This window comes from Marmota monax, unplaced genomic scaffold, assembly GCF_021218885.2.
Source record: "Marmota monax isolate L192 unplaced genomic scaffold, Marmota_monax_Labrador192_F-V1.1 WCK01_AAM20220418_F8-fsc00006, whole genome shotgun sequence".
NCBI lineage: Eukaryota > Metazoa > Chordata > Mammalia > Rodentia > Sciuridae > Marmota > Marmota monax.
Genome location: NW_026693712.1, coordinates 2,532,760 through 2,676,938, shown reverse-complemented (window position 1 = coordinate 2,676,938; position 144,179 = coordinate 2,532,760). Strand labels below are relative to the sequence as shown.

Here is a 144,179-nt window from a genome sequence, read left to right as displayed (position 1 = left end):
AAAGGCTTAACATTATTTTGAGCCACCGCAGCTTTAAATGTTCATAATATGCATATTTAAATATGTATTTATATTATATATGACAAATTCACACACTTCCTATGTCAACCATCATACACTTTCATTAAAGATTTATTTATTTTCAAAAATAGATTTTATGCTCTCATAAAAAGGCAATATAAAATCATAAAAATACACACAAAGTTGGTGTTTACAGTTTAACTACAACTCACAGAAGAACCTTCAGAATCAGTAGTTGTCTCTCACTTGTTAAGTGTGGAGAGGAGTTCCAGGAAACAGTTTTCTGTTCCCAGAGCATTATAATTAATAAATAATTTTTCTACACATCTACATGTAATAAGTGGGAGGTACAAATATGTCACTTTCTAACAGAGCAGAAGACTAAAATTGTGTTTATCTGTGTTTGGCCTCACCTTCATTAATATTGAAAATTTAAGAATTGGTTGTCATCCAGTAGCAAGAAATTTTTAGAAAATCAGTACTGTGAAGCTCAGATAAGAGATGTACGCATTCCAGCAAGTTTTCTGTATGCTTATACAATAAATAATTCATTCATTCAATGAGTACTTACTGAGTAACTGTGATGTGCCAGACTCCATGAGTAGGTAGATACAGGATAGAGACAGTCTTTATACTTGAGGTCTTTTTGCTTTGGGTAAGGGATAAAGTACATCCTTAGGTTGCTATTATGATTGGCTGTCTTATCTGTGTTCTGCATAACTCCATGGGGAGCCATTCACAGACCCTGAGCAACCCCAATCCAATTGGCTTATGCATCTTCCTGGCCACTGTGAAATCTCAGAAATGGGCATGTCACCCAATCAGAGCCAGTGAGATCTGAAGAAATATTTGCTCACACTTTTGGGGTAGGGGGAATTCCATCTCTTCTAAGGGCTGTCAAAGAAGATCTGGATAATGTAGTGTGAGAATGTGAGGTTAAGAATTGCTTCAGAGGTCTTGTTGCCATCTAAAACTATGCAGCTGGAGTGGAGCCTGAGAAGGAAGGCAAAAAATGTGGCAGGCAGAAAGGAGGATGAAGCGCCTGAGGACATCATGAGACCAAGGAATAGAGCCTCTTCCAAACTCAGAACTATCTCATTTGCATAAACCCAGGAGTTCTCCTTTTGGCTTATTCCAGATTGCATGGGATTTCTTAAAACAGAAGAATCCTGCCACATTCACCAACTATTAATATCTGCCTTATGTATGTGCCTGTTTGGGTATCTACTGGTTCATGTCCCTCTAGATATATATTTCAGCTTGGAGTAAAGTGGAACCTAGTTGAATCAAAGAGAGAATATGTAAGCCTGTCTTCTTTGAGAGCTGACCTAAGCACTGAGGTGGAACCAACGGCTTTCTAATCCATCACTCTCATTCAACCTGATATGGAGATGAGGACAAAGAAAATAGATACTAAAATAAAGTATTTGACATTTCATGCTGACTTGACACTATATTCCTAGATTTGAAGGCTTTTTGTCTTTCATATCCTCAGGAGAATATAGGAAAGAGCTCAGCATTTATGTGATGCTTAATAAAGATATGCTTTAATTTTTTTTATTTTGATTAAGCATACATAATAAATTTTAATATATTAACCATTTTAAGGGTACCATTTAGGGCATTAAATGCAATCACGATGTTGTGCAACCATCTGTCTACCTCGGGAAATTTTTCATCATACCAAACTGAAACTGTATACCCATTAAACAATACACTATAACTTCCCATTCCCCACCCCCATCCCCCTGACCTCTGACATTGCTCTATTTAACAAGAAACCAGCATTGCCACATATCCAGTTCTGAAAATTGTTACTCTAAGTTTGGATCTCTGTTAAATGTATAATCATGAATGTGTCACTCACATATATTTAAACACTATGGATGACTTTCTGGGGATATGTGGGAGATAGTGTATATTCTGGCAAAACCATGAATGCTGCAGTCCGCAGACCCATGTTGCACTCAGCATCAACAATTTCCTTCCTGTGAGATTGCAAGCAACTCTCTAAACCCTCCTCTAGCAACTATTCACTCATGGTTGTGTAACAAAGTAGTCACAAATTCAGTAGATTTAAAATAATGGCCTTTATACACTCATGCATTGCTGGTGGCACTACAAATTGGTGCAACATGCCCTTCCTCCCATCAACAGTATGGAAATTCCTTAGAAAACTTGGAATGGAACCACCTTTTGACCCAGCTATCCCTCTCCATGATCTATACCCAAAGGACTTAAAATCAGCATATTATAGTGACACAGCCACATTAATGTTCGTAGCAGCTCAATTCACAATAGCTAAATTGTGGAACCAACCTAGATGCCCTTCAATAGATGAATGGATAAAAAACTGTGGTGTATACACAAAATGGACTATTACTCAGGATCAAAAGAGAATAAAATTATGGCACTTGCCATGCTGAGTGAAGTAAGCCAATCCTCAAAACTCAAAGGCTGAAGTTTCTCTCTGATAAGTGGATACTGATACATAAAGGGGGAGGGGTAGAATGGAAGAACTTTGGGGAAAGGGGAGGGAGAGATGGGTAAGGGATATGGAGGCAGGAAAGATGGTGGAATGAGATGGACATCATCGCCCTAGGTACATGTATGACTGTACATATGGTGTGACTCTACATTGTGTACAACCGGAGAAATGAAAAGTTGTCCTTTATTTGTGTACAATGAATCAAAATGCATTCTGCTGTCATGTGTAACTAATTAGAACAAATTAAAAAATTTCTAATAAAAAATACAGCCAACTAAAAAAAATAATAATGGCCTTTATATTTACTATGATTTACTTATGATTATATGGTTCAACAATTTGGACTAGACTCCATGACCTCCCAAGATCAGACATGAGAATACAGTCTTTCCATGAGTAGACTGGACCTGCCTGATCTAAGGTGGGCTCTCTCACATTGTCTGGGCACCTCAGTTCTCCTCATATCCAACAAGCTAGCTTAGGCTTATTCACACAATGCTCTCAGGGTTGCAATCAAAAGCAAAAGAGAAATACTTTTTAAATTTGTACTTGTATCACATTTGCTAACGTCTCATTGGGGCAAAGCCAGTCTAAAAGGGTAAAGAAAAACAACTGTACCTGTTGATGGGAGGAAAGGCAAAGTCACATTGTAAAAGAGCAAGTGTAGGATTGCAAGGAATTATTGCTGTCATCTTAAAAACTTCTATCTCTATGAAACGGAGAAAACAATATATGAAATATAACATTATTGTGAGCACTAAACTAATTTCCCCCCTCTTTGTTGGCTAGATCCCTAGGACACAGGAAGGGAAAGAGTATAGGATATAGTAGATTTACACCTCAAGATGGAAGGTCCTGAGTGCTCAATTGAGACATCCATACTTATCTTAAGCAGCAAAGGGGACTTAATGATACTCATGTACATTCATGTTGAATGATATGATCTGAATGTATTTAACAATTTAACAATTATATATAAAAAACAATAACAATTTAACAATTATATATAAAAAAAAGATTGGAGGCTGGAAATCAGGTAGATCATGGGTAACACAGACAATTCTAAGGAAGAAAATGGAAAGAGATAATGGGAAAAAATCACTGGCAGCAGGACTTAGAACAAAAGCAGTGATTACTGAAGCAATCAGTGTTGGGTTAGAGAAAGGGAACAATCAGAGGAACCCTCTGTTGCCTGAGAGGGTAGTGGTCTCATAAGCATAAAAAGAAGCCAGAATAAGAGGTGATTGTTTGGTGGGGAGATTGGGCATGGTATAGGATACCTAGGAGATCCCGAGACCCCAAAGTAGTCCCTCTGTGAAGAAGAATTCAAAATGTGAAGTTTCCATTTGAAAGGATTTTAGACCTGGGTGCAGCAAGTCTCAAGTTTCACATTCAGTATTGAATTAATGTCTTAATAGGGTAATAACATTTTATTGTACAGAATCTTTTTTTCAGATCTGTTCATTTTTAATATGTGTGGGTTGATCATTTTTCCCACCCAGATTTAACATTTTTTGTCATGAAAGAAGGCATATATGCAATCTGCATGCCGTGTGCTTTTTCACCTGAAGTTTTTTCCTTTGCTTTGCTTTTTTCCAATGCCTTTTTCAGTGATTATAGTTATTATTGGATTTTCAGGTTCTGTTGGCAAGAGCTGAAAACTGCCAGCACACATTCTGGAACATTACAGTTTTTATAGGTCCTTATCAATACCATCAAAATCCAGGCCACCATTAACCCTCCCTTGGATCGCGGCTCTGACCTCCTCCCTTATCTCCTATCTCATCTCATTATATCATCTTTTCCTCCACCTCCTGAATTATCCATTCTCTAGATAAAAGCCTGACAGATATTTTTAAAGCACAACTCAGATCCTATCCATTCCTTGTTATGGTTTGGATCTGGAACATCCCGCAAAAGCTCATGTGTTGAAAGCTTGGTCCCCAATACAACAAGGTTTAGAGGTGGGGCTTTGGGGACATGACTGGATCATGAGGGTTTGACCTCATACGTGGATTAATCTACTGATCCATGAATAGACTACTGAGAGGTGAGATCTAGCTGGGGGAAGGAGGTCACTTTGGTGTGACCTAGAAGCACTTGTCTTCTCCCTAGTCCCCTCCTTTCTTTCTCTATGTCTGCTTCCTGGGCTTCCATGAGCCAAGCAGCCCCCTCGGCCATGTTTTCCAGCCACCATGATGTTCTACCTCACTTCAGACCCAAAGCAATGGAGCTGGCCAACCAAGCACTGGAACCTCTGAAACCATGAGCCTAAATAAACCTTTTCTCCTCCAAGTTGTTTGTGTCCAATATCCACAGTGATAAAAAGCTGACTAATACATCTTCTTAGTACTTTCCTATGAGTTTTCTTCTCTCTTAGACTGAACTCTAAACTCAACTTTGATCTTAAAGGAGCCTAAATGACCTCATTCCTGCCCAAATCTCTGATAACTTTGTTCCCCTCTCTACTTTGATTACTTTGGTCCTATTCCTCTTTCCCCAAGGCACTAAGTTCATTCTTACCTCATTGCTTTTGCATATGCTGTACCTTCTACACAGAATGCTTTTACTCCAGATTATAAACAGTTCACTTCTAGCCATTCCATTTTTAACTTCAATGCTCCATCCTTGGAAAGATGTTCTCTGACCTCTCTGTCGAATATCAACTGCCCAACCTTTCTCTGTTCCTCTCCCATTATCTTGTCTTATTTTCTTCATAGAAATTGGATGTTTAGAAGTATCTGTTTCATTTATTTCTTCACTTATTTATTATCTATTTCCAAAACTCAATTTTAAGTACCATGAAACAGAACAAGGATTTTGGTTTTCCACTCTGCCCACATATAAAGCTCCATCTGGCTCAAGAAACATTTGTGTGATTGAATGTGGTGCAGGTCACATTAGAGTCCTCCTATTTTATGGTTTTCAGCTTTCTTATCACTCAACCATTTCTCAATGCACAATATTGCCTAGTCTTCAACATCCTCTCATACTGTAAATAATTCTTCTAGTACGTTCAATAATTAGAGAAATACAGAAGCATCTCTCGATCTGATTAATTCACATTTAACTGATGCAGGCTAAGAAGGGACTTTTGGTTTGTATGGAATTTGTAGGCAACTAAAACTAGAATTTTCTTCTACAGAATGCTCCTAATCCAAATCTCAATTTTATTCACACTCCAAATTGTTACTAAAAATAAATTTTGCATGTATGAGTTTGTCAGGATAAACCCAACTACTAAGGATAACTATAAAGCTCTATATTTTAAAATCACAAAAAAATTATTTTTGAATATCATGAATTATACAGGCTTTGTCTTATTCAGTTTTCTCTTCAGTTTTCGGCCCAGGATTCTAATTTGTCAGGACTTTTCTGAATCCACATTATGTCACAAACCACATTAACTTGCCTTCCCAGTTTTGTGCCAAATTCAAATTTGACAGGCATGTTTCCCCTGTCTTCTGCAAAGTAGATGATAAAATGTCCGAAAAGAGATCTGCCATTGCTATACTGCTAGAAATCTCTATCTGGGTTTAGCCTGTGACACTCCTACTTCACTCCCCTCTTCTCCAGTTTTCTTCATCTCTCTACTCTTTCTGAGCCTGTCCTTGACCATTTGTCTTAAGTCTTCTTGAAATTAAGGTATCAAATATTTATAGCAGACCTTTTTCTCTGCGTTGAAGCAATCCTATCTTTTAAAATGAGGGTTGAAGTGTAGTTCAGTGGCAGAACCCATGCTGAGCATGCACTAGGCCGTGGACCCAATCTTCAGCACTGGGTGAAAAAGGAATGAGCTTGTTGTGGCTTGCTTTCATCTTCCTGTTGACTAATCTGCACCTTTACCTCTTTTTACTAGAAGAAAACTTCCTTAATTCAACCAATGTTACACTCTTTACTAGGACTTCCTCTAGTATCTCCTTGCAGACTCCAGGCATCTCCTGTCTTCTGGAACATCAATCTCTGTTCTTCACTTGGTCGTAGCCCTCACTATTGCAGTATTGGTCTCAAACTTGATTTGGTTTCAGAATTACCCAAAGGCCTCAATAAAATCCAGATTGCTGCATCTCTTTCCTAGAATTTCCAACACAGCTGGGGTAGAAACCAACACTTTGCATTCCTAATAAATGATTAACTGATGCTAATTATGCTGGTCTAGGGACCACACTTCGAAAACCACCAACCTAGCATATCCCAACTTTAAAAAAGTAAAGCAAACAAAAAACACCAAAACTTTCCTCCGATTTTATAAATACCTCCACAAATGTGGCTCAGTTTTCTCTTTCCCCCTTTCATAGACAAATTTCCTTAGAATATTCCCTAACCTTCCACTTTGTCATGTTCACCCTGACACCACTGAAGCATCTTTTAGTAAGTCCATGAATGCTTTTCTTGTTGCCAGATTTAAAGGTCACTTCTCTGACCTACTCTTATCATGCTAAAAATTTCTTTCTTAAAATGCTTTTCTTCTAATAGTTTTCAAGATGTCATGCTTTTATGCTTCACCTCCTCTCTTGCTAGTTCCACCTACCCGACCAATTTCTAAATGCTGGAGGGCAGTAGGGTTTAGTCATGGATTTTTTTTCTCTTGTTACTCTTATTGCAATTTATCTATTACCATTCTTTAAAATACCATGATTCTCAACATTTGTACCTATTAACCTATCTTGTAAACTTTAGACAGATGCAAGTAGATTCAACTGTCCACATGACAGTCCACTTGGATGTTTTTCAAGCATTCATATTTAAATCTTAATTTCTTCTGTCTTTTTATTTTTTTAATCGTTTGGCTCAAATCCAGAGCCTCATGCATGCTAGACAAGAGCTCTACCACTGATCTGTATCCCCATCCCTTAATTTTCTGTCTTAAACTTACTTCTCCCTATCGTCTCCATGGACAAAAGATATCCACATATTGATTCCTGAAACATGTATATATGTCACCTTAGATGTCAAAAGGCACTATATGTGGCAAAAGAAACTTTGCAGGTGTGTTTGAGGTTAAGGATGTTGAGATAGGGAGACTACTCTGGATTATCTGAGCTGACCCACTATAATCACAAAGGTCTTAAAAGTGGAAGAGTGAGGCAGGAAAGTGAAGGTGTGATCATAGAAATGAGATGGCAGTGTGGTTATCCAAGTGGACCCAATCTAATTCTGAAAAACAAAGAAATCTTTCCCATGAAGAAGACATGATAATGGAAAGAATCTCAGAGATATTAGATGCCAAAGCCTCCTTTGATTACATTGAAGATGAGGAAAGGGGGCTGAGTTTAAAAACACTCGTTAGGGGCTGGTGTTGTAGCTCAGTGGTAGAGCGCTTGCCAGGCATGTGTTCCTGGGTTCAATCCTCAGCACCACATATAAATGAATAAATAAATAGACAATCCATTGAAGACTAAAAAATTTTAAAAAATTAAAAAAAAAAAAAAACGCTAGTTGGTCCTTAGAATCTAGAATTAGCAAGGAAATAGGTTCTCCCCTGGAGCCTCCTGAAAGGAACATGGTATTGTCAGCACTTGGATTTTAGCCTACTGGGATTCATGTCAGACTTCTGACACATAGAAGTAAATAGATTTGTGTTGTTTTAAGCAGCTTAACATGTGGTAAGTTTTTACAACAGCAAGAGAAAATTAATGCAAGCCTCATCTCTAGAAGTGACACCAGTATCTGCCCAGTGGGCCTAGCAGAAACTACAGGTGTAGTCCCTGGTGCTTCCCTTTCATCTACCTTCTACCCATTTAATCCATCAACAGATTCTGATGGTCGTGCAGAACAGATCTTGAATCTGTCCATTTCTCCCCATGTTCATGCCAAGGTCCTAATCCCACCATCAACATTTTGCATCTGAACTTCCATAGCAGCCTGATAAATGGTCTCTTTTTTTCTACAATGCCTCCTTCCAATTGATTCTCCATAAGCAACAATGATCTTTTGAAAAGTGCACATCACTTATCTGCTAAAAATTCTGTAGTATCTTCCCACCACAATTATAATAAGATCTAAGTTCCTGAACATGGCGTACAGAGGCCTGTGTGACTTGGCTCCTGCTTACTTTCCTGATTCCTCCATATATATTTATCTCAACTTATTTTATTTACCATATTAGACAACTTTCTTTTTCTATTGTACCATAAACTCATGACTTTGTATTTGGGTTTTGGTTTGTTTTTTTTTTTTTTTTTTTTTGCTCCTCCAGTAATTTTCTATGTATAGCTTCTTATTTTTTCATGTCTGAACTTAAATATCTATCACCTCCTTAGAAAGGCCTTCATTGACCTCTCCAACTAAAGCACCCCAAACCAACCAACTGAGTCATTAAAGGTAATTGTTTGTAATTATCTAGTTTGTTTGTTTTGCTCTTTTGCTTTGTTCACTGGCTGGACTACAAACTCCGTGAGGCTTGTTGAACTGATTCAGCATTACATACCCAGTGCCTACTGCAGTGCTTGATATGTTTCGTGGCAAATAGATGCTCTCTGTAGTCACAAATGCAAGTGAGTGAGTGATGAGATCAAGTTTTATGAAATATGCATAACGTGTACAATTAACAACTTTAAAGTGAAGAATTCCGTGGGCATCTAGCATGTTCACAATGTTGTTCAACTACCCCTTCTAGTTTCAAAACATTCTCATCTCTCCAAAATAAAACCCCATGCCTATTAAGAAATTAGATCCCATTCTTTCCTGCCCCAGTCCCTGAAGACTATCACTCTGCTTTCTATGACCATGGATTTACCTATTCTAAATATTTCACGTTAATGAAATCATATAACATAGGACCTTTTATGCCGGGTTTCTTTCATAATGTTAACACAATGTTTTTGCAGTTCATCTTCACTACAGCATGATCAGTACTTTGTTCCCTGTGCAGCTGAATAATATCTCGCCGTGCATATATCCTGTGATCTGTTTAACCATTCCTCTCTTGATAAACACGTGGGCGGCTTCCACCTTTCAGCCACTGTGAACAGTGCTGCTCTGAATGTGTCCGTTCCCTTTTAACAGGTCACAAACTCCATTTTGGAATTCAGATGCAGACAGTCATTTCTAGAGCACACGCTCATTAAATTCTTGCCTGTTTTTGATTTTCTAGCATGTCTTTCATGCCCCAGGATTTCTCAGAGTCACTGAGAGTAGCTTTATGATCATATCTGCTTAATCATCATAGAATCCTTAATTGAGTTGTTTACTCTGCAGATTCATGCAGCAGGTCCTGAACTTAATATGGCTAGGCAGGAAGAGATTCAGGGGAAGGATAGGAGGAGTGGCTAAAACTAGGACTTTTAAAAAAATATGCACATTGCAAAATAATCAATTTACTCATCCAGTGATGAACTCTGTTTCGCTCAGAAGTGTGAGTAGCTGCCAAATCTTTCTGAATTAAGCACTTGGAGTCCCTTGGTAGTATGTTCAATGCCATCTCCAGCATTAGAAAGTTTTAATCTGCAATTAGATATATATTAAGCCATTAAAATATCATTGCATTTTAATGATTTGAATCTATGAAAATATGTAAATTAGTAATGGCTTATTAAACTTTCCAGTTTCGGGTTATTGTAAAAAAAGATCTGTACATATAAAATGTTAGGGGAGAAAGCTTTTTGTGTATTTTATTACATCATTCTTCAGTGAGGATGACAAGAATGAACATGTTCATGCAATTAATAATTTTTAAAAATAAGTGTATTAGCTATCATGAATAGAAATGATTTTCATGAAAGCTGAGTACAAACAGTTGTTTAGGTCTAAGCACTTTATCTCGATCCCTGGCACTCTATTTTGTGCTTTGGAAAGCTCCACTCAATTCAGAACATAAATTTAGAAAAGGTTTCCTCCCCCGAAAACTCCTGAAAGCCTGTAGTTATGGTGGTTACTTAAATATTATTTCCATAGCTACGCTGGCTTCAAGCTACTGCTGAAATGCATATCAACAAGCTTGGTGTGAAAATGGGAAGGGAGGGGAAAAAATAGGGGAGACAGAGGACACTAATTTTCCTTCTTCGGAGTAGGAGGTATAATGTCTTTATAAAGTAATAATTAAAAGAAAAACAATTACTGGAACCTTATCTGGACCGTGCAGCTGTACTTCCTCCTTTTGCATTAGCAGTGTTTCTAAGGTTATGACAAACCATGAAAATTGCATCTTTAGAGGAGTTTTATTCCTTTTCCTATGATTTGATTGAAACAGACAGCTACATTTTGTGTATATATAATTAGGCAGTAAAATGGGCTTTGAAGGCAGGTTCCCATTTAGTATGTGAGTCACACGCACAACAGCTTTTCATTCACCAGCCAAAGACTGATCTTTTTAATGCCTCGACTGGCTCAACATGTTTTCTGAATGCTACAGCTTGCACTGGGGGAAAAGAGGGAAAGAAAAAAAAAATTAGCTTTTAGCCCATATTTCTTTCTTTCTGTCTTTCTTTTTTTTTTTTTTTTTTTTCATCTTCTTTCCAAAGGAAAAACAATCTGAAAAGCCAATCTAGGAAGTCTTTGGTGATTTAACCTTACAACAAACTGATTTTTATCATCTTTTTTCCAGATTGTGGTCCGGGGCACGGCAAATGCTGCACCAGTTCTTGGCGTATCTAATCCCTCTCATAAAAGGCCATTGTGGCAGTAAAACTGAGACCAATGGCTTTCATTCTCCACCTCTCAGCTCTCCAAAGTAATGGCACTGGGTCTCCTCATCGTGTTTTTCCTTTCAGATGCATAGTTTCTCCCTTTAACAAGGTTTTTAAAAAGGGAAGGATGAGGAGGGAGGAACAAGGAGGGGAGAAGAAACACAATCCCATTTTCTCAATGCTGTCCCCATATGTGGCACTAAGTGATTTTTTTTTCCTGAACCTAAATTAGGAAGGGCTTTAACATGGTGGTTATTTGAGATGCAGCCTGTTTTTATGAAAGAGATTTTCCTCTGAGATTTTGTGAGCACAATGAGAACAACCCTGGGTGTATTTTTTTTTTCTTGTAATAGAAATCAGGCCTATCAACTGTGCATCGTCATGCCTTATCTGATTAAAAAGCAGTCGCCTATTAATCTCTATGCTTTCATCTCACTGTATACCATTTGCTATCTCCTATCTGTTCTGGCAAACTCGAAGATGCAGAAAAAAAAAATATCAAGCTACTTGGTTGATTTATGCAAGCGATAGTTTGTGTTTGTAGAATGTCTTTCATCTAAAGACCTCAAAGGGCCTTAGGAACATTACCACATTGACAGGGCCCAGCTCCAACATAAAGGGCACAGAAGGGCCATAGTCATGTAAATCTAAATTTCTGGAGTGATTAGTACCCTGGTAACCAAGAGAGATGAACTAGGTCCTCATTTTTGATGTGAAATTTGATGTCCATGCAAGAATTTCAATTTCCAATTCAGGCCTATCACTGGGTAAACCACTCAGTATTCAATTTACTTCCTGGGATGTCCCCCTGGGGAGTCTACTCCCCAAGATGAAGGGCTTTACATGACAGGCAGGTGTATATATTTCTTCAATTGGCCTAATCTAATAAAGCTGGACATGATTTATATGTGCAAAATGTTGCCGTGTTAAATAATTCAGAATGAAACTGCCTTTTCTAGTTGCGGTACAAATAGATGTCAATCTACATTTGATGGTGCCTGTATCCCACAGGGACTTTGGATCAACTGAAAGAAAATACATTCCTTGTGCTAATTCTAAGGGAGAACACAGGGGACAGCTCTCCTAACTGAAGCCTATGGCTTCAGGCCCAAACCAAGTGAGATTTTCAAAGTAGACTATCCTTGCTGGTTCTGTTTTTGTAAAAGCTGCTTCCGTAGAACAATGTGGTATCTATCCAGATTTCTATGTAAATCTGACAAGAAGGCTTTCTCATTATAAGAGAGATACATGTGTATAACCATTAAGGCCCAAGGTCAGAATAATCAACGTCGCCTGTCCAAAATTTCTTCTTTTTCATTCCCGAGTTTCTTATTTCTTTTCACATTTCCCCTTCCCAAACCTACCTCACACTATCTCTTCCTACTCCTTATTGTTTTTCCCTAAACTGTAGATTTTAAAAGATTTTTTTTCACAAAAGCAATATTTTGAGCCAAACTTTTATCATAGTTTATCTCAAATAAATTCATATGGTGTGCACTCATCACTTCCACATTAACCATACAGACACAATGGGAGCGTCAGTTTGCAAAAATAAGGTCTCCACACTTCCACACAGTTATGTGTCTGAACTTCAGCAACGGTTTGCATTTACATGATAAAGCATAACAGGCATTATTTCCCAAATGGAGCCTCTTTGCTTATAAAAATGAAATGGAAACATTATGAAAACAATCCAACCAGTTCTGGGAGTTTCTTGATAATAACTTCAGGATGCCACTTTGTATTATCTACTTGTTAGCCTAATTTTAATGGATGGATATGATAAAACAAGGAAAACTTATTTCCAGTGCATTTTATCGGTGGACTAACCAGACCACAATAGTCAGTTATTTAATTGATCTTCAACAACTGATTGGGATCCCAGTGATTTGAGGTATCCTGAAAGACCATGAAGAAAAGGCCAATGATACAGTAGAAAATGCCTGATGAATTCTACTTCTATACTCCCTCAGTTACCCTGAACCAAAATGTGGGTTTTCTGAGGCTGGTTCTGTTTCAAATAGACAATTCTTAGCAAGTATTCCTTTATTTTTTTGTTTGTTTTAATTAGTTATACATGACAGTAGAATGCATTTATGCATTTTGATATATCATACATAAATGGGATATAAATTCTCATTTTTCTAAGTGTAGATGTTGTAGAACGAAATAAAAAAATTCTTAGAGGTAAATGAGAACACTGATACAACATATCAAAATCTCTGGGACGCTATGAAGGCACTGAGGAAAGTTTTTGCATTGAGTGCATTCATTAAAAGAATAAAAAGTCAGCACATAAATGACCTATGCTGCATCTCAAAGCCCTAGAAAAAGAATAACAAATCAACATCAAAAGTAGTAGAAGACAGGAAATAATTAAAAGATCATAATGGAATGAAATTCGAAATCAATGATAAAATAAAAAATAGAAGCTACTATAACAAATGGAAACCAAATAATACACAATTGAATAATGAATGGATAGTAGAAGAAAGCAAGTATTCCTTTTAATGAAAGCATGTTTTTTATATTTATTTTTTAGTTTTAGGTAGACACAATATCTCTATTTTTTATTTTTATGTGGTGCTGAGGATCAAACCCAGTGCCTCATGCATGCTAGGAGAGCTCTCTACCACTGAGCCACAACCCCAGCCCTGAAAACATGTTTTTAATGTCTGTTTTAAACCCAACCAAGAGAAATTTTCTACAGTTGTAAAAGGAGGACACTCATTGTTTTGTTTATTTGTTTGTTTAACAAAGGGGCAGGGAGCATTGACAGAGTTAAAATTTCTCCAGATTCCAGAATGTTCCTTCTTATTCTTTCCCAATTTCTACATAGCATTTGTTATTACCAGAAATTATTGTATTTTATTATCTGTTATTCATGTTTTATTACTGCTTTACTTATTATAGCTCAAGTTCACTAGAATATACATCCCAAGAGAGAAGTAACTTTGGTGTCTTTGGTGCCTAGAATAGAACCTGGAACACAATAAATATTGAACCTGATACTCAATAAATAATTTGTTGAAGGAATTGATTTATTAATTAATATTAGTATTCTATATAGATGTGTCAACATTTGATAGATTTCTGATACTGTAAATAAATGTAACTACTGCAGAAATGATCTGGTAATTTTGATTACTGATTGGGAGAAACATCAATCCACTAGAATTTATTACAAGCCCAAGTGTCCAATAACTCACCATTGCCACTCTATTCATATCTATACTACAATGAAAGATCAGATGCATATAAATGATGCAGAATCAAAGCAAGAGGTTAACTATAATCTAAATTGCAATTCTGAAACACAGTTTAGTACAAATCTACTGATAGTTTGTGTCAAGCCCTACATTGTAAGTCTATCAAGTCTATGGCTCTCAGACTGTGTTGCTAAATTTCACACATGCCTTCTTACTCGCTCTCCCTACAAGCAGGTCTTAGACCACACTGGTGGAATCTTGGATTTCTTCAGGTCAAACTCCAACTCTCTCATAAGGTCTCCATTTCCTTCTCCACCCAAATGGGATAATCATTCCTATTTCATTTATTTTTCTTTTTGAGCTTGTAAAATGAGATATGTAAAGCACTTAGCACCATGCCTATCACATAGCACTCACTAAAAAAAAAATAGCTATTGTTAGAAACAGTATCATTGTTCTCTTGTTTCTGTTGTTCTAAGTCTTTTTTTTTTTTTTTTTTTTGTACTGGAATTGAACAGAGGGTCACTTAACCACTGAGCCACATACCCAGCCCTTTATATTTTTTTTTAATTTTGAGACAAGGTCTCATTAAGTTGCTTAGGACCTTGCTAAACTGCAGAGACTGGCCTTACACTTGCAATCCTCCTACCTCAGTATCCCTAGTCTCTAGTATTACAGCTACCCGTCACCACACCCAGCTTCCAAGCCTTTTTTTTTGGGGGGGGGGGGAGGATGTACTGGGGATTGAACTCAGAGGCACTTGACCACTGAATCATATCTGCAGCCCTATTTTGGATTTTATTTAGAGACAGGGTCTCACTGAGTTGCTTAGTGCCTGGCTTTTGCTGAGGCTAGCTCTGAACTTGTGATTCTCCTGCCTTAGCCTCCCTAACTGCTGGGATTATAGGTATATGGCACCATGTCGGGCTCCAAGCCTATTTTGGCTAGCTGGTCTTCTGGAATTCACTCCTTGTGTCTACATTGTTTCCAGTTTAAGAACTCATGTCAGACAGCCTGGATGGTTATCTTTTAGAATTCTTTTGACCCATTCATGCTTTTTTATTGGAATGAATCATCCAACAAATGTGTTTGTGCTTATGGCTGCCAATAAATTTCATTTCATCTCATAATCCAGCCATGGTAGCCCTGGCTGGAAGCCTGGAAGCCTGGAAGCCAAGATTCTAGGTCTGGCTACCACCTTGACTCTCAGTCTTGCACTTTGAACTTGAAAAATGGTTCCAAACGTAAACCTGATAGTCAACATATTAGAATGATCTTGCTACTATCTTAGATGTGTGGCCTTGGACAAAATACATGCAAACTGAGTTTTACATTTTCATTTACTAAATTTAAGGAGATGGGTTACAGTGTTCTCTAAAGTAAGGGCTTAGGGTATAACTCAGTAATTAAGTCCTTGCCTAACATACCTGAGGCCCTAGGTATGATTCATGATACAGAAAAAAGAAAAAAAATAATAAAAATAAAACAAGGGAACGATAAATAATAATCTCTAATTTGTGTCCAGTTGAAAATGTTTGATTCTGATGATATATACATTTTCTTCTAATAACTCTTCAGGTTTGATTCTGATGATATATACATTTTCTTCTAATAACTCTTCAGGTTAAATTTTCAAACAATTTCTACTATGGCAAAGTGTTCTACCTCATTACTACTTTATCAAATGTTAGACTAAATGATCTAGATTGCACGTGTGCTATCTATTGTGTCTTTCTTGACATCTTTTACTGCTGTCAGTTTCTAATATACAGTTTCTAACATACTCTTTAGCTCATATCAATCCATACCAGAAATATAATTTCAGTTTATCATATTAGCAAATTTATTATGCCTGTTTGTATAATCCACAGCAGTCAACGAGGAATATCATGTTTTTTAAAGTGGCAGAGCTAACTCCATTTTCACTTTTTTAAAAAAATTTTTAGTTGTAGATGGAAAGCATGCCTTTATTTGGTTTATTTATGTGTTGCTGAAGATTGAAACCAGTGCCTCACATGTGTTTAGGTAAGTGCTCTACCACTGAGCCACAACCACAACCCCAGGAATATAATTTTAACTACATGTCTCTTTTGTATTTCACTGGACAACATATAAAATAAGGATGTGTTGCAGTGGTGGATGGCTCTGTTGGAGCTCAGGAAAAAAATATTCCAAAATGAAGGTTTCAGAAGCAAATTTTCCCTCTGTTCTCCTGCCTCAGGTCTCTTACCCTTCATTTTCTCCAGAAGCATATGATAGAAACTAGAACCCATTTTCCCCAAAGCCAACCATAAAAGTGAGAAATAAAACGCTAATTTTCTCCTACCTTTGGGTATGAGGCTAGCCATAAAAAAAATTCTCTGACTTTCCTTGTTTGATAAACAGTGATAAGACCTCATTCCAGAAAAGAACCATGCCCGGTACCCAGAGGAAGAAATCCTACAACGAAGAGACTAAGAATCTGACCTTATGGGCCTTGCTGGGTTTCTCCACTCAGTCTCTTACTATCAGACCACGTCTGTTTTGTCCAATTTCATTTCTACACCACTGTTGCTGCTTCATCAAATCTAAACTGAATATATACATTTTCCCCTGAGTCCTCATCCTGAAGGTTTCCAAGTCACTTAAAACTATGATTAAATAAATTTGTTGTGCTTCTTTCCTGTTAACCTGTATTTTATTATAAAGGTATAATCTGTGACCCTCATGATGGGGAACAAAGGTATCAGTCCTTTCTGCCTTGACAGTTTTATGCCTTAAAAGTACATGCACACAAGTTAACTCCTCTGACCCTCACAACAAACTAATGAGGTAAGTAGGGCAAGTCTTATTGTCCCAATTTATACAAGGAAATCTAGGGCATAGCAGAAAACTGAAGTGGCTTGCCCTAGGCACCACAATTGATTAGTGACAACTAGGACAGGCACTCAAGATTCTAACTCTGAATCCAGGGTTATTTCCATGGTGCCTGCTTTCATTCTCAGAGTGTGCTCACCCCTCCAAGTGCCCATCACCAAATGCTACTCACTAACCACACTGCTTTCTTCAGGCAGAACATCAAATAATTCATTATGTAAAAATAGAAAATTGTGTGTGTGTGTGTGTGTGTGTACTTATATATATATGAGAAGTTGATATAGGTAGGTATTTGCAGTTTACAGTTATAGATGTGATTTACTGCTAGAGATAAAATTCTTGGCTACACTTGGCTTTAGCATCCTATTACTCTCTCCATATATCCTCTGGTGTGGAAACAAAGCATCTAATAATCAGCTGAAAATAATAACAAATTCCAGGATTCCAGCAAAGAGTGGATAGCATTGCTGTTTATGGCAATGAATGGTCGCCATTGGAACTGCAAAGTTCTTCCTATTTACAGTCCTGAATGAACCATTAGGTCAGTTGTTTACTCTTGCTGACTTGCACAAACCTTCCCAGTTTTATCACAGTTACATCATGGACTTTGGTGTTAATCTCTTTCAACATCAAAAGCCTAGAAGTCTTAGCCAGGTGTGGTAGCACATGTTTGTAATCCCAGTGACTGGGGACAATGAGGCAGGAAGATGGCAAGCTTGAGTTCAGCTTCAGCAGTTTACTTGTATAAATAAGTAAACAAACAAACCAATAAATGGGCTAGAGGTGTAGCTCTGTGGTAAAGTGCCCTTGGGTTCAATCCCCAATACAGAAAAAAAAAAAAAAAATATATATATATATATATATATATATATTTGAAGTTTTAAGCATTTGTCCTTTCTTCAATCCTACACCACAGACCTCTTTCATTCTAGTGAAACTATTATCATAGTTGTCTTTCCATTTCTTTTGATTTGCACATGTTGTAATGCAAGCTTTCATTTGGCTATTGCTCAGATAATCTACTACATGTCTAGCCACAACCTGAATTCTGTGAAAAAAATTATAGATGAAGTAGAAAGTACCATCCATCCACAGGAGGGCTCGAAAGATAAGTACATATGAGAAGGTACTCATGCACTGAATGTTTGTCCCCTGGCCTCACAATTCATATGTTAAAGTCCTCAGTGTAGCTATATTTAATGATGAGGCCTCTAAGGAAGTAGACAGTGTTGAAGGATGTTTTAAGGGTGGGGTCCTACCGAGCTGTGTGTTGCATAAGCCACCTAGTCTACCTCATGCTGTTATGGTAGCCCAAGCTAGTGAATACAGTTTGAGAAAAAAAAAGAAAAGAATGACAACCTATGTAAACTTGATCATATTGTATGCAGTGCAGATAAATAATTTAAAATAAGAGAAGTTAAACATTTTTTTTGGGGGGCTAGTATTTCTTAGTGGATTTAGGTTTACTTTTTTTAACTTAAAAGATTGTATGATTGGGATTTTGGAAACTAGTAAAGGGAATAGAAAATTAGAGGCATGGTCACATGACCTTGGTTTTCATAAGATAGTACAGAGTTACTATGAATGAACAAAAGGGAGGTTTTTGTTCAAATTTGAGTTTGGTGTCAGGAGTAATTAGCATTTGATGTCTATTCTGTGTCAGGTACTATGTTAAATGCATGACGTCATTTGATCCTCTAAACACCTTGTTACTCAGTGCCCCGATACATTGTAGAAATTCAATAAATGCTAATTAAATGATTGAACACTAGAGTAGGTTTCTGAGGAAACTGAAGCTCATAGAAATTATATTATTGCACATGACCACGTGGCTATCAAAAAACAACTAGAATTTGAACAAAATCTATGTAATTTTAAAATGGAGGTGCACACCTGTAATCCCAGCAACTTGGGAGGCTGAGGCAGGAAGATCACAAATTTGAGGCCAACCTCAATAACTTAATAAGACCCTGTCTTAAAGTTTAAAAAAAAAGGGGGCTGGCTGATCAGCTCAGTGCACTAGACTCCCGATTCAATCCCCAGCACCACAATAACAAAAATGAAAAACACTCTAGCTAAAGATTTAGTACACACAGTGTACTAAATTTATTTAGCACAGTGCTAAATAAATATTAAAACAAAATATTTCATTGGTAAAATAATAAGGGATGAATGGGAAAACAACACAGAAAGAAGAGCACAACTATTTTTGGATTTTCAACAGTTTAAGGCAATGAGTTTAGAGTTGATAGAACTTCAAATGACCCATGTAAAACAAATATTTGATGTGATGTTTGCTTTCATGCTCAGCCATAGCAACTGCTCCTTAGTTTTTAAATTTATTTAGTCTAATAATTTTAATACTAAGCCTAAGAGAGACAACTAAATGAATTTTCCTGGAACATTCTCCATTTTCTATATTTAAAAATGGCCTAGTAATATTTTCTATTATGATCCAAGATATTATTTGATACTCCTGATTCATATAATACTTTAATAACTCTTTGGTGTATTAAATCAAATAATAAGTTTTTTTGTTTTTTTTTTTTAACAACCTAGGGTAAAACCTTGAATAAGCCTCTCTGATGTGGGAGCTTTTATAAGGTGATCCCTGGAGGCAACACCCAGGTATTTACGAATGCTCAGAGGAGCTCCCATAGTCAGAGAAGAAAACAGCAGTGTGCCTGTCCTTCCTAAGGTGAGATGTCACTTACAACAGAAAAAAGAGTGACACCTTGAAAGACAGACCCAAAATTCAGGAGGTAGAACGAAACCATGAGAGAAGAATCATGTATATAAAGGGATAAAAAGTAATATCATAAAAGATTTGAGAAGATCTTACATACACGAAAGAATAGGCTTTGAAAAATAAGCAATAGAAGTTTTTAGAAATAAAAATTGTGATTATTGAAATAAAAATCTTGAATAGGTAAGAGAAACGGCATAATGGATATGCTTGATCCAATGGATGAACAGGGAAATGGAGCCCAGTATCCCTAGAATGCCAGGTAAAAGGATAATGTAATGGGTTGCACTGTGTTTCCCCTAACTCATGCTGAAGCCCTGACACCTATTACCTCAGAAAGTGACTGCATATGGAGATGGAGTCATTAAAGAGATTAAGGTTAAATGAGGGTTCATATAATGAACCCTAATCCAGTCTGACTGTTGTCCTCACAACAAGAGGAAATTTGAAGATACAAGAAGAGCTCCTAAATGTGGATGCTCATGAGCCACGTGAAGACACAGCAAGAAGGAAACCATTCACAAACCCAGGAGAGGCCTCATAAGAATCCAATTCCACCGACACCCTAATTGGGACTTTTGATCTACAGAAATAAAATAAATTTCCATTGTTTAAGCCCCCTAAGCGGTGGTGATTTGTTATTTCAGCTCTAGCAAAATAAGACAGGTTAAAACAAAACAAAACAAAAGAAAAAAGATGGACAGTCTGGGAACATGGAAAATACCTAAGAAACAAAAGATTTATAACCCCAATTTTTTTAAAAAAATATATATTTTTAGTTGTAATTGAACACAATGCTTTTATTTAATTAATTAATTTTTAATGTGGTGCTGAGGATGGAACCCAGTGCCTCCAATAAGCTAAGCGAGTGCTCTACCACAGAGACACAACCCCGGCCCCAAACCACAATTTTTAAAAATATTTTTTAGTTGCAGATGGACACAAACCTTTGTTTTATTTATTTATTTTTATGTGGTGCTGAGGATCAAACCCAGTACCTCCCACTTGCTAATTTCCCTGATGCATGTGGAACTGTTGGTCACTCTCCTAAGAGGGAATTCCTTTCCTTGTTTTTTCTTTTTTCCTGTCTTCCGCCCCCACTTTGGGTTTGGTTTGGTTTGGTTTTATCTCCCCATTCACTCACTCAAGCCCTTATATTTTCTGGCCCATACTTAGATGTTGGTGTTCCCCATGGATCTCATTTTTGACCCTGTGTTCTATGTGTTGACATTAACATTTGCTTCATTCAACATGTTTTCATTCATGAAGACCTATCTCTCAACAGGTTTTCATTCATAAATCCCTTTTCTTGCTCTGGTTAGTTTATTTAATTTGGTTGTAGAATATTCTCGTAGAATTTGCACCTTCTAAGTTGAGAGTTTCTGAATTCAAAGTTACCTCAGTACACATACTTGTTGGCTTGAATATATTGCAATACACCCAGAGCTGTTCACTATTCCTTACTATTATCTGTGCATTTGAGGAATCTATTCTCTGAACTATCCATGCATATGGACATTCAATATAAGTCCCTTAATTTAACAAACTTTTATTTATTTATTTATTTATTTATTTATTTATTTATCTTGGTACTAGAGATTGAGCCCAGGGGTGCTTAACCACTGAGCCATATTCTTAGCCCTTAAAAAACAAAAAATTAAATTTTGATACAGGGTCTTGCTAAATTGCTGACTGGCCTCAAACGTGCACTCCTCTTGCCTCAGCCTCCCCAGTTACTGGGATTATACGTATATGCTGCCATGCCTGATTTAACAAACATTTTTTTAAAGTATTATAATTTCTAAGAATTTGGCCAGGCATGAAAAATATGTTTCATTTTCGACCTCCTGGGTCTTTCAGATTGCCTTTTCTTTATATATGTCGATAAAATGCTGTAAAATATAATAGATTCAAGAGCTTTTCATAGTTTCTACTCAGTGTAGGCCATTGCCCTATGGTATATTCAAGCTTCTCTCTGAAGGGATAAAGGCAGGTAGGTATGTGTTTCTGCTGGGCTGAGAGCACACTCTGCTTTGGCTGACACAGCAAACCCAGGGCACGCAACACAGGTGAGTTGGGCCTGATGTCAGCTTCCATTGTTCTCTCAACAGAACACCTCTGCACTGGTTCACCATGGCCATATATACAATATGACTTCAACCTAGAAACTGATCATCATCCTTTCCCTTCAAGACGCCTAAGATTGGTCAAGTTAGGCTAACACTGCTGCCCCCAAAACCAATTTTGCCTCTACATCTATGTTCATGGTGTCTCCTCTGTTGGGCAATACCTTTCCTCCAACTCCATTGTAATGTGGCGCTCGTTTTATCTACTGCTCTAGAGCCTATACCAACTCCTTACATAAAATTGGCTTCTCCTTTCTCTGGAAATAATGTTTTTTTGGACTTATTGTCATATATCAGTTTCTTTTCAGAGATTGACAAGTGTCTTGTCTTACCTGAGAAACTCAAATCATCTCAAGGGTGGAGACAATGTCTTACTCCTTTTCCAATCCTCTGTGAAGCTTATATAGCACAACGGAGTTTTGTTGAATTACTAAATGAATGAATATCTCAAATTTAGTCACGGGAAACGAGTTAATATTTGTAAAACACCTAGCATAGTGCCTTGCACAGAGTTAGTGATAGACAGGTGTTTGTTAAATAAAATGAAAGGTTGATAGGATATAAGTTTGGATTTAGGAGGAGTATTGTTACTGTAATTAATGAAAATTGTGTCTAATTTATTAACAGACTCATACTTTCCTCTTTATCACTGGAGTTTTACTAATGTGGAACCATGGAACCTTACTTTCTTTTTATATTCTATTCATTTTTCTAATTGCATATCATTTCTCTCACAGTGATAGTTAAATCTCATTATATTTAATGATTTATCCATTTTCCGTTATAACAGTTTTATCAGTGACTCCTTGTGTTATAATCTCATTATTTTACAAAATTATGTCCTATTTGTTAATAGTAATAGTTACCATGATTTTATCTTCTTCAATGCTCTTTTCAATGCCAATGTCTTAGTCCTTTTGTGAAAAGATTAAATGTATTTTCTCTTCCTTTAGTATAATTATGTTCAATGGTGCTTATATTACTTAAGTGTCTTTCACTATATTGCTATTTTATTTGAAGAATTTAATTCTGTGTAAGAACTATGTCTGTTTCATCTCTCCAATTCTATTTCTTGGAATAAGACAGAAAACATGCACCAAAGAAATCCAAATTACCAGATCTTTTGATTTCTTTATTCCAAAGCATATTATACTTAAAATGAATGTTGAATCTTTATTCTTTAATTTTTATTGAATCTATTTTCTTATGGGATTGATTTTTTTTTACTTCTTGATTGAAATATAGTTTATGCAAGGATGTTATAAAGTGTTCAAGTGAGTCTCCTAGGTGCATGTTGGAAGTGCAAATAGGGCGTTACAGATTTTCACCATATGTGGCCTTGCCAATACATTTGGCTTAGACAAATAAAACCTATGTAAACAAAGGGTAGGATGCAGGTGTAATCTGCTGCTTCTTTGTACGTATAACAACATCATTTGAGATAATTTTATTCTATTGGGTTAGTGCCAAAAAATGTTCCAAAACCAAAGGTTAAATTGTGTTTCTGAGTAGTTTTTTCCTTCTCCCAAACCAGGGAGTTTTCTTTTCCTTTTAGTTTTTAATGTAGAAGTTTTCCAATGTGTGTGTGTGCACAAATGTGGTGTGCACATATGTGTGTGTGAGTTACATAAATAATAATATGATCTCTGGGGAGAGAGGAGAGAAAGAGTAGTACTGGGGATTGAAATGGAGCAAGTTATGTTATATGTCTTCATGAACATGTCAAAATGAACCTACAATTACATAAAACTACAATGTACTAATAAAAACATAACAAAGAATAGTATTATCCCAGTGCACACCCACTAGTCCCAATAATTGAGAGTCTTATGTCATATTTAATCTCACTCTGCCACCCACTGTGGTGACATTTTTATTTATTTATTTATTTATTTATTTGTTTGTTTATTATTATTTTTTTTTTAGTTATCAGCAGACACAACGTCTTTGTTGGTATGTGGTGCTGAGGATCGAACCCGGGCCGCACGCATGCCAGACAAGCGCGCTACCGCTTGAGCCACATCCCCAGCCCTATGGTGACATTTTTAAACTGTTTAAAAATTAGGCTAGGTATAGCTCAATGGTAGAGTGTTTGCCTAACATGTGTGATGCCCTGGGGTCAATCCCCAGCACTGCAAAAAAAGAAGGGAGGGATTTCAATTAACAAGAAGTTGTTAATTTTATATATATATATATATATATATATATATATATATATATATATAGAGAGAGAGAGAGAGAGAGAGAGAGAGAGATTTGAGATATATATATTTGCATCTCAAATATATATATACATCGATGATATACATATGTTCAATTAAGTGATGACAATAAACTGAAATATATTTGAGATATATATACATATATTTATATGTATATATCTGTATAACCCCAATTCTTAAGACCAGAGGTAATATACTGTGTCACATAATTTGTTTATCTGATCAAAAGTCCCATGCTTTCTTCTTGGCATAGCATTTATCTTTAGTGGAAAAATTACCACATTCTTTTCTTTGCTAGAAAAGCAGTTATATTCATATTTTTAGGAAAATAATTCATCAATTACCTGCAGATGTTCCTATGCTCAAGAAAAAGGGTAGCATTGTTTGGAGTCACATTTTTGGTAGCACTCTAGTGTAGTGGCTAAGTATATAAACTCACAGGGCTTCTGTGATGAATAAATAAGTTAATATATATGAATAATTAAGAAGAGTTTCTGGAACATGGTAAGTCACACATATATTTCCTATTCTTATTCACTGGAATTACAAATTAATTAGTTAATTTATATATACCTGGAGTTTGAACCTAGGGGTACTTTACCACTGAGCTACATCCCCAGATCATTTAATTATTTTTTTTTAATTTTTCTTTGAGATATATTCTTGGTACATTGCTAAGGCTGGCCTCAAATTTGCAATCCTCCTGCCTTAGTCTCCAGAGTAGCTGGGATTAGAGACATGGGCCACCATATCTGGCAAATTATAAACCTATTTTAAACTTGAAAAAAAAAGTGTACTCTTAAGACACTTGTGGGTCTTTTGGAATAGCTAAATTTTTAAAACATTTTAAAAATTATTGGTAAAATTCATTGTTTTAATTATAAAAAAAGTGCATCATCTTTTTTGCCCTTAAAAATGGTTTGACAAATCTACTATTCAGTATTAAGCTCAAAAGTTTTTAATTTAATGCTATAATTAAAAAAGATAACAAAGCAGAAAATTCTTGTTAGGGCAGATAATGTTTAGAATTATAAAAAATAAAGCATATGACCAGCACAGTGGTCCACACCTCTGATTGCAGTGACTATGGAGGTTGAAGTACTAGGATCACAAATCCAAGCAAGGCCAGCCTGGGAAGCTTAGCATGACCCTACCTCAAAATAAATAAAAGGGTTAGGGATGTAGTTCAGTGGTGGAGTGTCCCTGTATTCAATATCCACTACTCGGGGGTGGGGATAGAACACATATTCAAACAATGTGTTATTTAACTTCGTGAGATTCCTCTAAAAATCCACAAACCATGAAATCCCAGATATATAGAAAACATTAAAATATGGTTAGACGAAATGTCCCTGAACCTTCAACTCTCTTAGCAGATCTCCAATATGATCATTATGTGTTAAAAATATATACAAAGTGCTTCCCTGGCTGATTTTAAGAACCCGAAGACTATGATGAAGAAGAGAAAGAGAAGGAGGAAGAAAACAGAAGGAAATAACAGAAGAGAAATAAGAAAGTGAAAAGAGAAATCAAAATATTTTTGGAAGAAGGGGGTCCCTAGAGCAGGCCAACATGCACAGTGTATGCTGAGCTGAAGGAACTTTAACATCCTGGCCCAGGAGTCAACCAATCAGGAAGCTGAGAACCACATTTCCATAATGATGATTGGCTGGTGCCCTGGAGACTCTGTGGAATTGGGAGAGGATGGGGAGAAAACGCTCTGCTGAGAAAAAAGCCAACAACTTTCTGGCTTTCTGTTGTTTATTGCATATTCTCCAAATGATTGTAGTGATTCATCCTTTAGGGAAGCTTGTTTTGAAAACAAAAGAGGCACAGTTGTTCACAACAAAAGTGATATTCAACAGCCAAAGGAGCTGAGTATAATGGGACTCTTTTATTCTTCTTTAAAATAAACTTTAGTCTTCTTGTTTCTTCTAACCACGAATGTTAAGACTTCCTAGGAGATGCATAAGGGCTATAAATTAGGCAGGATTTACTGTTTCTGATAAGCATCAATGCTTTATTAATCTTCAGTCAGCTTCATGAAATGTGCACAGAGTATACTTCATAAAGTGTAAAAATCCTTAAATTCTAGAACCAAAAATATATTAAATACTTTCACAATTCAGAGAATTCCACAAAGAAGCTATTTTAGGTATTTTCCCTCTGAAATCATATGTGTATGAAAGTTAAAGATACATTTATCAATGCATTTGCTATTGCTCTCATAAATTTACATATGTATAAAAATCTGTTATAAATCATAGCAGGATTTTTTTTTTAAATGACAGAAGTGGAAGCAGACAGAGAAAGGGAGGCAAGGAAGAAAGATGAAGTGCAACATAATGGCTGTGTCTTGCTGCTTTTTGACCTTCCCTGTTTGGTAGGATGGCTTTTTTTTTTTTTTTTTTTTTTTTTGTAGTTGTTTTAAATTCAAATAGAGAAGTGACAACATTTCACCTACAAGTTTTTAAATTTAGTTTTACAAACATTGTTTCCACAGGCCATCTTTCTGGAAATGAGAATAACTCTATAATGCAGATTAAGCAGAAGTATTTTGCAGTCTCTCCCAGTGACCATTCCTTGGCTAGCTAACAGACCAGCCATTCAGAAGCAATTTTCTTCAGGCTGAAATTATGTGCTGACCGTAGCAGATCACTTCCCATAATAACCCTTCCCCCACCCAATGCTAAATACAATCTGTCTCCTACTCACTGTAATAACGTGCAAATGACTGTAATTTTGCAGACAAGAAACAGCCCAAAGTGAAACGTGTCTAAACAGAGGTCGATTTGAAAAATCAGGGCTATTACCTAAATCTGTAAAATACATATTGTAATAAAACCAGCAACAGCAATCTCCAATAAGTAGTTTTTTTTTTTTTAATGTAGTTTGTGTTTTGATCTTCTTTATGTACCCAGTCTCTACCAACATAAAGGAAAAATCCTTTTCCAGAAATGGTTTCATTACATGCAATGTAAATTGCCTTACTTTGCTAACGGATCCACAGACCTTGCTAGGGCACCAGTTCAGATAGAGTAGCACACACTACACCGCAAGAGTCTGGGCCAAGCAGGGGTACGATTTCAGTCACTTAACACTGACCTACATTACAATTCTCTCAATGCAAGCAGTATACAAATGTTTTCCTTTAAAAGAATGTGCTGTTTTGCAGTGGTTTTCTAGGTTCTTTGGAACTGAAAGGCATGAAAGGGATACAATCTGCTTTTCCTTTTTGATTATTTTAAGGTGTAGGATTGGGAGAAGGAATGAGGAATTATATGAATCTATAGGGAAAAGAACCACCTACTTCAACTTTCTTTCTTTCTTTCTCCTTCCTTTCTTATACTGAGGATGAAATGTGGACCTTGTTCATACTAGGCAAATGCTCAGCCACTGAGCTATATCCCCAGTCCTGTATTTATGTACTCTTAAATCAATCTGTGCAATATTTGCTTGATGTCATCCTAACTCTTTTGAACTAAACTGTATTATTAAGATTTTTCAATGTAGTTATTATTCTCTCTTTTAGATACAAAGTCCCTTTACCATACTGAAAGGAATTTAAATTGAAGATGAGTTAGTAGAGCACAAAAATGACCTGAAAAGTTTAATATAGCCATGTTATGCAATGTTTGTAAGTATCAATAGTCACAACATGTTTTTTCAGAAATATCCAAGACTTTCACAGCAGAATACACCACTGGTGTCATTCTTTCCCATTCACCCCACCCCCCATCTCTAAACCATACAAAGGACCGGAAATGTTTCAGTATACACGGTCCTCTCTCTCACCTGTACACCAACTTTTGGGTGTTGTATCTTGGTCCAGTGATATTTCTGAATAGTGTAAAATATCAAATATTTGACCAAGAACACTGCTCATCTCTTTGATGAGAGTTAGCCAGAGAAGGATATTGTTAAAAGTTCTCCACAGAAACTTGAATTGGTTTTAGTATGCAGGTGTAAAAGGGCAGAGAAAGTTTTTCTAGTAGCTCTTTAGCAAGTAGAAAGTTAAGATATTACCTAGGAGCTGGGCATGGTGGCACACGCCTGTAATTTCAGCTACTCCAGGAGTCTGAGGCAAGAAGATCACAAGTTTGAGGCAAGCCTCAACAACTTAGTGAGACCCTATCTCAAAATAAAAATTAAATAAAAAGGGCTGAGGATGTGGCTCCATGGTTAAGTGCCCCTGAGTTCAATCCTCCCCTTCCCCCCATATATATAATCTATATGGAAGTGTGGATGTAGCTCAGAGATAGAGTGCTTGCCTGATATATATATATGAAATACATGAAAAAAAAAACTATTTATACCTTTATCTGTATCTATTATATATTACCTATTAATTATAGGGAAAAAGGGTGAAGACCTGGTAATGTTTGTGTGGATGTTTAATAAATCACCAACTCTACCTTCCCTAGAAAACAGAGTAGGTCACCTGCCCACTGCCTTCAGGCAGACCATTGCATAACAGTCTCAAATAGATAAGGATCTTTCTCTATATTTTTCCTGAGTTAGCCTGTAGCCAGTACATTTATATATGTTTAAATTAAGTTCCTTTTTCTATAAATTAAGTCCATTTATGCATAGAATTTATTTTTATTTTTATATTTTTTCCCTTGGTCTTGAGTAGATTTCAAGTGTTGATGTTGGCACAGATTTAAAAAACTAGGTCAAGGAATAGACTTGCTTCCAAATAAGCAAAAACTCACTGGTCACAGTGATGCATGCCTGAAATCCCAGTGACTGGGAAAGCTGAGGCAGGAGGATCGCATGTTTGAAGTCAGCCTCAGCAACTTAGCCAGGTCCTGACTTAAAAAATAAAAAGGGCCCCGGGGGGTGTAGCTCAGTGGAACAAGCTGGGTTCAATATCAAGTACAACAACAAAACAAACAAAAATTTAAGAAATTGTTTCTGATCCTTATTAACATACCCCAAATCAGAGGAAACAGAGACAAAGACCATCGTGTTTTTCCATCTTATTGCCTGAAGCCTTTGACTTCCTTAGCTTTTGCCAAAACCTTTTGATTACCTTGTAAAGAACGCAGTATATCCTAGGCAAAGTCCCAGGGAGAAGTAATGGCGGTCTCTGGAGGTGGGATGACACCCTTCAACTGCCCCTTTGACATTATTGTTATGCTTTCTCCAGTCCTTTCCTCTTTTTCAAACATCTCCTTCCCCCTTCCAAATCTCTGAGTTGACACACACTATAATGTAAAATTATGCTAGGTGCAGTGGTGCAGGCTGAGGCAGGAGGAATCTCTTGATTGGCCCCTTTGTCAAACAAACACCACATGTAAAGCCAGTATCACAACACTGTTTTGTTTTGTTTAATATATTTTTAGTTGTTGATAGACCTTTATTTATTTATTTATTTATATGTGATGCTGAGACTCAAACCCAGTGCCTCACCCATGCAAGGCAAGCATTCTACCACTGAGCCACAACTCCAGCCCTGACAACATTGTTTTATTCAAAAGTTGCCTGGAAGAACTTGGAAACCAGGAGATGGGGATAGGGTGTAAGGGGAGTATGGAGATGCTAGCATAGAAGAAAATGCTTTAATTTATCAAATAATTGAGTTTAACATGTGGTGTATTTGGACATAAACCTTCATCTTTGGCCAGTGATGTTTAATAAAAAGGGTTAAGGGGTAGGGTGAAGTGTGAAGTTAGAGCTAGTTTAGAAAGTGTGTGTATTCTTAGACTTTGGTTTTGATTACAATAAATCTATGCTGTAGACTTGTGCTTTGCTTTTACTTAAGGAGATATATTGGAGGAGCCCTATACTTCTCCATTGTCACTAGGTCTCATTTTTTTAAAATGCGCTTTGAAGTCCTGTTGTTATTAAGAGCTAACCATTAATTTTTTTTCCAAACTGATGTAACACATGGGTGTAACCATAGGCTTCCAAAGGCTGAAATGGAGAGGACACCCCAGAGACCTAGGAAGTACCCAAGAGTGATCTGATGCTTTGAGGAACCACTCCTCTGAAAGCTGAAAAATTAAGGTGCTGTGTTATCATCAACAGGCCCATATGCAAATGTAAAATCTGTACATTCAAAACTATAAAACAAATATCAAAACTAAAATGGAAGGTAAATGGATATGAGATATTTTATTTGTCCCATTTTGTTTGTTTATGTACAGCTTCGATTTGAATGCAAATGCATTTAGGGAGATCTAAGGACTATTAGAGATTGCATTCCTCTGGTTTATACACCCCAATAAAGGGTGGAAACTGCTGTCTATTACTGTTTGCAGCATCAAATCTAGTTCATCTAGTGTAGTGAAACAACAAATTGGCATTTTTTTCCTAATGGACTAAATATATTAAAAGCTCAAACATGAGTCAATAGCCAGTACTTAAAACATGTGACATAAATATTTGTATTGATCCACAAAGTCATCACTGAATATTTACATCATATGCTATCTTCTGCTAGCACTAATTCACTTTATGTGTCCATTTGACTTTGTTAAGACACATTCTTAAATTGCAATTGTCAGTGGAAATTACAATCCCACTATTACTGGATCCTTAAAATTTGGGATCATGATGCTTTCCATTAAATTCAGAGCGACCATTGGCTTCAAAATTTCCATATTATAGCTCCTAAAAATAATGGAAAGCAACCATGAAAAATTATAAATAAAACATACTCTGAAGACTTAATATATAAACACATTCATTTAAAGATATATTAACAACTTGTTATTGCATATTAACCTCTTAACTATGTCATGAATCTTATTAACCTGGTTGCATATGTCCTACAATAAAAACTAAATTATGGGGGTTGTGGATTGCAGATGTAGCATTCAGAGAATTAAGATACCCCACTCTCCCAAGTTAGGGTTAAAGATTTGGGGAAAGAGGAATTACAACAATCCCAATGGTTTAAAAATGTGGACTGGGACTATTTAAGGGGTTAATCTTCCTAGTATATTTTATCTCCCACAAATCGATTAAAAAAAAATATGAGACTGGCCCGAGGTGTTAATATGGTTGGCGGTGGCCTTATTGTATTTTTTATTTTTTGGAGCCTCATATGACCAGGTGGAAAGGTTTGTTACTAATTTAAGGGAAGAACCGTTCCTGTAGTGTTGGCTAAATGGTTGCCAGCGTTCACACTTCAGTGGTTGTAAACCCGAAGACTGGAAACAAAAGGGTTACTTGTTTCCCCACCGCCGCCTTTACCCCCAGATCGATTTTTCTTATTTAATCAGCGAGCAAAAAACACAGGGAAAAAAAAAAAAATTGCAAGAAGGGCAAAGTGGTGGGGGAGGGCTGAGAGCCTGAAGCTGCAATACAGAAAATCATTCTTGGGAGTTCGGCTGCCGAGTCCTTGGAACAAGGAAGGGAAGCCAGCAAAACGCTCGAAGTCATTTCCACACAGCCAGCCTCCCTGTTCTCCTCGCTACGCGCTACTGGCTCATTTGGCTTCCCTCTGCCACCGAGCGATCACATACATTATTTTCCCCAAGATAACACAATCAAACTTGTATTTACCGACATCCTCTTTTCGCAGCCTGTTTGAGATTTGTTTTAATAAATAAGTGTTTTATGTGAATGATGTAGTAATTGAAACGGGTGCTCCATTTTTTTCCCCTTCTTACTGCGGGAGGTTTCTCAACCCCAATCTGGTTGGAAAATAAAACGCTTTGTCTCCACAACTACCCCCCACCGCACCCCCACCCGGGCTCAGTGTGTGTTTTATACGTGTGTATATCTCAACCCCCTACAGTAGCCAAGAGAAAGCAGCTAGCCAATGAGAGAGCCCAGTTTCATAAAAGCTGCTCTCTGATTGGCCCGATGCGAAAGGGCATTGGGAACAAAGAAAAGTCCCTTTCAGGTATAGAGGCTGAGAGCTCCTTTTGCTCCACTCCCCCTGTGTGTGTGTTGTGTTTCGGTCCTGATTTCAGTTGTTGCAGAACAAGCTTGTGTGTGTGCACCAGGGGGATTTTTGTTTTAATTTTATTTTTTGTTTTTATAAAAAATACACAGGACGGTCTGTGATATTTGATGGTCCATCTTCTTTAATAAAAAATTTGTTGAAGAGATTATAATTTCCAAAATAAAGCGGCTGCAACCAAACACATTCAATGCAGTTAGAAGGAAAAGGTCAACTCGATCCCATACAGACCGTAAGTACGGTTGCGTGGTGTGTCTCTATATAGCACTTAGCGGGGACTTCATGCAGGGGAATGTGCGAGTTTTATGCATTGAAATGAAGAACTAGTTACAGGATTTGGCTTTTGCATTTAGAACAACCCAAGAAGGGTGAATTTTATTCAGTGGAGGGTAAAGCATTTGTAACTTCTTCACACAAATTAAGCTTGACTGGGCACTCGGGGTAACTTAGAGTAAATTACCTTTTGGGCTCTAACCCAAAGGAGAATAAAAGTGACACAGTTACATATCCTGGTCAGTAGTGTCAATTCTCTAGCGCACCTTACCTTCTTCCTCTCCTTTCCTAGCTGGGCAGATCCCCTCCCAAACAGAGCCATTAAAATGGGGGCAAGGGCAGAACAAGCCGATTTTTGTCTCCTGTCACATTCTAGTGCCCAATAATTTAATATTAAGGGGACATTCATCCATTACATATAATGGTTATAACTACCATTTTCCACCGTCTTAAAAAAAAGCAACCAGCAAAGACACCATTAAGAGAAAAAGAAGGAAAAAAAAAAAGCCCCACCCAACCCAAACAAACCCACAAATAGTAACAATGGTGTGTTTATTTAAGGACCCAGTTTGAAAGCTAGAAAAAATGTTTTTCTTTGTGTAATACATGAAGGGGTCCCTAAAATCCTAATAGTTCAGAGGTGCTGTTCCCCCTCCCCCAGGCGTCCGCGTCTCTGGCCCCTTGGGAAAGCCAACAAATTGGAGATAAGTTGAGGAAAGGTTTATAAGGTGTTTCTTTAAAACATCTGCTTTGCTCTTGTGCTCATTACATTTCACTCCTTCCGAACTTCCGAGATCCTAGATCTGAGAAATGTTTCACATTCATAACTTGTAGCTTCGCCCACTGCGGGTGGGGGCGGGGGCGACGGTGCGGGGAGTGTGTGCGGGGGGAGGCGAGAGACCTTCAGCTTTTTTTTAAAGACCAGATCAGTATTTTCTTGATACGCTTGTCACCATTTTTGTTCTCACGACAACCAATTGAGCCCTTGATCCTCACGTGATGTGAAAGGCTTGCACTGTAACAAAATCGCTCCTTTTAGATGGTTGGTTGTTGCTAACTCGCCCATCCCCCTCTCCCGGCCCCGACATTTCCAGCAAAGCGACTCTCCACTTCCAATCCATCAACAATTCATTACTGCTTTTAGCTTCCAAACGCCAGCTAATTAAAAATACTAAGCCAAGCTCCGAGGCCATCTGACTAAACACACGAGGGGGTGGGCGAGAGGTGGAGGAGGAGAGAAAAAAATAAATAGAAGGGAGACGCACCGTTTGCTGCGTGTGTAAGGAGAAAAACTGTCTTGAAAAAGGTCGTCTTATTTTTTTTTTTAACTCTAATTATCGAATTACCACATGACTGATGGACTTGAGCGACAGAGGATTTTAACTCCCCCCCCGCCCTCCCCCCCCAGGGCTATACTAAGGAACTCGGTTCCTTTTTCTTAAAACAACATAAAACAGGAAAACATCACATCCTTTAGGTTTCGAAGTCTGAGCCCATTTTAAACGCCGTTATTTCCCCCACTCGGCTGCCCCCCGCCCCGAGCGAATGCTGTTATAACTGGTTTATCAGCTCACTGAATCGTCTGCTCCCTCCTCCTCCACACCTTTCTTCTTCTCCTCTGGCTCAGCTTCTCATCCCACCCTTTCTTCCTCCTTCTCCTCCTCCTCCTCCCTCCATTCTTCTTCCCCCTCCTTGTCTCTTAAGTTAGTTCGAGAAATCAAATCTGTCAGGACGGGCGGAAAAATGCCACTTCCCGACTAACAGGCGGAATCCAGCCCAGATTTTCAGTCCTTTCTTCTTATTCTTTCTTCCCTTTCACTAATTTATCCCGATGTTAGCACATTCTGTCTTGTTACTAGCGGACGCCTGTAGGTTTGCTACATGGGATCATTACTTACTGATCACGGTGACTCTGAAGTCTGGAACTGAAGGCGGAATGAGAAGTTGGGAAAACTTTTTTCTCTAAGCTCTTTCTCTCTCTCTCTCTTCTCTCTTTTAAACCCTATTATTCTCGATGCTTGTTAAGAGGGAAAAAAACCTTTGGTGCTTCTGTTGTGAATGTGAAACATTATCTTCCAGCTGTACAGTGACACATTTTTTTAAGGAGAAAAGGACTCCTGATCCGTTTGCCAAAAGAGGGGGGTGGGGAGGTGGAATAATGTTATCGAGTGATTATTCTGGCTGAGATGTGTTATTTGGTTTCTTCCTTCTTGATCATTTGGTGTTTAAGTAAAATGAGGCACAGGCTTGTTTGCCGAGTGGAGTGGGAAATGCATTTTGATTTGCTGGCCCAATTAAAAATGATAAAGGATTAAAGGTAAGCAATCTCTCTCTGTGTCTGTCTCTCTTTCTCTCTCTCTCTCTGTGTGTATGTATATTTATTTATTTTTTTCCTTGACAATCAACTGTTAAAAAGGGGCTGATCCCTTTAAAAACCGTTTTAACTGCTCTTTGTCAAACACACACTCATTTGCGGTCATTGAGGCCACCTTGGCGCAGATCACTTAAAGTGTATGTCTTAATCAGTTTCCCTGTACAGTCAGTAGCACCATATTTAACAGACTGAGCAATTCTGTGACCTAGGGATATAGTAGAATTGTTTAGATGGATTTTTTTTTCTCAAGGCAAATATTTAACCTTTTATATAACACTGTCTTTTATATAGAGAAATGCTCTTGAAGACGTGTGTAATTTAAAAAAATGTATAAGCTGTTGGGGAAGAGAGGATAGGAGAGAGGTATGCTTGTGTGTGGGGAGACTATTGGTTGTTTTTTCTGTTCCTTACTGGGAACAAATACCAGATTGCCCAGACAATTTGTAAAAAGAAGTGCTAAAATTAGAAATAAGGAAAAATTAGCAACATCATTCTGAAAACTAGTCTTCAGAAAACTTCCAGGGTCTGGTCTTTTAAATTGCAAGAGCTAGGACACGTTTAGGGCTGTTTAATGCTGTGTTCCTCTTGTCTGAGTGTTAAAGCTGTATTTCAGGGGCTGAGATATCACATGTGCCAGACAAAATTCTAAACTTAAAAGAAACCCACAAAAACCTTTCTGCACTTGAATCAGATCCTTAAGATATTTTAATGCTTTTTAAAAAAGTGATTATCCTTGTGTTGTTGATAAAGGGATTTTAGTAAGATGCTTACTGTCATGGGTTTGTTTTTTGGGTCTGATTATTTTCCTTTAAACCTGATATTGGACTGTGGAGACAATACATGAGGCACCTTACTCTCTATCCTTCCCTGTACCCCTTACTGACTCCCCAGTATTAATCTTTTCTTATTCTGGTAACACCCAGACAAGAAATATTCGACTTTTCCCCCCTTCACAGGAAAAGGTGGACCTGGACTGAAGGGTGTAAAATCCCTGGACACATTCGTGGGGCAGGATAAAGAAGAGGAAGATTGGAAGATTTTTTTTTTCTTTAAGAGAAAGCCCAGCGGAGCTAAACGAATGTCCCCTCATCTCCAAAGGAAAGTTCATCGGATTTTTATTCTAGAGAGCTCATCTTCAGGATGTCAGTGAACATTTCTACTGCAGGAAAAGGTGTGGATCCAAATACAGTTGATACTTATGACAGTGGCGATGATTGGGAAATCGGGGTTGGAAATTTAATAATTGATTTGGACGCTGATTTGGAGAAGGACAGACAGAAATTTGAGATGAATAATTCCACCAACACCACTAGCAGCAGCAGCTCTAAGGATTGTGGAGGTCCGGCCTCCAGTGGGGCCAGTGCTACAGCAGCCTTAGCTGATGGCCTAAAATTTGCTTCTGTTCAGCCCTCTGCTCCCCAGGGGAATTCACACAAAGAGACCAGCAAATCAAAAGTGAAAAGGAGTAAAACTTCTAAGGATGCTAATAAATCTCTGCCTTCTGCTGCCTTGTATGGGATTCCCGAGATCAGCAGCACTGGCAAGAGGCAGGAAGTCCAAGGGCGCCCTGGAGAGGCAACTGGCATGAATTCAGCGCTGGGTCAAAGTGTGAGCAGCGGCGGCGGCGGCGGCGGCGGCAACCCAAACAGCAATAGTACCAGCACCAGCACCTCCGCTGCCACCGCGGGGGCAGGCTCCTGTGGGAAAAGCAAAGAGGAGAAGCCAGGTAAAAGCCAGAGCAGCCGAGGCGCCAAGCGGGATAAGGATGCGGGGAAATCCAGGAAGGACAAGCACGACCTCCTGCAGGGCCACCAGAATGGCAGTGGCGGCCAGGCCCCTTCCGGGGGGCACCTCTATGGCTTTGGGGCCAAGAGCAATGGAGGTGGCGCGAGCCCCTTCCACTGCGGGGGCACTGGGAGTGGCAGCGTCGCGGCTGCAGGGGAAGTTAGCAAAAGTGCTCCGGATTCAGGGCTCATGGGAAACTCTATGTTGGTAAAGAAGGAAGAGGAGGAGGAGGAGAGCCACAGGCGAATCAAGAAACTGAAAACTGAGAAGGTAGGATAAAGTCGCCTTCCTAGATGTCCCACTCTCTTCTATGTGCATTTGTGTGGGTGTGTGGGGGTGTGCCTCTGTGTGCCTTACACTTCTTCGTGCTTTCGTTCTTTGTGAGATTTCTCTGAGATACGTCCTTGACATTAAAATTTGATATGGGGGCGCTTTCAAGGTGCCGTGTTTGACTCCTGCTGCTGTTGCTTTTGCTGCTTCTGCTTTGGGCCCCCAGGTGGGAGGGTCTGAGTGTTCTAAGTACCTTCTGCCCTGCACGTGGGCTCCTGGCCAGTCAGCAAGTTATGGTGTGCTTTTATTTGAAAACCTGCTTACGGCGCCCACTTGCCTCTTGTCCTGGTTTCTCCCCAAAGGAGAACAGTGTTCTGTTTAGTTTACATGCCCCTATTATTGCTGGTAAAGTGTCCTTAGGTGCAGGGTTCAAGTTTCCTCTGTGGAGAGCAATGTTCAGGATTCCATTTAACACTCCCCCCTCAGCCCATTCATTGTTACTTTCTCCAAAATAGTTCAGTCAAAGGATATCCTTGGATGGTTTCCTGTTATTGGTTCTGAATTAAACTCCAGGCTTGGGGTGTTGGGTCATTGGTTTCATAAATGTGCAGCAAAACTGAGATGATTTTTGGTGGCTGCTAGGACCATAACCCTTCCTTGTTCCCTCACCAAGTTTTTAGCTAGAGATTTGTGTTATCACTTGGGTGCCAGCTTCACAGGGAAGCTGTAAAGCTGTAAGAAGAGTAAAATAGACTTGGTGGACTAATGTTCCTGAACTGTGAAGACATAGCCAAAGGGGTAGACCATGGGAATGAGGCTGAATACTAGATTGTGTGTTGCACTTGAACAATGCTGATTTAGACCATTTGGGTCCTTTCCCCCATCTTTGTTATTGTCTTAAATTCTGCAGTTTAACACTGCCTTGGGAAAACTGCCCCCAATGTTTTGCTGCTTAGGAATGGGGCCTGTGTCTTGCTGGTCTGGGATGTGATTGTTGTGCATTGAGTAATGTCTGCTGTGTCCACCAGGCAGGTTAGGAGCTAATTGGGGTGTAAGTGATCTTTCTGTAAAATTAACCTTTAGATTAATTCTACAGGTTGTGCCTTGCAGAAGCAGGATTTCTATCATGTGGCTCGTGGTGTGGTTGTTTGGAAATATGCTTATTAAATGATTTGATTTTTGCTCTTTGCTGATCAGAATTTTAAGTGGTGGTATATATCTTTGGGTAGCTGTTTCTGTGTACAGTTATTCATGGTTCTCTATTTAAACCTTTTTTATTTTTGTTTTTGGGCATTCAAGATTCAAAAAGGACTTTAGGAATAAAGTTTTGATTTTAGAAGTTGACAGAGGTATATTAAGTGTAGCTAAATATGCCAAACTTGGAAAGGACCACTGAACGCTTTTTAAAATTCATATCCTTTTGGTTAGACAGCATTCTATATTGATGAATTTAAATCAGCTTTTAAAAATCCCAGGTTTTGGTTCTTATGTTTAAATGTGTGCAGTTTCACATAATTTCTACTAAAAGGCGTTTTGAAATGTTCTTATTACTTAGTACAGTAGGGCATTTACTTTTGTTGCCAATAGTCTTCAAATTGCAGTTCTAATCTGCTTTAACTATCTAGATGAATTGCCCTAATCCAGTGCTCACAATGGCTGTGGTTAAGGAGTCAGAGGCATTTGATTGGATTCACTGGCTGCCTGGAATGTGGGAGGTACTGCCCTTTTGCATTCCCCTTAGCCTTTTAATCTTCCAGCCAAATGTTCACATTCAACAATTTTGTTTAGCTGGCAATCGGAACATTTCAGGATCTCAAAGGCTGCTGTCATGGCAACTGAGATTAGAGCTTGGTGTCGGTTCTCCAGTTTTTGTGTTCTTTTCACTTTCCAGTCACAGAGGAAACTGGATGAAGAATGGAAGAATTAAATTATTCATATACACGCAACCCATCTTCAGTCAGAGCAGTATAAATGTGATCATATGAATTACGTAAATGAAGAGCAAACAAGTCATGGTGGGGCTGGAATGGGGAAGGGGAGAGAGCACATGGTGCTTAGATTCACTCCTGGCCCTAAGAGGGAAGGAAGCTGCACTGCCAACCTTAGCCACTGAAATTGGCACAAAGGTCCTCTTGGGACGATTTGGAAGTGCTTGGATCTTGCAGTGTTGGCCATTCTCAGCAAGCTGGGGTGTTGGCTCAGGATCTCAGAATTCATTCCTTAAGCCTTTCCTTCCCACCCCATCCCACTCCACCCCAGAAGGACTTAAGAATGCTTTCATCCTTGGCACACAAAGATGGCACTCCCTGGCATGAATGCCACCCAGGGAAGTAACTCTAATTTCACTAACTAGTGGTTATGGCAAATTAGGCTTCAATTTAGAAAATACTTCCTAATGATATGAAGATACCTATTTAGGAAATAAAGATTGAGTAGGACAAGCTTCACCTGACAAATGTTTCAACTCTGAGGCATCTTTGAGGAAGGTTTTATTTTATTTTAGGTGGTGCTGGGGATTGAACCCAGGGCCTCCTGCATGCCAGGCAAGCGCTCTTCTTTACTGAACCATTATCCCCAGCCGTTAAGGAAGGGTATTTAAAAAAAAAAATACAGTGTTTGGATTTCAGCCTTGCTTGATTATCTGAGTTTGTGAAGAGCCAGATCCTTAAAAGTGAAGAAGATTAATTTTCAGCAATCAGATGTGTCTCAGGAGGGGCTACATGTGAAAACCAAAGGGGAGTGTAGGTGTGTACGCATTTGCCCACCCCGCCTTGGAAGGTTCACAGGAGATTCATAAGACTTGCTGTCACTGGTTAATTTTCACAGCATGCTTAAATGTCTATTTTTTGGTGTGTTTATTCTGTTTCTTCACTATACAAAGTCATGTAAAACATGATAAATTGGACCTTATGAAACCTAATTAAATCAGTGAGTGTTCTACTCCTTTATGTGGAAACCACAAGCATGTTGTAAAAGTCACCACTCCCTTAATACGTGAACAAAATCAAAACATGCCATAATTCTAAGATGTTGGAGCTATATTTCTATAGCCCATTTCGTGGTTAAGCCACCAGTGACATGTCTGAATAAGTAGATTTGATGGGTTGGCTTTTGGATGTTAAAACCTGCCTCTCCACCTCCCCCCTCCTTTCTTTTGATGCATAATAGTCTTGTGTTGAAGCCCTTCTTTATGTGCCCTCCTTAATGGTCTTATAGTTTTGACTTATCAGAGAGGGAGGCATTCGTCTGGGCTAAATAAACAGTTCTATGGAGTATTGTACGTGGGTTTATTTGATCGCTAGATAATTTGAAGATTCTTCAAAGCAGCTGATACTTTAATGGAAATGAAAAACACAGAGGTCACATAGTTGTGTCTTAGGGTCCTATTCAATATATATTCCCCAAAGAGAATTATTTCTGTAATATCATATTGCTTTCATTAAGATGGTCCTTGTCATCCTAAAGGTGATATCTATAAATGGACTTGCCTATAAAAGATATCATTCATTTTATTTTATTCTCTTGCAGAGCCTTTTTACACCTCACTAGGGAATTCTGGCACATTTTCTAAGTGAGTGTGAGCAATTTAAGAACATATTTTGATTAATGAGTTTTGTGGATGATTTTTTTTCCCCCAGATATAGTGCCCCTTATGAATTCTGCTTAGAGAGTACAGATTATCTATGGTGAAATAAAGGGCAGGAAGGTCACTTGCTATAATTAAAGAACAAAGTCCATTGTTGTTGGACAGCAAACTGTTTTGAAAGCTACATAAGGGATTTAGCTGTTAGAAATGTTGGTAACTAAGGGTGGCTCCCAGTCAGCATTAATCCAGCTCCTTACTTTTCTATAGGCTTCCCTGGAAGGTGACAGGGCTTTTTGAGGTGGGTGCAGATGGGCTGCCCTTTCCCCAAGGAGCATTTCTGTGAGAACCCATGAGTGTAGCTTGGAGCACTTTTGTGATCAGGTTCATCTCTGAATTCTGAGTTTAATATTTGCTGGAGAGATTAAGAAATATGCACAACTGTTTAAGATTGAGCTAAAGAAGATAATAGTTAGCAACTTTTAATAACTTTACAAATAGTCTTTAAAACAAAAAGTGTGTGTGGGGGGGATTGATTGTCCAAATGTCATGAGGTTAAGAATGCTCTTCAAGTGAAATTGCTTGGCTGCAAGATGGTTTTAATTAGAGTGTTATAAAGACTTATTTTTCCTAAGCAGCATTTTATAGTTAGTAAATGAAATGTATGCCGAAAGTGCTAAGCAGAAATCTCCCTAACCACAGAGGTGTTCAATAACCAGATTCAAACAACATGGAACATGGAAAGTACCATCTGTTCTTCGTTTTCAGCATGAAAAACAGGGATTGGATGGCTGAGATTTGCTCCAATTTTGATGGTGTCTCTGTGTGTGTTTTTTTAATTTAAAAAAGTTCACCTGGTACTTCATAGAAACTTGAAATTGCAGTAATATGAGCAACACTGTGAAAACACATGTTCCTACATTTATTTTAACCAGTTCCACTTTTATTTAAAAGATTTCCAGAAGCTCGGCCATTGACCACTTTATAATGGTTATTTGGTTCCTGCAGGCACTCACAATGGGGGTGGGAGTCAGTTCTTCAAAGATCTGACTATTTAGTTAGTACCTGAATTATTCTGTCAATTTTCCTCCTGGAGGTGGGGGGTGCTCTCACAGGCTAACCTTGGTCAACATTTATGGTTAATCTAATTGTGTGTGATGGTGCTTAGGATTGGTGTTTACTATATATAGACCATGCTCTTGTTCAGAGATGTAGTCTAGCATTGTCGATAATGAGCAAAATACTTTTTTAAGGGTAACTTTCTAATTCGTGACTTTTAGGCACTAAGATTCTTGGTTCTGGGTTTAGTAAGAGCCCTGGATAAAACATTATCTGGCCTTTGTTTGAGGTCTTTTATTGAAGCTAATGACTGGGCTTGTGCCTCCCTGAGATAAATGACATTATCTCTGAGTGGGCTGACAGGAAACAGACATGTTAATGGTGAAGCTGCGGGGAGGATCTGCTCTGGTTCTGACAAAAGAGTGGAGAAGGGACCCCTGGTTGTGGTCATTAACACATAATGCATTCTTGCTCTTCCTAAGAGGCCCTTGATAATTGGAAAGCTATTTTAGCCACAAGCACTTAAATCATAAATCTACTACTCCTAGTTCCTTTGCATTCTTAAAAGTAGCAAAGTAATGTGTTTTTGTTAACAAGTGTGTGATCTGGTTTTTTAGCATGGTAGCAGTTGTAGGCTGCCTGATCATGACATTTAGAAGAGCTGCAGGTTGAACTCTTTTTATCAGATGGGCCCACTCTTTGTCTCTCAAAACTGCTGTGCCATCCCTCTAGTTTAATAAGGGGGAAAAGTGGCTCCAAAGCTTAAGAAAAGTCATTTTTATACTTGAAGATGTCTCGTGGGAGGGGGGATGAATTTTTTTTTTTCCAAAGCTGGGAAAGAGATTTTGCTCAGTGATTTGAATGTGATGAAATCTGCCTTTTGAAGTGTGTGTTTTTAAAAAGTCATGCTTATAATTGAGTTTCAATGCAGTTTAAACTCCACTTCTTGAAAGAAGATAATTGCCATGTTGAACACACTCTAGAGGTGTAGAAGAGGTGGAAGGATTGTGTTATTCTATTCTTTAATATTAAGCACTGGAAGTTTTTCATAGTAATTACTGTAGCACAACATAGTTTTGATTGCCAGCACTCTGAACTTGCCAGCGATCTGAACATCAAGGGATTCGCTTGAATACTAAACAGTTTATTCCTTACTTGTATAGCATTGTTGTATAATGTGGAAGGGAAGCCAGAACTAAAGATATACTGGTTTATCCTTTATAGCAACATCACAGTGGAAATAATCCTTCTTCCTTAAGGTTGTTCTCAACAAATGATAATAGTACCTGTCTAAGATGATAGAAGAAAAGGTGAAAATCCTTGCCTCAGTAATGACTTAGATTGTCCTTACAGATTAGTACAGGAATCATATTGGTGCCCTGAAACTGATATTTCATTAGTGTATATAAATGTAGTTGCATATGTAGATTGGACTGAGAATATTAGGTGGTATGGACTTTATTCTTTAAAAAAAGATCATCATTGATTTTATGTTCCACTCTGCTACATGTCCAGTTCTCCCTTACAGCCAAAGTTTCATTAGTGGCTTCTTGCTTTCTGTTACAAGTCTTTAATTGAAACTGGTTTTGGCAACATGAACAAAACCATTGCACCTAAATGAAAGGTTGTTGAACTATTCACAGTTTATTGACCTGGCATTTGGACTGTTTTGGGGGGAGGGGATATTCAAGATGGTCAGACTCTTAGTTCTTAAAACCAAATGCTGCATATTTGCTAAATTTTGTTTAGAAACACCTTTGGGACTATAGTAGAAGAGATTGTGGATTTTGCCTGAAGACCTGAAATGATCACAAAGCAAATACAAATACTTATATTTTGATAGGTCTGTGGACCTTGAACCATGGAAATTTCATCTGATATTTAGAAGGTTTTCTTTTCTTATCCCAGTACAGCTAAATGAAAATTTAAAAGTATATATTATAGTTGTAATAGAGAACTTAGAACAAGTGGGTTTGAAATGGTGAACAAATACTATGCTATTGCTGATCTTTCAAAGCTACCCCGCCTCCCCCCTCAGTTTGATTATTATTCATTGTGATGAATCCAGCTCAACCACTGAGGTTTCTGCCTCCTGGGAAACCTCATTGTCAGCTAGCACCTTAAGAAAAATGTGCCTACAGGGACATTTAGGCATATTCCAATAATGCCATATGAATGCAGCTTTTACAGTTTTAGAGTAAATAAAAATACATTGATTATATTTTGTGTTGTACATAATGATTTTAGAAAGTAGATATTTAGGTTGTGGAATTGGCTTATTATGTTAACCAGAGAGCAGATGGCATGGTGCCACAGACGTATAATTTTACTTAAAGGGACTTTTAAGGTTTTGATGTGTTTTCTTTTCCTCTTATTTCCCTGATGGCTTCTTTTTATTGAAGGGTAACTTAAGGAGACCTGGTAGCAATTTTACTGCTTTCCCCTGACAGTTTGAAATAATAGCTTGGTCTTTGGTTGCACTGATCTTCTACCAGTCAGCTTGATTCTGGTTTTTGTCATGTGGCAGTGAATTAAAAAAAAAAAAAAGTGTTTGTAGTATGTTTTAAGAAATGGACTCTTTTATATGCTTCAATTAGCAACAGACGACAAAGTTCCAGTTGGTCACACTTTCATAAACTCCTGGAAGTCACTGTTCGTCCTTTTGATTAAAGGAAACTCCTGGTTTGATTTCTTAGGAAAGCACATCTGGCCCTCTGGCTGCTTTCAGTACCTTTCTGTCCTTCGCATTAGTCACTGAAGGTTCAAAGGTCACGTCTGAGTTGTTCCTAGTTAGGGTAGCAAGCTTTCCCCATGTTGGAAGGCTGTACTTTTGGTTAGTACACTTGACACACGTTTGGATTTAGTTGGCGTAAAAGTACCATTTATTTCTGTGCCTATATTTTAGTTTAACCCATTCTTCCCTTAAAATATTATCTGAGTGAGCTGAAAAACATCTCCACCCCCTCCACCCACCAAATGCGCATAGCCAGACCAGATTACTTTTGGATTTCCTGTCACATCCTTGGCTGATTTTATGGATGGCTCATGTTAAAAACAACAATAATGTTTGAATTGGAAGGACTGAAACCTCGGGTTTTCAATCTTCATAGAGAACTGTTTATTTGTGTGTGGTTCACCACAGTACATGGATAATGCTATCAAATCTGCGCTTTATTATAGGCTTATAACTGTCCCAGCAGCGCTTAGTGCTCCTGCACTTCAGTTCTTCGTCAATTCTTTTGTGATGGAAATGAATCAGAACTGAATCCTTTGCAACAAAGGAGAAAATAGGCACAACAAATAGAAACTGCCCCCAGAGCCAGTTCAAAAGTAAGCAGTGTCTTTAAAAAAAGAATTATTTTCTTAATAAGTGGAATATACAGAAAAAGAGTTCATTTTTAACTTCGGTGAAGATAGATGGAAGATGAGCCAAACCCTTTGACAAATGGAGCCTGCTCCTACAACTAGACTTTATCCCGTCTTTTTTTTTTTTTTTTTTTTTTTGACATCTTGAATAAGGGATTGAAAGGGATTCATTTCCCCAGATCTTTAAGCTGTTCTGAAGGTGGAATTTGAGTTAGGTAATAGTATTTGCTTCTGATCCCCAAAGGGGGAGCAACATGATTTTAAAACAGAGCGATCGAGCTTTTCTACATCCAACTCCATTTGGGCAATTGTCTCCATTTGCATTCCTTGCCCAAATCCTTCACCAGCCTTTCCCATGATGCCGCAGCAGATGCCAGACACTGAAGTAGAAAGCCAGCAGCTGTTTCCATTACTCCATTGCTGTAATATCCCCCACAATCTGCTTTCTTTTTCTCTCCCCTCCCCCACCCTAAAAATAAAGCAGCTTTCTCTCCCTCTGACTTCTGCATCCTCCAGTTTATCAGTCTGCAGGTTTGATATCTCATCAGTAGCAGGGGCTTCTTCTGAAGGTGCGTTTATTGTTTTCGCTTAGGGAGCAGATGGAGGGCCCTTGTCCCTGGGGGCGTGGCCGCTGGCGTCTCGGGCCTGGGCTGCGCGCTCCCGGCGGGGCGCGGGGACGCGCCCTCCTTCCCGCCCGGGACCCGTTTATGGCCCTGAGCGCTGTAAATCTGTCAGCTCTTCACGACGCCTTCACCTCTTTCTTCATTTGCTCCAGCTTCTAGTTTGACAACGTTCCCCTGAGGCGGAATTCTAATCTGCTTCCAATTAGTTGCAAAATGTGACTGAAATTTCCACATTATGACTGCTGTTTTACTTGCACGCACACATCTAGAAACAAATTAATGCTCTTGAATATTTATTTTTTGAGCCCTTGAATTTACTTTAAGAGGAAGAGTTTCCAACTGTTTGGAATGACTTCCAGGATTTGCATTCTTCCCTGCCCCCCAAAGTCTCATATACTTGGGTTTATTCAAACAAAACAGAACAACTATGGTTGGGGTCCCTTGCCCCCACCAGCCTTTAATGAGTCTTTGCCATCTTTTCAAGATTTCTCCAAATATATTGCATATGTTTAAGTTTTGCAAATAAATTTTGTAGTATTTCTAAAATAAACAAAACAAGGATGTTTGGCTAAGGAGGGGTCCCCGTAAAGTGTTTTACTAGAACACAAATACACACAAATTTACTTCTAAATATAGCTAAAGTTTATTTGGCTAAAACACAGGGACTTTTGTTCTACACTTTTAAATTCTTTCATTTGATGTTCAAAAGCTGTAAATCCAAATACATGAATTGGGTGATTAATTTGCCTGACAAATATAAGGGCAGCATTAGCCAGGTCACTGTGGGTGGTGACGGGTGCTCTAAATATGTATATAGGTCTTTGGAACACACTCTCAAAACTGTTTGAATGCTTGAGTTGCAAGAGCTGGGATGGGTGTAGATCTGTGATTTAAGTCTCTCCTTCCCTTAAATAATCTCCTGTGAGGAGAGTGAATAGGGCTCTGGGTTTTGGGGTGGTCTTAACTTTCAGGGAGATCATTGCTTCAACTCTCATTACTCCAGCTCTATTTCCTCCTTTTTAGTGATTTTTGTTTTTTGTTTTTTTTTTTACAAAGATATCTGATCCACCTGATTATATGTAAATGTTATTGTTTAAATTTTGCTTTTTGAGAAAGTCACGTTAAGACTACCGTTTACCTTATTTGCCTTGAAAACTACTGTCTCCAGTACTGTACTGGAGAATTTTACTACTTGGACAGTAGATCTCTGGCTTAGTGTTTGCAGAAAGGTGGTACCCTTAAGTTAAAGAATGTAAACAGTAAAATTTACTGGTGCATTTTATGGTGGAATTCAGTCCTCAAACATCTTGGCAGATTGATATCAACAGTAATAATGGGCTTTAAAGAGGTGTGAAGGATTTTATTGATGGTAAAGTGGTTATGTTGATCACATCACTCAGTATTAGTTTCTAAGTAACACCTTCACATGTAAATGATGCATCCATTGTTTTTTTTCAACATTATTGTCATAAATAACTGTAAAACCCCTGCACTGATTGATTTTTACTGTCCCTTTTTATGTGCTATTTTCAATCTCTGTAATCAAGAAGTGGAGCATTTATTTTCACTACATTTAAACAAAACTCGTTTTAGATTATTCTATATATATAGAATATAAATGATTTTATGATAAAACCTAATTGTTAGCTACACCAGAATTCCACAAAAGAAGAAGGAGTGCTCTTTGTATTGCTTGCTTTCTTCTTACTGGATGACTGGTGGTAGGGAAAAAAAAAAAAACAGATTAAAATCCTTAAAAATTTAAAATGTAGGCCTTTTAGATTGCAAAGACCTCCTGGGTTAAAAAAAAGAAAAAGAAAAAAGAAAGAAAATAGTGGCCTCATAGTGAAATGCTTACAATGGGCATGATTGTGGTAGCCCCTCAAGTCCCGGGGTTCACTAATTACCCTTTAATGAGGTCAGTCTGCCCAGGCTTTTTCCCTACCTTGGGAGGGAAAGCACACAAGACAGTTGGAGTTCAAGTGGATCTTTCTGTATTTGCAACTTAGCATAACTGCTTTGAAGGCCCCCAGGGTGCTTAATTGGGGCCTGGCATTTTTGTTTGGGGGGAGACTGCACACAGATCCTCATTGTGCGTTTAGAAGCCACTGTGCATCTTGGAAGCATTACATGCTTTTGTTGATGGTGCATGGTTTTATCAACTCCAAATGAGCTTATTGCCTTTTAACCATTGGGAGAGCTAAATAATGGAAGAACCTAGAAGTCTCTGGGTTGGGCAGCCGCCAAGCAGTTAAGGGAAAGGGGGAATAAAAAGACAAATGAATGGTTTAATTGTAGAGCAAACTATTTGTTTACAGATTAAGACTTACTCCGGTCACTAAATCCTATGGACTAGGAGATGAAAAAAAATGAGGCTGTAAGGTATAGAAATTGAATGCCCAGAGTTGTGTTTTGTGATCACGCTCAGCTGTTTTTGCTCCCCCCCCCACCCCCACACACACAAAGGAGGCAAGAGAAGAATGAATTGTCTAATGGTGAGAACTGCCTGGCCAAGTACACTTTTTGAGCGGTAAAGAATGAGGGGAAGAACCGTTAGGCAGGTTGTTATGTCTTTGCTGCTGCTCAAGAAGCTGAAGCCTTAAGCTTCCTCTAGAAGATTGTTGCTGAACCCTAACCCTCCTGTTGGTGGAGGGGGGATGGTGGTGGTGAGTGGAGTAAAGAGTAGAAGAAAGGTGTGTGGGAAAGTGGGTGGTTGCTGGAGGCCTTTGTTGCCATGGCCCTGGACAATACATTCTCATGAATAGTAGGAACCCTTTGCAGAAATCCCCCTATTTCATTAGTTAGGGGCCACGTTTCTGAATAGAAAGGGATTCTTCAGCAATGGCAGTGAAGTGGTATAGCAATTTTGGGGGGGTAGGGAGGAAGGGAGGAAGAGCTGTTGCCTGGCACCCTGAATTTCGGCATTTTTTACCTCCCCCCTTAAGGATTTTAAACAGTAAAAGGCCAGAAATCATAGTGTTTGTCCAATAAGTAGTTGTAGCTCATCCTTTTAATCTTGTGAATAAATAGGCTTCTAGAAATCTCTAGTAAAGTGTTGTTTTCTAGCAGTGTCATCCTAAGCACTTTCCAGATCTATATTTCTATTTTTACATTAATATTGGGAGTGAAACCCTTTTTCTCAAACTGCTGTCTGGTGTATTAGTCCGTCACCCTTTCTGTTAACTCAGGGTGTAAGTATTGTTTCTTTTGTGTTCTGTTTGGCCATGAACAGGCACATCCCTTCTGCACCATTAAAGTAATTTGTTCATTACCTGATGTGAATTTGATCAGCTGAGCTTTTAAAATCTTAGCTGGCTCAGGGGGATCTTGTTTTGTTTTTCTCCTTGAAGTTTGCCCATGATTGTTTTGATATTGTGATTCTTCTGAAATGGCATGATTTTTGACTCCAAATGATGGCTGAAAGCTTCACTTCACAGATATATTTCTTCTGGGGTTGGGAAAGCAAAGAGGGTATGAAAATGAAGACTAGGTGGTTTCAGTCTTGTTAAACTACTAGTGACTTTTTAAGGTGTTTTTTGTTCATTTCTTTCCTATTATCTTCTCTTTATTAGGAAAGACACTTGAACGTCCAACATAATTTTTTAAACTCCTGATTTTTAAATTGCCTGAGACTTAATTGTCATAGTCACCAAGTAGACTAAATTTGTGAAACACAGTTTTTTAAAAATCCTGATTTTTATTTTATTTTATTTTTTTACCCAGGTGGTAAAACTCTACAAATGCTCACCTAAATTTGATTTCTCTGGTGGTTGTTTGTTAATATGTGCTCAGTCTATGTTTACTTAGGCAGCAAAACATAAATGCAAAAATGAAAAACATGACTCCAGTTAATATTTACGACAGCCTTGGGCTGTCCAAGCTTGAGATCTGTCTATGGTTTTAATTCTTCTGGAAAGAAATCTTTTTACCAAATTGTCAGTGCCTCTCCAATCTGAATGCTTCTAAGGATTTTTAAAATGCCATCTAGTTGGGTAAGTTTGTGTTCTTTTGTAGTGTAAGAATAGGGAGGAGTGCTGAGCTTTCTGTCCCTCAGGACTTAGTCTGAACAGAAGCTCCTCTTGGCTCTTCTATTTAACCTGTTCTTCTGTATATTATGTAAGTGAATTCTTTATGTTGCTCATATAAAATATGAAAGGAAAAACGCTAACTTAAGATGCTCCCAAAAAAGACTTTTATAAACCTGCTTATACCAAAGTCTAGTACTTTCTGTTTTAGCTCATGTTAAAGGCTTAAAGTCTCCTTTGAAAGACCAGTGTGTGAATCTGTAAGCCTGCTATAAATTCATATACATATTTCCTTGTATAAACCAGTGTTTTCCATTTATCTGGAGCTTGTACAGCTGCAAAGTTACTTCCAGCAGATAATCCTGTCCAGTCTTAGATTGATGGAAGTTCTGTAATACCACAGTTATGTACTGGTGATTGGATGTCAGTTCTCTGAGTATATTAAACCTTAAACATGTTGAATTTTCCTTTTCTGACAACTGTAGTAAACTCTGAAGACTCTTGTTCTTGCAAAATCTAGAAAATGCCCAGCATATTCAAATCAATGTTTTTACCAGTGTTCAATACATAAATATAGAACTTTGCAAATTGCTTTTGAATTTAGTGAGCAGCTTACCAGCACATACTAGTAGCAGTAGGATATTAAATGGTGGTGAAAAAATAGATGCTGTTTTATCTTTTGTCTGGAAGATAAATTGTGAAAAGTTTTTGAAGAATTTCATTTTGGAATTGTTGCAACTCACTTTGGGACCTGAAGAATAACACTAACTGTACAAATAATTGTGTGCAGTGAGGTATGGTTGCCTGCATGTTATCTGAGCCTCAATGTGCGTGCATAATTGGAGAGATTATTGGAAAGAGAGTGTTTTGCTGTGGTAGATGTGGTTTAAATCCTAGCGCTGAGCATAGCATTTAGTTTCTCAGCTTACCCACAAAATCTGTGACTAATTTAGTGAATGTGAAGATTTTTGTCCAGATGGTTAGCTTTAATTGTAAAAACTGGAAAGATTTCAAAGTACCCTTTGGGGGAGTGCAGGAAACAAGTAAACAACACAAAAGAATTAAAAGTAACTATCAATCACTAAATATAGCATATATGTATATTTCATATTTATAAACATAGTCATATATACTTAAACACACACACATATATGTATATACAGTCAAGGAAAAGCTTAAAGAATTGGTTACAACAACATGAATAAATAGAATCTAGGTGTGATTGGAATGTTTAACATTTATCATGTTTTATTCTTAAGTACTTCCTAGTTCACATTTGGCCTTTCTGGACTCAAAACAAGTTTCCTTGGTATCACTTTCTGGTTGGTGGTGCTTCTTGGTAAAGGGACTTGGTTTGGACTGCACCAAACATTAGGGCAAATCCCTGCTCTATCCCAGGAATTTACTGGCTGCTCTTGCCTCTTTGTGGGGCTCTCTGAGGCCTGGACCAGCTTGCTCTTCCCAGACTGCAGCTGTGAGGCCAAAGAGGTGGTGAGCTTGTAGAAAGGGGAGGTGGATAGAGCTTATGTGCCACAGAGACCTTTCCTTTCAGCACCCATTTCTTCTTTGCACTTCTTGAATTTGATGGCTGTGCCAGAATGGAAACAATAATCTGAGTTGATAATTTAAAAGCTGCTCAAGATCTCATTCTTCTCCTGGTTGTTCCCTGTGAAGAGCAGAACTTTAGGGATGGAAATTGTGCCACCCTTTTGTTGTTGGACATTGCTGATCTTAATCTTGAGCCCATAAATTGGCTTTGAAGTTGGTAGGCTAATAGGATTCTATACTGAACTTTATTTGTGTTACCTGAAACTGTAAAGAGAGGAAGAAGAGTAATGGGCCATGGGTTTAGAAAGTAGCAGGATAGAAGGTGAGATGGGCTATTGATAATGTCTGCTTTATTGTAGAAAAATGGATGGAATTAATGGCACAGTGTTCTACAAAGCAAGCAACATGGATACATTTCTTGCACAAGAATGTAAATGTACCCAGATATTTATAAACAAACATACTTCACAACATTCATAACCAAAGCCTGGAATCCTGATTGATTGGACGTTTGCACTTTTTTCTGGACATGCTTCCTAGGCTTTGTCTTGGCTGACTGCACATGCTGTTAAATCCACTCCGATATAGAGAAGGAGCTAAATTTATGTGTTATATTTAGTATGTACCGGTTGCTTTAATATTTGATTATAGAGTCCTTAGCATTTTAAAATGGCTCAAGCAATGAACTTGAGGTTATCTTGCACAGCAAGGTAGATAAGCAGAAGGCCAGGGGTGTTGAATGGTGATTTTTCAGGTCATGAAAAAATCTATGTAAATGGGCTAAGAGAAGGGGCTTCCTGGGAGGAGTACAGTACAGGTCAGTGAGGTCATCCTTTTCTCAGGCTCTTCTTCATCCCCTTTCATCACTCTTGGTCTCCCTTCTATTTTCCTGAAATCCTTCTCAGGGTTTTTTAAAGATACTTACAGTTGACCTTAAGGATGCGAATGATGAAGCTGAAGCAGAATCTGACATACTTTCCCTTTCCCTTGATTTTTTTTTGGGGGGGGGGGCGTTGTTTTTATAGCTAAAATAGGGAGTTAATATTCGATTAGGGACCTAATAAACAAATGAGAGTCTGAGGCTTGGTACTTATATGAAATTGTGCTGCAAATTACACTTCAGCATAGATGTTATATATCTTTTTACTTTTCATATCTGTTATTAGAGTTTTATATGTATTCCCATCTATAAGTTGTGTTTTCTAGAAATTTCTACCAATTTTTAACAGACTTGAAGAAATTGATGTGAAGAATAGAACTAATGCACAGTTATGCAAATTAATGAACTGACAGTTATGAAGAAGAGGCTTAGATAAAGGCCACTGGGATCCCAAGGACACAAATCAGAAAGATCATGGGTGTGATAAGCTCACCACCATTTATACAAGTGGTGGTACTTTTTATTGCCTCTGATGTCTTGATTTGGGGAAAGGAGAGCCTTTTGGGTTGCCAGAGCACACAGTTGTGTGTTTTGCCGTTGGAAATTCTGGAACATTTTAGGATACAGTGGGCAAGGAAGTTGGCCAGAAAAATGAAAATTTGCCTACTTGTTGTAAAACTTCTTCTGTTGTTAATGTTTCTTTAAGCCTTCTGGTGCTGGGAACTGCACATGAGGGATGAGGTTGAAGCACAGGGTCTGATGGAGCTGATTTTGAAGCTCTATTACAGGGTAGAGAGCCATATCAAGTATAAGCTTGAGATGGGAGAGAAAGAGCAGACTCAGCAGATAGAGCCCTGTCAGCAGATTCAGCAGCAACTGACGCTGAATGGAGAGGAGAACCAAAGCCTGGAATCCCGATTGATTGGACGTTTGCACTTTTTTCTGGACATGCTTCCTAGGCTTTTTCTTGGCTGACTGCACATGCTGTTAAAGCCACTCCGATAATACACATGGAATGTTTTTGCACAGACTTTGTCCAGATTGGGTTGGGAGTTGGGCACACACCTGATCATGCAGGGCCTTGTAGATCATGGTGAGGAGTTTGAATTTTAGTCTGAATATGAGAAAAATTTCAGAATTTTGAGCAAGGGAATAACTGGATTTGGTCTGTTTTTTATAGAGTTGACGATAGAGAGACAAGAAGAGGAACAGGGAAATCAGTTATAAAACTTCTTCAGTAGGCTCAAGGAGAGACAAGAGACTTTGGTAGTCATGATTCGGTAGGGCTTAGATAAGCAGTCATGAAAGAATGATGATTGACGATTAAGGATAACACCTGGATTTGGGGACAAGTGGAATCATGAATTATGATTAGTCTGGTGCAGTGATTCCTACAAGTAATCCCAGCTATTCAGGAACTGAGATAGGAAGATCCCAAGTTTGAGGCCAGCCTGATCAACTTTGTGAGAAGTCTTAAAATAAAATAAAAATGGCTTGGATTGTAGTTCAGTGGTACAGCACCCCTGGGTTCAATCCTGAGTACCAAAAAAAAAAAAAAAAAAAAAAAAAAGTTACAACTCAGTTTTGATACAGCTGCTGGTTGCTGGTTGCCAAATGATGTTTGTTTAGTTGGATGGCTAGGCAGGAGACACAGATAAGAAGGGATGGGCATATTTTGCTTGGCTTTAAAATTATTGGGCTGAAGCAGGGTCACCTAGAGAATGAGGATAGTTGGAGAAAACTGGGGTCCAGAGCTGAGCCATGGATATTAGGAGGAGCTGGCACCACTTCAGTGAGGCAGAAGAAAACCCAGTCAATCTGGTGTTTCTGGTGAGCAAATGAGGAAATTCCTGCAAGGAGGCTCGGATCAGCCCTGGCAAATGCTGCCAAGAAGTCAGGTTAAGATGAGATTCAGAACTGACTGATGGTGACCTTAACACAGATGGTCCTGGGTTGAGGGGTAAGGATAAGGGAATTAAAAATCTGACTGGAGGACTGGATTTTTTATTAGTTGAGGAAAAAAAAAAAAAAAAATATATATATATATATATATATATATGGACTAGTCTATCATTTTTTTAGAGTGGGGAACTTTTAATAGCCTGTTTGCTAATGGGCTGGTGGTGGAGAAAAGCTGATCAAACTAGAGAGAGGGGAGGGGTATTGGTGTGGGGGAGGTCTGGTACTTGGGTGCAGCTGTGGGCCTCTGGGGTCCCTGGAATAGTACTCCATTGTACCAGGAAGGCTCTGCATAAATGCTTGAGGCGGTGGGGGAGGGGTGTGGAGGTGGGTGGAGATAGGTCTTATGGTTAAAAACAAAACAAAAATAGCAGGTTTTTATCATTTGCAAATGATATAATGATATAATGGCTTAGTACATATGAAAAAATACAAATTTAAATATGTTAAGTTTTTTGTTTGTTTGTTTGTTTTTTAACTGGAGATGCAGACAGCAGTTAGATATTCACTTCTTCATTCATTCCTTCCCTCCTTCCCCCAACAGTTTAGAGAGCTTTGACCATTTTGTTTGGACAGTAGATATTAGAAAGTGCTGGTGAAAGTCTTAATTTGTTTTTCTATTCATTCCTGTATCATTTCCTTCACTCAGCAAGTAGTGTTTGAATGCCTATTCTATGTGAAGCACAATCTGGGTCCTGGAGGTCCAGTAGTGAACAAACCAAAGCATCTGTTCTCATGAAGCTTATATTCTAGTTTATTCTTGATGAATAAATGTATTTTGGTTAGTGTTACCTGCTTTAAGGGAGAATTGAGTCTGGGAAGGTGGGAGAGCAAGATGGTGGGAAAGGAGAATTTATGTTTGTTTATGTTTGAGTAGGGACCTGAGAACAGTGAGGAGGAGCCATTTGGCCTCTTGTGGTGGGAACTTTTTAGACCTGGGGAGCAGCCTGTGTGCAAGCCCTGAGATGGGGGAGTGTTTGAGGAGATTCCTGCTCCAGGGTGGCAGGAGCTGCAGAGGCAAGTGCGAGGAGATGAAGTTGGAGAAGAAACTAGAGGCCAGGCTCAATCAAGTAAGACTCAAGGTGGGTGGGACAGGCTGTGATGGTCCTGTGTGGGAACCTGCCCTAAGCTTCACTCTGGCTCCAGTCCTTAAGTCTTTTGATTTCATTTTCATTTCTAAGTGGCTAAGAAACATGGATGGGTTATCTTGTGTGAATTTTATCAAGTGATTTCACGTTGCAAAATTGTAAATATGGAGGTGTTTAAAAAATAAAAAGTATATATGTTTTAGTTGTAGATACACACAATACCTTTATTTTATTTTTATGTAGTGCTGAGGTTCAAACCCAGTGCCTCACAGGTGCAGGCAAGTGCTCTGCCACTGAGCCACAGTCCCAGCCCCAATATTGAGGCTTTTTAAAATTTTTTTTAAAAGAGTGAACAAAATGTTACATTTTTTCAGAAAACATTAATTAAAAGAGATTACTTTTCCCAGGGACATGTGTTCCAGTGTCTCCATCACTCCCGTACTTACATGTGTGATTATATTAATATAGTTGATTTCTACCAAATATGCTAACATCAGAAAATGATGGGGTAGTAATGTAAATAGAAAGGTCAATATTTTTTGCATTGCACCTCAGAAGATTACTTGCATACTTGCTGGGGGTTTGACATACCTCCTCATTTGGAGACTGAGAAACTATTATAATTTTTATATTAAAAAAGCAATAAATAAATCTATAGGAGTTTAAGTTGTCCTAAAATATTGTATAATGGAAAGTAGTTTTTACTTCCCCCTTCCCAGACTATTCGAACCAGTTACTTACAGCAATTTTGTGTGTTCTTCTCAAAATAGTTTCCATCTGGACAAGCATATATTTATATTTCTCTTCTCAGTACACAAGTTAGAGCACATCAAAGAAACTGATTTACACGGTTGTGCACACCTGTAATGCTAGTAACTCAGGAGACTAAGGCAAGAGGATTGCAAGTTCAAGGCCAGCCTCAGCAGCTTAGTGAGACCCTCAAAATAAAATAAAATAAAAAGGGCTGGAGTTTAGCTTTGTGGGCTCAATCCCCAGTGGGTTCAAACCTGGGTACTGCAAAAAAAGAAAAAGAAAAAAAAATTAAAAGCAAAGAAACTGATCTGCACCTTGCCCTTTGCAGTTAACCATGTGTCTTTGGATAGCACGTGTTCCTTTTCTACCTTTGATTCCATAATTAAACTAGTCTGAAAGCCTTTAGGTTGTTTCCAGTATTTTTCAGCTGCAAAAAATTTTCTAGTGAACATCTTTGCACACATGTATTTCAAAATGCAGTTGTTCTCCAACTTGATTGCATCAGGTTGAATAGCTATTAACACTGGAACTTATGTGCCTGTATTTCTATAATTTAATGCTGTGAATTATGCTTTTCTGGCTTCAGTGTTAATGTATTAATACAGATTATTTAAATTTGTATTTTTTCATATGTACAAGCCATTATATCTCTTTATTTTCCTACATGTTGGTATTTATAACCTTTGACTACTTTTCTAATGTGCTAGTGGCCATTTCTTGTTGACTTAAAAGTATTTTAGTGTATATTAATTAAATGCACTATTCTTTTGTTTGCAACATTTTCATGTGCTTTGCAAATATTTCTCCCATCTCTTCATTTGTCTTTTGATTATATTTATGCTAGTGCCCGGCGAAATATCTTAAATTGTGTAGTCAGTTTTACAATTTATATATTTGTATGGCTTCTGGGTTTTATATTGGTTTAGGAAGACCTTTCTTACTCTAAGACTATTATTAAACTCTTTTTCTTCTGCTGATTTTATGGTACTTGAACTATCTTTAAGGTCTTTAACTGGGAGATAAGATATTTACCTTATTGATTTTGAGGGTCATGTTTCTATATAATTTTTGATCCAATATTAAAAAATTCTTGAAACCTTAATATAAATAGTTCTTGATCTGAGTTATGTGTCTGAATCATTTGGAGAGTGCTTAAGTTTTTTTCATGTCCCCAAATACCTAGTCCCTGATCCTCACCCTTATTAAGCTTCTTTGGGTGCATTTAGACAATGCTAAATACCCTTCTCTCTCTCTCTCTCTGAACAGATGTTAGTAATGGCTATTAGAATGTTTTTTAAATGTGGTTCTGTATAGAAAAATCACCACTGTATTGCTTTAAATATGACTTCATTAAGGTGTTTTACAGGTGGTTAATTACTGTACTTGGTCAAATGGGAGGTAGGGCCAGAACAACTAATGATTTGCAGCTCCAGCCCTAGGAATATTTATACCCAGTAAATACACTTACTGGTGTTTCCTAGAATCCTAGGGCAGAAATATCCCTGCACAAACAAATTGCTTAAGTAGTAAAGCTGAACCATGGCTTTGCTTAGTTAGCCATTTTGGTTTAGTAGCATGTAGATAATTGCTGTGGAGGCAGGAGGAAATGTTTTGGGAATGTATAAAGCATGCAGTTTTAAGTATTACTGCTGCTGGTCTGATCTATGGAGGTCGTCTCTCCTGGTCAGCTGGGCTTTGACTTCTTTTATGACCCTGGACAAACGCCACTGTTTTCTGGGCTTTGTTTTCTTCTTGGACTGTTGCCTTCTGGTTCCAAAAGAGTTCTAATTTCCCCCTTTCCTACTTATTGCACTGGAGACAGATGTCTTTTATCTACACTTCCTCCCATTTTGTTCTGTAATATCAATATATGTTTCCCTGCTAGCCTGAGACCCTGAGGACATGGATGCCATCTTATTTTTATTTCAGTCAATATTTGTTGAACTGGATGCTCTTTTAGTAGGGTCATAGAGTAGAGGAGGGCCTTAAGGCTGGCTCCACTGGGTCCCCATCTTTTGTCTTTCTTTCAGGTAGAGATCACAGGCACAGATACTGCTGGGAATTATTTGGATTTTCCTCTATCTTGCATTTATGTGGCATTATATCCGTCATCTGGATAATCAGTTATGTTGTGCCTGCTTTCTCTGGGTCTGGTAGAGCATGTCTGTTGAATTTTAAAGAATAAAGATAAAGATGATTTACCCATAAGGGTTATGTGGTGTCAGAATAACAGATTACAACGGCATCCTGTTTGTTGGCAGATTTTTGTCTGATGATTTCTTTGTTGCCCACAAAACCCTCAGGACTAAAGTGGAGGGCTACTCTTAAAAAAGTCATTATTCAAGAAGAAGAAAGAAGTATTTATTGGAAAACTTACACCAAATCATCAATCTAATTTGCAAACAATGTTTTTTTTTTTTTTTAAACCAGCCTAGGAGCTTGGAAGGGGGTCAGATCTTTGGGACTCAGTCATGAATTTGGCCCCTTTCTCTCAGCAGAAGTTCATATAAGAACTTGAAGCACAGCCCATTCTGAGGACTTTAATGTGTAATCATTGATTACAATCATATGTCATTATTAGCTGTAACTGTTGTTAAAAAGAACAATGGTTTGATTTTTACATTGAAGTTGTCCATTAACTCAGCATGTTATTAAAGCATATTCTCTACCCCCTCCCTCAAATATTCTTGCCAGTATGCATTCAATAGATGGAAACTATTCATGTTTATTGTGAAAGTCTGCTTTATCTGAATGAGTTGTGTGCTGCTGTGTTAGCCATGGCATGATTGTGGTTCTTAGAGAGCCTCTACCAAGTTGAACGTCTTTTTTTTTTTTTTTTTAGCTCTGTGAGTTTTTGCTGGAGTAGTGTTGGAGAAAGAAATTCCATAAAAAGATATATTATAAAAGGTGATGGATTATGAAAATTAATGAGAAATCTAACGTCTTTTGGAGTGAGCAAATACAACATCAACAAAGCTGGGAATAGTTTCCTCTTTGAGAAACTCCCCATATAAATTATTTACTTAGAAGGCTATTTCCTTTCCTATATCAAAAAGAAACAATCGATAATTTTTAACCTTGGTACAATGCTTAGCATTTAGCTGCCCAAGGAATGTTGTTTAAATTTAATAGCACCCTAAATTATGTGTAAGTACTTTCAAAGGGATATCCTATTGGTTTTTATGACAGCCCTCAAAGGTCATAAGAAAACATATTATTGCTCTAGTTTACGGGCAGAGAAACTGAGGTTTAGAATGAATGCCAGTGCCTTCTAGTCCGAGTATGCACTACAGTGAAAAAGAGGAACAGCTCTTGCCTTTGAATTTACACCTGGTCTGTTCTTACCTCTCCTTGTAGGTTAGAATTTTACTGAGCATCTGTGGACCCTTTCTCCAGGAATTTAAATAATAATAATAGTAGTAGTAGTAGTAGTAGAAGAAGAAAGAAAAGGTGCACAAACACACAAACCTTTGCTTCTATAATTACAGGGTTTCTCAGACTCCACAAAGTCTTTGAAGCCCAGGTACAAAATCTTTGATTTAACAATTGCTTGTCAACAAGCCCTTGAATTAAGTGACTTGCTCAGGGGCCAAACAGCCTGACTACTGAGAAGCAACAGGAACCCCATGCTTCTTTTTCCTCCCCTAATGTTTTCCCCACGACCCCATATTGATTTTGAAATGATGAACAACAAATGAAATAATGGGAAAACTCTTTGTAAATATAGAGTGTTTTACAAATATAAATGCAAACAAAGTAAGTGAGTGCCAGGGAAACCCAGGCCACACATTTTGTAGTGGCTTATGTTCATATATTAGGGAACCTGCTAGAACCCCACTAAATGTTGAGTTGCCAGCTGTTTGCTTTAATCTGATCATTTACAAAAATACAGCAATCCTCACTGGTGTGTTTGTTAAATACTGATATAACCAAAATGAATGCTGTGCCTGTGGCCTCTAGTTTTGCAAATGCTCTCTCTCTATGGATTGTGAGAACCGGTTTAATTCTAATTGCAGAAATATCAGTGGGATTTATATCTGTCTTCCTGAGATAGCTGTAAAGAAGAAATTTAAGTACTTAGAGAACACGCATTTTGATTTTTGTTCTACAATGGAAAGAACCACGTTAGCTTGAAGAAGCTCATTAACGTGAGGGTTAGTACGATTTCTCTTAATTAAATTTGGTGGATGGCAGAAGTATTAGAAGTGGAATACAGATGAGATTTTACAAAATTTCTGATTTTGAGAGGAGAAAAAGCTAGTGGTTATTTCTACTGTGCATGGTAATTTAAAAAGTAATTCAATAATGACTCCATTTGTGTGATTCTGGTGTTAAAAAATGGATATGGTAAAGGCTTGCCTGTCTTTATTCACCAAATAGCAGTTTCGCAGACCCTTACAAGTTCCCATATGTTAGTGAAAAACATTTTCCAAGGAATTGGCAGTGTTGTACTTTGTAGCTGATGCCAGCTTCTTCCTTGGGCCAATTCAACAGAGAAGAGAGAGAAAAAGCCTTGTTTTAGTGGCTGAATTACTCTGACAAGCTTTCACATTGCCCCTCCTCTTATTAATATTCTTTTTGATGTGAGCTTGTAAAACAGAGGATTGGCTGTTAATCTCCAAGATCTCAAGGGCTTTTGGCAGTGGCCCATAATTGATGTGTTCACATGGCTGTTGTCTGACTACTAATGATTAGACAGCAGTGTTATCTACCAGCTAAATCAGTGTTGCTTATAAATCACACTTGATAAACTGCAGTTTCATTTCTTCAAAGAGTCCGTACATGTCTACATACTTTGATAGAACTGCCAGAGGCATTTCATGATTCTATGACAGCTTAGATTAGGTTTATTTTTCATTTCTGTTTGACAAAATATTAGACTCTCTAATGCATGTGAAAGAGAATTTGTTTTGTTCCCCTAACAAGGCACTTGGGGAATGATAAGCAGAGGAAGATTACCTGTTCTCATTGGGAGGGTGAACAGGTTGGGATGGCAGGTTGTATTTTTGCCTTTGCGACTTACTGCAAGGTAAACGGAGTGGGGTGATAGTAATTGAGGTCATGCCACTCTGAAAGAAGGAGAGCAGAAGTCTCTGGGGAGAAAGTTCTCAGAATGTGGGCCTATACTCAGATTGTGACATGGCTGGGGAGGGCCATCTAGAACTGTGAGATTGTGCTGACTGTTCAGTCATAGTGTGTGCTGAGCCCATGCAAGGTATGACTTCCTTTTATAGAAGGGCAAGAGAAAACAAGAAGGTTCTACAACAAGAAGAGGTAACAGCCGCAGAAATAGTATCTGTGTTCCTTCTCCACTGCTTTGTGTTTGGCTGACCACAGATACACCCAGAGTTCCCCATTTGCCCCAAACTTTGCTTACTGAAGACAGGAAGCCAGATAGCATGTCGCATATACATGGTGGGCTTTGGGAACTTGATGCTAAGTCATGAATCTTTACCTAAAGGTCACAAACTCCTCTGGCCTAGAGCTAACTTTCACTGTCTATACAAAAAAAAAAAAAAACTAAATTTTTAAGGTTATTTTGTTTGTTACCCTATAATTGTATATGTATATAGAGGCAATTTTTTTTTTTTTTTGTTAATGACAGCTAATCTTTCCCTAATTTCTGAGATCAGGTGTTTTTAGATTTCAATGAAATAGTTAAATCAGAATTGTCATAAATTTTTAATAAGCTAATTTTTTCATGAGGTTTAAAAATTATATTACTTTAGAGACGTCTGTATGTTTTTTAAGGTAATCAGAGGTTAAATATTTTCTCAAAATTCACAACTTTTTTTTCAGAGTAGTTGGTTTCTGTGGCAGAAGATTGAGCTGGGGTTCTGTTAATAAATTGTTAAGTTAGTGGAGTTCTTGAATATAGGAAGGGGGGAGAATGCACTTACAGATTTTACCCACCTCATCCAGAGCAAAACCAAAAAGCCATGCAAGATCTCAGAGTGCTGCAGAGTTTTAATCTCCTTAATTCTAGGCGTCATTTATTCTTCAACTAAGAGTGGCTTTGACATGAACACTCCTTTTCCTTAGTAAATTTTAGGGCTGTAGTTAAAATAAACACTGATGTCAAGGAATAAATGTTTATTGATGTGTGAACATTGACTAACAAAGGTACTTAACTAACCTGCTTATTTTACAATGATTCATGGTTGAATCTAATACTTTTTTTTTATTAAACAAAAGCAATTTATAAGTTGTTTTGGTTATGGTTATTAGATTTTAATATACTGGAAAAATACCCATGATTAACTAAGAGAACACAGTCTTTCAGTTATTTAAATAGATGCTTCATTTAATTTTGATACATAAAGCAACTATATTTGAGTTTCTAATGTAGCTGTAAATAAGAAAAAATGCAGTAAGAGGTATGGAGTATGGTTTTCATTATGTAAAGTATGCATGCGTATGTAAGGGCTGGATGGTAATATTAAAAATTATGAGAATGTTTTAAAAGATTTTTATATCATCTTTAAGTAATTTTTTAAAGTATTGTATATACACATATCTATGAGTTTTATGAAGTATATTACCATTATGGCAAAAGTAAGCATGCAATTTTTAATTTTGAAAGGTATTAGTTCTTCTTGACTGATGGTTTAAATCATGATTCAAATCAACTTGATTTAAATTTAGCTTAGTCTCATGCTGAAACTGTTTGCAGGTGTTTATTAACTAACTGGAAATAATTGTAATGTTAAAGGAAGATATAATAGAAGCTCTCTTGCCTACAGGGTGCTCATAGTTTGACATTAGTATATAGAAAATATCCCCATCATCTGCTGTTTGGGGGATCCCATTATATAAAATACCTATTCATTGGTTAAGAAATTTTGGATACTTTGTGGTATGCACTATAAAAATTGTGGCTGCATGTTCATTTGAAAGCTAATCTCTTATGGTTCTGTGTGACAAAAAACTATTTGCTAGATATGAGATTGAATGTTTTTCTCTCCCCTCCCAATTAGTTTTTTTTTTCCCCCATGTTGGGAATTGAACCCAGGTCTTATACATGCTAGGCAAACACTCTACCAACTGAATTATATTCTAGCCTCCCTGACCCCTCATTTAGTCTTAATAATTCTAAATTCCTCCAAAATTTGTTTTTAAGTAAAAGACATGTAAAAAATAAGTATTCTGAAAAAACTGGATGCTAGGAGAATGTAATCCTGTCTACCCCCTGCACTAGCCTTTAATCTTTTGTAGCTCTATAAAGTGGATTAGTAATTATAAATGGATAGTAGTATAATTAGTATAAGTGGATAGTAACATTTATTTCTGTTTACATCTGTGCATTTTTTTGAGGCCATTTTCATAGAGTTCATTTCATTCAATTCTTGAGGTACTCCTATAAAATTGCTGAGACAAGCATTCTTAATGCCATTTTATAGATAGATATTGACACTGGATGATACTGATCTCATTCGTAGGCAAGGATTCTTCCTAGATGCTAGCTTTTGGAAGAGAAAAAAAATTCACACCCCCCCCCCCCCATAAAACCTCATTATATATGTGAGTCTAAGTAGCTATAAATATTCTATTACAATTCCATCCCTAAATATTTAGAGGTTTTTTACTTTCCATCTCTGTTGAAAACCATCCTGTGGTTTTCAGAGACGATAGTAGCATGTTGGTTTAGCCTTGTGACAACTTAAGCTCTGTAAGGATGTGTTATTAAGGTTGGTGCCTTTGGTATCACTGGGAGGGACAGGATCAGGTAGGGGTAATTGAAAAAGCTTACTCAGGATGCCCATTGGTCTTGTGACACAGCCCCCTGAAATGAAGGCCTCTTTGCCTTTTAGACTGCCTGTGACACACAAAGGATTGAGGGACATGGCATTTAGGAGTTAGGGTCTGGTTTTGAAAAATGTCGTGAGTCATCTCTTGGGAAAAGGTGACTGGTGTCCTGGTTTTGAGTCATATTTCTTTTCCTGCATTGAGACGTACAGTTCAGGTGTGTGCAGTGACCACCGGGAGGCTGCCAGTGCCTGTTAGAGTGAAATTAAGGGAAGTGTCAGAAATTGACAGGCTTTAAGCAGTCTTTCTCTTCTGGTAGGTGGAGGGGAGAGGGGAGGGCTGTGTCCTCTTGGCTTCTCCGTGGTGGTGTTGCACACTATCGCAGCCCTTTCCCATCTTAGAGCTACTCTCTACTCTCTCTGATTACTGAGACCTCACAGCCATTCTGCTCCTTTCCCTACCTTTCTTCTCTACCACTGGTGGAGTGTCCAGGGCTCCGCCCCTTTCCTCACCATTCCTCTTGCTTTTTCTGAGCCATCTCATTCACTCTGCTGGCTCTATTGCTTTATATGTGCCAGTGACTCCTCTCTAGTCTAGATCATTCCCTTGAGTTCCAGGCACTTCCTGTCATCTGCTTGGTAGACCTTGCCGAAGCTCCCTTCTACCTGAACGTACACCTGGGTTTATCCTCTGCCCACCTTCTTGGGTCCCACCCTCTCCCTGTCCCCACCATAGCTGTCCTCTCTTCCTTGGAATTCTGTCATGGCTTTCTAATTGCCTTTCTCCCTCTAGTTTTGCCTTCTCTTTTTGGTTTTCCAGCCGATTTTGAAGTGTTTTTTATCAGATGGGCAATCTCATCTTTCCTTGCCCCTGTTTAGAATCCTCAGTGCTGTCTTCTAATTTCACAGTGAAGCCTCAGATTCACAACCTGACCTGGGCTGTTTGTGAGCTGATTTGCAGCCTCAGCTCTTCCTGTTCTTACTGGCTTCCTAAGCTACCAGCCCCTTCACTAAACGTGACACCCAGAGTGGTTCAGCTCTGCTCGCGCACCCCTTCAACAGGCCAAATTCCACAGTCCTTCTGATCCATCTCAGCACACTCCGTGGGCCACCTCCTGGTGCTTCCATGTTGCCCTGGGCTTACCTGACCATCTCAGCCCTGATCACACTTTGTTTTCTGCAGCTACCATTTGTTTTCCCTGCCAGCCTCAGACTTCCAAAGCACACCTGGATCAATGCTTGGCACATAGTGGCACCTTCAGATTTTTTTGAATGAGAGAATGACTTCCCCAACAAGGAGGCAGACACAGCAGCCCTTATAAAGAGGGTGTGGGGTCCATGCATGGTTCCCCACCACACCAACTAGGTCCTTAAGCCACCTGGGACTCACTTATTGAAATAGTAGTCCTCCATCATGAGCCCTCTACCTCAGCATTGGCGTTTATGTATGTTTATTCTAAAATGGAATGGTTTAACATCTTTTATTAAAGTGATTTTTAAAAAATGATACAAGTAGTACCTGTTCATGCATGTTAACACTCAGCTAACTCAGAGGGCTGTAAATGGAAAGTGATCCACTTCCCTTCCATTTTTGCATATGAGAGGATATGCAAGAAAAGAGGTTCTTTCCAGAGAAGTGGCCTATTGGCCTGTTCTTGGGAGGGAAAATAGCCCTGGCCTATGTGCAGCATTATTTCATGTAGGGCTCTATGAGAAGAGCTTTTTTTTTTTTTTTTGCCCCGGCTGGGGATTGGATCCAGGGCTTTGTGCATACTAGGCAAATACTGCACTGGAGCTATAGATACTCAGCCTCCAGAAGAAACTTTTAAAAGTTGGAGTTGTGGTATAGAACTTGGTAAAGGAAATGACAGATCTCACTGGGATAGCCCATCTTCTTGTTTTTGCTCCTTATCCTGAGAGGGATAAGACTTTAGTTACTTCAGTTCTCTTAAGACTTTAGTTACTTCAGTTCACAAAATCACTTGAGGAAACCCTCCGTTGCTTTTCTATATAGACATGGTAATAATAACGAATGTGTCTTTTAAAGTGCATCTGATGGGCTGGGGTTGTGGTGCAGTGGTAGAGCACTTGCCTAGCATGTGTAAGGCATTGGGTTTGAATCTCAGCACCACATATAAATAAAATAAAGGTCCACTGACAACTGAAAAAAAAATATATATGTATATACTATAAAATATAGCATACTTGATACTGTCGTGTATGTCTAAAAAGAACAATTTTTTAAAAAGATTTTAAAAACCAAATTAAAAAATAAAATATACTTGAGAATAGGTATATGAATAAGTATTATGTGCGTATGGAAAAACCATATTTGTAGATGTGTATAGATACGTTTGAAAATAGATATGCAGGAGCTCTATGATTTTCTCTCTCCCTTTAACAGTTTTATCCCTGTGATAAATGTTGGAGAGCTTTACCAAGTTGTACTCAATAACTAAGGCTTTAAAACATTCCTTAATTTAATGGACTGGATCAGTATTTCAAATGGGCATTTGGGAGGGAGGGAAGGAAGAAGGACAAGATGTACATACTGAGCCTTTCAGATAGTGTTGAATTTTTGTGAGCAATGCTACTATTTTGCAGGGAGGAATGTGGTACCAAGATAGTATCCTGGTCAGGGAGTCAAAATTGTCCCTTCTGTAGCTGATTCATGATGCTTTAGAAAAGCAGGTTTTGACTCTTTCCAAGATACCGCCTTAGTTCCCATACTGTGTGACTCAGACACACCCTTGTCGTTTAATTTGTCATGGCAGCATGTGTCGGGTTTATCATTCAAACGTCTAAAAGTTTAGTTGTAATTTCAAGTGAGATTTCTTAATATAATGTAAAGAATTGCTGTTAATTGAGGGGAATAGGAAGAAGGGAATTATCCTTCAACAGGTCTCTTTCCTTCCTGGTCCCTGCCTTCCTCCTCTCTTTAAATCTTGTTTGTATCCAGAAAGGTGAGGGTCAGATACCTTCAGACTTCCCCCAAATTCAAAGTGACTTCAAGGAGAAGTTAGGAGCCCTGCAAAGACAGGCACTACATTTATCAATGGCCAGTGTCTACTAAGGTACATGCATTGTCCACAGAATTGGAAATTGATGGGCTAATGTAGGTGCATGCCCCTTAAGCAATACCCAGAGTTACCATAGAACTCTCTTTCTCTTAAGGGCCCAGGAATGAGATCTAATTGATAGACATGGAATTTGTATGAAACTTTTCAGGAATTCAGCTTTGTACAAAGGGACTTATATGAAAAGGATTAATCCAAGAACACAGGCTTTTCTCGTACCTTTTTGACGGTCCCTTTTCTTTGTAGCTTATTTTCGTGTTTTAAGTGTCTTTGGAAACAGGATGAGAGGAAATCAGAGAATGCTTTTGAACAAGATATGAAAACACTGATCATTTACTGCTACTATTTAAAGCACACCCAGCTCTCTGAGCAGTGAAAGATGTCAGCGGCACTTTCAGACAGATTAAGTATCTGTGGCTCAGCAATGGGATGGGATTCTTTCAGAGAACACAAATGAGGCTAAGTATGTGACAACTGATGTGCCCTGGTGGAAGAGTCTTCAAGGTCCCTGGCCCTGCATCTGCTCCACCTCTACCATTGTCACTTTGCAGCGAACTCAACTCATTAAGGGTCTTTAAGGGGAGGTTTAGTTTGGCTTCAAAACAACAACAACAACAAAAAACCAAGGCATTGAATGGAGTCATTTAATTATGCTTGGTCTTAGGTGCTCAGTACCTTCTGTTGTACTTTGAAAACTGTCAAGGCTAGAGGATGAAGTTAAAAATAGTCACTGTTGTTCAGAGCATATTTGACACATGTGGCTGGCCATGTGAGTCTCTGCTTTGTGACTTGTACACAGAGACATCTCTGGGGTTACCACCAATAGTTGGTGACACCCTCCCCGCCACAGCACCATGAGGAGCTGGATTGTTGAACTTAGGTCCTGGCTAGAAATGGAAGCATCCATCTTGACCCTGTGAGGCCACAACCCTGGCTGTGCCCTGGCCCATCCCAGCAGGTCAGTTGCTAAGCCTGAGCCACACTTTATTCATTAAGACTGTGGTGACTTGCTATTTAGGGCAAAGTAGGTTTTCACAGCAAGTAGTGCAAAAATGGAAATAGTGATGTAATTCCCACGTAATATATGTAGTTGTAGCTTTTAGAATTGGACGAGTTTAAAACAATAGCAACAACAAAACCAAACCTGAGCTTTGGTTTTAGTGGGGCTTTAGAAGGAGGTTTCCAAAGGGAATGCAGTATTTGCTGGGAAGCCTTGAGATGAACTGTTTCAACCTGTGGGCAAAGAACATGGATTCAGGAGTATGGCTTCCAGCGTACGGAAGAGGGTAGGAAATTACCTTTGGAGAAGGTTTTCTTTCCACATCATGTTCTATTTTACATTCAGTAGAGTTTACTTTTGATATTAGACTGTGCAGACCCAAAATTTGACTCAGCCAACGCATCCTCAGTCATCTTTCTAGTTACTTAACTTTTCCCAAGTGTCCTTTATTTTATCTGTAAGATATTTCTCTTCACCATCTTGTGAAGATAGAATGGCAGAATGCAGAGTATAATCCTGCCTACAATTCTAAGTGTTAAAACAGTTAAAAATCCCTTGATGGTTTTTGTCTTGTTTGTTTTGGTACTAGAATTGAATCCAGGGTGATTTTACCACTGAATGACATTCCCAGTCTCTCTCTCTCTCTCTCTCTCTCTCTCTCTTTTTAAATTGTGGGACGGGGCCTTGCTACGTTGCTGAGGGTCTGGCTAAATTGGTGAGACTAGCTGTGAACTTGAGATCCTCCTGCCTCAGCCTCTGGAGTTGCTGGATTACAGGTGTGCACCACCACACCTAGCATAATAGTAGCTGCTGCCAGTGTTGTTACTACTATTTTTACAAGAAAGGCTGTGGACTTTGAAACCAGGAAGGTTTAGCCTTAAGTTTCAGTTCCTCAGATAAGTGGCACATACTGTTAGATCTTTAGTTTCTGCCTCTGTAAAATTGGGATGATGGGGAGTTAAAGGAGATGGAGTTCTGGTGCCTTAGACCCTTAGTGAGAATTTCCCCATGTTGTTTGTGCAACAGACTGTGAAGCATAAATTGCCCTGATCATGGTTCTGAAAAGTCTGTATCATGTTTAGGAAAGGCAGGATTAGGAATGACCACAGATATAGTGGTTCCAGGTTTGTCTGTTGGGTGGAAATTCAGATTTGATTAACTTGCAGAGTTTTTTAAGCCTCCCCTGCTTTGTTGATGAAGCAGTGATGTCAGGCAGATGCCAAGTGCAACTCTGGCACTGGTTACCTCTCAAGAGTAGTGACTTCTACTGTAGTGCAGTCTCTAATGCTTTTTAAATTAAGAGATGACTGTGGGCAACCTCATAAAATAGCCAAATACCAGGATATGGAGAAAATGTGAACATGAAGTAATCATAACTCAGAATGCACATAGAATGTAAAAATATTAACTGAGCAAAATAAAACACCTTTCTCCCTCTGGTTGTTGACAATCTGGGAATCTCAGGATTGAAGGGTTAATAGTAGGATGGGTTTGGAGATTTGTGGCAACAGATGGCAGAAACCCGGGGCCAGCTCCCTCCTGCAGGGTTCGGCCCTGACCTGGCCAAGGCAGGGAATCACTCTGCATTTAGGAGGCTTGCCTGTCTGTAGTGCTGGACTCCATCTTCTCCCTCTGCCTAGGAGCACTCTGTGTCTCATGCCATAGAGCCATCTGAATGTCCGTTGTTGTATCCAGGTGGAACAGGAATGCCCACTGGAACGCTCCCCAGCCCTGCCCTGGAGACCCCTCCTCATTTGCTGACAGTTTGCGGGTACTGAAAACCATATCTGGCTGACACTGTCAAATGCTCCAGTGATGAAAACCTGCCACCACCAGCACTCTAGCTTTGGAGCCGTACTTGTTCATCAGCACTCAGGAAGCCCTTGAAATAAGGTGAACAGAGAAAATATTGCCAGGACCTCTGCAGATTCCCCCCCCCCCCCACACGCCCTCTGATTGCACACACTAAGTGCCGCTATCTGTGTAAATAACCTTTTCTTCCCCACCTCCCTCTGTCCTCCCTGCTCCCCCCCTCCCATGCTCTTAGACTCTCTGGCGTGATAAATAGCCAGGCTACTGCTCAGCGTGCTCCAACACCTGGGAATAATCATGCAAAAATAACAGTGAGAGACTGCCGCGCGTCTGTTCTTGACATTAACTTTCCTCAGTTTGACAGGCTGCCACCACCAGCTGTTAGACTTATGGGTCTTTTTTTTTTTTCCTTTTCTACTGGAGATGACTGCATTCCTGCTTTCCTCTTTTGGGCTCTAATGGGTTACATCAGTGTCTCATCAAGATGACAGAAAAGAGGTCAGACAAAAAAACCGTAGCTAAAACTGGCCAGTTCTTTATTCTGGTCTCTTATTGTAGTTATTATTATTATTTGATCAATAATGCCTCACTGACTTTTAAATGAGGAATATCTGATTAGAACTATATTAGGGTTTCTCCTCCAGAAAGATATCCATAACCTCCTTTCTCTTTTTTAATTGTACTTTGTTCTACCAGATTTTTTTAAAAATGATTTTGGTTGTAGATGGACATAGTACCTTTATTTTATTTATTTATATGTGGTGTTGAGTATTAAACCCTGTGCCTCACATGTGCTAGGCAAAGCGCTCTGCCACTGAGCCACACCCCAGCCCCATAACCTCCTCTTTTGAACCATACCACTGATCTGGTTTTTTTTTTTTTTTTTTTTAGTTCAGGTTTCAAATGTATTTGTGATAATGATAATAACATTTACAATACTGTAGATCCTGTTTATTGAATGCTGCACTGTACCAGGCACTGAGCTAAGGTTATTTGTGGGATCTCACATTGTAGTCACATAGGTAGATGCTCTCTCCATTTTTGTCAATGAAGACAGAGGCTCAGAGAGATCAGATGGCTTGCTGAGGTGACACAGCTAATAGTCAGGGTGGGATTTCAACTCAAGACTGATGTCCACTGTCTTTTATCAGTGCCCTGCTTTTTGCACTCAGGCGACCAAGGACAGTCCCATGGATGTGGTTCTACCATACAGCTATAATTTTCATCTGTTTATGTGATGATTTGGTTAGTGTGACAGTCTTGCTCACTAAGCAGTTAGTCCATGAAGGCAGGGACCTGGTTGGTTTGCGCCAGCTCATTCTAGCAAGTTCTGTGGTGCTTGGCACACAGCACGTGTGCTATAATTGTCTATTGGGTGGATGTGTGATTGAGTTTAGGTAAGCAGGAATAAGGTTCGCAGTGCTTGAAAAGAGGTGCAGTTACAGATTAGTAGAAGGAGATTTTTGTAGTAGTTTAGAACTCTTCGGTACCTCTGTGGCAATCGCATCATTGCTGCAAAACTATAAAATGGGGGTGGATTAAGCCAGTCAACTGCTGCCAGATGCCAGTGTATGAAAGAAGCAATATTTCCCCAGGCTGAGCTTCTCTGGGTTAAGCCCCTTTTTCTTGTACTTTTTAACACACTTTAACCGCACTTAACCATGCATTTGGAGGGGATTATAGATTTATGTTAAATATAGTAGGATATAAAAAGAGCTTTGTAAGGTTGTGTGCAGGGTTATGGAACTGTAATATCAGACCAGGGACCTTTTTTTTTTTTTTAAAGCCAGTGTTTACTGAGCTATGCACTGCGCTGAGCATTCACTTTGCATGAATTATCTCATTAAGTCTTTGCTGCAACCCAGTGAGGGTAACTGTTATTATCATTCCCATTTCTTAGATGCAGACACCAAGTCTAGTAACTTACTCAGGGTCCCACACAGCAAGCAGAGATAGGGCCAGGATTTGAATCCCAGGTTCACCATCTACTAGGCTGCCTTCTGTCAGGGTGGTGTCCTGTGGAAATTGTTGCTACCCTCTGCCTTAACGAGCTTCATTGTTTGAAGAGATTGTGGTTCAGTTCATGGACCAGTGACCTGAAAAGTCAGGGTGCAGTCAGGTTGCTCTTTCGTAAAAGGCAAAAATAACTACAGAGCATCCTTTAAAATTCTGCTTTACATATAATACCACATATAGTAGATGCAGGTTGGTGGGTGACACCTTGAGACATACCCGAGAACTGAAACCTTTTTGTGGGGGCATCTTCCACTGGGGGCATTACCTGGAAGAAAGAATTGGCCACATTCTTTGAATTATTTTCCTCTCATGCCTCTTTGTCTCCCAGTGTATACTGAACTGTTGTAAATTTTCTGCTCATAGTATGCTACTCTCTGTGCACACTCCAACTGTCACTAGTGGTGGCTTATTGCTCTTACACAATAGGGACTGCAGTTTTCTCGCTGGGTAGATTGGTCTTGGTGACTTTCTTGGTGGAACATTCTATGACTGTCTCAGGGAAAGGCTGGAAGCACAAACTCAAGCTGCCTGTGCTGAGCAAGTCGATGGGAAGGCTGAAGTTCAGCCCTGGTGCTGATGCCACGGGGAATGGCCCAGCAAAGCACATTATCCAATTTAATTTTAAGATATAATGAAAATTCAGACCCCTCTCTAATGTTTCAAATACTGGCAAAAAAAATTGGAGCATTTTTAAAAGTAGCAAACCTCGCTAGGCACGATGGAGCATGCCTGTTATTCCAGCGATTTGGAAGGCTGAGGCAGAAGGATCACAAGTCTGAGTCCAGCCTCAGCAACCTAAAAAGACCCTGTCTCAAAAAAAAGATAAATAGGCCTGGGGGCTGTAAGGGTTGGGGATTGTAGCTCAATTGATAAAGTGCTCCTGGGTTTGATCCCCAGTACCCAAAACAAACCTCTAAAGCATACTTGCCAAATAAAACACTCCGGTAGTAGCTCTAATTCTCCACCTCCAAACCTCTTTTCCATTGGTGACCTCTAGAGAAGAGGGGCCTGCCATAGACCACATGGGTGGTCTTTGTACTTCACTCCCTCCCTAGGAAGAAGAGAAGGGGCTTGCTGCGGGGAGAAGGTGGGGTTCCATTTCCTCTTCTCAGGAGGTACCAGAGGTGCCCATCCAATGCCTTTGCTCAGTGGTATATTTGAGCTACCATAAGGAAAGCCAGTACAGGAAAGAACTAAGAGAAATTCACTTGGGTAAATAAAATATTTGAATCTGTAAGATTATTACCTATCAGGCTTGAGAGTTTTAGAGTATTATCATGTAGGATATTCATATTTATAGTTCAACATCTCTGAACCTTAGTATTGTCATTTTGAAACTTGTTGGATGGGGTTCCCATTTTCCATCTATAATATCACCAACATTTGGATTGCATAGTGATAATAAGCAGTTATTTTATTTGTAGGCGTATAGGATACCATGGCTCTACCCTCAAGCCAACCAGATTCTTCAGAAATCTGATATTTGGGCTGGGGTAGAGCTTGTTCTTAGCATGCATGAAGTCAAAGAAGAGGAAGAGGAAGAGGAAGAGGAAAAGGGACGAGGAGGAATTAAAGGAGAAAATTAGATCTTTGAAATTATATAAATATCATGAATAGTATGGAGGTGTATTCATATCCAAATAAACATAGGGATTTGGTCTAGAAACTGTTGTGATAGGATTTATTATCAACTTCAGAAGGTTGAGGAATACATTTTCTGGTTGAGGAAAATGGGCTTCAGAGGTGTTAAGGGACTCTCCAAGGTCACAAGCTAATTAGTATCAGAGTGGAGGCCAAAATCCTAGAGTCAACGTGTCCTGCCCCCTAACTTCTGTAGCATTCATTGCCCCATTGTGTCTTCATCTCCAAAATCAAGGAGTCGATGCTGTCTTAAGACCACTTTTTAATTTTATTTCATTTTCTTGTATATTCGTCTCTAGTTCTATTTGTTTTGTTTTTTTATTTTATGTATTTTTGTGGTGCTGGGGATTGAACCCAGGGCCTTGTGCATGTGAGGCAAGCACTCTACCAACTGAGCTATATCCCCAGCCCTCTAGTTCTATTTGTTATCTTGGTATTAATGGAGGCTCCGAATCAGGCCATGTAAAGAACACTTTCAGAATATTGTTCTGTTTTGTCCTTATAGTTTATATGCATAGTGTCGAATTATAGCCAGTTTACAATGAACTGTACAAATTATGAAGTTTTTGGGAGCCAGTAGAACTGATTATAATTTTCTTACTTTTTTTAAATTCTGAAAAATGATTCTAATCCCACACTTTTTTTTTAGTTGTAATAAAGACTACAAGGTAACATTGGATGTGGTTTTTTTTTCCCCCTTTGCTTATATTTCCTGCCTCAGAACCTCTCTCTTCATTTGTCAGCCCCATTTAAAAATAGGAACTATCAGTGGGAACTTTGATCCACATTAAGCTGCATTTACCCAAAATCATAAATCATCATATCTGGGGTTTGAACTGCAAAATGCTTTTCTCTCTTGGACTCTGTGATCAAGAATATATAACAATAAAATGCATGGAGTAAAAGAAGTTTTATGGCAGCTTTGAGAGCAGGAAATTAAGTTTCTTTAACATGCAGATGGGTGAAGGGCTGTTCTATTTCGGCTTGGATCACTCAGGCAAGTGAACGTCAGTTTATCATTTTAGTGAAATGCAAACTGCAGAAGTAGTTCCTACAGGCATTTGAACAAGGAGCCCACACAGCTGACTGCTTCAGCTGTTTAACTTAGGAGCACACTTCCTTATCTGACTCTCTTGGAATATATTCTTTTTGTTTTGCTTTATTGCTTTTTTTAAGCAACAAAGACTGTGATATTACATCTGTAGCCAAGTTACTACAGAGGGTAACTAGGGATATATCTGAACAACAGATAAGATAGCATTTTTACCAGAACAACCTTCTATGTGTCCTTTTAAACATGCATGATTTGTTAGCCCAACTGATAATGCATGCAAGGTGTCATCCTTTATATGCAGGTCGTATCTATGGGCAACATCAGGACATAGGATTAATCTGGAGTCCTAGTACAGGTGTGTTTTGTGTAGCTTTTCCCACAACCAAGAACCTGTCACCAGGGTCAAAGCTATTCTGTAATAGCTCCAAGTTTGTAAATGGATCAAAAGAAGGAATAGGTTGGTTGGTGATCTGCCTGTTTAGTATAGACATAGGCTTTGATTCATCATGCCAGACTTCTAGACTTACTCCTTTGTTGACCTCCTGGGGATGGGGGTGCAAAAGAGATATCTTTGCACCAGAAGATCTTGTACTTGACTGTCATTTTTATTTCCTGTATCGAGAAAGAGGGCTGCTGGGTTTTGGTTAAATTCATCAGGGATCTTGACAGGTGGAATCACTAAAGGATTTGTGCACTGGAAGAACTAATGTTCTGTTGAAGTTGAGCCCACACATTTATTCTCTTTTATGAATTCTGCTCAACTTTGCAATAGAACACTTAATTAGGAGTTGATGTTTAATACATGCTAATAATATCCAGTTTATGTGTTTCAGTGTGTGTAATCAAGTTTATATATTTTATATATTCAGCAGAGTAAGTTAATTTATTTTAGTGGTGATTTAATTCATTATGGTTTATAAAGTACTTTGAAAACAATTTTGGTCCATCTCCTGTACTTAAATGTCCAATAATGTAGGCCTTATTGTTTATTGGTATTTATTGGAGTTTATCATTTGGAAAAGCATATAATTTTGAAAATAAGATTTCAGTACAAGTAGGAAATAGTCTTAATTTTGCAACACATTTTTCATTCACATCTACTGAGACTAAACAGGTTGTTCATTGGTGAATTTAGAACATCAAAGGCCTGGCTATAATTCAGGAAGCTAGCGCTCTTACGTTTACCTTGTTTGGCATGAAAAAAAATACAATAATCATTTCTATTCTACTTCATATTTTGGCATCATTAAAACACTCAAAGTAGATTATAATTGCAAATGGAATTTGGAATGATGATGTATTCTAGAAGCGATGTAAACAGATTGCATTGAAAAGAACTCGGGAATGCAGCGCCTCTGCAGTAAGCCTGTCTGTCTTTCAGGTTGACCCCCTGTTCACAGTGCCAGCACCACCGCCACCGATTTCCAGCAGTCTCACGCCTCAGATTCTACCCTCCTACTTTCCCCCATCCTCATCCAATATTGCAGCACCAGTTGAACAGCTTTTGGTTCGGACTCGTTCCGTGGGTGTCAATACGTGTGAAGTTGGAGTAGTGACAGAGCCAGAGTGTCTGGGGCCCTGTGAACCTGGGACCAGTGTGAATTTGGAAGGGATCGTGTGGCATGAAACAGAAGAAGGTAAATACAATTTATTTTTCTTTATTTTCCTATGCCCTATACCCTGTGTTGTTTTGTTTCTGTCCATCTGTGAGGGGAATTTGTTTTGTGATATTCAGAGAGGAGAGAAAAGAGGCTTTTAAGGCTCTCTGAATTTTTGTTGACCTAAGAACTGTGTTCGTCTTCTTGTTCATGGATGCTTTTACCTTCAGGATGAGTTGGTGCCCCTAAAAGTGGTTCTCCACTTGAAGTGCTAATAGGGAAGAAATGTAAGAATCAGGGTCAGGGTAACCCTAAAAGGTATTCCCCTAAAAAGTATTGTGGAAGTTAGGAAGGGTGATAGATGTCATGTTCATTTTAGTCTTGGTGTGTCAGACAATCTGTCTGTCTTGATGTGATTGCTTTTGTGATATGGAGGCTTATGTTTACCTTCTGGATGGAGCAAAGGTTCTTGTACCTAGCGAGGACCATTGTCATGATGTGGTTGTGGCTGGTTGGTGCTCAGAGCTAATGGAGCCAAGGTCAAAGGCATACACCCTAGTTGAGCCAGTCATTTCTTCTGTGGCCAGAGACATGAGACCTTTCCTGCCCCTTAACTCAGTAAGCCTTTTGGCAAGTGCAGTCCATTAGTCATGAGGGAAACAAGGTACAAGAGAAATGGATTGATGTGTCATTGCTATTGGAAATATAAATCAGTGCATGTGCCACACTGGTAGTGGATCCACATTAGAGTTGGCCACGTCTCATAGCACATGGTCATCAGGTACAGGGTATTTCAGATGGCTTATGTCATTAACAGGCCAACAAATACTAAAAACCAATTGCCAAGGATTGAGAAGCCACCCTGATTCCTTCAGAATAGGTAGAGGAATATAAGGAAGAAGTACATCACAGAGTACACCAAAGGGAACAAAGGAAAATGAAGAACTGGGGGCACTTTTTTTTCCCCATTTAAGATAAACTGGTCAAGTTTAAAGGGGTTGGCAGTTGCGAATCACTGTCATTTGTAAGATTAAAAATCGAGATGAGAGTAACAAGAAGTGTCCGAGACTCAAAATCATTCATTAGGTTCCCCCGAATCAAGGCAAAAATTTGAGGGCCAAAATTCAAAGGGAGAAGATAGAATATATGTGAAAGAGACTGAGTGGGTGGGAGTGGGGAGTAGGTGGGGGAAGTAATTGCTGGGCAAGAAGTAGCTCAAGCTGTTTCAAGATAGAAAAAAACAAAAATTTTTCGATAAGGCTTTGAATTCCACTTATTACATTACTCTTGTATGATATGTTTCATAATTAGATAAAAAAAATTGTTGTGGACAGTGCCAGAAAGAGAGAAAAAGACTTAATTACACAAGAAAAGGAAATGAAAATAGTAGCTATGGTGTGCTTTCTTGTTTGCTTACATGGAAGTGATGGTTAAAATTTACTTTTGGCTTTAGAAATTTTGGGGTTTTTCATCTTCTCCCTCATTATATTTTTAATTGGGGTTTTTTAGACATTCTGGGAACCAATTTAAAACAATACTGTGAAACCACATTGGGAGGAATTGATGGTAAGAGGAGCCAGAATTAAATTGTTCTTAGCTTGCTTGTCTATTTAGGCACCCCTCCCCCAAGCGCCAGGGCAAGCTTCTGTCTGGTCACCTTCCCCTGAGTTGTGCACAGTTTTGCCTTCTCTTGGATTTTTCCCTGGAGCAGAAGTGGTGGGAAAGGGTTTCAGAAGGATTCTTCAGTGTGAAAAGTATAGAAAAGGAGTTGGGACATTAGTAAGATCATAGTTAATTAGGTGCAGCTTCTTCAGGGACACAAAACAGATTTGGAAGGAGCCAGGAGTTAACTTCCATACACTTGAAGTCAGCTTTTCTTGTACCTGGATAATTGCTCACTGGAGTGAAGTGCTGTCTCCCCATTTCTTAGCTGTGACTTAGGCTCATCAGTTCAGTGCTTTTCATGATTTTATTTATTTAACTGTGGGCTAGGACTGAGTTCCTGCAGTGTGACCTCACTGGGTGATGTTGTAAAATTAGCCACAAACTTTCTGGGACAGCTTGGGTTGTTTTTTAGTTTGCTTAGAAGTCTGTTTAGTTTCAACTTTTAACCTTAACCTCTAATAAAAGATAGGATTATTTAGAAAAATACAGTCTGTCTTTAAAACTGTAGCAGTGCGTGAGTTGAAGCCGAATTCTGATACTCTAGTCATATGTTTGAAGAGCCGAGGTATGATTACTATTATTTGATAATGATATATATAAAGCCTCACCATTCCATACTGCCCTCTGAAAAGTCAGTCTCCTGATTCTGATGTACCTACTTTTATATGCTGTCTTCAGTCTGTCTCTGTGGATGTCTTTTGTTCATTCATATGGTGGACCCAGCCTCCGAGGGCTTTCAGGCACCGTACGTAGCAGAACCTTGGGCAGCTCTCAATTTCTCTTTACTGACCCACATTTTCCAGGATTTGGGGATGTATGGATGTTTTCCATGATGATAATAAGGAGCTGGAGATGTTAACAGAGAAATTTTTGCTGAATAAAACTAAACATGACTCCATAGAATTTAAGAGCTCATCTTGGTGACTGCCTGGGATATAAGATGTGTGTTTAATGTGCAACCATTTTCTAGAGCATTCCATTTGCATTCTTTTCTCAGTACAGTGTATTTAAAGCCTTGTACCAACTTAAAAATGAAGCCCACTTGACCATTAAATTTTCCCTTTTGGGAAAAACAGACATAGAACAAATACATTTGGAGCCAGTTATTTGGCAGAGCTTAAAGACGTCGTTTTTGGGGAAAAGAGAGTGAAAAGTAAGATACAATAGTTTGATAGTATGAAGTTTCACTAAACAAAGAGCTTCGAGTGGAGCTCTTATAAAACTGTCAGGTGCTTTGACTAATGTTCTGTAGATTGAGCTGGGTAAAATCCCTTCCCTGGTGTTTTTACATCGAGGGCATTGTATAACTGGTAGTGTTTTTTGCACAAACCTAATTTTTTATGTGCATTCATGTGTGTGAAAGTTGTATATGTGTGTGTATTTTAAGGTTCTAGAATCTTAAGAGTTCATATTGAAAGTCTTTGGGGAATGTTGAATATTCTCATGGTTTTCTTGGCTGTGGTGGGGAATAGTGAGACTGGAATGTGAAATCCCTATTTAACACTTAATTGTTCCTTGTGCTTGGAATTCCTCACTAGAGGATGGTTCTTTTACTCACAATTTTTGAACACCCCCACCCCTTGTTATTGCCAGTACATGAAGTCCTGCTTGTCTGTAAGAACTAAATTGTGTTCTGAAATAAAGAATTACTAGTGAAGTTCCCTCTGGAAAAAATTAGTGAGTTTCAGACCATGCTTAATAGGAGAGCAAAACTATTACTACATTTAGATGTTTGGTTTTTCTACTCTGATCTTTCTTTAAGGTGAATGCATAGGAGCAATGATGTATTGTACAAAATTACTCACAGATGTTGGAAAGAATTTCCTCAGTATTTCATTCCTGACATTTGGGACACACATGACTATGTATAATTATTTGTTTGATTTTCTTTCTTTTTTTTTTTTTTTGAGAAAGAAAAAAGCATGGTATATAGTGCAGTGTGTATAAATGCATATGTGTTGAACTTGGCTTTTTAGCTCTTGTGAATGTGTTGTCTTTTTGTATTTTATTGACTCATATTTCTTGGGGGGACTTAACCAAAAATATTCTTGGTTCAACTAAGTCTATAGTCCATTGTTAATGATGGTCTTTTACCCCTGCTCTGACAGTATCATTCCCATCCCCTCTAGTCTCTTAATGATTAGGCAAAGCTACTGAAGAAAAAGAAGTGAGGGAAAGAAACCTGGCATTTGCCAATGATGGCCCTTCAGACATCTATAGGTTATGGGACAGTGGTTCTCACTACTGTGCCTTTGAATTACCTGGGGAGCTTTAAAAACATGCAGACGTCCAGGTGCCACCACAGCATTTCACTAGTGGGTTTGGTGACCTGTCAATGGTGTTTTATCTGAACCGTCCCAGGTCACTCTAATGTTGAAACACAGTTGAGAACTACAGTCTCAGGTCAAGGTGGAAAGCTGAGCCGTCTGCAAGTTCCTTGACCATCTGTTTCTTTCCCTTTAAGGAAATCACATGTATTATTGCTTCATGTTCCAAAGTATAAAATGGTCAGGTCACCTGCTTATTTACCACAGAGTAGGTAATGCCAGTCAAGATGCTAAAGTGTGGCAGATGAGCCTGGTTGTCTAATGACCATTGAGAAAGAGGGTCCAGCCTTAAACCTCAAGGTGAATGCCACAGAAGATTTGAGGGGCATCTTGAGTCACTAATTGATACCAATCTATCTAATTTATTAATGTGGTGGGGATGGTCCTTACTGTTGATTTCTCCAATGAGCCAGACACGATAGTTTCATTTCTGTGTGGTCTCTGCTGCATGATTTTTGAAGTAGTTTAGAAACCCATACTAGTAAGGGAAGTGGTTAAGATAGCAAAAAAGAATTGAACTCTGAGAATCAGGGGGAGTTTTCAGAGGGGATGATGGAAATTCAAATGGCAACTTAGGGTAGGGAATGTGATTTTAATGGGAAGACTTGGCACCAGGTGTGAGAGGAGGGAGGTTTGCCACCTCATAGGACGTTCCTCACGTGGTGTTCTATGTGTTCAGCTTCCAAGAAAAGAAAAGTGATTTGGGGAATTAATGTTTTAAAGGTAATTAACTGGAGAAATAAATGGTTCTTTTTTGAACCACTAGAGATGTCCTTAAAAGTCTTCTGTTTCTTTTCTATCTCCAAAGTTATAACTGTGTAGTATAAGGGAGTTTTAAACTAATTTATTAAAAGGCAAATGATCCTGTGTAATTGAGGATGGATTTAACATATGGTATTGTCATTCCTGTTCTGCAGTATTTACTTACAATCTTATTACTTCAAATAAAACATTTCTTTTTAAAATTTTGATTACCTTGAGTAGAGATTAAACATTAATCCAGGCTGAGTTTGTGTTTTCAGCAACTAAGCATGGAGTTTGTGCAATAATTGTTCAGAGCGAGGTATTATTTATATCTCTGGGATTTTATAAATTCAACTTTGACTCACAAAGGGAGTAAGTTGAACAGTGTTAACTTGTGTATTTCATTACACCTCACATTAGGGATTATCATAACCACACGCTATGGGGAGCTTTGAGATGGCCAATGGTTGGTGCTCTCTGTAAGTGCTAACTGGGGGTAAATCAGCCCCCATTCAACAGGTGACTTTGTTTAAGATGAGCATAGTTTTATCACTGTGATAACAGGAAAAGGGGTCCAGTCTGGATTCTTACCAGAATGCCACAGAGGTTTTGAGGGACTGAAAAAAACTACTAGTTAGTCCTACCCAGTATATGGGCCATCAACTTCTCTCTTACCTTCCCCGGGCCACCTTGCAGTGGGGTTTGCCCATAAGAGAGTGGATTGATATATCACTGGTGGCAGCGCAGCCCAAAGGTGGCCATGTCCTTCCAAACAGCACATTTACTGCCCACTTTGCCAATGGAAAAGGCACACCAAGTTGAAAAATCAGATCTGCGTGTTTGCTGGACCACAGTGGTGGATTTCTTTCCTTCCTTCCTTGCTTCTTTTTCCTTAAGACAGGGTTTCTGCCATGCTGGCCAGGCTGACCTCAAACTCCTGGGCTCAAGTGTTCCTCTTGCCTCAGCCACCCGAGTAGCTGAGACTATAGGCGCACACCAGTGCCAGCAAACACTTTTTAAATAAAAATACAACCTTTAAGGATACATAATACACAACAACAAAATGCACTGAAGTATTTTCTTTTTTAAGATGAATGAAAATGTTTTCAGCTTTTGACAGTATAAATGGAGAGTGGGTCTTCACGTGGGCATACAGTAGACCATAAAGACCTATTGAATGAAGGAGAGGAAAAGGATGGTAGAGGTTTCGTGGGCTTTGGGCCATTTTCCTGGTTTGTTCTGCTTTACTCCTGACACTACTTGTTTTGTGCTTTCCCAATGAGGTGATGTGGCCAAAGTTTGGGTAGCATGAGTGAATGTGTTTCGCTACACAGCAACAACACACATGGTCACTTTACCTCTTGCCAGTGTGAAAAATGTGCTGCTCTAAAGTAGGATTCAGCTTACTGACTTTAGGCCAAACATTTAGTTTCTGGTTCATTTGGGGTGTGTATGTTGGTAAGGTGACATTGGGTGTTAAGAGATGCAGCAAGAACTTTCAAACTCTCCATATAAAGGCATGTCGTTAGCCCTTTCTGTTGGTTGATATTATAGCTAACTTTTTTCCCCCCTGTGGTACTGGGGATTGAACCCAGAGCTTCATGCATACTAGGCAGGTGCTGCACCACTGAACTATGTGCCCAGACCTTTTTAAAAATATTTATTTTGAGACAGTGTCTCACCACATTGAACTTGTGATCTTCCTGACTCAGTTTCTCAAATAGCTGGCATGTACCACAGCGCCCAACATGAAACTTATTACTATGTGTGAACACAGAATGTAAAACATTAAAAAGTAAGCTTTTCTTAGGACATGGGTGTAGAAGATTAAGGTTGTCTTGTAGGGTATGTGTGTATGTGTGTGTGTGTGTGTGTGTCATATTGTCCTATCTGCTTTTTAATTTTTTCCCTGTAAAGAAGGAATGGTACAGAAATCTTGAAAGAATCTTGACATTACAGGGACTTTGAACTGAAGATATATTTCTGATTGCAAAATGGAAATGGTCTCATTAGTTGCAAAGATTAGCTGTTGGCCCATCTAAGCATATTGATCTGAGTATTTCATTGATTTTTTTACACAATGTTTATAGCAGCTTTATTGAGATATAATTTACATAACATACAATCAACCCATTTAAAGTGTACAATTCATTGGTTTTTAGTATATTCAGAGTTAAACAACCATCATTTACAATTAATTTCAAAACGTTTTCATCACCTGCAAAGAAACCCTGTACCCTGCCAGTTACTGCATTCCTCCCATTCATTGAATTTTACATCTTTGTCCTTGATTCCTTGCTTTTATGCTTAAACAGTAATATTTTACAGATAAGACAAAGGATTGATCTGTTTGAACACTAAATCTGTGCCAGGCATTGTGCTGGGCACACTTACCAGATGGTTTCCTTTATGCCTCAGAATAAAATCCGAAGTAAGCTCACCCTCTTTATCCATATTTTAATAATGAAGTCATAGAAGGAGATTCACCTGTGCCAGGCAGCATGCCGAATCTGTATTTGAACTCATTGCAGCTGGACTTTCGAAGCCCTTGCTTTCTTCACACTATTCCTGGGTTCTGAATTTCTCTCTACTACCACTCAGAAGTACCTGTGTATTTCTCAAAGTGCTGTATGGAAAGAAGAAGTAAAATGTGATGTAATAGCTAGATTTTTTTTTTTTTTAAGCATGGAATGATAAAAATTTCTTTATAGTTTTAGCATCTGATTTTGGCAGTTGTTCTAGAATGAGCTTCAGCTGGGTTGGTGTGTACAAACCATCCCTTTCAGCCCCACTTTGCTGCAAGCTGCTTAAGTGCACAAATCCCATCTGTCTTGCTCACTGTTGGATCCCTGGTGCCTGGCACAGAGTCAGTGCATGGTACTTATTTGTTGACTGTTGAATAAATTCATGGAACAAAGTGGTATGCTCTTGATACCTGTTTAAATTTGAGTAATGTAACTTTCTAGTCAGGAGTATATTTCTTTTAAATTAAGTTTGGTCTAGACAGTCAAAAACAGTTCCAGAAACCTAGTTTGTCACTGATGGTTTTTTTTTTTTTTTTTTTAATCCATTATAAAATTGGATTACATTTTATTATATTTCAGCTCCCAACCTTGTTGCTATTAGGCTAATCAGAACAAAAGGAGAGAAACAAAATATTTGGCATGCCTTTTCTCTTAAGTCATGCATATCCTCAATATGGTTTCTATTTTCTGATTATAAAAGGAATATATGACCATTTTAGGACATTTGGGAAGAAAAGTAAAAATGTAGAAGAAAAAAATGCATAACCTGATATTCAAGTACCACTTAGTTCACTTTCTTTAGAATAAAGATTGCTAACTATAGATACAGTCTTGTACAACAGGTCACTAGAACATAGTCATCTTGCATAGCTGACTGCTTTAGCATCATGTTCTAAAGGCCCATCCCATTGTGCTTTTGATTTGCATTTCCCTGATGGTTAGTGATGTTGAACATCTTTTCACATACTTGGTCATTTGTATGTCTTCTTTGGAGAAATGTCTATTCAAGGCTATGGCCCACTATAGATTTGAAGGAGTTACTTGTAATTTTGGATATTAACCTCTTTTCAGATATGAGGTTTGCAAATATATTTTTTTCCATTCTGAAAGTTGCCTTTTCACTTTGTTGATGTTTCCTGTCCTCTGCAAAAGCTTTTTTAGTTTTGTGTAGTCCCATTTGACTAGTTCTACTTTTGTTGCTTGAGTCTAAAAAATAGTTGTGCTCATTCATTAGATGCATTCTTTTTAAAAAAGACTTTATGTTTTAGATTCATAGCAAAATTGAAAGGAAGGTATAGAAATTGCCTATATAATCCTTGTGTCTACACATGCATAGCCTCCTACATCATCTACTTTCCCAGCCAGAGTTGTTCATGTATTATATTTGATGAACCTATATTGACACAGCATTTTCATCCAAAGTCCATAGTTTATATTAGGGTTCACTCTCAGTGTTATGTAATCTCTGGATTTGGACAAGTATATAATAACAGGTATATTCTATATAGTATTATGCAGAGATATTTTCGCTTCCCTAAATATCCTCTGTGCTCTGCCTGTTCGTCCTTCCCTGCCTTTGACCTCTGGCAACCATTGATACCTTTTTCTGTTCAATAGTTTTGCCCTTTTCAGAATGCCATAGAATTGGAATCATACTGTGGGTAACCTTGTCTTATTGAATTTTTTCACATCATTAAATGCATTTAAGTTTCCTGGTGTCTTTTCATGGATGGTAGTTTGTTTCTTAGAAGCACTAATATTCTCCTGTCTGGATAGAACACAGTTTATCCGTTCGCCTATTGAAGGACATCATGGTAGCTCCCAAGTTTGGCAGTTATGAATAAAGCTGATACAAACATCCACATGCAGGTTTTTGTGTGGACAGAGTGTCAGTATGGGGGAGGAGTGCTGTTTCTGGGTGCCATGGTGAGAGTTCAGTTTGGTGAGAAGTTGTGGCACTGTCTTCCAAGGGGCTGCACCACTTTGCCTTCCCACCAGTGATGAATGAGAGCTGCTCTTGCTGCACTTCCTCTTCAGCTCTGGGTTTTACCAGGGGTCCTCCATCGTTCTGATAGGTGCGTGGTGATGTCTTCTTGTTTTAATGTGAATTTTCCTAATGGCATAGCACATGGAGTCTCTGTTTTCATATGCTTATTTGTCACCTGTATGCTTTTTTGGGTGAAGTGGGTAAAATCTTTGGCCGTTTTTTTTTTTTTTCCAATAGAGTTTATTTTCTTGTTGAGTTTTAAGAGAGATCTTTTAGATAGCAGTTCTTTATCAGATGGGTGCTGCAAATATTTTCTCCCATTCCTTGGATTGTCTTTTTATTCTCTTGACTGTTTTTATGCAAAGCAGAAAAATTCAATTTTAATGAAGTGTGTGCAGCATGTTAATTCTTTTATGGATTGTACTGCTGTTGTATCTAAAAAGTCTTTCTCAAATCTAAGTTCATCTAGATTTGCTTCTGTGTTATACTCTAGTTTGCATTTTAAATTTAGGTCTGATCCATTTTGAGTGTATTTTTTGAAAGATATAAGGTTTATGCTTAGATTTTTTTTCTTTTTCTTTTAACACATAACCAGTTTTTTTCAGATTATTAGTTAAAAAGGTTGTCTTTTTTTCCATTCTCTTGCTTTTGTTCCTTTGTCGAAGATCAGTTGAGTCTATTTTCATGGGTCTGTTTCTGGGCTCTAATATCCCTTCATCTATTGGTCTCTTCTTCTAGTACCACTCTGTCTTGATTACTATAGCTTTAAAGTAAGTCTTAAAGTCAGTTAGCATTAGTTCTCTGACTCTGTTCTTCAATATTTTGTTGGCTGTTTTGGCTCCTTTTTACCTATCTAAATAGACTTTAGAATCAATTTGCCAATATCCATTAAATGACTGACAGGGATTTTGATTAAGATTACATTGAATCTATAGGTCAAGCTGAGAAATACTGACATCCTGCCGATATTGAGTCTTTCCATGAACATGGAATATCTCTGAGCTTATTTAGTTCTTTGATGTTTTTTTCCATCAGAGTTTTGTAGTTTTCCTTTTATAGATCTTGTATATATTTTGCTACATTTATTCCTAAGTATTTCAGTTTTGGGGGTGTTAATGTAAATGATATTGGTGTGTATGTGTGTGTGTGTTTAATTCCATGTGTTCATTACTTGTATATAGGAAAGTGATTGACTTTTGTGTGTTAACCTTATATCCTGCATCTTGCTATAATAACTTATTAGTCCTAAGTAGTTGCCCTATTTTTTTTCCCTTATGCTGAAGATCCAACCCAGGACCTCACACATGCTAGATAAGTGCTTTATCACTGAACTACATTGAAAGTTCTTTTCTTATTTTTATTTTTGAGACAGAATCTCGCTAAGTTGTCCTGGCTGCGTTCTAATTTGTGATCCTCCTGCCTCAGCCTTCTAAGTGGCTGGGATTACAGTGCTCATCATACTTCTCTAATAAAACACTTTCTGAGAAGCATTTTTCTTTGCTATGAAATAGTCCATAGAAGGGACACACCAAAGCTTAATTTAATTTAAATTTCTCTAACAATGGATGTAGACACATTGATTTCAACTCACTAGATAAATATGAGTAGTATTGCTTAGTATATCTTTGTGTATGGAGTGTTTTTTTTTTGTTTTGTTTTTGAATTTGGAATTATTATGCTGGTATCAGTTTACAAGAAACTGAATTGCTGAGTGAGTGGAAAGAAACATTTTTTCATGTGCTGGAACACATTTTACCTAACTGCTTCAGTTTACACTGGATCAGAGTGCCTGTCTTACCCTGCCCATCTTTGGACCAACTGACATTTCAATGAAAAAAGAGATGAGTTTTAAAGTCATATGCATAACTTGTCCATATCCATATTCCTACACTTAACAGAATGAGGATGAGAGGTCCCTCTTATAGCACACATCACAACGGTTTAGAAACAGAAAGCCAAGTGCAGGGGGTTCTCCAAAAGAAGACATGCTGGGGCTCTGCCTCAATGGGGAGCCTTGGATGATAGGTTTGGATTTCACTTCTCCTTGTATCTACAATGACATTTTACAGACTCTTCCCCCATGAAGGAAATTAAAAGATACTTCTAAATATGAGAAATTCAAACATCCGGGGGAGAAAAATTAGTCTGTCACTCATCTTTTCTGAGCCACTTGTGTTTCTGCCTCTGAAAACATCTGTGTTTTGGGTTCTGTTCCTTCAGAATAAGGGAGGATGAAGGGTCAGATTTTTTTTTTTGAAAACCTTTTGTGTCCCATAACTTGTTTATAATACGTAATTTGTCAGTTGATGTAGTCAAACCATATACATATCTTCCCCTGGTATACCCAAGCTCTGCCTACTTCCATCTTTTATTTCCACTCCTATTCTCTCTTCCCTCAGCAGGAGGAAGAACTATCCAGGTAGTTGTTTTTTTTTTTTTTTTTTTTCACATAAATATCTACCAAAGCATTCCCATCTGCCCTTCCCAAACAACCTTTCTGTTCTCAAATAAGTTTGGCTGATACTTCCCTGGCAAAAGGGAAATAATATGGAAAAATGCTTATCATAGGTTTCAAAAACCTGTTCTTAGCAGAGAAAGTTGGGGAAATTGGGCTTCTGGGCACAATTGCAGAACATTTATCAGGCTCTGACATAACCTAGTCAGGAGACCCAAGAGGAGGGCAGACAAAAAGTGCTGTGAGGTAGGCAAAATCCTTTTTGCTCATTTATAATTTCTTATAACTGAATAGAAAATCAAGCAATTATATATATGGCACACCCATACACCCATATATATTTATTTTGTAAGTAAGCCTTCTGATTCAATGTGTAATAGAGGCACTATATAGTATTTCAATCCCTGCTAGAAATGTGGCTGCTTCCTTGACATGACACATGACACACCAGGCCCGTGTCTTATTATTAAAACACTTTCATCTGGGAAATCTTCCATATTGCTCTTAAACACCATCTAATTAGCATTTTTCTCATTTATGGGAAGTCTCCCATAATTAATTCTACTATTCTATGGAAAAACTGTGGTACAGTCTAAATGAAGTGACTTGGGGGAGTGCATTTTATCTAAATTTCTAGTTCCAATCTAAAGTGATTGGCCTTTCCTGGTTTTGAGCCTCTGTGTGTATGTGTAGATGAATATAACTAGTTATTTCAAAATATGCTAAAAGCAAACAAACATCTGCCTGTCAGTTTGACTGAAATGTGGAAATCCGGTTCACTTATAGAGTGAAATGTTTTTTAAGTTTAATATTCGCCAAATAGTTTTTTACTGAAATCCCCTAAATGTAGTTTTCAGCTATGTATTTCATAACAAAAAAAAAAAAAATAGCCAACCACATCCCGTGCCTCAGAGAGGCAGCGCCACATGTTCTCCTGGCCCAGTGGGCAGCTTGGATCCTGCCAGCTCTTCTGGGACCCACATGTACATGTGCACGGTTTGTATGCTGTCATGTAGATGTCTTCTTGATATCCACGTTGACAGACAACTTTTGAAGTAACTCAAGTCGAAAGAGCTGACTGAGGACATTTAATGTGTCTTCCTTCGCTTGAGTAGCAGCACAGGGCAGCTTATTCAAAGAGACTAAAGGCTGCTTTCCACTGCATCCCTCAGCATTCTGAGAAGGTCTAGTCACTTCATAGTATGAAAAGCCAGTCAGTCCCAAGAAGTGCACACAGTTGGCTGCTTCTTCTCAGTGCCTCTCAGGCACACATGTGAAATTATTCTTGTCCAAACAAATGTGGGGTGGATACTGCAAGCAGAGCAGAACCATCACTGGAATTGGATTGGGCAAATTGGCTTGATACACTCCGTACCTGCGACTGAGTAGCTGCATGTGAGAGGTGCTTTGGGTACAAGAAATCTTTCAATATTCAAGGACAGACAAGGGAAGAAGCCACAGGCTGGGAATTGGGACAAGCTTCATTGCAAACCACAAGAGCTTTGTTGAACTTCTCTTCCATAGACCCCTGCCTGGCAGGTGACTGAAAGCACATTTACCAGGAATTTTTTTTTTAAGTTAATTTCTGAGTTGATAGTTGGACAAATACCTAGTGGGATTCAGGGGACAAAGGGTCATTGTTAAAAAAAAAAAAAAAAGAAAGAAAAGCAGAATGCAGTGAGCTACTTAAAATTATATTGACTGCACATTAATCATTAGTGACTCAGGAGGAGAGCATTACCTTAAAATCCCTAGTCAGTCACCAGAGGATCCTTGCAGTGTGCACCTTCTAGGAGATCTCACTTTATCTCTGTCTCTTGAATCAAATGTCTTCTTAGAATAAATATCATCAGCTGCACTAGTCCCTCTGAGCTTGCAGTTTCCTGCAAGTAGCACATTTCCAAGTATGGAATTTCAATAAAGCACGTCATGTGTTGAAAGTAAATGTTAAATATTTGAGCTGTGATTTAGCATCACTGTCTTTATTTTCTCATAGTGAGGAAAAAAGAAATGAGGAATTTCTGACTTGTGTAGCAATCAAGACAGGGTCCAAAAGAGAATTCAAAGCCACTCGGTTCCACAGTTTAAGGGTGGTGTATGGGAGGGATGTCATCCTCTTGCTCCCATATGCCTGCCTCCGAGTTCCAGGATCAGGTGGGCTGGACCACAGGCTCTTCCTCTGGAGAATCAGGCCTGGCAGCTAAGCTAGATCCTCAGGTGTCCAGTTTCTGGTTTATTGAGAAGTCGGTTATTTTTCCTCCGGATTTGGCTCATCTGTCTGGTCTTAATCAGTAGGGTCAGGTTTTGCACTATACTTTGCCCAGGGGAGATGCAGATATTCTGTTGAGGGGCATGAGACTTTGACTTGCATATTCAGTATCAAGAGTGACAGTACCTGACTGTCAAGGCATATGAGAAAGTTTTGTGTCTTTTTTCCTTTTACAATAACTCAGCCAAAGGTTCATTTTATATTTCATACAGAGGAAGGGCACAATTTCTTAGGTCAAAAAGTACTTGTAATATCTCTCCATTTAGTAGAATTTTAAACAATGTATTGTTGCAGAATCCTCAAGAGTTCTTGGTATTGCAGTCATGACTACTACTGGACAAACTGTTCTTGAGAAAAGCCCTGCAGCTAACCCATGAGGAAACCTAAATGAAAACGAAGTGATGCAATTGTTATAATTGTGAGGGGACTAGAGTATATTGGTTTTAAAAGAAAGGGAAACCAGCTAAAAGGAAAAACAAAACCACGTGACCTTTAAATATCAGTCTGTTGGGACCTCTCACTTCCCATCACCATCCCTGTTTGTGTTAATATGTGTATGTGTAAGGAAGGACCAGTGCAGTTCATTCAGTCTTCCTGTAGCTGCTTCTGCTTTTGCTGACATGATCCCTACTCACCCTGAAAACTGATGCATTTTATATAACCTGAATAGTTCAATGGAGGTCAGAAATACCTGGGGACTTGTGAGGGAGCTTGATAAAGGTACAAGGGAAAAGATGAACTCTGGAAGACAGCACTGAGTAGGTGTCTCTAGAACCAGGCTTAACCTCATCTTTTACACCCCAGCTGTGCTTCCTTGGCCTTGGGCCTCAACTTTCCTCATGTGCAAAATTTGGGAGGGGTTGGAGTACATGCTCTTTTGAAAATCCCTGACGTTTAGGTAGCAAAGGAATATAAAGATCATAAGGTGTTCCTTGTGCCAGAATCATTTCAGACTTTAAGGCTTCCGAAACAAAATTCTTAGCAAATAGTCGGCCAAGATGGCATTATTCATAATAACCCTCTGGGTTACTGCCAAGTCCTGTTGAATAAGCAAGCCCAATTCGAGTCTCCGGGACCAGATATACTTCTAACTTCTGTTTACCCAAATCATTTATTGAACTGTTAGCCCTCAATGTGGGATCTGATCTGAGCAGGCTGATGCTTCTTTTATGCTCTGAATTTTCCAAGGAGGCATTATCAGATAAGATTCCTGTGGGTTCCATTGGCAGGTCCTGAAACCCCTGGTTCAGTACTCCTTGTGCTACTAGTATAGACTCCTTAAAATGCCCTAAAGACCACTGTGAAATAGAGATGTTATTGGATATGGGAGAGTTAACACAGAAATGCAGTTTAATTCTCTTTTTAACTTTTATTCAAGTTACACATGTATGTAGTTTAAAAGGCCACAGAGTTCTACAAGGTCTATAACAAAAAATAATAGTTTCATGTTCCACCTTTCCCTCACCCAGTTTTTACTCCCCAGAGGTAACTAAATGAATTCTTTAGCTAGCATTTTTTTTCCCCTCTGTATTTTAAGACACATGTTTACATGACTATTTCTTGGTTATTTATTTCAGTTTCAGATGTTTTCTAGAACCTCCTATTTTGGAAGATAATGACTTAGCTCTCTTGCCTCCTTAAACACAAATATATTTTATCACCACCTGTACTCCCAACGTAGTTATGAATTATGAGCTTTCTATTGCTGTATAACAAATTATTCCAAAATGTCACGTCTTAAAATAACAAACATATATTTTGTGACAATTTCAGTGGTTCAGGAATCTGGGAGTGACTTGGCTGGGTGCTTCTGGCTTAAGCTGTCCTGTGAGGATCCAGACAAGCCGTGGGCAGGTGCTGCTGTCAGGGCTGAAGCTGAGGGGACCCCCTTCTAAGCTCACTTAATGGCTGTTGGTGGGCTTTAATTCCTCACAGCTGCTAGGCTAAGGGCCTTAACTCCTGTCTAGGCCCAGTGGGCCTCTTCATAGAACTGCTCACAACATGGTTGCTTTCTTCTCCAGCAAGACCAGAGAGAGAGCAAGAACCCCAAATGGAATCCATCACATCTGTATAGCTTAATGTTAGAAATGACAGCCTATTAGCTGTACTCATTTGAAGGAAGTCAGAAGGAGGGACTTTGGGTTCATCTTAGAGGCAGCTACCACAGCAATTTGTCCATTAGGTCAAATGTTCAGTATTTACATTGCTCTGACTATGAATATATTATTCACAGCACAGCCCTGTACTATGATAACTTTCTTTTTTCATCCCGCTTTCTCTCTGGAGTAAACTTGACTTGTATTTTGATTGCTTAGTGTTCTCAGTACCAAATCACTAATTCACCATGAACTATCATGCTGGAATTATAAATTGTTTCTCAGTGTGTTGAAAAACATCAAGTATTCTATACATTTTATTTGTTGGAGCAGTTTCTCCCATAGTCTTCTGACCTGCTTCATTCTGGACTGATTCTTTAAAGCATTATTCATAGCTGTAAAAATCTGAGATCTTTCCCATATGCTGAAGCTGCTGTTGCCTCACTGTTTCCTGGATTTGTGCATTCTTCTCTCTTGGTCTGTCCCTTCATTTTGGTGAGACACCAATAGATTTCTAAGAAAGGGCTCATAAGAAATAAAAATTTTGAAATCTTGAATGCCTGAATACATTCCCTTCTACTTCACACTTGGCTAGGAATGTGGTTGGATGATGAATTGGTTGAAAATCGTTTTTCCTCAGCCCTTTGAAAGTGGTACCCCATTGCTTTGAGCTCCTCAGTATTTAGCTGGGCATTTGAACTCTTGTGTTCATCTTTTCCTCCACTCCAACATTCTGACATATCTCAGTGACATCTTTGACCAGAGTGTTTTAAAAACCTGTTGGTGCTGAGCTTGATCCTCTCATTGGAAACTGAGGTCCTATATTCAAAATTGTATAGATATATTTCTTTGGAGAGAATATAATTTACATTCCATGTTTTATGGTTTTAGAATTCTATCTTGATTTAGAACTTCCCGTACTGATGGGCATGGTGACTGACTTGTAATCATAGCTACTCCTGAGGATGAGGCAGGAGGATCTCAAGTTTGAGTCCAGCCTGGGCAACTTAGTGAGACCTGATCTCAAAATAAAAAATAAAAATGGCTGGCAGTGTATCTCAGTGGTAAGAGTGTCCTTATGTTCATTACCTAGTATCAAGTAAATAAATAAATAAACGAACAAGCAAATAAAAGAACTTCTTGTACCAATCTTTTCTAGTATTTTCTTTCTGGTTTCAAAACTCTGGTTTTATAGATATTTATATATTTCTGGTTTCAGGAAAAAAATTTCAGTCCTTTTATTGTCTTTTCATTGACAAACCTGTGCATATTCATTTAATTTCTAAAGGCTTTTGAAAGAATTTTTGTAACTGTTCCCTTCAAAAGCTTCCTATTCTAGCTGAGTGCTATGGCTTTCTCCTATAATCCCAGCAACTAAGGAGGCTGAGGCAGGAGGATCACAAGTTCATGGCCAGCCTCAGCAACTTAGCAAGGCCCTAAACAGTGTAGTGAGAACCACTGTCAAAAAATAAACGTAAAAGGGCTGGAGATGTGGCTCAGTAGAGAAATGCCCCTGGGTTCACTGTCTAGTACCAAAACAAACAAACAAAAACTTCCTATTCTAGTTTCATGAATGCAGTCTCTTCTCTTTTCTCTGAGGATATTAATCACCTTCTTTTTTTTCTTTTTTCCTATCAACATTATTTCTAATTCCTTTAAGTTTCTCTTATTGGTTAGTGTGCTTGGTTTGGCCTCTGTGTTTAATGTTGGTGACTTACCTTGAATACCTGATGATCCTTAGTTGTCTGCTTCTAATACTGGTGTGCTAAAAAGCTGGTTCGAAGAGCCACATGTTGGAAAGAACATGTTGATATAGGAGTATCTGGATGTATCATTTCTCTGGAGAGTCTCACATCTCTGGATTTCCACCTACCTTGGTCTTTTATCCATTTCCTCAGAAGAGTTTCCTCTGATTCCCAGCTACTATCTTTTTTGATACCAATTTTAAGAAAACAGGGCAAAGACTTTATTCTCCATTATATAAATTTTGACTTAATATCCCAGTTTTTTATTTTACTGACTATAATATTATCCCCATTTTATGGATGAGAAAATTATTAGCATTAAATTTCTTTGTTGAGATTTCTTGGTAGTGACCAGTAGCCTGAAATTGAGATCATTTCAATGTGGAATGTACTGTCATAATCATCACTTTTCTTCTTTAGAGAGATCAGTTTGTGTACTTGCCACCCTTTCACCCCCACACCCCAACTGTGATGTAATGCTTGGTTTTTCAGACAAAGTTTGGAAACTTAAAACAGGCGTGGGAATGGAATAAGATATCTTATGTCATCAAACTGCCTTTTGTTGTTGTTGTTTGTTTGGCTCTTGGTTTTCTAAATAAAACAGGTTTAGTAGTATTTGGAATGGTCAGACTCCTCTAACCCCAGTCCTATCTACCTCCTTATGGCTCATTGTCTTGGGCTTGAGCTCCCTTCTTTTTTTATAGAGAGAGTGAGAGAGAGGGAGAGAGAGAGAGAATTTTAATATTTATTTTTTAGTTATCGGCGGATACAACATCTTTGTTGGTATGTGGTGCTGAGGATCGAACCCGGGCCGCACGCATGCCAGGCGAGCGCGCTACCACTTGAGCCACATCCCCAGCCCTTGAGCTCCCTTCTTTTAATCTTTACTTAGCAACAAGAGCAGTCTCCCAGCTGATTTTCTCAAACTCTTTTTCCTTTGCTGCAGAACACCCCACTTCTTCATTGGCCAACCCTTCAATACCTGCACCTCTAAGTTGAGACAACAGGTCTCATTAGCATGTTTCTTTTCCACAAGGGACAGATGCAGGGAAGACTCCTCTTTAGCACCAAGGGACCCTGCTGTGGTGAGGTCCACTCACTCTGGATGCACATATTTACTTATATGTTTTTAAGCTTTTGTTCTCAGCCAAGAAAGGTGCTATCTTTTTAGCCCACCTGCTTTAACCTAATAAAAGGTACCTGCCTCCCTTCTTGGAATATGAAGACCCTGAAAGATGATTATAAACTTCAATGGATGTCTTCTTCTGAGGCAGAGATTTCTGCCTGGTTCATGAATGTTATTTCTGGTACAGAGCATGTGGGCAGCCACCAATAAATATTGTCATCTGAAAGGATGAATGAAGAAAAAGGAGGCCAAATCAACTCATGACTGTCCATCAACCTAGAAAGCCATGATTAAAACACTCCTCTCTCCTCCATTCGGCTCCCCCATGTTCCTCAAGCCGGGAGTGGGTGCTGTGCATGTGGTGCATGTGCATGGTTGGTGCTATTGTGTCAGTGGAATCATTTGGAGGAAATGTTTTTATATCCTTAAAAGTGTTATCTTCGAGGAGAACAGTTCATAACGCTGGAGTGAAAAGAAGCCTCCTTTCAGATGGGCGGCTCGATGCAGGCAAAGCTGCTAATTTGTTTTTAGCTTCAAGGAGATTGAGAGCCTTGGCCTCCTTGGCAGTAGCTCACAGTGGAATTGTTTTCTTGCTCCCTCATCTAAGTCTGCTGCACAGCAATAGGAAGGCTGGGATGTTTACCGAATTGGCAAGACCAAATTCCTCTTTTGCAGACAGACGTGGAGATTTGTTGCCCAGGACTTCTCTGACTTAATGGTGTACTCTTGGGAAAATACACCCATCTCTTTCATACCTGAGGGCAGCCACAGACCTGCCAGGAAGGAAAGCATCAGAGGGAAAGTTCTTGGCTCTCTAGCCCTGGGCAGAGCTGTCATATGCCCTGCCAGAAGTAGACAGCAAACAAAGACAACATACACATCAGCTAACATGCAGGCTCAGAAAATGCTAGTCAGACGATATGCTCGTGAGAACTAAGATGGCAAGCTCATTGTGGAGTCGATGGCCATTTCAAACTGTCCTTTCCTGACCTCCAGTTAAGTCCCAAGTCTGTTTTAGACGTTCAGGAACCTATCAGTGGCACTTAGAAGAGGAATATAGAGAAACAACAACAACAACAACAAAAATCTAGTAAGCTGTTATGTTTGTGCACTCTTGGACAGACTTTTATTATTATGTAGATTTCCGCACTTAATTAGATTAATTTTAGTCTATTCCAGCTCACTGGGATTTTTTCCCCCAAAGTGGAGGCCTTTAGGTATTGAGAGTTGGAGTTTTGAAATTTCTTGGTAATGCCTGGATCCACATTCTAGGAATTGCTTCATTGCCAGCTTTCTTTTTTTGGCAATGGAAAATGCATGAATAATGCCTTCTTTGAAGGTTTAAGTCCCACAATAAGCTAAGAACTCTCTAATTGAACTTTACAAGCTGAAGGGGTTGACTTATGGGCAGCATTTGAACAAACTTCTAGTCACTACAATTTGCCAAAAGCCATGTAAGGCTTTATTTGATGCATTTATGAATTAAGGGCCTGCAGTAAATTAATTACCACATATTGGGGCTAATAAAATATAGCAGGAAGAGAACGCCTTTGGGTTCATCTGCAGAAGAGGAATCAGGCCAGAGAGCTGCTTCCTGGTATCTGGGTATTTCCTGGCCTGGGGCCTTCCACAGTGCTGGGCAAGGATGGCATTTAGGCTCCATGTCCACCCAAGAGGCATTTGAGCCAGCTTTTGGCTCTGCAACTGCTGGAAGGCTTTGCTTTATTGATCATAATAAGCTGTTCTGTCTTATTAAAGTTGCATCATGGAGTCTGGTTTTTAGGAGCCCTATTGAGAATTAGTTGCAGAAGAAGCGATTTGCTTGTATTTTCCGACAGTTAACAGGCCAAGCAGATGGGACAGCAGACCTGAAATAGTTGGGTTGGCTGCCTGCCACTGTTCTATGAATTTTGATTTGCACGGATATATAATAGTTTTATTTTTCCCTTTTTTGGAAGTACTTGCCTATGAGTCTTGGGAAAATTAATCCTTGGTTTCCTGTAAAATACACGCTTGTAAGCAAATGTGCTGCAGTGCTCCTTACAGACCCTGTGCTGTGTCATGTTTCAATTAGCTCAGGACACTGTGGGTTCCAGGTCTTGTCAAAGAGGGGCGTGCATGTTGTGTCTCCTGGAACACTGTTTCCATTCACAATTTACTTTGCGTTTTAACATGTTTTCCCTTCCAAAGGTTGGGATTACATTCCCTTTTCTGCAGTCCGTGTCCACCAAAATATTGAATAAATGCAAGAAAAGATGTTAAACAAGTGTAAAAAACAAAGGAATTTATATGCAAATATGAACGAAGCAGAGGTGGCATTGAAGTGAAGATGATCTTGAGTTCTTCCTAAATCAGTTGAAAAAGACACTTTATTAATTATTGAATATACACAAAATATGTTTTAAAACATATACAGGGTGTAAAGAACAACATGAGTACACACACACACGCACATATATATTTTCCACTGCTTAGATTAAAACAGAAAATTTCATTTTCAGGACCTTTGAATCCCCTCTGTGACCCTTTCTCATTTGTATCCTGCTTCTTGTTCTCACTACGTGACTGCTAACATTAATTTTGTATTGTTAATTCTCACATTTTATCATAAACCTCTGAATTTCTAAATAATACATTGCTTAGTTACTCATTTCATGAACAGAATCATGCACGGTATCTTTTCTCAACTTGCTTTTTCTACTCTGCATTAAACTGAAGTTCATTGCCACTGCTATATCAGATTGAATACACCATTATTATTTGTACAATCTCATGCCCATGGACTTTTGGATTGTGGCCAGTTCTTTGCTATTTCAGTGTTGTCTCCTGGTTTCCAAGCCAGTTTTCAAACAAACCAATCTACTTTAAACAGTGTGCTGGCATTTTTTTTTTCCCCGTAAGGTTTGTTTTGCTAAATATTTCAGGTACTATAGATTATAAAACGACCGTTTATTACACACTTCAAAGAAAGGCCCGCATTTACACAGCAGTATAAAGAACAGTAGCTTTGTTTTTCTGCTCTTTACAGAGGTCCAAATAAAGGGAATTGTTGCTGCAAATGCATTTCATTAATATTTGTTAAAACCACAGCTTGAGGAGCCAAGTGGAATTTTAAGATCAAAAAGACAAACAAAAGGAAACCTGCAAGGAGAAATGTCCACCTCATTTCCATGTGCTGCTCTCACCTCTCTTTCTCGGGTTCATGGAGCATTTACTTTTTGCACTTGCCTCTTGTCTCTGGGGTTTTGGTTACTTCTGAACAGTGAATTCACTAAAGGCCTTTGACGGCATCTCTTTGACTTTGTTGAGGACACACTGGGCTCTTAATAAATAACACACTTTTCAAGTATGTCTTCCAAGGTGAGCCAAGTTCAATAAAGGGAAGGAGGGTACACTTCTCCTTCTGCAGCCCCAGCTTCCTGCTGCTGGACGGCCTTTGCATGATACTATCTTGTGTCTTTTAACTCTTACCTGGGGTATTATCTCCCCATAAAGGGATTCCTCCACTCCCATTCCCAAACTAGCCTCTCCCTTGTCACTTCCTAAACCTGTATTTTGCTTTATTTTCTTCAGGAACTTAGTACCTAAAATTATGGCTGCTCTCAGAATTATTGTTGTTTTGTCTCACGTGAACATGGAGTCTATCTTGTTTACCACTATATACCCTAACTCCCCCCTACACACACACCCCACAGAAGCAGAGCATAAAAATGGGGTTAGGAACAAATGGATAAAGGATATTTCTAGATATATGATGGCTGTAGTCTCAGTGAGTGAATTTTGATCAAGATGAGGCACTTCTAAGCAAGTCATTCAACTCCGGGGACTTATTTTTCTCATTGGTAATATGCAACTAATAATGTGACAAATACAAAATGTAAGTAGCTAAAACAAATGGCTTTCAAAAATGGAAAAGTTTTTATTATTTCTTGTGTTACTGGTGTATAAACTGCTACTGGTGTTATGGGCCCTAAAAGCTGTTGAAGGGAACTTGGATTGAAACTTTGATTGTCTAGGAAAACGACAGTCTTCAAAGATGAAAGCAGTGGTCAGCTTGGACAACTCTGGAGGACTTTTATTTCTCTCAAACCCTTGACTCCAGGTCAGCTTTGTTAATTTTCCCAGAGAATGTGCACACTTTGGGATGCTTTGTACACCTAGTTAATGTGAGCTGAAAACTAAGAACACTTTCAGTTTTCTTCTCAACACTTAAGGTTTTCACCGTTTTATAAATATTATCCATACTGAGAAAGTATTTCATAATATTCTTTTATTATTTCATCTAAGTATATTATTTATCTGACCAGAAGAGTTGCAGCCTCCTTCAAAGGAGAGGTTGTTTTGCTTTTTAATTTGTTATTTTATTTGGCAAACGTAATTATACGATTTGCAGAAAAAGGGTGTTTGGATGAAAGCTTATTGTTTAAATACTGTTTATTAACCTTAGAATCTACAATACTCATTCTTCTCAATCCAGACCACATTAAAATCATTTTAGGAACAAGAGGGGGTAGTGGTGGAAGCCATGGCTCAGGTTTCAGGTCCAAATATTCTTATTTAGCCAGTTTAAGACAGAGGAGTCCAGGCATTTTTTAAAAAATTATTATTATTAGCTTGTAATTTCCTAAATGTTATTCTGATGGGCAGTCAGAACAGAGAACTACCAAAGTGGATTAGGGCATTAGTTCATAAATCTGCTGTCCACTGAACTTACCTAGGAAGTTACAATGTACTGACGTGTGGGTCTCACTGCCACGGGTTTTAAAGTAAGGCAGGCATCACCCAGGTGTGATACTAATGTGCAGAGCAGTTTCTGAACTACTGTACTCACGTTCTCAGTGGTGGGTTCCTTGAACCCAGTGCCAGACACAGATTGGTTAACCCTTCCTAATCTGACTTGTAGATTCACCTGTAACACTTTCACGGAAGTGCAGATTGCTGGAGGTTGCTCCACATCTGCAGAGGAATGGTCAGGGAACTCCAGGTCTCCAAGATCCACAGGGTTTTTTTGTTTTTTTTTTTAATGCAAATTTGGGGGATATTACCCAGTAAATATTCTACTTTTTACTACACTATGGTTAAGAGCATAGTTTCTCATAATTTACCTGTTTTACCTTTGAGCACAGAAACCTGCTTTGTAGGCACATGTTGTCTTTTGAATTATTAAAATACTTTTTTTTTTTATTTAGGGAACGTGAATAAAAGTAGCAAAAGGTGTCAATTATGCCATTTCAGGGAAAAATCATAATTGCTTTCTTTCTATAGTTATATGATCATAAACTGCATGCTGTGTAAATCCTTGAAATAAACAGCCTATTTAGAGATAAGCATTTGATCATAGAAATATGGCAGATTCTCAACTGTTTATAAAATGTAAGGATATCACAGGTAATTAAAAGCCAAAACTGATGAAAAGCCTCATTATACTTGAGGGTTCTCCCTCTCCCACCCCTTCTTTCTTTCTATCAAGTCTTTTTTGAAGTTGGAGTTGTCTGGTTTGAGTTCCACTCTAATTCATATTCACTGTCCTCTTATGGACACACTCAACTATACCATGTATTACGAAGGAAAGAGAGAAACAAAAGCAAAGGTGAAAAGCTAAGAGCACTCTAGAATTACTGAATTATGTTATGTGCTTTGCATTGTGTAAATTACCAGGAGAGAAATTAAAAGCATAAGATGATTGCTTGAGGTGGAGGGATGAATATTTTTCACAGGGTCTGCATAATGGACAACCCATTTAATCTACTAACTGGTTCATTAATTGTGTAACTCTTGAGAGTGGGAGATACATCTATAGCTCCATCTTAGGCATCGTGTTGTCTGGTGTTTCTAATCATTTCTGAGAGATTTACAATCATTTGTAGAGGAAAGTTCCCCTGTGTGAGTTAAGAGACTGAGTTGAAGAGTACAAAGCCTTCCCAGCTTTGTGCTGAATCTGTTTGAAAGGCTGCATGAGCTATGCCCATATTGATGGTGAGGGACAAGGTGTGTTGGGACTTGTGGATATCACAGTAAGGTCCCTGTCACTGGATATTGGAGGCTCTCGAAATTTATTAATTGCTTGTCCAATCTCTCAGGTTATGTTTTTTGCTCTTGTTTGTTTGTTCATTTTTGCAGTACCAGGGACTGAACTCAAGAGGTGTGCTACCATCAGGCTACATCCCTGGCCCTTTTTATTTTTAATTTTGAGGCTCGGTCCTACAAAATTATCCAGGCTGACCTCAAACTTGGCAGCTCCTCCTGCCTCAGTCTCTCAAAGCACCTGCGATTACAGTCACCAGCTGAGGTTAATCTTGTTTTATTGTTGTTTGTAGTTTGAGAGTGGCTAAGCTATTGCATTTCCCCCTTCTTCCTATTTTTTTTTTCTCAGAGTCACCTTAATTTACTAGGACCTTAACTATTGTCAGCACGTAGTGACTACAAGCCTATGATAAATGACTTGGGTTCAGACTTCTTTCTGATGAAAGAACTTTTAGGAAACATATTTATTTTCTCTAGGTTTCCCCTGAACAATGTTAAGATCTGAGATTTTTGCCTTTTAGCATTGGAGACCTAACATCAAAAGGCCTTTCCTTCAAAGAACTTCATGCTGCTATTTAAATGGTAATTGCTTTCCCCCTGGTTTAGCTCTGGGCTTGGTAAATTTAATAGGCTTCAGTATTTTTATTTTATATTGTGGGTATTATGAAATGAGTATCTGAATCAAAAACACCGAAATTTGGATGAGGAAAACGGTTGAACACCTAGATTGAAGATCTGCTCCCGTGTTACTTGGGAAACAGTTTGAATATTGCCCCAGTGACTGAGTGATCCTTTTCCTTTTTGTAGTCATTTATTGGTGTTACATGTATTTCTCACTGTGCAGAGATAGTTTTTCCCAGTCATCATAGCCCACTATGGAGTTGAAGGCATTTAGAAATGCATCTTTTTCATGGAGGAAGAACCTAGGCCGGTCAGTGGATTTTCAACTCTGGCATTGCATTAGGATCACATTTTTAAAAATGTGACCTGGAATCTAGATCATCTGAATCACATTGTTAGGGATCTGTCTGTGGCATAGGTATTTAATTTTTTTTTTCTTCATAATTATATACAACAGAATTGGGAACAACTGTCATAGACAAACTAATTCTACACTTTATTTAACCAAGAAAGAGTTAAATCAACTATGTTTAACTGATGAATATTTTATGTTGCATTTCTCAGTAGAGTTTTTAGGGACAGAATGAGTGTTTTGGCATTTTCATAATTTTGCTGGTTAATCTCTTTGGCGTTGTATAGTGTGGGGGTGCTGAACCCAGGACCTTGCACAGGTTAGGGCAAGCACTCTACCCCTGAGCTACCTCCCCAGCACATTCCAGATTAGTTTCTTGATTGATTATTTTATTCTTCCTCTGTTATTCCCTCATTTTTACATTCATTTTGGGTTTTGTATAAGAACCATAAGTCTTTCTGTGCACTTCTTTGATAGAGAAGTCCACGGAAGTGTGATGAACTTATCTCTTAACCACAAAAAGAAACTCAATTTCTGTATCCTTATAAGATATTTTTGGTTAAGATAAATTTGGCTTTTGAGGTAGTGTGTGGGTAGAAACATTTAAAAGAGAAGGTTGGGAATGGACTCTGTTGTTCTCACTATGTGCCGCAGGAGTTATTAGAAACTTAATGTGGAACGGGATTTGTTTTTGTGGTTTCAAATGACCTTTTGGATATGGCAAGTTATTTAAAACCCCAGGTGGCAAGGTGAGTCTTGGCACATTACCCATCTAGAAATTAGGCTGGAGACACACACAAACAGAAAAAGACCTTTCTGGGCTTTTCTTTTTTTTTTTTTTTTTTGTATCTCTATTCCCTGACCACTTAGTTAGAGCCTCCTTTGAATATTTTATTATCTACTTGGTTTATAATCAAGACCACCCACCTTATTTTAGCCTGCTGACTTTTTTTTCTGCCTTTTTATTCCCTCAAGCCCACAGTGCATGTGTATTCATGTTTTTGCTTTCCATTCACGGAGATCTCCAGCTGGGAAAATATAGTGTGTACAATACTCTCTGCCTTCAACTGACATTGCTCATAAATTGCAACAGAAACACTGCTATCAGCAGCTTAATAGCAGGTAGAATACAGCTCTACATATCAAGTCTCAGCAGGATACAGAAACTATGGTTACCAAATTTCCAAAGGAGAAGGGGGAGGGGGAAGAAAGTTTTCTATCTAAGAATAACTGAAACAACATTGAAAATTGATTCACTGAAAGCAGCTTTTTGAAAAGGCCTTATAAGGGCTGACTCAGTGGTTGCTCTGCTGTCACTTTTTGCTGAATTGTTATTTTTGAAGACCTCACAAGAGGTTTTTGTGGTGGAGCAGGGTAGAAAAGGCAAGCTTGTTCGCTTCAAGCTTGTTCGCTTTCTCTTCGGTCCCTCTCTCCCGGTCTTTCTCTTCTATCTTTTTAAAAGAAAAGAAAAGGCCTTTGATAGACTTCATGAAAAGGGTGCTGGTGAGGGGATTCTCAGGAAGGGCACCTGGGTGGAGCCAACAGTGACTGCCCAGGCATAGCACCTTCATGCAGGCATCCCAGCAGAGGACGCCTAGCACCGTGGACAAGCTGAACTTGACATTAGTTTTGTCTGTGAGCCACAGTTTATTTTATCTTGCACTGTGACCCGCCTGTTCATTTGACTTCTGGTAACAGAGCACACAACTGCATAACATCAAGATGTCAATATTTTAGGCTCTGAGAATAGACACTTGATAGATCCTTTCCGTTAAAAAAGAAAGAAAAGAAAAAGAATAGATAGCTAGCTGCTCGAGTGTGAGAATTTCCAGTGCTTTAGCCCATCGTTTTATCTTAATAAGTGAGATTATATTAATATTTTGAAAAGTCCCAAATTCCCTTCCATGAAGAAAGGATTGCTGGGCTCCATCATCCACTGTGAGTGGCCACAGCAGAATTCTGCCTCTTGCCAGAAGAGATTAGTGTGGATGGTGAAATAATTCTTTCTTTAAACCAAGTAAAGCTGTTGTATTAATACTCCTGTCAAAGGGCTCAGGCAGATAAAAAGTTCTCAGCCTCATTCCAGGCTCCTTCATGACTTTTTTTTCCAGAGGAATAGCAAAATACATCCTACCCCCACCTGCAGTTCTGGCCCCCAGAATGTTGGAAAGTAATTCATCAAAATCACGAGTGCCCCTCCCCCCCATTTCTTTCCTGGAAAAACTAAACTCGGTTTATGTATATTTTATTTTATAGGATGTATATTTTTCTTTAAAGTCTGTTATCCTAGTATCTCTGATAAGAACCACCTTAGCCCTAGGAATTAGTTTTTTCTTTTTTGGGGGTGGGGGAGGGTTACTGGGGATTAAACTCAGGGGCACTCAACCACTGAGCCACATCCCCAGCCCTATTTTGTATTTTATTTAGAGACAGGGTCTCACTGAGTTGCTCAGCCCCTCACCTTTGCTGAGGCTGGTTTTGAACTTACGATCCTCCTGCCTCAGCCTCCCGAGCCTCTGGAATTACAGGAGTGCATCAGTGTGTCTGGCAGGAATTAGTATTTTTAATAAGCTCTCAGGGGAAAACAGGTCATGTTTTGAAACCCAAATATACCGTCTGTAGGGGTATATGCCAGGGGGCACACGGGTGGTGGTGGGATTCCTTGTAGTCCAACCAGGGACCCAGGCTTGGAAACTTACCCTTTTCCTTCATCAGAAAGGAACCCCGACTCTAAGCATTTAGAAGGTGCTGGAGCCTCACAGCCTACAGAGTTCACTTGCTGTAACACTCCCTTTGGTGGGCATTATCTGATGCTTGGGCACTGTGGCATCTCCATCAGAGCAGGCAGCTGCAGGTAAACTGGCTCAGTGCTGTCCTAAGACCCCTCTCCCTCCCTGTTTTTTTTTTTAAGAAAATGCACTCAGTGGACACCTGAAGATGCAGCCCCCAACTTCCAGCCACAAGTGGCTACTTTCTGAGCCTTGAGTGTATTGAGTGATACAATAAAACAAGTAGAGCAAGAGACTGCAGTGTAAATTTAGATTAAATCCACCCCCCCACCCTTTTCTTGTGTATCTGGGATTGAACCCGTGGTGCTTAATCACTGAGCTACATCCCCATGCCTTTTTTATGTTTTTTATTCTGAGACAGCACCTCCCTAAATTGGTCAGGGCCTTGCCAAGTTGCTGAGGCTGGCTTTGAACTTGTGATCCTCCTGCCTCAGCCTCTGGAGCTGCTGGGATTATAGGCCCAGCAAGATAATCTCTTATTTTGGGGTGGGATTTCTGAAGGGCGGAGTGATGAGTCACCAAGCTCCTCCCGTCACCTACTTGCCCTTCTTGTCTTATCAAGGTGTTCTTTCAAGAGGTCTTTGGTCATCGTCCCTGGAGGTCCTGTCCCTTGGTATCGCTTCATTTGACTTTATCAGTTTCCTTTGTGCATTGAATGGGTTGGATTTTAGTGTATGTCCTTTCCAAAAAAAAAAAAAAAAATTCTTCTAGCTCATTATTCTTAGTAATTTTATGTCACAAATTCAAGACATTCAACTTCCTTGGCTACTTGGGCCAATGAGTTTAGGATTGATTAAATGAAAAGAGGAGTCCTTGTTTCCTGTATCAGCTACCACAGGGCTTTGGTTATTTCTTTGTCCAGACCTCAAGGAAGTCTTTCCTTGACCCCCTTATTCTCCAGAGCAATATTAATCACTCGGCTGTGCGTCAGTTTCATTGTTCCTGAATGATTCCTGGCTGTGTATGGGCTTTAAAAGAAACTCATGCTCACTGGAGAAGCAATGGCGTGCCCTGGTTGGGGCAAAGGACCGTGCAGAACACAGTCGGAGACCCAGTTGTGATCTTGGTGCTGGTTTTTAGTCTTGGAACCTAGCACCAACCATTTAACCTCTCTGGTCTTTGACAAGTTTCCAAATTCTTGATAAAGAGAACAAGTTTGGAATAAGCAAAGAGAGCAAGTTTAGAATAAGCAATCTCCAAAATTTGGAGATTTGTTCTTGAAAATAGCATTGTAGAGGGGTGGTGTTAATTTTGTGAGAATTCTAGACATGATCTGATGAAGCTCATAGTTAGACTTGATTACCTGTTGTGCATGCATAGCTCCCTAACAAAAAAGGGCAAGGGGCCAAACCTTTGAGTGGAGGGCCAGGAGTGTTATGGTCACTGTCTTTCCACCAGTGTTTTCTACATGGGAAGACTGGGCAGTTGTCACCCCAACTACAGCCAGACTTCATGGGGTTCCATTTTCCCGTTCTTCAGTTTACTGCCTAAGTGACGTTGGGTAGTTATTACTGCCTTCTTTGTGCCTCAGTTGTGAAGTGGAGATAATATGGTACACCCTCACTGGGTGTTAGGATTAAGTGAGTTCAAATGTGTATAAGACGCTTAGGCTAGTGCCTCACCCACTGTCTGCACTGTAGGTCCTGGTAAATGTCACAAACAAGAGTGTTCCCCAGTGTTGTAATATTCATTCTCAGCAGAGCGAAGGTGCTTTTCATTAGTCTGCCAGCACTTTCTCTATAATTTAGGATTTCAACCTAGAAGACCCTCATTTTTGTAGGTCTTATTACAGTGATTAACAGTGGCATTAATGCTGCCGTGTATGTCCTTCCAACAAAGGTGACTGTGAGGGGAGGGGCAAGCTGTGATCAGGGCCAGGTGCAGTGCCGGAACTGCAGAGAGGGAGCACTGTTCCCAGGAGCCTGGTTTTGCTGATTGTCAGATGCAGCTTTCCTCTGGGGTCACATGGAATCTAAGCTACAAGAAAACGTGTAGCTGGAAATAGTGCTTTATGTGCAATTACTTTGTAAAAAATATTTATGGCTCCTCCCATCCCTCCTGCTGCCCCAACTTCCAAACCCATAGCAATAAATTTCTTTCTTTTATTTCTTTTATGTAACGACAGGAGTGGTGAATAGAGTCTAAATAGAAGTTATCTTGAAGGGTTGATCCCGATACCTCTTACACTCAGAGATCAGGCAGTTAATTTTTACATTGAATTGATTCACTAGTTTACATTAAGTAAATGAAAACTTACATCTCTGTAATCTCCTGCACCAAAGAACACAATTTGCACAGACCATATTCGACTCATGTTGATCACTAGCATTTACATTACTGTTGCTGTTATGGCCATGTTGCTTTAGAATGACAATTTTCATTAATTTTTTTTTTTTTGGTATTTTGTAGAATACTATTATGTTCCATTTTTTAGAACATGTCTGCATACTAGAATTTCTACATATTTACCAAGTTTCTATTTTAAAATATGCCTCAACATTAAATGAGACTAATTTAATTAACTGGGATTAAGTATTAAAGGCCACATTTTGTTAAACAGATTAAACACACACACACACACACACATACAGAGCTAGCCTAATTTGTATTTTGATCATTTGAGTTGTGAAGAGACTAGTTATAAGTGCATTACCAATCTTCTGGAAAAAACATGTATTTATTATATGTTATAGAGGCAAGAATTGTGAAGTTATTCTCTCTCCATGTCCTTCCCTTGTATTAAGAGCCAGGTATGTGATTCCTAATAGCATAATGACTGAGTTTTAAAAAGAAACTACTGCATTTGCATTATTTGGAGAACAAGAGATATCCAAAAGTATACTGAGAATGAAAGTTATTGTTCTGCATTTGAACTGGCACCAAGAAAGTGCCTATTGGCGATCATGAGCCACTTGTTGAGGACAAGTAGTACATGTACCCACTTCTAGTAGTAGCATGCTAACTAAAAGATGAAACCCTCTGTGCTAGTAGCATCACGTTGCCATGAAAGCATCACCTGAGTTTTCCACCATGGACAATTGTGAATGTGTGACACAGGATTTATATTGCCAGGCAATATGTTAAATAATTTTCTGTCTCCTTGAAATCAATTTTTGGTGATCACACATGCAGATTGAAACCCCCAGTTTTAAGATTTACACTCAGCGAATAAAATTTACGTTCCCTGAAAGGCAAAGAAGACTGTCATTTCATGCTCCCTGGCCTTCATTGTCTATTTCCCTTTGGTACACACAAGCAGCCTGGTATGCACAAATGTACATGTCATTATGGAGAGAGAGCTTTCTGCTCTGTCAACTTTGTTTTATAAAAGCTCTGTTTTCTTTATTGCCTTTACCTATTACATCTGTAAAATTTATTTAAGCAATGACAAATCTCTCTTTGGGGCCCAGAGTCTGGGAGAATAACCACTGGCAGGCTATTGGGAGGAGATTTGTTGGATATGACTGTTCATTAAATTGTAAGGAGTAGTGAAAGAGGCCAACAGTCTGGATCTGCCGTGGCTGGGTGGGTTATGGTCTGTGTTTAGAGCTCCTGCATCAGGTGAGCGACAAATGTACCTCATCAATTGCTTTTGTAATAGTTCAATAAAAGTGGATGGCTTTTGAAATCCCAGAGGAAGGTTCCTAGTTTTGTTAACTTGAAAGATTATTTATTCCACAAAGAAATTCTATTAAAAAAAAAAAAGAAGATACATAAAGCCAAATTGTTTATATCTGTATTGTTATCAGATTATTTTAAAATTGGAAAAAAATTAACTGAAAGGGGCTCTTTCACTTAGAAGATACCACAATCGGCTGACAGTTTTCAGCTTTACAATTTTCACTTTTATATTTTGATGTGTATATGTGATTATAATACAGGAGCTCCTCTATGTTTTTATTCATTTTAATATTCCATTTTCCTTTAAAAACATGTGTTGAGCTGGGCTTGGTGGTGCAGGCATGTTATCCCAGCGGCTCGGGAGGCTGAGACAAGAGGATCATGAGTTCAAACCCAGCCTCAGCAATGGCGAAGTGCTGAACAACTCAGTAAGACCCTGTCTCTAAATAAATTACAAAATAAGGCTAGGGATGTGGCTCAGGGGTTGAGTGCCCCTGGGTTAAATTCTCAGTACCAAAACCAAAAACGTGTTGAGTGCTTACACTCTAGCAGAGATTTAAAAACGCATGGTACTTAGCCAACTAGGAGAAGCTGGCAGGTTGAAATGAGGCACCTGGAATCTCATGGTAAGTGCATCTGCAGAGATACCTACTAGGTCAGTCAGGCAGTGTCAGGGCTTTTGGGAAGGGCTCCCCGGAAGTTTAGTGCACCTGAACTTGAACTCAAAAGATTAAGCCAAGCAAGTCAGGCCTTCATTCTCCAAACAAAAGATAAAAGCAAAGCAGGGGAGTGTGAAATAACTTACTGTGTCCCAGGGTATCTAAAGTCATCTTGAAGTGTAAGGAAGCAGAGAGCTAAGTGGTAACCTGTAGAGACTTAACCAAAGCCTGATTTTGGACATTGGTGTGGATAAGGAGTGGGTGGAGCCAGGAGTTATGAGGAAGTCAAAGTAGGCACAGCTTGACCACCAATGAGATGTGAGTGCTTAAGCAGAAGGGAAAGCCTGGGATTGGGGAGCCTTTGAAACCACAACTAAAATCATAAGAATTTGACTCCACAGTGAGTTCTAGAATCATCCTTAGTTTTCTTTTAGCGATGCCTTCTAAACAGTTAAACATGAATATAGAAGGGTTTCAAGGTTCTATGCTTTGCCCAGACCCTGATTTTCTATGACAAGGTATATTATTATGTAACAGAAAAGTAGCAGTTCAGTGAGTTTTTGTCATGACCATCTGTGTGCTAGTGAGTCTGTAATAACTGGCTCTGGACAGGAGCTGCGGAGGGAAAACCCCACAGCATTTGCTGTTTTCTTTATGTTTTGTCTCCACCAAGGTCAATTTTAAGCTTCAAATGTGATGCCACCTAACCTGGAGTTGGGAGAAGATGTGCACATCTGCTGCGCATCTTACGCACACTGGGGGTCATCCTGGAGATGGCCTTTCTTGCCCCTGTAGGTCCCCGTCTGGGCATGTGTAGTTCCTTTGTGAACTTGTGTTATCTATAAGCTTACATTTATGAAAATTTGCATAATGCATGTGGAAGCCCAGTAACAGAAGTCAAACTGCCTGTGTTCAACCTCTGATTTTCTATCCTGGAGCAAGTCCATTAAATATTAAGAGTTAATTTTTGCTCACCAGAATAGTGATAATTTAAGAACCCATCACATAATCTCTGAAGAATAAATGAGATAATCTGTGTAAAAACACTTATCTTGTGTCCTATACATAGCTAAACCTCTCCATCACTGTTCCTTGTATTTATTTTCCACATTTACCCCCTGGGGACAGAATCATAAATATAAACTACCTGGTATATAAAATGATGCTATTTTATTAGTTTTTGAATTGGCTTCCTGAAGCTTCAGGGGAGGCCCCAAATTCAACCCCATCAAGATTGAGTAAAGTGATCTTGCGGTTGTGCATACGCTTAAACATTTTAGTAATACCTATTTTGCTCTTGTTTTCTGCTGCTGAAACAGAACACCTAAGATTAGGTAATTTATAATGAACAGAAGTTTATTTTCTCATAGTACTGGATGCTGAAAAGTCTAAGATCAGGACTGTGGAATGTAGGCCACCCTTCTTGCCATGTCTTCACATATTGGAACAAGGAAGTACAAAAAGGGGATTGAACTTTCTGCAAGCCCTTTTATCAGGGCAACTAATCACATCTCAAGATAGCCACCCTTATGACCCACTCAGCTTGAATCAGTGCCTAACTTTCCCACCTCTTAATATTATCACATTGACAGCACCTAAATTTTAGAGAAGACACACTCAAGCTGTAGCATTCCCCTTGCAGCTACTGTCTTTATTAACTCAGGACTTATAATTTATAGTCAGCCCATAAATGCAGGTTCCAGATCCTCAGATTCAACCAATCACAGTCTGGTTGAATATGTATAAGCCTTTTTTTCTCACCATTATTCCCTAAACAATATAATTGTTTATATAGCATTTACGTTTTATTAGATATTATAAGAAATGAAAGGATATATATAGGTTTTATACAAATACTATGTCCCCCTTCCTATAAGAGCTTGAGCATCTGCAGATTTTGATGTCCATGGGGGAAATATGCGTCAATTCTGTAACCCCCTGGACACCAAGATATATAGTATAGTCTGCCTTTATATGGCAGCTACTTTTAAGAACAGGCTACACATTCCATTTTGTTTTGGACATGTCACAAAATATTTTTCAGCCTTGTTAGCCTATTGTATTTGTGAGTTTAATCGCCTAGGAGCATGCATTCTTGGTGGTTTAAAATTAAAGATTTTTTAAAAGAAATTTAAGCTGTGGACATACAACTGACTTAAAGGGAAAGATTAATGGCAAAATTTAGTTTTCTTGATCTCATTCTAATATTAAAGTTGATTTGGACTCAGTGGCACCAGAAAATTGAAACCACCGCACCAAGAGATTATTAGGATAAAAAGCACTGCTCTCTTAACCAGTTACAAGGCTTATCAAATTTAGTATTACTTTCACATACTTTGGAGTTAGTACATCATGAAGCACTCAGATGGGGTAGAATTTAAAAGAGCAATAGAAAATGCCTTTCTACTTACTTGCTTGGAAAAGTGTACACTAATCCATTTATGTTCATTCATACACTGTGATTTACTACACAAAAATAGCATAATCCCTTAGCTAAATATTGAAAGTTTTTGTAGCTGAAAATTTATCAGTCAAAAGTTGAGTAATAACCAATGCTGAAGACTGGGAGGTGAATGTGAACTTGAATATATGCCCATCCATGGGCAGTGGTGTAATGCTTGCCTTAGTTTCTGGTAACACAGTGCCCTTTGCCTTGTCCTTAGTGGACTCCAGCTCTGAAAATTCTCAGGATATTATACTATCTGTTGAAAATGTGGTGGTATCTCTAATAGAGGCTGTAAATCTATGTTCTAGTCAACAATCTCACCAGGAGTTCAGTCAATAGAAACAATTTGGAGTTACAGAATCCATTATGAAAAAGATATCTACTCTGAAGACCTTCAAACTCAACTTGCCATCCTGGACAAATCAATGAAAGGAACAGTGGCCACTTACCTGGGTGGCATTCCAGATGTTCCTTTCAGTGCCACACCAGTGAATACCTTTTATAATGGCTGAATGGAAGTGAATATCAATGGTGGTGTACATTTAGATCTGGATGAAGCCATTTCTAAACATAATTATTATTAGATGATTAGATGATTATTAGAGCTCACTCATGTCTATCAATTTGGAAAACATGAAGAATTCTTAAGGCATCTTTTGTTTGCTGATACTATATCTCTTTTCCGAGTATAATTATACTTACGTATCTGTAACAACTGGCATATTTTACCTATGATGTGCAGTCTTTTGAATATTTTGTGGTACTTAGAGCTTCTTGGAATTTTTAAAAGGTCTTTTTTCAAGAAAAATTCTGTTGTGATGTAAATCACATTACAGTATTCTTCTGTTGCTATCTAGAAATTTAAAAATGAAACAAAAATTTTAAATATTTTTTGCTACACATGACATTGCTTCACTTTTTGTAAAAGAGTCAATTTCATCATCATTGAACTTGTGTTTAAATATCTATTTTTCTCAGAAGGCAAAGCAGTAAACTCAAACAAAACACATGTGATTAAATACCATTCTCACAAGAGGCAGCTACTATTTTTTGTTGTTTCCTTTTCTTGAAGGATAGAGAAGAGATGGTGGCCTAGTGAGTGTGAATCAAATGGAAAGTCTTCAAACTTTATTCTAAAATAATTCCTCAGGGGAACCAGCTTTGGCTTCATCTTTCTCTTACCTGGATTTGAACCAGAACTTTACTGATTTGAAAATCAAGATGGACAAATTTTCACGAGAGCAGCTCGTGAATCCTTCTTGGGGATTAGATTCTGAGAATGAGACATTAGATTACATTGGAATGGGTTTACAAATCTGGGACGGGTACATTTCTTAAATTTGGCTGAAGAGGTTATACAAGCTCTAGATTAGAAAAGACAGCAGTACTTATCCTTGGAGAATGAAAACATGTAGAAATTCATAGTTTTCCTTCAGGTCAACTCCTCATTACCATAATAATTTGTTTAAATGTGATTGTTGAGGGGAAAAGAAAACCTAGGAAAGCTAGAACATATTTTTAACAAAAAGATGACCACAGAGCAATATAGTAAATGTTATATCTTTGTAATCAAAGAAGGAAGGGTAAGATCGCCACATACTTGGTGGGAATGCATTTGAAATGATAATTTTTTCCACTCCTGAACCTACCATTCATGTTGGATGTATATCAGATGTTTTCCTTGACATTTTAGAAAATAAATTGTTTTTCAGTATAAGTATTTTATATCACCTAAAATAATAAATTGATGTACATTGTTTTAAAATATGAAAAAAAAGTTGAGTAAAAATACCAACCTTTTTGGGTTTTGTGCTGTTATTCTGTATTCAAGAATTTTGATTTCCAAAATGTCAACGTGTGATTTCTCCTCAAATTCCAGTTTTTTGTTCACCAGTTTCAACAGCAAGATGGGATTTTTTGTTGTTGTTGTTTTGTTTTGTTTTTGTCTTTTGGTGCTCCTGTGTGGCATGTGTGGCTGAGCCTTGGTGCAGCTGGCAATAGACCTGGGCTGGGCCTGCTGGTGCTACTCTTCACCCGGCCACCAGCCTTTTCCTGCACTCTCCCCAGAGAGGCCTGGCTCGGTAAGAAGACAGAATGATTTGCCTGGTTTTGCTTTCAGAGAAGACCAGACAGCCTTTGGCCTAGTTAATTCTGCCACCCCTTTCAAGTGCTGAGTTCTTCAAAGTTCCCTTAGTGGGACCTTGCACATCTCACCCTGAAGCCAACCAGTCTGTTGCTGACTGCTGACAAAGACAGCTACCAGTTTCAACTGAAAAAGATCTTGAGTTTCTTTAAGCAAAGGTCATCAGAAGGAAATAATAGGTTTACACCTCATTCCTCTATCAGGCATTTTCCTGCCCCATGTACTAATCCCCACAGCTATTTGCCATGAAAAAAAAAAATTATGCATTTATTGTTTCATGTGCCAACTCCCAGGAGTTAGCTTGTCCAGCCAAACATTCGGCTGTTGCATTGATGTTAGATTTAGCAATTCAGAGGCAGTGGATGCAAATCAGATTTTTGGGGTGTGTGTGTGTATTTTAACTCTTGTGAAGTACAAGGCAACCTGGAAAGATGTTGAAATATTTAGTCAGATCTTCCTCCAGTGAAAAGAGGTGTATAAAACACACCCTGATGATGAGCAGCAATTAACAGTGCATTACTTTCTGGAAAAGACTTGAAGTTGGCTGCCCTGCAGGTCAGAGTCAATAAAGACTGAGTTACTAACAATAGCCTTTCTCTCTTGCTGAAGCCTTGGACTTAACCCTAACTTCATCAGACCAGAGAAGAAGAAAATAATGCGAACAATAGAAGTCTTAGAGGTTGACTTGGGTCTAATGTGCAGAGGCTGTAAAAGCTGTCAGAGAGCTTGATTGATTGGCTCGCACGCCTTAGTCCCCAGTGCAAAGCACTAATGTTTCTGCCTCTTCTGAGAGAGCTGATGTGCCACCTGGGGTCAGAACTTATCAGCCTGTGGGGCTAATGTTTCAGAGGAGGCCAAAGTGCAGTCAATAATTTATACGGAAATTTGTGCTTAGATTCACAAGGAAAGCACGTTTTGACTTGAATTTCTCCCTCTGTCCAAGAAACAAGTCCGAGCCAACTTCACATCTTTCTGCTAACATGATTGTTGTGTGTGTTGATGACACTGAAAACAAACTTTAATTGAAGAGGGGAATAATTTATTTAGCAGTTAATATTTGGAGCCACAATTTCAGGCTTTCAGGACTGCTGGTGAAATGGGGGAAGGAAACAACAACTTTGAATTTCTTAAAAAAAAAAAAAAAAGGAAATCACCTCTAGACTGTAATAACCAGGTCAGGTGAAATCTGAGTGACTTGGGAAACAATTACCAAGTGACCATGGGGAGCTTCAGTTACAGGCTTAGGTAGTCTCAAGGACTGGAAAGAGATAGAAATGTCAGAGAGGAATTACACTTAAGCTGGATGCCTTGAATACTTCATCTGGTTTGCAGAGAAACAGAACCAAAAGTTAGCTTAGAGGCCTGGATGTGTGTGCGGAACATCATCCCCATGTCTGTATAAACACGTGTATTTACACACATACTGTATAGAAGTAGACAGTGAAGCAGTGACACCCAGCAGGGCTGGTCGATCAATAACCAGCTAAGTTTTGTTCTGCTCCAGCAAAATGACGACTTTGCTCTAGTAAGTGCTAACAAAGGCCCTTTTACCATCCCTCTGCTCAAGGAGAGCACTATTAGTCACACTTCATTAGGCTTGTTTACAGAAAAGAGCTGGTCTCTAAGCACGTTATTGAAATACTTGTAACTCTGTTGGGCCTTTTCTCTTCCCTGAAAGATAAGAACTTTGGAATGTGGGATGGGGGAGGGTGGGAAGCAGCCTCTGACCATTGTCAAGAGAACTGGTCTGTTCAGATGGGAATTGGACCTGTAAGTTCACATTTAACCCCCATCTAGCTGCACCCCCAGAGCCTTGCTGCTGTGTCTCATTTCTGTGGTCCCAACTTAGGGAGCTTTAATTTTGACTTTGTGATCTAGGCAAACACCAGGAGTTCAATTAGCTGATTCCCAAACTTGCAATGAGGTTTCCTTACCTTAAATATTTAAAGTCCAGAGAGGAGGCCTCCTCAGTGATTGAGAACTGAACTGCATTTCTCAGCTCACTTTACTGTCAAGTGGTCAGATGAGGAAACGCTTCATTCAGATAATGGATGTGTGTGTCAGGAAATATAAAATCATATGGGTTGAAATTAGCAGTGGATACAGAAACAAGAAAAAATGTCCTTAAGGTTGGAACTTGGCGCCCTTAATATTCTGAAGGATAGATGTGCTGCATCTGCAGTCAGCCTTGGGCCAAGACTACAGGCTAATTGGGCTGGGCCTGGGGCACAATGGCAGAGTGCTTGCTTCTTGTGTCGGAAGCCCTGGGTTCAATCCCCCACCACAGAAAAGAGTGGATATAGGCTACTTATTGCAGATGCCTGTATGTAAGGGACCTTGCCTGGAAGGAATGCAGGGAAACTTGCTGGTTGCATTTCTGGGTCGGGTTTAAGTTACAGAAAGGTTTAAAAGATGGGGGAATGAAAGTACATTTGCTTGAGTCACTGCTTTATGCCCATGTCTGTGCCCAGTGCTTCACCTAAGTCATACCATATTTAGTAATCACACTGTCCCTGTTGTTTAGATGAGAAAACTGAGGCTCTGGGAGGTTTAGTCAGCTCAAGATGAAGCAGCTGCAGAGCTGAACCAGAAGTGTCTGTCTGTGGGAGCTTAGGGTGCTCCATTCAGTCACCATTATCTTCCTTCCTCGTCTTCAGAATTGACTGCCAATTAAACTTGATTAGAGTTGGTCTCTTCAGTTTTCCTCCATTCTGAACCTGAGCCATGCTGTATGTTACCAGGGTATATGAACTGCTCCCCAGGGTGCCTGTAGGGTAAACCACTCCCAGTGAGAACATGCCCAGTACTTACACCAGAAGCCTCATACACCCTTCTTTGCTCAGTTGGGAGGGCACAGAGTATAGTTTTGTAATGTTCCCATTCCTTCTTTTCTTTCTAGATTGGCCAAAATGATGGCTTTTGGGTGACAAACAAAATCTACCCCTTTGTGTGCTATATGCCTGCAGATCCCTCCCCATTCTATACACACACACACACACACACACACACACAGTTAAGAGAGGCAGTTCCCTGTTTCAGCTGCTGTTGTAAATTGCTATTTTAAATTTCAGCGAGTGGAATAATAGCAGAGCGATCATCTCCAGTAAATGTTGTTGGCCTGTGTAAAGAATGCCTCCTTCGGAGGTTTTATGATTTATAGAGGACACAGCTGGTGGCCAGCAGAGCTGTAGGAATGTGTGCTCTCCTGGGCCCGGTGAGCTAGAGATGAAAAGGACCCAGAGCTGGCACAAAAGCAAATAAGCGCTCTGACTTTAAATAAAGCATCATAATTTATAGGAAGCCTGGCTCTTCAATCCCAGCGAGATACATGGATCAGTAGCAGCTTTTGATGTGGAGCATAATTGTCAATTGGTTCCCACTGTCTCCTTATGGCTCAAGGACTGGGGATGATAAAAAAAAAAAATTACTTTAAAACACAGTCCTGCAACCTATAGTTGTACTGCACATATTTTGACAAGCAATTCAATAACATTTAAACCCGAAAGAAACTGCTAATCACCCATGGCCTAGACTGTCACTGTTCTAACTGGCACTGATCTAGGAGACAGGGAGGATTTTGAGAAAGACTAGGTGATTAGGGATGTTGGGAGGACCCATATCTCTCCCCTCCCTTTTCCTTGCCTACTTTTCTGCTATTTATTTACTTTATTTCCCCTTCATCTTTCAGTTTCATTCATCTCCATAATTACTTTGTCTCCCCCAGCTCCTCCCTCCCCTGCTCCTGGCTGGGGGCAAGGAACCTGGAGCAAGAGACAGAAGGTTGCCTGAGCCAGATTTGGGGAAGTGGCAGAGAGCTGGACAGGACTTCAGATGCACTGCATTTCACCCTCGCCACCCCCCAGAGGTCTCTCCCTCCAAGGGAGGGAGTGGTGGGGTGGGGGAAGGAGGAGTCTTTGCCAAGTTTTGTCTAGCTCTGCTGTTCTCTTGACCTGTTTTTCCAGCTGAGGTAATGGCAGCTTGGAGGGCTTGGGTGTAGGAGTTGTTAGCTGGAAAGGTCCTGTAATTAACACAAAGAGCAGGAGATGATGAGAGTGGTGGTTTGAAAGACCACATCCTTTTAGTTGCTTATCTTAGGAGACATGCGAATCTGATACATGGGGGGAGGAGGCAGTTAGAGGCTATTTCCCCCCTCACTGTGGGAGACCCTGGCCACGTGCTGTGTGCCTGGGCCACTTGTACATAGCTGTGTCCTAAAATGACACTCTTGTTCATTATTGTGGCTCATGGCAAGCAAACAGTTCAACAAATATTTATAAAATGCCTTTCCTAAACTTCTGAATGCTTTTATTTAAAGGAAGGAAAAATATCTCCTAATTAGCTAATAATAAAAGCTATGAGACAGGCCTGGGGAGTGGGCTGTATCCATTAACAGTGGGCTTTGAACTCCTATCTTCTCATGATGAAAGGGAGCAGGAAGGGAAAAAGAAATCCAGTATCCTCCAATGAGGACATTGTGCTTCATAAAAAGGAGAGGGCCTGAGGAACCTGCCAGTATTAGAAGTCATCATCTTAACTTGTCAGAGTTCAGATAAACCAGCGGGCGCCTCGAAAATTCAAGTTTAGAACTTGGCATCGGAAATCAGAGTGCTGCTGTTGCTTATCTCCAAGCCCCAAGCCTCAAAGGAAGCAGTTACTGGAAAGTTCACTCAAAGGCAAGAAATGAAACCTCTCTGTACAAATGCATACAGACACACTGTATACGTTACATGTACCTGTTCAGTTTATGCATTTAAATTGCTCTAAATGTCTGGTTCAGAAAACTGTTTTTCTTTGGGGGGGGGGCACATTTTTCCTTGTCCCTCTTTATTCTTTCTATCCTGCTCTATTGACAGAGCCTTAATGGAACATGACCCCTAAAAACCAATTCTGAAGGTGCAGAGAAGAGAGGTGACTTCTTTTTTTCTTTCTTTCCCTTTTTTTTTTGGTGTGTGTATGTGTGTGGGCCACTTTCCCATTGAACTGTTACCCCAGCCTTTTGAATTTTTGTTTTGAGACAGTAGCTGGCTAAGTTGCTGAGGCTGGCCTCAAACTTGCAATCCTCCTGCCTCAGCCTCCTAAGTAGATTATAAGCCTTTGTCATTGTGCCCAGGAGGGGATATCTTTTTATGCTATCCAATTAAATATCTCTGCCTTGCTGTCCTTATTGAAGCAAGATCAAGGGACTTGTCTCCCTTTGCCCTCCCAACACTATTGCCCCAGATCTGTTCTCCTTCCTTTCTGTCTCCAAGTAGGGTCTCTGGACACCTTAGCAGAAACTAGTAGAGGAATTGCCCAAGCAATAAGGGGTATATATTTTATATATATATATATTTGTGATGTGAATGGTGATACACACACACACACACACACACATACACGTGTATATATATATATATCCCCTCAAATCATCAAGGTCACTTTATGATATGTATGTCTGCCTAATTTAAAAGCAAACATTTTCTTACTGATCATGTCTAAAATTCCTATCCAGAAATTTATGTGATTTTTTTTTCTCCCATGATGCTCTTTGTTACCTACTATGTCTGTAATGACATTGGATGTTTTGTGAACACAAAACTTGCATGCTAGAACATAGGTTTTGATAATTGAAAAGAAGGAAAATACCTCTTTGCAGTGAACATTAATTGATCTCTAATGACCTGTTTTGAATCCCCTATTTCTTAAAAGTTGTTTAGGAGAACACAATTTTCATTAATGCTTAAACTTCCTGAAAAGATCGTTACCATCCTCGTGTGCAGTGCAGGCTTCTATGCAAATGTATGGGGCAGCATTTTAGTGTCCCTGGTGGTGCCTGACAAAAGCCTTATTTCTGCCCCCTCTTCTTGCCACTAGACTTCTTAACAGGCCATTGTATTTTCCAGAAGTGGGAAAGGATAACGTTACTAGGGAAGCAAGAGAAAGAAAAGCAGCAAGAGCTTCTTTTAGCTGACCAGTCAACTGGATATTGACCACCTGTCTTCATGGGAAAGAAATAGATGGCAGTGAATAAGCGAGAGTCTAGTTTTCCAAGAAGCTCAATGATTTTCCCAAATCAATACAGCTCATCAGGCCTCAGAACAAAGGCTTCGGGGGAGGTGACAGTGATGGAAGTGGCTCTGTGTTCTTTTGTGTATTAAACCATAAGGCCCATGGGGAAACAAGGTTTCTTTAGCCTTTTTTTTTTTTTTTTTCTTTTAAGGGCTTATTCAGTGTATTTAGAGGGAAAATCCTTTCAGATATGTTTTTAAAAAGAGATCTCCATAGATTGTATACTGATGGCTCAAATGTATTTTGAAAGAGATAAACACATCTAGTAAAAGGGAATGCTGTTTTAAAATGCAGATTAGAATAGCATTTTGCCATTGATTTTTTGGTATTGGTTAAGGTTTACTTATTTATTTTTCCTTGTTATTTATGGCTGGTATTTAGATGAACCTAGAAGAAAGTCTCAGTGTTCAGATTAACCTCTGGCCAAGAATCTTCACTATCCTCCCATAAATGTGAACCTTGTTCCCAATGTCCTGAAAATAGCACCAAACCCTAATCGGAATGCTGAACTGTCATCTGAGAGGTTATAATTAATGTAGATAGAGCGATGCCAACATATTCCAGCCGCCGACAGAGAAGATCAACCCAAACCAGCAATTTTTAGCCCTTCAGTCCTTTAATCTTTAAGCTCGCTGTGCTTTCCATAAAGTAGTACATTAACACCAGAGCAGTGTGTCTCTGGGGTTTATGACTGGGGTGGCGGCACACTAGGGCATGAAGTGTTTCATTACACTTCCTTTTGTTAGTGCTGCCCTATCTCCCAAGCTCCATTGCCATACACTATTTGTTCAGATAAAGCCCAGTGTTCAGGGTGACTAATCGCAGCACTGTGTTCCAGATGGTTTGATTACAGGATGTGGTTAAAATGACTCTTCAAACATTCAGCCCAGCAGTAGGGCTCTTTTAAAAAAAAATACTGTTTTTATGGTCATGTGACAACACTTAACTTTTCTTGTCCTAGTGCTCCATATATACTTGGTGTAGGGAACAGGAAAGTCCCTCTGCTTTGGGGCTGACAGGTACTTTGTGGGTTACCTTAGTTAAAAAATTTAAAAATTTCCCAAACATTTAGAAACTCAACACAAGCCTCTGAAGAAGGCTGTATCTGAAGATGAAGAGCTCTGCAGCTGGAGCAATGAATAAAGGGGACTCTTTGTCAGTTTCAGCCTAAAAAAGAAACTGGTACTGAATATAGCAGAACAAAACCAACAAAATATTAGGGGAATGAGTTCTGAACAAGGGAACAGCGATAAATCAGACTTTGTGCAAGAGTCACATTGTGTGAGAATGTGGGATAACATGATATCTGAAATATAGGTACTTTATCCTGTGCTCATGAAACTAGCATATTGTGGCACTTTTATCATCACCAATGTTTCACTAGAAAGAATATGTAAAAGGAAATAAATGTGTAAACTTTGAAAAGAAGGATTAGGGCATAAATGAGTTACAATTTGGTATTATTAGAATGAGGTTTCTGTTTTCTGCCTGAGTGCACACCAAGTCCATCCAGATGTGGTAGTCAGAATAAGAGTTTGAAAACACTTCTGTCTGATTCCAAATTCAGCATTTGCAATGATTGGCAAAGACATCTGTCCCAAGGTTGAGGCATTTTAAAGACTCTGAGACAGTCTTTAAACTGTAATATAAACATTTTATGCCGATCCACTGGGAAATCAGGCATTTGCCCATTTCTACAGGAAACAGCTTCACAAATACCAGAAATAATAATTCATAAGCCACATTTATAACATCTTTGGAATAAAATCTCTCCACAGAGAATGTCTGTCATCTATAAGCTAGTGAGAGATTTGCTTATTGAAAAAGTATGGTAATAGTGGGAAAAGAAGCCCTTCAGAACTCAGCCTCTATTCCAATTATTTCCTAAGTGTTCTGTGAGCTCTCACTATAAGCCAGGCACTATGCTCCTGGGGGGCTGTGGGTGCAAGCACTGTCCCTGATCTTAAGGAGTGTCACCTAGCTGGATGAGATAAGCTCACTGTGTAGTGAGTGGAGTGAAATGTTAAAGGGACATGTATCAGGGTGGTCACAAAGTCTAACCATGTTCATACAGGCTGGGAATTTACTTGTTCATCTAATAAACTGAGTATTCCTGGTGAGTTCTCTTCATTCAGGAACCCAGATGTAGAATAATATGCCAGTTTCAACTTGGGACCTTCAGGGTTACTATAGTCATTTCTATCTTTACCAGAAAGGGGAGGAGACCAGAAGAATATGCATGGGAGGCTCTTATGGGCCTGGCCTGGATGTGACCCACACCCCTTTAGTCATTTTTTTTTTTTTGATAGAATGCAGTTATATGGCCACTGGTAGGGAGGCCAGGTCCAGCTGTGGACTCAGAAAGGGGGGAGGGAAATAGGCATTCTGGTGAGCATCCATCAGGGAAAGCTGTGTATAGAGTCCAGCTGAGAACCCAGGAGAGAATGATTATTTAGGGGTGATGGCATTTTATGTGTATGAAGAAGGAAAGGATTAACATAAGAGATAATACTAAATTTGTCACTGTTTGGTCCTAATTTATTCAGAAATTTAACTTTCCTTGAGGATTGTGACTAAGACCCCTTACTTTAAGGTTTCTTTCAGGGGAGTTAGAAGTGTGAGGTGCAGAATGGTTGAAGAAATTTGTCTAGGCTGGAGGGACAAAAAGAGAGGTGAAATGGAAGTGAGAGAATACCAGCATAGTTTTGTCCTTGCCTGGATGAAATGCTGGCAGGTCGTGAAGGGGTGGACTGCTTCTGCAGGGTATCAGAAGGCACAGCCAAGATCAAGGTATTCAAAGACAGATTTTAGGTTAAGACAAGGAACACCACTTGAGCCACATCCCCAGCCCAAGGAACAACTTTTTAATAAAATGGCTGGAAATTAACTAGGTGGTCCTGGGTGACTGCTAGTAAAATCCTCATCAGTGATGAGGCCAGAGGAAGAGGGACATACAAAAGTGTTGAGGGCATTCACCAGCAGTTTGTTTCCTTGCCTCATAGCTATTGCATCCTTGCAGCTTTGGCCCATATGGTCCTTTTAGCCTTTTAGTCACTTTACAACCTTTAGGCCTTCTCACAGTACCAACTCTCCAGAACTTCCGTATTCCTAATTCAGCTTCTCAGCATAAATCTGTTTGACTGCCTCTGCTTTAGATGTCTTGGACTGTTCTAGTCCAGTGGGCATCTGAAGCAGAGGGCCAGATCTGAGAGGCTGGTCACTTAAGACTACCTTCTGAGCAGGGACTGAGGGCAAGGTGGGCACCCAATAATACCACACCCAGGGCCCTGTCTAATGTGAGGCCATAAAAAGGGCCTACTCTGTAAATGTGGGTAATACAGAACCAGCCTGTGTTGGTTCTAAGATTTCAAACTCTTCATGGAGTTTAAAAGATTTCCAGCCAAACTGTGTCAGTTCAGTAGCACCTAATGTGTAGCCCATAAACAGAATAAACACTTGATGGGCCTATCTTCCTGAGATCTCTTGACTGAGGAAATAGAACACTGGAATCCTTATGAGGTCTCAGGGCTGTTTTGGCTTGTAGAGATAAGGGACTTGTGCTATATAATAAATACCATGTTCATATTAGGTGCCTTGTAGGTAATATGCTTTGGGTAGCAGCGTCTCAGATTCTGCTTCAGTATCTGAACCAAAGTATCAACACTACAGAGAAGAAAAGGTGTGGTGAGCATTCTCTCAAACATCCTTTGTATGTTTCTGCTGTCTTTTTACTCTGCTAGTAATAAGGTTTAGGTATTTTTCAAATATAAAAAAAATGTTACAAGGCAATCATTAACTCTTTGAGAAAGACCATGCCTAGTCTGTTGTAGATAGGGGAAGATAATAAACCTTTGAGATTTCTGAGAATATAAAGATGTAAAGGACTTGTATAGAGCATCCCTAGCACCTAGCTCATAGGCTAATGTTTGAAAGAAAATAGCAAATCTTTGGGGAATAAATGTAAATTTATTTCCAATTTACACATCTTTATGCCCATATTTCTAAAAGTTGGTTTTATACTTTTGAGGACTAATTTTCATTTAGAACATTTATATCCTTAGTATGTATAGTCTGCTTTATATTTTTTATATTTTGTAATATTCCAGATTTTGAGATTTCAGCAAAAATCATAAACTGTTTACATGTTTTAGAGCTAAAACACTACTTTTATTCTTGGCCCTTCATAATGGGATGTTGTCTAAACATAGACCTTCTTACAAAGAAGCAGTGCACTGTTTATATTGTAGTACAGTAGTTTATATGAGGAACATTCCTTAAGCCTTCATTCCAACATGGAGGGGCAGTTTTGTTAACATTTGCATGTATATATTCATACGTGGATTCTAGGCAGATTTAAATTCTGTGGCATTGTGAATGGCCTGTACATGTAAAGATAGACACAAGCCCATGTATCTAACTAGCAGTGCTTGATGGAAACCTTTCAAAATCTCCCTGGGAGTGAAGGATTTGTTTTAAGCATTGTATGTGCTTCTGGAAAAAATAAGGGTGACTTAATTTAAGTTGAAAATGGGTTTTTCTTTACCTGCTTTACCCAACAACAACAAATAACATCACCTGGTACTTAAATAAGAAGTCGGCTTGTGTGGCTTCTAGAGAGTAGCAGCTGGGGATAGTTTGTGTGGATACTGCAACTGCAGTTCAGCCTTTGTGACAGTTTCAACCTGTAGCCCCGAGATTGATTGATTGCTTTGGGTCCCCTACTCCTCTCTGGCCCCACTTTCCCCCTGATCCGGTGTTGGGACCGCGAATTCGGATATGAGTTGGGTTGGCATGTTGTGCTGAGCCGCGGGGCGTACGTGATGGAGCGGAAACGCGGCACCTCCGCGCGGATCGCAGCTTTCTTCCAACGGACGGACTGTCCTGGTTAGCGTAGACAAGCCCGCGCGGACGGAGGGGGCCGGGCATCGCGGACAGCCCTCCCGTCGCCGGGCGCACTGGCCCTAGCTCCGCGCGCCGGCCGGCCCTGGGGCAGCATCCTCCCACCCGCGCGGCTCCTTTCTCTCAGGCCGCTGCCTCGAGTGCTCCGCTGGCCGCCCTCGGCCCAGCCAATCAGACGCGAGCGTTCGCAGCGGGCGCTGGCCAATCCGCGGCCAGCTTTTGCTGGAAACGCGAAACCCTTAGGGGAAAAGCAATAACAAAAGCCTTTCACTGCAGACAAATGTTAAGTGTCTGTGCAGACTTTTCCTGTTTTTAATTTTATTACTGCAAGAATGGAGGGTTTGTTGTTTCTTTCATGTTTCCTTTCAAGCAGTTTTAATTATACATTTGTGCTACATCAGGGACTCTGGAACGCAGTGATTCAGCCTATTGCATCTAAAGCTAAAATGCAGTAACCTTCTGGCAATACAGATATATTCCTGCACTGTAAATATAGCTGACATGCTAAAGAATTTTAAGCAGCTGCAAAGGTCTTTGACACCACCCACAATGCCCCAGAGAGCAGATGATGAGAAAACCAGCTCAGTCTTCCCCTTCGCCTCCTCTCCCACCCCCTCCCCTTTCCTGAAGGGATGTGCTCATAAAGAATCCTTTCCTCCAATTGTTCTGTCTTGTGCAAATTCTGACCAAATGCCTAATTACCACTGATTATCATCGCAATACAAATTTTTATATTCAATGGTTCAAAAAATTTCCTGAGGGAATTACAAAGGAATCAGCCATGAGTTGAGGAAATGCTTGCTTTGCTTCATCCTAGCTTTTCTTCCCCTGCTAGACTATTGCTACAATAGACTGAATTTACAGTGAGTAAATTCAGCTGTCATATAAGCACTAGCAACTTAAACCATATGGGAAATAATTTTTAAATCTCTTTTGAGACTTTTGAAAGAAAATCTTCCTTCTCTGTTACTTGAGTCCCAACCATTCAAATATTTACCCTCTGTTTAAAGGTTCCCAAGGAAATGAGTCTTACCTTGTCGGGTTTCTCTTACCCTAAAGGATCTTAGTTCATGTTTTCTGTAAAATTCAAACTGTCAGGAGTAGCTCAAGTGAACAAGCCAGCTAGGAACAGACTTTGAGGGATGTCCTCTGGTGTTTCCAAGAAAGAACGGGAGGTTGATGCCGAAAGAAAACAAAGGTTCACTTAAATTTTTCATTTATTTACCCTAGTATTTTATTTATGTCTCAAAAACTAAGTCCTCCAAAAACGTGCTTTAAATGAGAGATTTTTAAAAAGTGGCACCTGCCCTCCAGGGAAACAGGAGGATGTTATATTTTGTTTCCTGTGACATTTGGTATACTAAGTGCACTTAAGTTTAGTAATTCACAGATGCAGTGCTAAATTAAATTGTCTGTCTGCAAAGCAGTGGGGAAAAGCAGAACGGCTTGCAGGAAACAAGTGTGTTGGTTTTGAGATTTCTTTTCTAATCCTCTGTGGCAAATGCTTACCAAAGTTGATTCTAAAGATAACCCCAAGAGCAAATCTATTGTGCACATTTATTTTCTTAAGAGGGCTATTTTAGGAGTCCTTAATATGAAACAAGACCAAAGAGTGAAACAGATACCATACCAAGGCTGATTATTGTCTCACAAACTCAAAGAGGGGAGGATTAAGGAGGAGGAAACATGGCTGATTGTCTGCTTTCTGGACTCTGAGCCCCCACTTTCCCCTCTGTACCTATTTTTATGCACATGCATAGTTTTTTTGTTAATAAAAATCACCATCATTTTACATTGTTGAATTGGAAACAAAACCTATTTCTTTCAGTCACCTTCTGGTTTAAGCACTGGTAACTGGCGCTTAGTTTATGTTGGCTGCTTGCCAAACGAAAGCAATTATGTGTAATAATAGAAAAATTAAGAGGTGAGTGTTGCTGTTTTACAGCAGGACATGGCAAAAACCATTTCCTTCTGTCAGCAGTATCTTGATTACACTCTCACACACAGTCTCACCCTTTTGTACCACATGCATGCACACGAACAAATTCACACACACATACACACACACTTTCCTGTGGGTTTTAACTTGAGGTCACTGAAACCAGAAAGAGGAAGAATGCAAACCACAGCTTTTGAAAGCAAATGGAAATAGAACTTTGCTGATAAAAATAATGACAATAAATGAAGTGGAAATAAAATAATCAGTGTTAAATGTGGTCCCTTTTCATCCTTTACCCCACCCCACCCCCCGCAGGTGTCCTAGTGGTCAATGTCACGTGGAGGAACAAAACTTACGTGGGGACCCTACTGGACTGTACCAAGCACGACTGGGCCCCTCCCAGGTATGCACAGGGCCTTTTGTTTCTCTTCTTTTTCTCCTTTCCTCTCCTCTTTGCAAGGAAACTATAGAAAGAGATTAATAAATTTTAAAAGTCTGCCTATAATTGAAAACAGGCAGAAGAGAAATGAGCAATTCAAGACTGAACCGTAGTAAAATGCAGATGGCTAGCTTTTCTATCAGGAGATCTCTGCTCCTTGCCTCCTCCCTCTCTGCTTTGTCTTCTTTTCTCAAAATGGGAATTTGCACTGGATTAGAAGCTAGCTACCTGAGCTGTTTCTCTTTCATTTTCTGGACAGGGAATATAAGCCATTGATTGGTAGCCTGTTCTTTTGGGGGTGCTGAAATTATCATTGGAAGAATGAGGAGTCTTACCTGGGGTGGTCCACAGCTGTGGAGATGTTGACTCCTCTTTGCCACATTGTATCTTGTGATTCCACTGTTGTTTTGGGGGTGCTCATTTTGACAACTGTTACTTGCTTCCCTAGGTTTTGTGAGTCACCGACAAGTGATCTGGAGATGAGAGGGGGCCGGGGCAGAGGGAAGAGAGCAAGGTCTGCCGCTGCGGCCCCTGGCTCCGAGACCAGCTTCACCGAGTCCAGAGGGCTGCAGAGCAAGAACAGAGGAGGGGCCAATGGGAAAGGGAGGCGGGGCAGCCTCAACGCCAGCGGGCGAAGGACACCCCCAAATTGTGCAGCCGAGGAAATCAAAGCCAGTCCTTCTTCTACCAACAAAAGGAAAAACAAGCCTCCAATGGAGCTGGACCTGAACTCCAGCTCTGAGGACAATAAGCCTGGGAAGCGGGTCCGCACAAATTCTAGAAGCACCCCCACCACCCCTCAAGGGAAACCAGAGACTACTTTTTTGGACCAAGGCTGCTCCTCTCCAGTGTTAATCGATTGCCCCCACCCAAACTGCAACAAAAAGTACAAGCACATCAATGGCCTGAGGTACCACCAGGCTCATGCACACTTAGACCCAGAGAACAAGCTGGAGTTCGAGCCTGACAGTGAGGACAAGATCTCAGACTGTGAGGAAGCCTTGAGTAACGTGGCCATCGAATGCAGCGAGCCAAGCACAAGTGTGTCAGCTTATGACCAGGTGAAGGCCCCCACCTCTCCTGGTGCTGGAAACCCCCCTGGAACCCCCAAGGGAAAGAGAGAGTTGATGAGCAATGGCCCAGGTTCTGTTATCGGTTCGAAAGCGGGAAAGAATTCAGGCAAAAAGAAGGGCCTCAACAATGAACTGAACAACCTTCCAGTAATTTCCAACATGACGGCCACATCAGAGGGTTGCTCAGCGGTAGATGGCAGTTTGGCTGCAGAGATGCCCAAACTGGAAGCAGAAGGACTGATTGACAAGAAAAGTTTGGGCGATAAAGAAAAGGGCAGAAAAGCTAACAACTGCAAAATGGACAAAAACCTCTCTAAGCTGAAAAGTGCCCGGCCCATTGCCCCTGCCCCAGCCCCCACACCCCCACAACTAATTGCGATACCTACTGCAGCCTTTACGACTACCACCGCGGGGACAATACCTGGACTGCCCTCCCTCACAACAACTGTGGTCCAGGCCACACCAAAGAGTCCTCCATTAAAACCCATCCAACCAAAGCCCACCATTATGGGAGAGCCCATCACCGTGAACCCAGCTCTGGTGTCACTCAAGGACAAAAAGAAAAAGGAGAAGCGAAAGCTAAAGGACAAAGAAGGAAAAGAGTCAGGGAGCCCCAAAATGGATGCTAAGCTGGGGAAACTGGAGGACTCCAAGGGGGCTGTCAAAGATTTGTCTGGGCATTTTTTAAAGGACCATCTCAACAAGAATGAAGGGCTGGCTAATGGACTGTCAGAATCTCAGGAGAGCCGCATGGCCAGTATCAAAGCCGAGGCTGATAAGGTCTACACATTCACAGACAACGCTCCCAGCCCTTCCATTGGGAGTGCCTCAAGGATGGAGTGCAGCGCTCTGGTGAATGGACAGGCGCCAATGGCACCACTGCATGTGTTGACCCAGAATGGGGCCGAGAGCTCAGCGGCAAAGACCAGCAGCCCCGCCTACTCAGACATATCCGATGCTGCAGATGATGGTGGATCGGACAGCAGATCAGAGGGCATGAGGTCAAAGGCCAGTTCCCCATCAGATATCATTTCTAGTAAGGATGGTGTTGTAAAAGGGCATTCTTCAGCTACAGCACAATCGTCTCAACTGAAAGAGTCCCATTCTCCCTATTACCATGGCTATGATCCTTATTATTCTCCAAGTTATATGCACCCAGGACAGGTTGGCGCCCCTGCAACGGGGAACAGTGGGAACACACAGGGAATGAAGATCAAGAAGGAGTCTGAGGAAGATGCAGAGAAGAAAGACAAGGCAGAGCAGTTAGATGCTAAGAAAGTGGACCATAATTCTGCATCTCTACAGCCTCAGCACCAGTCAGTGATCACACAAAGACACCCGGCCCTGGCTCAGTCACTTTATTATGGTCAGTATGCTTATGGACTCTATATGGACCAGAAGTCTCTGATGGCCACCAGCCCTGCCTACAGACAGCAATATGAGAAGTACTATGAGGACCAGAGGCTGGCAGAGCAGAAAATGGTCCAGACTGGGAGAGGAGACTGTGAGAGGAAAACTGAGCTCCCCTTGAAGGAGCTGGGCAAGGAGGACAGTAAGCAGAAAAACTTGCCATCAGCCACAATCTCAAAAGCTCCCTCTACTCCAGAGCCTAACAAAAACCATTCTAAATTAGGGCCATCAGTGCCTAATAAAACTGAGGAGACAGGTAAATCGCAGCTTCTCTCCAATCACCAGCAGCAGCTACAGGCCGACAGCTTCAAAGCTAAGCAGATGGAAAACCACCAGCTTATTAAGGAGGCTGTAGAAATGAAGTCTGTCATGGACTCTATGAAGCAGACAGGTGTAGACCCAACCTCGAGATTTAAACAAGTAAGATTGTGGAGCGTGGCCCCAACAGAGAGAGCAGTCTGAGACACATTACATGTCTGGGATTGAATTGGTTAGACTTGGAGAGAAACCAACATCAGGGTTTTTTCCTCTTCTCTTGAAAAATATCTTTAAAAAAATCCTCAGGACTTGTTGTGTAGCTCTAAAATGTACATTGCTCACTGTTTTTTTATTGTCATGTTGTGTAGTAAAATGAACTCTAGACATGCGCTTTGCAGACTTGTGATCCATGCCATCATTTTAATTCTGTAACTTTGATGAGGTCCCTTAATTTCTTGCTGAGCCCAAGGTGAGGGCATTCCATTGCAGGGCTGCTGAATTCCCTACAGACTCTTAGATTTTGAGTCTGAGTACTGAAGTACTTGTTCTTATATATTTCCAATTTTCTGTAGCATTTTCTCAGAATATTAAAACTGGGCACAGCCAGTTGTGGTGGTTCATGCCTGTAATCCCAGTGTCTGGGGAGGCTGAGACAGGAGGATTGCAAGTTTAAGACCAGACTCAGCAATTTAGCAAAGCCCTAAGCAACCTACTGAGACCTTGTCTCAAAACAAACAATAAAAAAGGGCTGGGTATGTAGCTCAGTGGTAAATTGCCCTTGGTTAAATCCCCAGTACCTCCCCAAACAAAAAACAAAACTCACTGGGCACCTAAGTGCCGTTTCCCATTCGTCTTTTTAATACAGTTGAGGACTCAAGATGTATTTCACCTATGCCTGGATTTCTGTTTTACATTCTGTGTTAAGTGCCCAAAGTAGAGCTCAGTGCTGAGGTTTGTGAAGAAGGTGAGGAGGTTTGGGTGATGGGTCTCAGCAGTCATCCCAAAAAAGAGCCAGCCAGCCTAAGAACACCTGAAAACTGGTCACCATGAAACCACATGTGTGCTAGCTCTTTCTGTCATGGTTCAGATATCCTGACTCACTGCAGCCCTGGGAGCATTAATTCTGGTATTTCCCAGCACCAATCCCCCAGTGCCTGTGCTTAGACAGTCCCTGGTGAATCAGAATGAGAAACCTTTCCCCATGCCCATTTCTGCAGAGTTGGGAGGTGGTCTTAACTTGGATTGTTCACCCAGGATCTGAATACCCAACGGGTTTATATCATGAATGGGGTGGGGATCGCAAAGGTCATTAGGATTTTTAGTTTTCCCTCTTCCAGAGGCCTAAAAATCAGGCTGTTGCTTCATAGGCTGCATTAGAATAGTACAATTTAGGGATCTTATAGATGGCTTTATTTTATAATAGAGAAGCCATAATGTGTGCTGTGACTTTGAAATTTTGTTTTGATTAAGACATTAGCACATAATGAGAAGTTCCAGTATATGAAGCCTCAGCTGTGGTAGGTGAAGAAAGTGTATTAGGAAACCAAGAGTTCTCTTCCTCCTAAATGATGTTAATATCTATAGTAATTACTTAAATCTACTACTATTAGCTTGAATTTTTAAAATAAATTTTACCTGTGTGAGATATTAAAAAAGGAAAATGAAGATTGGATTAAATATATCTGAGGGTATTATTTAATGTTGAGAAATTACATTTCAAAGGCCCACCCTCAAATTCCAACAGACCTGAGTTTGAAGCCCCGTTCCACAACTGGGCAGCCGTGTGACCTTGGTGTTACCTGAATTTTAAAAGCTTTGGTTTTATTTTATCTATAAAGGAACATGAATAACCCCAGATATTACCAAGTTATGACAGAAGGAGGAGAGTAACACATTGTCTGGTACATACATAAATGTTAACCAGACAATGTTAACTCAGTATGAGAGGTAACAGTAATAGTGCTGCCATAGTGATTAATGGGTTTTCTTAAAAAGTGAAATTTTAGAACAAAACTTTTTTTTTTTTTTTTTTTTTTTTAATCAGGATCCAGATTCAAGGACATGGCATCATTATGTGTACCAACCCAAATATCTGGATCAACAAAAGTCAGAAGAACTTGAGAGAGAGAAGAAATTAAAAGAGGATAGTCCTAGGAAAACTCCTAACAAAGAGAGTGGTGTGCCCAGCCTTCCTGTATCATTAACAAGCATTAAAGAGGAGCCCAAAGAGGCCAAGCGTCCTGACTCTCAATCAATGGAAGAGAATAAGTTGAAAAATGATGATCGAAAAACACCTGTGAATTGGAAGGACTCTCGGGGGACGAGAGTGGCTGTGTCCTCACCCATGAGTCAGCATCAGTCGTACATACAGTACTTGCATGCTTATCCTTACCCACAGATGTATGACCCCAGCCACCCTGCATACCGGGCTGTTTCTCCTGTCCTAATGCACAGTTACCCTGGTACGTGACATGTTTTGGATTCTAAGTATGTTGGAGGAAGAGGCTCTATTCAAACATGAGCTATTAAAAACTCAAGATAAATTAGAAGCTTCAAGAGTGACATTTGTTTTGCTTGTTTTTTTTTTAATTGTTTAAAGTCCCAAAGATGTAACTGATTTAAATATAAGATTTTATTAAAAAAATGAAATGTCAAGAGTCTTCCGCTATAGCTTCCATAGTCTCTGATGGTCTGCTGTTAGACTGACAGATACTTTATTGCCTATGAAAATATTCTAAGCACTTACTGTCATAATCATTATAGTTACTATTCCTTTCACTTAAGCAGACACATAAATGCATGAAGTGGCTGTAAGCTCAATTTTGTTTATAACCTCTGTTCATCAGGATGAATTAACTGCAGAAGAAAAATCAGAGAACCTCGATACAGTTTAACAATGATGTAGTCCATTCTTAATGTAACCCCTTATTTTAAGATCTCTGACTCTTTTCCCAAATTCATATAACACAAATGACATTTTTTTTTTCAGAGACTAGCTTGTAACTTCATGTGGCATTTGTCGTTTATCTGCAGGGGCCTATCTCTCTCCAGGATTTCATTATCCTGTTTATGGGAAGATGTCAGGGAGAGAAGAGGCAGAGAAAGTCAATACCAGCCCCAGCATCAACACGAAAACAACCACTGAATCTAAAGCACTGGACTTGCTCCAGCAGCATGCCAACCAATACCGCAGCAAGTCTCCTGCCGTAAGCCTGCTTTTGTTGCCATTTATAAGGACTGTGTTTTGGGTTAGAAAGGGGGAACAAGCTAGAGAACAGTCTTGAAATAGAAATGGTTTTAGAATCTAGCTGTGATTTCAGGATGGTGCTTTATCCTTGGTACATAAAGAATAGAGTGTTCAAAAGTCAGATGTTTTCATACGTAAGGGACAGGTGTTGTTGAAGCAGGTATGGTGGTAGTGAGCTTTTTGTTAGGTATACTTTTAAATTCATAGGACCTGGGCATTGGTGCAAAGTATTACTGATAAAATATTAAAAAAAAAAATAATGGAGGATGCTATTTCAGAATAGCTTTGTAACTAAGTACTTCTAACCACAGGCCTTTGACCCATTGGGCAAATTGAAGGGTTTGTTTGTTTTGGTACCTGGGATTGAACCAGGGACACTTACATTATCCCAGCCCTTTTTATGTTTTTATTTTGAGATAGGGTCTTGTTACATTGTCAAGGCTGGCCTCAAACTTGTGATCTTCTTGCCTCAGCTTCCCATGCAGCTGAGATTATAGGTGTGGTTTACCATGCCCAGCCAAACTGAACTTTTGAAAAATGTTTTCTTTGGGCACAACTTTCAAAAATCAGAGTTTTTGCATACATTTTCAGATGCCCTCTTAAGACTATGGAAAATCTGGTTCAAAATCACATGGGAGAAGTAGCCCCATGGGGACTGTATACCCTGCTCCCCCTCAATGTATGTAAATGAAATCTACCAATTCTTTATCAATCAAATTTGGTTTTAGCCTAATTATTTCTGTAGAGATTTGAGCTTCTGACTCCTTCTGTGGATCTTTGGCATCCACATGGTCAGCGTTCATGGTCGGAGCCTCATTCTGAGCAATACTGATGGTCCATGACGCATAATAACTGTTACTTTTATTCAAACACATATTTGAGTCTCACATAGTGTGAAGCTCATATGCAAGTGTGAGTCCCTTGGCTAATGAGTGAGGGCTGCATCTGCTGTTTTTTTTTTTTGACCTTGATTCATTGTCATGTTCCTATAACTCCCTGAAGTAATACAAATAAATGTCTTTGTGAAAGAGACTCTCACCTAAAAAAGGCAACTTCTAGTCCTGGAGACTGTTGAAAAAGAGACTCAGAAAGGAAATGATAGTTCTTGGGTGGGAAAAAAGAAGTTTAAAGTCTAGTATCTGCAAGTCTGTCAGACACTGTATGGAGAAATTAAAAAGGTGAATTATGAATCCTTTTTTGTGAATCTTCCTTCTAGATTTTTTTTCCAAGTGAGAAAGAGAACTTTAGTGAAAGGGTGCTTAGGTTCTAGAATAGAAATGTGTAGGAAACAAATCTTTAATCAAACTTTTATTTGGGAGAACTGGAGTTTCTTTATGAGTGTTCAGAAATTGAGAGGGAGATTTCAGAATGTGGGAACAGGATGATGGATTCCTAGACGGCAGTCCCTTAGAGTCTTTGGAGAGTGGTTGCAGACCCACAGGGGTAACAAAATCCCTAGATGCTGAATGAGGTTCTTTATATAAAATGGCATAGTGTTTGTAGACATTGGCGCATCCTCTTGTGTGCTTTTAAGTCATCTCTAGATTGCCTATAATATCTAATATCTAATACAATATAAATGCTATGTAAACAGTTATTAGGCTGTGTTGTTTAGGGAATAATGGCAAGTCTGTGTATATTTAATACAATGAATTTAAAAAATGTTTGATTGAAATTTGATTGAATCTCTGGATGGAACCCATGATTATGGAGAGCCGACTGTATTTACTATATATTGGCATACGATATCTGGATGTGTATTTTCAGTGGAACCAAATGGATACAGTTGTTATAAACTATGAGATAGATTCTCCCTATGAAGTATACAAAAATATAACTAGAAAATATGACCTGAAATAGATCTCCAAAACTACTTCTTTTCCTTGATCTATCTGTTTATAAAAATTATTGTGGGAAGACAGGTAGATTGGATGACTGAAATTATCAGTGACTATAAAAAGAAAGCCTCTTGTTTCAGTCATTTGAAGAAAATATTGATGCTACTCAGCTTACCATGGATGGAGCAATTCTTCATTGTTGTCTTAATGGCAGTGGAAACTAATGCATGTCTTTTGAAATTATCTTTGATTAATACAGAATTTTCAGTATCTATATATCTACTTTTTAATCACTAACACAATATTGCTGAAGGGGCGCAGGTGGTATGGTATGCCTTCTTGTTATATTTTGAAACATAAAGTGGGGAAATTTCTCTGTTCTATTTCAGCCTGTGGAAAAGGCCACAGCTGAGCGGGAACGAGAGGCAGAAAGGGAACGGGACCGACACTCGCCCTTTGGCCAGCGGCACCTGCACACGCATCACCACACCCACGTTGGCATGGGTTATCCGCTAATCCCTGGTCAATATGATCCTTTCCAAGGTCAGCAGCTCGATCATTACTGTGTCTTCTTTCAGTGTGCTTTGGAAAACAGTTGCTAGAAACTACCTGTCTCTGTTTTAAAATAAAAACATTGAACTTTGAATTAACGTTAGCTCTGGGGAGGATTCTTAACACTTATTTCCTAGCATTTCCTACGGACACAGCTAAGGCTGTTCCCACATCTTTGTATTCTATTGAGACATGAAATGGCTACCAGTTAATAATTGTCACTGGTTGATGTTATCGGAGGCTTACTGTTATCTCCCAAGCTGAGGGTGGCGGCCAGTGTCTGGGGCACTGAATATAACAATCAGAAGATCAGATACCGACTTCAGGGAAATTGGAAAGAAAATGAGGGATAGTGAGAGGCTTTGGTGAAGTTTTTTTTGTCCTGATATCTGTAGGCCCTTTAAGTTGCTCTTTTCCCATGCAAGTAATGGGAGTGAGGTGACTAAGTTTAACATTTTATAATGGAACTTAAGGGCTCTTCACAGTCCTTCACCCTATGACTCTGACCAAAGATGAGGGTTGAAAAAAAGGTTTTTGTTTTGTTTTGTTTTTTGTTTTATTAGTGCATTATAGTTATACATAATAATTGGGTTCATTTTAACAAAATCATACATGCATAGAATTTAATTTACTCCATTTCAATCCCTGGTGATCCCTCCCCCTTTCCCTCTCCTCCTCCCTCCCCCTTTTCCTCTTCCTCTACCCTACTGGTTTTTCTTTCACTCATTTATTTTTAATTGATGCTTTAACGATATACATGAATGTGGAATCCACTGTGGAATAGTTATTCATTCACATAGCATAGCAAAGAGCCACAGAATTGACACAGTGGAACCATCGGTCCAGGGGGTATTTGTTGAGCATGTTATTATTTCTCCCATTGTTATCAGTGGGCACCAGTACTGCCCTGGAGGAAGAGGCTAGGCTGCAGCACTCATTGCTCCAGAAATGTTTAGAATCAAATTGGTAGGACAAAGAGGTTTTCTTCAAAGCCAGCTTTGAAGGAAGATAGGAAAAAAAAAAAAAAAACTTATTGTTTCAGAAAGCTCCATCTTCAGAATCTCTGAACACTAGGGAAGGCTTTGAGGCAGCAAAATAGGACAAAAGGAAGGAAGCAGACTCAGATTTAGTTAGCCTGTGCGGCACAGGCCTGGGGAGCGGGCAGTCTCCACTTTCAGCCTCCTTGGTGCACTAGGCCACAGGGAGAGCCCTTCAGCCTCCATTCTTAGCTATAGGATGTGGTTCTCAGTTCAGAGGGCCCTTCGTATTCAGTCTGTTTTACCATCTTTGTCTCTCAGAGGAGGTTGTTCACAGTCTTCACCAACAAATCCACCCGCCTAGGGTCTGGCTGCCTTGTCAGCTCAGATTGTCATTTATGACATATCATAGATGGCATGGACTTAAAGAGCAGACACTTATTTTCTCATAGGTCTGGGGCTAGGCATTGGAGATCTTGTTGGGTTTTTGGTGAGACTCTTACTAGCTTATACCACATGGCCACTCCACTGGCCAGAGGCAAGCATTCAGTTGTCTGTTCTTACGAGGACACTAATGCCATGTTAGGATGAGGCCCTTAGGACTTTATTTTACTTTTGTCACCTCCAACTAGGCCCTGTTTCCAAACACAGGCAAATTGTGGGTTTAGGCTTCAACATAGGAATTTTAGAAGGATAGAATTCAGTCATTAACAATGAACAAGTTGCGTGTTTCCTGCTCTATGAATGTAAAATAACATGTTTATAAATGTAAAGGGACCACTCTTATTTACTCAGCTTTTGGTGTCAAGCAGTGATGTTAAATGAGAACATCTCGGGTTTCCTAAACATCTTGTATTGAGTGTGATAAGAACTTGGAAGAGAAAGGGATTTTGTTTCTAACACATCACATCTATATGAGTGAATATGCTGTCACTTTCTCTATGTTATTATTGTCACTGTTATTGTAATGTCCTAAATTATCTTTGGGCAAGGAAAACATGTCCAAACAAAGTACACAAAAGGAGAGAGTAATCTTCCCTAGGTTTACTTTGTTTACTCTCATTTTGCCCGGGACTGTTTTCTGTAGAATTTAGAAGAACCTGGATTAGGCTACTTAATGCCTTTTGGAGCTGTTACCCTCTCTGCTACCTTTGTCTTATGGATTAAGACTAAGAACTTCTAAGTTTGATTTACTGAATCATGTACTTTGTAGGATGGATCATGGCAAATCACTGGGAAGAATATAAAAGTGATCAAAGCTATTATAAAGTATCATATTCTAAGGAAGCAAGTAGCATGACTTTTCTATAGTTCAATGTGACTTTTGATTCCTGTTGTTACTTGGTCCCTATTATTTCTCCTGAACTTCCTATTCCAGGACCCATGCAAACCATTTAGCGCCATGCAGAGCTGGGGAGATGGAATGCTCTATCCTCCAATAGCTAGTAAGGAAACCACAGAGGATTCAATAAAGGGATAGATTTGGGTTAGACCAAGTGGCTTGTACTCTGTCCTTGCTGCATGAAACATTTCATGTGAGTGTTTAGGAAAGGACAAATTGCTGCTACTGGGTCTGCAGCCTTTGCCACTGGGCCTGTATCTACTCTTATCTTTCTAAATGTCACGGAGACCCCACATTTTTTCGCCCAGCAGGCTTGACCTCTGCTGCCCTGGTTGCCTCTCAGCAGGTGGCTGCCCAGGCATCTGCATCAGGAATGTTTCCTGCACAAAGAAGGTAAATATCCTTTATGTTTGCAGTTATTTTTCTAGGCAGAGAGACATCTTAATGTTTTTGAAGAAGCAAGTCCAGGCTTTTCAGATGAAAAACAGCTCCCTGTTTTTTGTTTTTTAATCCTTGTAATAAAATGGGTTTATTCAGCTAGTAGATTCCTGGTACAACTTAGGTTCCAGGAACTTCATTTTATAAACCTAAGGTGGATTGGTAAAGAGTTGATTGGTTCTTAGGCAGTTGAAATTTCCTTAGTTTATCCTCACAACTTTGTTAAAATGACAGTTGTTTTCTCATATTTAAAAAATAAAATTGCAAATGGAAAACTATATTATCCTAATGCTAAATGTTTCTTCTGTGATTTTTAATCACCTCTCAAGTTATTTTAAGAAGGAAAATAGTTTAAGGGAATTTCATGATTAATATAAAATGAACATTTTTTTCACAAAATGTACTGTATAGCTTGCTTTTTATTTGCTTTTTCTGGAATTGAATCCCATAAATGGAATAGACTCTAAGTTTCAATATTTTTAGGTTTTAAGTGTCAAATGTTGGTTGAACTCTATGCTAATATATGCTTTTCTTTTGCAGAGAATAACAGGATTGGAAGTGTATGGTGTCATGTGACTGGATCACATGGGGAAGCGCTTTATACAGACATCAGTTCCATGGTGTTAATTTGAAATGCCTTAATGGCAGGCAAAAACCAGTCATTTCATTTTTGTAAATTACAGATTTTATCACAGAGTAACAAATGTTGCTGTAATTAAACTTCTGTTTTATATATATATATACGTATACATATCTGTATATATACATATACATATATATATATATACATATATATATATATATATATTCTTTACTTTTTGTATCAGTAACCAGGCTCGCACACACAGGGTCTGCTGCCAAGTCGCAAACCACTCAGTAAAGGAAATAAAAAAATGTATTTGTCACGTTGAAAAGTGTTAGCCACAAAAGGCTGCTTACTTTCTTTTCCTTTCCTTTGAAATTGTAAATAAATAATGTTATGTATCAGTGTGCCTGAACCTTGCATATCCTTCATATATTTCCTGTAAGCCCCTCAGAAAGGCAAACTGTGATGATGACACTTTGGTACAATTTAGATGTCTAATTGGTGGCTCCTGTTAAAGACGCATCAGTGTAAAATGTTCCTGTAGTCACTGTTTGTACTTGTGTATTGTGGAAAAAAAAAAGAAAAAAAACTTTTGGAAGGCATGGGGTTGCCAGTACCACAAAAACTGTGTTGTATATAATGTAAAGATTAAAATGGGGAAATAATGAGCATCTGTGAATAATGAGGTGTCATTTTTTGATAATCTTGAATGGCAAATAACCCAATAGCCTGCATACCAGAGACATCTGTGATTGTTCTATTACTTGAATAGTCCTGCAGTCCTTTTTTCTTCTTCTTCTTCTTCCTCTTTTTCTTTTTTTTTCTTTTTTTTTTTTAATGTTTACAATTATCCAGTTTTAGAAGAGAGACTTTAACGCCATTGCCTGGTTACTTGTTTTATGCTGTAATCTAGTTTATTTTATGTAAAATGTATATTGAATGCTTTCCTTTTTTATACCTGCCTTAAATAATTTGGCAATCAGAATTAAAAAGGTTTTGTTTTTTTTTTTATAACGTCTTCTTGTCTGTCTCGTGTTATTTCTTGCTGGCTGTTAGTGATGGCTGACTTTTGAAGAAAGCTTTCCTAATACTATGAGTATATGAGATGCAAAGCAAAGAAAAATTTTCTTATGTGATACACAGGCATAGTAAACAAACTGTATTTCATTCAATGAATATATACAAACTTATGGGGTATTTACTCCAAATTTGGGATATATCACTACAAACCTGTAGGTACAGGTTTCTTTAGCAGGGACTATTATTCCAAAGATGTATATTTTATGACATGGATAGTAGATAAAACATGTAAAAAAGCTGTCCCTAAATTGATTTACTAGAATGTTTTATACCAAATTTTAATGGTTTCCTCCCTTTTTCTTCTTTGCTTTCCTTTCTCGGTCCCTCTCTCCCAACCTTTCTTTCCACACAACAAATAGCTATTGCATACCTGTTCTATTCTAGGCACTGCACAGGGTGCTGGGATATGTTGCAATGAACAAAGCAACAAAAATTCCTGTCCTCTTAGAGCTTGCATTTTCTAATGAGTAGGGTAAACATATAATTATATATATATATATATACACACCCCACACACACACTATGCAAAGTTAGGCAGTGCATAAATGCTGTTAATAACAAGTGAGAATGGTGGGTGGGGGGTGGTGAGTAGATTTGGGAGTCTGGATGAATAGAGCCTGAGAAGACTTCACTAAAAGGATGACTAAGGGGGTCCATGCACACTACTGGAGGAAAAGCAGTGCAGCAAGATGGAAAACCAAGTGCAGAAGTCGGTCCTTCAGTGGGAGTGTGCTCTGTGGGTTTGGACACTTGATTTCATTCGTTCATTCCAGCTGTAAGCTCTAAGTGTTTATGGCTACTATAATTGCTAATGACAGTTCTACTGCTTGGTTTACTAAAAAGTTCTTTAAGTTGACAGAATGTTTTGTCCTATAATTTGGTTAGTTATTCTTTAAAGGTCTTTGCTTCACAAATGAGTTGATATTTGCAATTGAAAAGAGATGTTTCCTCTGCTTTTGAAAAGCTACCTTAAAGTATTGGCATTTGCTTCTTCTAGCTTTACAAATCTACTCTATGTTCCTCATAGATTTTAGTAGGAAAATATTTTTTTTTTCTAACTTTGTTTATTTTGTTTTTGAGTTTCCTTTATATCATCATTTATAAAAAAAAAAAACATTGATTATGCTTTTTACTCATATACTAAGAGCACTTCACATATTTTTCATCTTTTTTTTAAACTATCAATTTTTAAAAAAAATATGTATTTTTTAGTTGTAGGTGGACACGATATCTTTATTTCATTTTTTAAATGTGGTGCTGAGGGGCTGGGATGTGGCTCAAGTGGTAGCGTGCTTGCCTGGTATGCATGTGGCCCAGGTTCGATCCTCAGCACCACATACAAACAAAGATGTTGTGTCCGCCGAAAACTAAAAAATAAATAAATATTAAAATTCTCTCTCTCCCCATCTCTCTCTTTAAAACATAAATAATTAAATAAATGTGGTGCTGAGGATTGAACCCAGTGCCTCACATGTGTTAGGTGACCACTCTGCCACTGAGCCACAACCCAACCCCCCCCATTTTTTTTTTTTTCAGTTCTTAAACCACATCTTGATATATTCTTCAGAACTTTTAAAAATTTGTTTTATACAGCTTAACAAATATGTTTCCTCTGTTCAGAATACCATTTATAATGTGTGGCTCTGTCTGTAGTCTTTAGACTCCTTCAGTCTCTGACTAATTCCTTAACTGCAGAAACACAGGAGCAGAACTAAGGTCAACTTACATCTTCCCCCAATGAATCATCATGTTTCTGATGGTAACTGGGTGAACTGTGGATTCCTGACGATTTTCCTGTTTTCATACATGCATATGCACAGAAGCCAATCATACTTTTCAGCTGCAGAATGACTAGATATGTATTTTTATTACATACCAGGCTTTTAATCACTTCTAGTTAGGTGGTTAAATAGATAGGATTATAAATAGGTGCATTAGACCATGCTTAACTCTGCTACTGTAATACACGGGGATGCTGATAAATGCAGAGAGATACATGACCAAAAAGCACAATGTGATTTGAATAGTTTTCCCCCTAGGCTTTTACTGGAACATTATTCATGACTGGTTTACATTAATCACTAAATGAAGTTTTGTTTCTTCTCTGCACTGTTACAGTGTTATCTTTGCTGATGACAACATGAATTGCCAAAGGCCAGAGCTTGTTTATATTATGTGTGCCATTTCTCTGGCTGAGTATAGAGTCAGTACCAAATGGTAAATTAAAGATTCCCAAAAGACAAGCATACTTGGCTCCATTATATTACTATGATGAATCTGCCATTAATACGCTTCTAATTGTTTTACTTTTATAGACATAAAATCAGTCCCCTTAGTGACTAATAATAGGGTTTATTGATTTTACTAAACATTATTCATTCCAGGCCTGCTCATATCAGCTTGTCCTGAACATATGCAAAAAGCCTGCAGTGCTGACACAGTGCAAATTAACTTCATGGAGAAATGAGAGTGAAGAGTTGTTTACAGCTGTGGTCCCATTGAATACAGAATATTAAAAACAAGGTAATAGGCTCCATATAGAACCATTTATTCCTAGATTAGAGTCTCAGATGGCTTTTTCATGGAAACTTGCCATTGATGTTCAGCCCAGGTCATTAACACTTAACAGAGTAAAAAGGCTGGCCTTATGCATTGGCTCTGACTTGTGACCCTGATTTAGTGTGGTTTCAGCCCCAGAGTCCGTGAGTAACCAGAATGAATAGCTCTGATTGATACAGGATAAAACAGCAGTTTAAATGATAATTACTGGTCATTTCATTCCCTCTGACTCAGAAAAGAGACAAGACAGGCAAAGCCATTTATGATTGTTTTTGTCACTAACTACAGTCATCCATTCCCTGCTTCCTGCAGTAGTCAGAGTCATAAATGCTGCTTACTTTCAGTTAACTTTAGGACAGGAAGCAAAGACGCAGTCTGACTATTAGCACAGCCTCAGCCATGAATTCTTCTTTGCTTTTATTAACAAAATCACTCTTTCAAGCAGGGACTGGGGGCTGGGGATGTAGCTCAGTGGTAGAGTGCTTGCCTAGCAAGTGTGAGGCCCATCACCAGTACCTGGTGGGAAACGGCTATCAGCCTCAGCACTACTGATGTTGTTTTATACCAGATAGTACCCATGGCATGCACCCAAGAGAAGCCAGTAGCCACTTCTCCATCAAACTATGAAAACCATCTAGTCATAGGAATTCTAGAACTCCTGCCTACCACCCCACAGGAAGACTCCTGAGTCTTCTTGTTCTTTGTTGCTTCAGGAGGTAAAAAAAAGCCATCGCTAGCTCATTGTAACCACATGAAAATATAATCTGGATGCTCATTTAACCAACATGGATGAAGTTGGTCCAGATTGCCAGCTTTTCAAAAAGAATTAGAATAAATGAATGATTCAGATTTTAACATAATTAATAGTTTCCATAGTTTGAAATTAACTCAATTTAAAAAAAAGAAAAAAAAAAACGTATTTGAGGGCTGAATTCAGTTCATAGCACACAAATTTACAATGCAATTTTGGTTTTGCCCTCGAAAAGACATATTTTTCACCCCCTGGAATGAAGACTAAGAAGTTGGAAAAGTGGGTGATTCTTAAGTGAGCTGCTGGGATTAAACTTGGATTTCCTTCCCATAGGGAGAGTCATTTATTTCATATACAGGAATAAATTTTGAGAGATTCTCAGACTATTTCAGTAAAGAATTTCACTTAGACATTTGAAAATAAAATGAAAGAAGCCAAAATCTGATATGCAGAGAAAATTAAGTTCTCCAGGACCATTGTGAGCACAAGGCATTGACAATGCCCAGAGGCCTATGCAGACAGATTAAGGGACCAGGTTTATGGCCTGACCATATTGTCCTGACATATATTCATTTATTGTCATGCACCTTTCCACATGGAATGGCAAGTAGTGAGATGAGACCAAAGTTTTCACCTGGGTCCATAGTGGATATGCTGACTATAGCACCTGCTATCCAGGTGAGCATGGGTGAGACCTTGCTTTGTAGGCAGCCTCATATAAAATGCAGCTGTTCACCACCTCTGCAAAAAACTTAGCTCTTAAAGAAGGGAATCATGATACTATAGCTTTCAGGGGCATCCAACCCCCCCTCCTCATTTTCAAGCCAGCAGTTTTTACCTTAGGCATTTGAAAGCAATCGTTATTGCTTTAGTCAGAAAAGTTTAGAAATCAAAATCATCAGGTATTGACCTCCAATGACTGCAGAGGTGTTTTCATTTTACACAGTCCTCACATCTTATTCAATTCACTTGAATTCCTCTTAAAAGGATCCTGGACTACTTGGGGTCCATCCAGATAATCCTGTATACTCTTCCCATATCAGGGTTAATTGATAAGCAAATCTTAAGTTCCTTGTCCCATGTAACCTAACGTTGATAGATTCTGGGGATTAGCATGTGAGCATCTTTCAGCAGCCATTGTTCAATAACATGCTACATAATTTTCTTTTTGTCTAGGACATAACAACAATAGTTATTATAATAATAAAATAATAATTATATATCTTATTAAAATAAGGTAACTGGCATAGTTATGATCATTATACTAATAATATAGGGTATTAACTATGCACTATTAACTAGGCTTAGACATTGTTCTAAGCACTTTACATGTACCAACGCATTTAATTCTCATAACCCCATTTACTACTTCTCTGTTAGAATTGAGAACACAGAAGCAAGGAGTGA

The 144,179-nt window shown here is 39.1% G+C and overlaps 1 protein-coding gene and 1 long non-coding RNA gene across 8 annotated transcripts; one reads left to right on the top strand and one right to left on the bottom strand.

Moving 5' to 3' along the window:
• Positions 1-32,176: 32,176 nt before the first annotated feature.
• Znf608 (zinc finger protein 608) lies at positions 32,177-139,395 on the top strand. 7 transcript variants are annotated; one of them, XM_058584206.1, is made up of 11 exons: positions 32,427-32,445; positions 34,717-34,803; positions 35,817-36,915; positions 75,526-75,781; positions 126,538-126,625; positions 127,110-129,564; positions 131,447-131,864; positions 132,436-132,608; positions 134,877-135,030; positions 137,667-137,751; positions 138,337-139,395. In XM_058584206.1, the coding sequence occupies exons 3-11, from the start codon at positions 36,001-36,003 to the stop codon at positions 138,341-138,343; spliced, it is 4,551 nt and encodes a 1,516-aa protein (XP_058440189.1). In that variant the 5' UTR covers positions 32,427-32,445; positions 34,717-34,803; positions 35,817-36,000; the 3' UTR covers positions 138,344-139,395. The 7 variants fall into 7 exon arrangements, with proteins under 7 accessions (XP_046316191.1, XP_046316196.1, XP_058440189.1 ...); XM_046460235.2 differs by lacking the exon at positions 34,717-34,803 and having other exon boundaries at positions 32,177-32,445; XM_046460236.2 differs by lacking the exons at positions 32,427-32,445; positions 34,717-34,803 and adding an exon at positions 33,919-34,429.
• Positions 32,555-34,555, bottom strand: LOC124103561 (uncharacterized). Its single transcript, XR_006855218.2, has 2 exons — positions 34,385-34,555; positions 32,555-33,501 (listed from the first exon to the last, which is right to left on the bottom strand). It is a non-coding gene; the product is annotated as an uncharacterized LOC124103561 (long non-coding RNA).
• Positions 139,396-144,179: the final 4,784 nt, after the last annotated feature.

What these genes read in the sequence shown, in the direction of transcription:
- Znf608 (XM_046460235.2), top strand. Translation starts at nt 36,001, where the DNA reads ATGTCAGTGAACATTTCTACTGCAGGAAAAGGTGTGGATCCAAATACA. An exon ending in GTGGCATGAAACAGAAGAAG is followed by an intron (nt 75,782 to 126,537) that starts GTAAATACAATT and finishes CACCCCCCGCAG; the next exon opens with GTGTCCTAGTGGTCAATGTC. An exon ending in CAACCTCGAGATTTAAACAA is followed by an intron (nt 129,565 to 131,446) that starts GTAAGATTGTGG and finishes TTTTTTAATCAG; the next exon opens with GATCCAGATTCAAGGACATG.